Source organism: Solea solea, chromosome 7, assembly GCF_958295425.1.
Source record: "Solea solea chromosome 7, fSolSol10.1, whole genome shotgun sequence".
In the NCBI taxonomy this organism is placed as follows: domain Eukaryota; kingdom Metazoa; phylum Chordata; class Actinopteri; order Pleuronectiformes; family Soleidae; genus Solea; species Solea solea.
The window spans coordinates 959,471-1,088,336 of NC_081140.1; the positions used below are offsets into that span (position 1 = coordinate 959,471).

The 128,866-nt window shown below is 42.6% G+C and overlaps 4 protein-coding genes and 2 long non-coding RNA genes across 8 annotated transcripts; 3 read left to right on the plus strand and 3 right to left on the minus strand.

Moving 5' to 3' along the window:
- Positions 1-27,188: 27,188 nt before the first annotated feature.
- Positions 27,189-31,307, minus strand: LOC131462241 (histone H3.3A). 2 transcript variants are annotated; one of them, XM_058633290.1, is made up of 4 exons: positions 31,193-31,307; positions 29,427-29,570; positions 29,084-29,237; positions 27,189-28,546 (listed from the first exon to the last, which is right to left on the minus strand). In XM_058633290.1, the coding sequence occupies exons 2-4, from the start codon at positions 29,552-29,554 to the stop codon at positions 28,418-28,420; spliced, it is 411 nt and encodes a 136-aa protein (XP_058489273.1). In that variant the 5' UTR covers positions 29,555-29,570; positions 31,193-31,307; the 3' UTR covers positions 27,189-28,417. The 2 variants fall into 2 exon arrangements, with proteins under 2 accessions (XP_058489273.1, XP_058489272.1); XM_058633289.1 differs by lacking the exon at positions 31,193-31,307 and adding an exon at positions 29,930-29,950.
- Positions 31,308-32,056: 749 nt separating this feature from the next.
- On the minus strand, positions 32,057-34,431 carry LOC131462239 (histone H3.3A). Of its 2 annotated transcripts, none has more exons than XM_058633287.1 (4): positions 34,303-34,431; positions 33,302-33,434; positions 33,044-33,197; positions 32,057-32,952 (listed from the first exon to the last, which is right to left on the minus strand). In XM_058633287.1, the coding sequence occupies exons 2-4, from the start codon at positions 33,427-33,429 to the stop codon at positions 32,824-32,826; spliced, it is 411 nt and encodes a 136-aa protein (XP_058489270.1). In that variant the 5' UTR covers positions 33,430-33,434; positions 34,303-34,431; the 3' UTR covers positions 32,057-32,823. The 2 variants fall into 2 exon arrangements, with proteins under 2 accessions (XP_058489270.1, XP_058489271.1); XM_058633288.1 differs by having other exon boundaries at positions 33,302-33,431; positions 34,303-34,410.
- A 1,589-nt stretch (positions 34,432-36,020) lies between these two features.
- nop53 (NOP53 ribosome biogenesis factor) lies at positions 36,021-47,436 on the plus strand. Its single transcript, XM_058634598.1, has 12 exons — positions 36,021-36,268; positions 36,687-36,763; positions 36,968-37,070; positions 38,322-38,521; positions 39,823-39,878; positions 41,276-41,371; positions 42,600-42,701; positions 42,793-42,957; positions 43,322-43,497; positions 44,346-44,412; positions 47,015-47,091; positions 47,191-47,436. The coding sequence occupies exons 1-12, from the start codon at positions 36,063-36,065 to the stop codon at positions 47,249-47,251; spliced, it is 1,386 nt and encodes a 461-aa protein (XP_058490581.1). The 5' UTR covers positions 36,021-36,062; the 3' UTR covers positions 47,252-47,436.
- Positions 47,437-50,799: 3,363 nt separating this feature from the next.
- Positions 50,800-81,165, plus strand: LOC131462099 (gap junction delta-2 protein). Its single transcript, XM_058633025.1, has 2 exons — positions 50,800-51,489; positions 78,548-81,165. Exons 1-2 carry the CDS (start codon positions 51,419-51,421, stop codon positions 79,395-79,397), a joined length of 921 nt encoding a protein of 306 aa, XP_058489008.1. The 5' UTR covers positions 50,800-51,418; the 3' UTR covers positions 79,398-81,165.
- A 26,306-nt stretch (positions 81,166-107,471) lies between these two features.
- Positions 107,472-111,420, minus strand: LOC131462930 (uncharacterized). Its single transcript, XR_009240925.1, has 3 exons — positions 109,932-111,420; positions 108,704-109,437; positions 107,472-108,221 (listed from the first exon to the last, which is right to left on the minus strand). It is a non-coding gene; the product is annotated as an uncharacterized LOC131462930 (long non-coding RNA).
- A 932-nt stretch (positions 111,421-112,352) lies between these two features.
- Positions 112,353-113,022, plus strand: LOC131462984 (uncharacterized). Its single transcript, XR_009240929.1, has 3 exons — positions 112,353-112,509; positions 112,617-112,687; positions 112,815-113,022. It is a non-coding gene; the product is annotated as an uncharacterized LOC131462984 (long non-coding RNA).
- The last annotated feature ends 15,844 nt before the right edge of the window (positions 113,023-128,866 follow it).

Here is a 128,866-nt window from a genome sequence, read left to right on the forward strand (position 1 = left end):
GTCATCACCTGGGTGTGTTGAGCTGCCAAGAAGTGGCTTGGAAAATATAGAGGTCAAGCTAAGGGCAAGTGAGCTGTGCTGACATTGCAGCCCTGAGAAAATGCATTCAGAGACATCTTTCTCACTGCACAGGAGGGTTTTGTTTTTCCCCAAACTGCTTTGAACAGACTTGCAGTAATGAAGGAGGAGAACTGCGGACTCTGTGGAGGCAGGATCCAGGTGTTCATGGAAAGCAAGACTGCAGTGGCAATCATACCATATGAAGCATACCCATGCCCATAAACAACACTGATGGCATGAAAAGCTCACAAAGCTAACCACAAAGCGGTAGCAGGGACCTGAGTGATGAGAGGTCGAGTGCATGCAAAGTAATGGCATCAAATAATGGCTGACCTTCCAGCTGAAAGAACAAACCCAGCCAGACCTTTTGAATTTACAATAATGGACCTGTTGAGACCTTACACGTAAGAGATCAAGTGAGGAAAAGAGTCAAGGTCTGGGGAATTGTGTTTTGCTGACCCAGACACTAACTTTGTGGGAGCCAGACCTGCACTCGAGGAGCTCCACAATAAAATAAATCAGACTGAGATCGAAGAAGAAGCTTCCAGATGTGGAACAGAGTGGTCTTGGAAGATCCATCCAGCAGACTCTCCCCACAGGAATGAAGCAGCAGAAGCAGCAGTCCGTCTAGTGAAGTAAGCATGAAGTAACATCGGTGGTGATGGAGGCTTCACGTGTGGTGAATTCCAGAAACGTCTCTTCATGGTGGTGAACCTGGTGAATGAAAGGCCTATATGTAACGGTGTACATAATTAAGTAGTTTGTTATTGTTAAATTCCTGTTAAACTTGGGACTAAAGCCGCATCATTGTATATTTTATTTTGAAAGCCCACAGCGGAAATCAGTGTTACGCTTAATGAAGTGCATTTTGCTTAGCGCTCAGAAGCAAAATGCTACGCTGTGGTTCGAGTGGGAACAAAGTTGGCAGTTTGTTGACTGCACTGACTGTTCTGTGTTGTCCCATGTTACAGCTACAGAAATAAACCAGTTGTGAGTGCTCCATCCAACCCGTCTCCGCAAAGTTTGTGCAAACAGCAGCTGAGCATCGTAACGAAAGTCACATTGGTGCCGTGACTCGTCGGTCTCCTGCTGGTCGGTGACTTCCTCAGCGCGACCCGGGGATTCTTTTGGCTGCTGCTGCTGCTCCTCTTTGTGTGATCAGGTGGACGTTTTATTTGGACTGTTGAGCTTTCTGAGGACATAGTGATTTATTTTTTTGTTGTTTTTCTACTGCTCATCTGTGCTTGCTTTGTTGCATTTTGAGTATTTGAGCATAATTGTGACATTGTACATTTTATTTATTTATTTTTTTTCACAATGAGTATTATTCGGGAGGGAGATGGCACCCCTCGTGGTGTTGGTAGGGGTAGAGGTGTGTTGAGTTCTCCTGTGTTCTTACAGTTTGAAACACCTGTACATGGTCGTGGAATTGTTTTGGGGAGTAGTGCGGGTACACCAGGGTTCCCTTTGATCAGTAGGGATTTGTCCTCCCCCCCAAGTCACTCTGTGGGTCATTCACATGAGCCTCAATGCGCCAGTTCTGCTGTTCCTTCCCCTGAGGCCCTAGCTCGTGAGATTGTCAATCAGATGGGAGATGTAATTCAGCATGTGACTCAGACGGTTGTACAGAATGTTATAACCCAACTCAGCCCATCTGTGAGTAATCCTATAGCTAATGCTGCCACTTCACCAACCGATACTGACATGTCTGCTTCAAACGTGTTTGATGCCTCTCATGTGCAGCTTGTATCCCACAGGAAGCTTAAAGATCCTCCATGCTTCAGAGGAGATAGCTCTGACTCTGTGTCTGTGAGAGAGTGGGAGGACCTCATGAGATCTTATATTAAGAAAAGTAACCTGAGATCTGAGGAACAAGCTGAGGAGATTCTTGTTCATCTTAGAGGTAAGGCTAAAGACATTGCCCGGGTTGGTACCAGAAACAGTGACGTCGACATCACCCGTGACCCTGAAGCTATCTATGGTCTCCTACGGAAGCACTTTGGCTCTGCTTCATGCTCACCACTCCCACTAGCAGACTTCTATACCACTCTGCCTGAGATAGGCGAGGAGGCATTTGACTATTGGCTCAGGTTACATCGTGCCGTTGACATTGCAGTCGAAAGGCTGCGGGATCATGGCAAGACGCTGGAAAGTCCTAGCACTGAAGTAACACGTATGTTCATAAGAAACTGCCCCACTCCTGAGCTTTCTATGACCTTTCGTTCAAAGACCATGGACAAGTGGACAGCTCATGAGGTTCAAGAAATCTTATGCGAGTATCATTCAGGCATGTCATCCGCTGTGAGTAAGGTAGCCAAGGAGAAGGTAACAATGAACATACAGCACACTGCTTCTCCGCCACCTGTACCGCTTCCTGTGGGGCAGGACCTGCCACAGTCGCAGGCTGCAGACTCTGCTACCCTGGAGCGCCTTATTGCCATGCTGGAGAAGGTACTTTTGCAGAGGCCTGTTCAGTCGGGTCCAACCAGACAGACTGGCCCACGGCGTCCTAGGATTGAAGGGTTATACAACATGCCTTGTTCTGTTTGTCAGGATACTGCTCACTCCACCTTCACTCACTGCCGTGACCATAAGCTCTGTTTTCAGTGTCACTCACCAAACCACTCGAGTCGTGCTTGTCCTGGTCACATTGCCTCAACCATTCATCAGCAGCCGGAAAACTAGTGGGTCTGCACTTTGGGGAGGACAGTGTGGATCCTGATAGTGAGTCTCCCAGCTGTGACAGTGATGATTTGGAATCTTTGTATGGCTCTCTTTGCTCCTTTGCACCAGCTGGTAAGACAGTTGTTTTCCAATCGACCCACAGACTTCAGAAGTCTGACAGCTTGTTCTACACTGATGTTTGTGCTGCCGGTGGAGTTCGGCTGAAAGCCATGATTGATAGTGGTTCCATGTCATGCTCCGTAAGTGAATCTGCTGCTGCATGTCTCTTGAAACACTGCCCCAATTTAAAGAGTAGTCCTGCTGATGATATTGTTGTTGTTGGTGCAGGAGGTCACCATGTCTACCCAAAAGCAGTCTATGACTTGGAGGTGATTATCTATGGCTGCAAGTTGCTTATCCCAACATTGGTCATCCCTGGACAATTAGATGACATGATTGTCGTAGTAATGCCATCAAGCTGCTCATACACTTGATGAAAAAGTCTGAGGACTTTTGGAGACTTCTGTCTGCACCAGTTGACGTTGCAGATGATGACTGTGGCCAGTTCTTATCCCTGCTCTCCAACTCTGAAAAGTGGCGGGGAGGGCCCATGCCTGACAAGATCGGCACGGTGAAGTTGAGCCTTTGCGTGAACACCTGGTCTGGGGCAAGCTACCCGCATCCACACATCTGTCGGTGGGGAGCACAGTCATCGTCGAACCGGCTCAGTCAAGATCAAGGCCCAGAAATGTACTGGTTGGTCGTGTTATCACACCTCTGTGGGGCGACAGGTGGGTCCCCCTTAAACTAATCAATCCTAGCGAGAGGGCAGTGACTTTGAGGAGGAACTGCAAGATTGCAGACATCTTTCCATGTGTCGCAGTTGAGGAGTTGCCTTCCCCTGAAAAGGTTTCTGTCAATATCCAGGATGTCATGCGGGGCCCTGTGTCGACAAATTCTCCAGAGCAGAGAAAAGAGGTTTTAAACAACTTGGGACTGCAAGATTTGGACTTGGATGGTTGTGAGGTGTCTGACCAGTGGAAGGATAGACTTTTGCACCTTGTCGTGAAGTACGAGTCGGTCTTCTCAAGGGACAAGATGGACTGTGGGGAGGCTGCGGACTTTGTTCACAAAATTCACCTTGTGGACGAGAGGCCATTTCGCCTGCCTTACCGCCGAGTGCCGCCAACACAGTATGAGAAGCTGAGAACTGCACTGACTGAAATGGAGGAAAGAGGCATAATCCGGAAGTCACAGAGTGAGTATGCTTCACCTCTGGTCTTGGTGTGGAAAAAGGATGGGAGTCTGCGCATTTGTACTGACTTCAGATGGCTCAATGCGAAGACTGTGAAAGATGCTCACCCATTGCCTCACCAGGCTGACACCCTTGCTGCACTTGGAGGAAATGTCTTCTTTTCCACCATGGACTTAACATCTGGATTTTACAATGTACCACTTCATGAGGCTCACAAGAGATACACAGCCTTCTCCTCTCCCTTTGGCCTTTATGAGTACAATAGGATGCCTCAAGGTCTATGTAACAGTCCTGCAACCTTCATGCGGATGATGTTATCGATCTTTGGTGATGAAAACTTCTGCAGCTTGCTCTGTTACTTGGACGACCTGATGGTCTTCGCTCCCAGTGAGCAGCTGGCCCTTGAACGTCTGGAGATGGTGTTCTCCCGTCTGAGAACTCACAAGCTTAAGCTGGCTCCCAAGAAATGTCATCTCCTGAAGAGCTCAGTTAGGTTTCTGGGGCATATCATATGTGCAGATGGGGTGAGAACTGACCCAGACAAGGTCAAAGCCATTGCTGATGTAGGAGAAGCGGAGTTGATGGAAAATGATGGTGTCACTCCTTCCTGGAAAAAGATTAGGTCTTTCCTTGGCATGGTTTTCTATTACCAACATTTCATTGCTGACTGCTCCGCAAAAGCCAAGCCTCTTTTTAGGCTCATTTCTGGACGGCAAGTTCAACCTCAGGCCAAGAGAAGGGGTAAGTTCAAGAAAAAGTTCTCTGCTCCACCAGCTATGGTACCTAGTGATTGGACTGTTGCATGTCAAGAATCATTCCAAACCCTGAAAAGTGAACTTACCCATGGTGACACCTTGGCTCATCCTGACTTCGATCAGCCTTTCATCCTTGCTGTTGATGCTTCTTTTGATGGTATTGGAGCTGTCTTGTCACAAGTGGCACCTGGTGAGACAATTGCAAGGCCTGTTGCCTTTGCCAGTAAGACGTTGACTCGTTCTCAAATGAACTACCACACAGGCTGGAATTTCTGGCGTTGAAATGGGCTGTATGTGACAAATTTGGTCATTGGCTGAAGGCAAAACATTTCACTGCCTGGACTGATAACAATCCCCTGTCCTATATTCTGACAAAACCACGCTTGGATGCATGTGAGCAAAGGTGGGTAGCCAAGCTGACAGCCTTTGACTTCGATCTTAAGTACGTTCCAGGAGTTAAGAACACTGTTGCGGATGCTTTGAGCCGTGAGCCATTCGTTCAGTCATGTGTTGGTCACCGCTTGTTGAAAGAGCCTTACATCGCATTGTTGGATGAAGTCAATGGTGTTGTCAGAGGTACAGTGCAGGATGCTTTTCGGCTGACAAACAACTGTCAGGTTGTTAAAGGTGAAAGTTCACAGTCATCAGGCCTTAGATGTGTGCATGATCCTGATCCAGAGGGAAGTTCCATCAGCTCGGATGAGGTGTCAGCTGCACTAAGCGCTCATCGTGGTTGTGGTAATCTCAGTGCTAACTTACCATTGCCACAGTTGCCTGACGAGGACCCTTCCACCGTTATCCCTCAGAGCCAGCTTTTGAGCCTCCAGGAGCAAGACCAAACAATAAGCAGGGTTCTGTTCTATGTGCAGCGGAAAAGGAAAGCTACTAGACGTGAGGCTGAAGCTGAACCTGCCTGCGTCAGTAAGCTCCTCAGACACTGGAAAAAGCTGAGAGTACAAAATGGGATTTTGTACAGGGTGAGAAAAGACAACCGACTGAACAAAAAGCTATCCCAGTTCATTGTGCCAGATGGCCTTAAACATCAGATTCTTCTTGGCCTCCATGACAATGCTGGTCACCAGGGCCGTGCACGAACTCTCTCTCTCGCCAGAGAACGTTTTTTCTGGGTTGGCATGGAAACGGACATAACAGACCATGTACGGCGATGCGAGAGATGTATTGTTGGCAAAACCCTTGAACCTGCAGGCCGTGCGCCCCTTGAATCCATTCACACATCTGAACCCATGGAACTGGTGTGCATTGACTTTTGGACAGCTGAACTGAATGACAAAAAAGTAGTTGATGTTTTGGTTATAACTGACCACTTCTCTAAGATGGCGCATGCCTTCCCCTGTCGGAATCAAACTGCAAAACATGTTGCCCGTCGATTGTGGGATGATTTCTTCTGTGTGTATGGCTTTCCTAAGAGAATTCATTCAGATCAGGGTGCCAACTTTGAGAGCAGGCTCCTAAGGGAACTCTTGGAGGTAGCAGGGGTGAAGAAGTCACACACCATGCCTTACCACCCAATGGGTAATGGTGTAACGGAGCGCTTTAACAGGACGCTGGGGAATATGTTGAGAACCCTTCCTCCAACTGCAAAAGCCAGGTGGCCTCAGGTGCTGCGGACCCTGACCTTTTGTTACAACTGTACGATACATGAGACGACCGGCTTTGCCCCATTTTACCTCATGTATGGACGGGTCCCACGTCTTCCTGTCGATGTCATGTTCCAGCATGTGATTCAAGATGACAAAGTGATCAGTCATTATGAGTTTGTCTTGAATTTGAAGCGGGACTTGAGTGAAGCCGCACAACTTGCTCAGAAACACAGCCTTGATGAGCAAGCACGTCATGCCAGGCTGTACAACCGGAAAGTCAAGGGTTCTCCACTGGCTATGGGCGATCGAGTGTTGTTGGCCAACCGCGGTGAAAGAGGAAAAAAGAAGCTCGCTGATAAATGGGACTCTACGCCTTATGATGTTGTGTCGGTGAGGTCTGGGATCAACGTATACAGAATAAGAGACGTCATGACTGGCAGAGAGAGAGTTGTGCACCGGAATCTTCTTCTCCCAGTTGACTTTCTTGCTGTGGATGGAACTCCTACCTCCCTTGTGGCCTCGGGTGACCAGGATTTTTTTTTGTTTGTTTGTTTAACTCCCCCCCACAAGTTTTGTATGGGCTACATCCAGGTATTGCGTGTTTTGTTTTTGTGGATTTGGGTATGCAGTGTGTATTGCCTTGAACGAGATGTTTAAAAGGTTGTATATGGCATCTTTTACTGGTCTGTGAAAAGTATTGGGCTTGGTACCTCCTGATGCTTTAGCACTCCTTAGGGGAGGATTTTGTATTGACTGTGGTTTACATCAGTGATATGGTTTCACTTTGAGTGATCCCAAATGATTTTTTTCCTCTCTATTTCTTTTTCTTCTATGGTGCTTTGGATTTGTCTGGTGTTTAACAGAATTTAAAGGGGGTGTATGTAACGGTGTACATAATTAAGTAGTTTGTTATTGTTAAATTCCTGTTAAACTTGGGACTAAAGCCGCATCATTGTATATTTTATTTTGAAAGCCCACAGCGGAAGTCAGTGTTACGCTTAATGACGTGCATTTTGCTTAGCGCTCAGAAGCAAAATGCTACGCTGTGGTTCGAGTGGGAACAAAGTTGGCAGTTTGTTGACTGCACTGACTGTTCTGTGTTGTCCCATGTTACAGCTACAGAAATAAACCAGTTGTGAGTGCTCCATCCAACCCGTCTCCGCAAAGTTTGTGCAAACAGCAGCTGAGCATCGTAACGAAAGTCACATATAGATGCAAGAGTTCAGAGCCGAGAGGACTGTGTAGAATACATCAGCCCAACTTCTCTTCTGTCCGGACGAGCCGGTCCTCGAGGAGACCCAGGATATTTACTGTTTGAAGGCTGCCCATACAAGAGACTCCAAACTATCCAGGGAGATGTAAACAAATTCTGGAAAAAGTGGTGCGGCAGTCAGTGCTATGCCTTGTAAGACACAAAGGGTTTAAATTCCATATGTTTTACCTCTGTGCTGTATAACAGTCAAGTCAGTCCTAGAAGCAAGTTTGTCAGACCCACAATTAAAATCATTAAAATACAAATACCTCAGGGTGCAAGCAACCCTACCATACCCTAACAATTAATAATGCTGAACATGATTATAAAACAATGTAAAATTCATCCTACCAGAGCCACAGAGAATCAAACAGTCACAGCCACGGTGTGAACACAAAAGGATTTGAAGAGTTACTGCTGCAGTCACACCTGCTGCCAATCAGTCCCTCTTCCAGTTCCTGTTGCTTCTGATTGGTCTCTAGCCTCTGCTCTCTGCTGGGTCCTACTGACCTACTGCTACAGTAATATTCTAAAAGGTGACATAGACCGGAAGCTCCAAGTAACGCTGCTTTTGTGTGTGTATCTGCGTCATTACCTTGTTTATGAAACCCTAAAGTTTCAGAACAAACAGTTCAGCCACTGCTGAGAAAATAGGAGAAAATATTGTTTTCCTGGGCTCTGCGAAGCGGCAAAGGCACTTCCGCTTGCTGATGTTGTCATCCGCCTCCTGGTGCGGGCACTAGTCTGGGCACATCCAGTTGCGTACATTTAACCGCAGAAGAAGAACTACTCTCGTTGTAGCTGCTGAGATGCAGAGCATCCACCGTGCCAGAGGGGGAGCTGTGTATCTGAGAGCTGAAGTGCTAATTACATCACTTCCAGGTACCTGGACATTCACAGGACAGTGGGAAAGCTCTCGTTGGCTGGGCAATTACAACACATTCCACGTTCTGGGGGTGTGGTTTTGGTCTGAAATCGTGCGGCTGACGAGAGCGTCAGTGAGGAGATATTTTGATCGGCTCGTTTGCAGCGACTAGGATTGGCTTAAACTTTTTTTGTTTATCCAATTCAGGAGGATAACTTTCTTGACGATGCTAAAGCTAGTGATTAGTATGCGTGATTTTTTCATGTCTATATGTATTTGATTTAAATCATCCATGCATAGTGCGGGGGAAGGTGGTTTGGTGCATCCGAAACATGCTGAGAGGGCCTACAGGTGTGCATAGCCATATAGCATGCATGTAGCTAACTGCTGTGTTTTTGTTGCAGTTTGATTGTGAGAACCCCATACTGAACATCGTTTGTCCTGTGTAGTGTATTCTGTGTAAGATGTTGTATTGAATTAGTTGTAGATCTGGATTTTTTTTTTTTATCATTTTGAATGTATAGATGATATTTGGAACCAGAAATTTTCATCTGGGTTGATAGATAGCTCTGTCTCCCATTTTGTGGTTGGCGTTTTCTGTTAATAGTGATGAATGTATTTTAGACACCATTTTGGGAGAATCAAGTTTTAGAAATTGTTTGATGATTGGAGGTAGTTCAAATATGCTATTTACCTATTTATAAATTGGACCACCTGATGCCCCCTGATGTCTTACCTTTGTTGTTTATCAAAATAAGTTATTTCCACCGGAACAAACCCGCTTCAAATGAAGGGATAATAAAAATATTCTGATTCTGATTCTTATAACAACATCAGTAACATATCTCAGAATGACTGAGAATTGATCATGAGAGCAAATGTCCTGTGGACTGAGAACATGCCAGCTTCCTGAATATCACTACAAATGGACTCTTGAATGAGAGTTTAATTGTTTGTAAGACTGAATTGATTGATGCTCTTCAGGATGACATCATATTTTCCTAGGAAAAGAATGATCTCTAAAAAGTTGCCATGATCTAGAGAAGTGTCTTCAAGAGTGTATGCCGCCTCATTCTCTCTGTGTCTGTAGCTAAGTCCCCTCTTGCCCACTACATCCACTATACGCTCCAGAACCTGCTGTCTCTTTCAGACTTAGTTTCTGTGAGCAGACATCTGGCTGCCAGCAAGCTAACTCTTTATATCAGCTTTGCAAGTCTGTAGCATATAGACTAATGCACAATCCTTGTGTGCCTCACTGCCATTATGCTCATCTATGCGCTGGCTCCAATGCTTCCAATCTTCCATCACAGTAATAAACTGACTGTGGATTTTGGACTTTGCAAATGCCATGCAAACAAAGCAAAACAGTGTGTGGCGTTCTTCACTGTGTGACAGTCACTTTCTAATGGTGCCATTCTCGCAGTGGAAAACGTTCTGCCATTTGGGGTCTGTGTTGTTTGTTGAGGGTGAATATTTATAAATTGCCGAAGGGTGTCTGGGTTGGGACAGGCTCACTGGGCTGCTGGGGTCTCTGGGGAGATCATCTCCACAGGCTGCCTGTGGACAAATCTGGAAATGAATAACAGAGCAAAAAGTGTGGAATAGGTTAAGTTTGCAAAAAAATTAGTCTGCATGCAATCAGGAGTTTGGCTAGTTGAATAAAGTATTAACCACGTGTTTTATGTCTGGTGTTCTTCACTGTATGACAGTCACTTTCTAATGGTGCCGTCCTCGCAGTGGATAATGTTCTGCCATTTGGGGTCTGGGTTGTTTGTTTAGGGTGATTATTTAGAGATTATTATTTATAGAGGGAGTTCTCCAGAAGATGTTGGAGGACCCCCTGAACATGGTGGATGTGGTCCTCCTTGATTCTGGAGAAGATAAGGATGGCATCCAGGTAAACGAAGACATGCTTGTTTTTTCATGTCATGGAACACATCATTGACGAGGGCTAGGAAAACGGCAGAAGCGTTGCCAAGAAAATGCATGACCAGGTATTTATAGTGTCCAGTGGGAGTGTTGTAGGCCGTCTTCCACTCGTCCCCCTTACAGATGCGGACCAGGTGGTAGACGTTGCGGGGGTCTAGCTTGGTGAAGAAAGTGGACCCCTCCAGGAGCTTGAAGGCTGATGAGATGAGTGGTAGTGGGTATCAGTTCTTCACTGTAATGTCATTTAGGTCCCGGTAGTCAATGCAGGGCCTCAAAGTCTTGTCCTTCTTATCAACAAAGAAAAATCCTGCACCAGCAGGGGAGGAGGATGGGTGGATGATGCAGGCTGCCAGGGACTCATTGATGTATAGCTCCATGGCCTCGCTCTTGGGTGCAGACAGGGAGTACAGACAACCTCGAGGAAGGCTGTTGCCAGGTAGTAGATGGCGCAGTCATAGGGGCAGTGAGGAGGCCTTGGCTTTGTTGAAGACCCCTCAGAAGTCATGGTACTCAGAATGCCGAACCCCAGAGATGGGAAGGTGCTGGGCATGGAAAGAGGAGCAGAGGCCTGCTCCAGACAGACTTGGTGGCAAGCAGGACTCCACCCCAGGATGGACCTGGTCAACCAGTTGATGTGGGGGTTGTGACGATGGAGCCAGGGGTACCCCAGGATCAGAGGAACGCAAGGTGACTTTGGGATGTTGAAGCTGATACTCTTATCGAGAGGCATCTGAACTGGTCTTATCTGGTGGGTGATCGTCCCCAGAAGATGGCCATCCAGGGCTCTAGTAGGAACCGGCTGAGCAGTAGAACCATGTCAATGTCAAGCTGCCATGCTAGTTTATCGTTGACGAGGGAGATATCAGCCCCAGAGTCACTGAATATGGCCAGGGTGTGTGAACTCCCAGCCACCAAGAAGCGAGCTTGGCGTCTCTTGTGGGACGTCTGTGGTGGGACTCACCAGTAACGGGGAACTTACTGGCGAGTCCCACCACAGAACTGTTCCCTTTGCCAAGCTCGCATATTGCTGGACAGCAGGAGATGTGGCCAGCCTATCTACAGTACAGGCAGAGGTTCCCCTGGCAGTGGTGCTGGCGTTCCTCTGGTGTCAGACTGGTGCATGGGCTCAAACTCCCTTCTCTGTGGTGCGGCCCTGGAGGTTGTGTCCTCAGTATAAGAGTGAGGCTGGACTGGAAAACCCTGGCCAAATCGCCTTTGATGCCTCACCTTGGTTCTGGCCTGGATGCGTTGATCCACCCAGCTCGATGAGCTAAGAACAATCTGGCAAAGGAGTGGGTGAGGTAAAGAGGGGCTGATTGCAGGAGGTGAGGAGCAGCAGTGATCACAGGTGAGTAGTGTTGGCTTGATGAGGAGGTGTGTCTTGGCAGGTAGAATGGGGTAGAGTCAGGTGAGTGGAAACTTATGACGGATGGTATGGTAAGTATAGGAGTTAAACCATTACAAACTTAAAGATCCCATAGTCCGGAAGTGCCAATTAAAGCTGCATTTTTGTGTGTATCTGTGTCATTACCTTGTTTATAAAGCCCTAAAAGTCCATAACAATCAGTTCAGCCACTGCTGAGAGCTCAGGTTTGATTGTTTTCCTGAGCTCTACGAAGCAGGACGGCACTTCCGTTGATTAGTTACGTAACTGGCGAATTTCACCACTCCTCTAAACAGCAGCGCCTCCTAGTCCTGGCACTAGAGTCCAGGCATATCCGGTGACGTACATTCAACCATAGAAGAAGAAGAAGAACTAAACACAAACTTTGGGCAATACAAAGCAGGACACAGCACCAAACTTCACCTGAAGGAATATTTACAAACCGTAAAACTGTCTTTGTGTGCTTGTTCTGTTGTTTAGCATTAGCAATAGTAGGCTACAGGCTAAGCTACACGCGTTCACTCGTGTTTCATTTGCATTTGTGTTTATCATCTCGGTAACGTTATCCAAGCTACCGGCGTCCTGCAGCAGTCTTTGCGATGGAGGTGGTTCACTTGTCACAGTGTCTTCTGACTCTGGGTCAGACTCCGGATCAAATGCGTAAGGGATTACGTCGAAGGGTTGTGACGAGGGCATTACTCAATGTTTTGATAATTGCTAGCGGTGCATCCGCCTTTCCAGAGAGAGCGTCTGAGAGCTGACGTGCCAATTACGTCACTTCCAGGTAACTGGCCAATCACAAGACAGTCCATGTTCTGCGGGTGTGGGTTTGGTCTGAAACAGCGCGGCTGACGAGAGCGTCAGTGATGAGACGTTTACATCGGCCGGTTTGTAGCAACTACGTGTTTTACCATAGAAACGACTTCATGTTTACAAGTACAAGTTACACCTCCATATCTCACATATAAGTGAGATAGGACCATGCTATGGCCGCTTTAAACATCTGTTTGATGAATGGTATAAATTTACAATTATACCATTTTATTGGTTTCTAACACAGAAAGTTAAGATCTTGTTCTTACAATATAGGTTTATACTATTATGTTATAATGTGAAATGTAAATTGCTTTAACAAAGTACTTATCACATTATTTTGTGATACTGAAATTTTTAGTTTCCTGGGACAAACTACAAAGATTTATAAATCTGAAGGATCTGGTTTAACCTGACACTATTTCACAGTGTTTCAAAATGACTTAGCGGCAAAAACATCTGCATACTACACTTCAATTGATTGAAAAAATGCAATTGTGTGATTTTATACTGTATTTTGAATATTTTAAGTAGATATATATTGTATATTTTATTATTGTTTCATTGTATTGTGTAGGTTTTATGCTTGAATGGTTATAGTCGTACTAAATTATATTTATATGTCTTGGCAGGACATTCTTGCAAGAGGTTTTTAATTACATTGAGTTTTATTCCTGGTTGAATAAAAAACAAGAGTCAATCTTCCTGTCTTTGTCTCACTCTCTCACTATCTCCCATCTTTATTTCTCCTCAGTCTGTTTCATCCACTTCTCATTTGCAGACCATCTGAAATGCACACACACACACACACTTCTCCCTCACTTTCAGTAATTCCTTCGTTGCCTCTCTTTTGCTCGCCCTAATCCAGCTCTGACCTCAATCCGGTGATGTAACGGCCCATGTGATGCAGAAAGAAAGAAAGAAAAAAAAGAAAGAAAGAAAGAAAGGTGTGGCAGGGGTGCAGGGGACATAATATATAGTGTGGAAACATGGTCTAATCCCTGATGGTGGAGCTGATGGGGCCAGGGGTACCTCCGCACACACATGGTCAGCATGTTTGTTTTATCTGTGATTCCATCTGCCAACAACAAACACATCCAACATTCTGTTTGTGACACCCAGTCACATATTTACAGTGAGGCATGTGCTTTTCTTTAATCTACACACCTTAGCCTGAATTTACATATGCTGCAACATAGTGATGCAGTGGTTGATCATCGTTGCCTCACAGTATATTAAGGTCACAACATTGAATCTTAGTTTGAATGTGGGGCGACTCTTTCTCCATGTTCTCCTCATCTGTTTTACTCCAGATATCTCACTAGTATGGAAGCCCAAGAAAATGGTCTGTCTCTATAGAGTGTTTTTCTAGTGTTGATGACCACTCACAGCTGCTTTCCCCTTCCTGTTTTAATATCTTTGTGAATACAGAGAGCACTTGTATGTTGTTTATGTTTTAAAGTTTTTTGCCAAAGTCATAATTACTGTATAAGATACTAAGTCACAATATTTTTATTTTTTTTAATTAATAACATCATTAATTGTGACACATTTTGTGTCACAATTATTGTGTATCTTATAAGACTTAGGGGTGCCTTTGTTTCCCCTTCCCGTCTTTGTCCACCATGTGAAGCACAGTGTGTGAGCAGCACCTTGTTAGACAGCTTTCACAACCAGACCACACCCCCTCACTGCCCACCACTCTTCCTCCCACAGTTTTGGGTATCAGGTTGAACAAACACTGGATGAGTTTGAACAGAAAAACAACTTTTACTGGTCTTGAACAAAACAGGTTTCACAAAAAAAAAAAGCACAAGGCAACAAAAGATACACAAAATACAAGCAGTCAAATGTACTAGTAAGTGATCTTAAATACGGACAAGGATGCTTACTGTTCTGGCAACAGACACAGAAAACATGCAGGCTAAATACACAGGTGGAGGGATAATGATCCAAACAGGGGTTAACTCCATTATTGTTTGTGGAGAAGTCACTTTGGTTGTTGCCAGGACTGGGCAGAGTTTAGCGCACATTTGTTTAGGGGCGCTGTTCCCGTGTGTATTTTGGTTTTTATTGGATAGTATTAGTATTAGTTAGTGAGGCTTTCCTTTCCTTTTTGTTCTATTTATTTATTGATTTGAACAGCATCCACTTGCCCTTTGTTTCCCGTTAAAACCTCACCTCCTTTTGTTTGTTGAAACAATTTGAAATTCTATTTAATAAATAGCTCTGTTTAACTGATAAACATCTAGTTTTATGTTACTTCCCTCAAACCTCCCAGTTGGACGCGGGGACTCCAAACGAACTCTCCAGCACTCCTTCCCCCTTCACATTGACTTTTACTGCATTACTGACTTCTGGGTCCGGTCCCTGTTGTTACCGTAACAAATACAATACAAAATTTTACACCGAAAACACTTCACAGGACAAAGGATGTTCAGAATGGGGCTCTCACAATCAAATACCTGTTCAAACTGCAACAGACACACAGCAGATAGATGCATGGGGTTGTAGGGTATGTGAGGACCTCTCACATTCTTCATTTAGTGGAAAATATCTCAACTCTTATAGACTAATATGACCCCATTGAACCACGTAGGATGTGTGCCAAAATCTCTACTCGGGACCAAAGTCCTGAAAATGACCACAACAGGTGACACTATTATCACCCTACACTAGGTGAATGGGACTTTTTCTTCCCTTTATACATATCCTCATACATTTCTACCAGATGAATCTTCATATTAAGAGAAATACTTTTTGTATTACACTTTGTCTAAAAAATAAAATGAAATATGCAAATGAGGCAATATCTCATAAAATAATGTAAACCCTTGAAGCTACAGCTTCTCTGAGGTGATCACAATGTTCACAGTGATAATGATTATAAGGTCATAGAAGAGTGTAAACATTCTGATTTCATATAAAGAAAATGGCAAAAAAAAACAGTCAACCTATTACTGTCATGAACTATGGCTGAGCAGAACAAGGGACTCAAAGGCAGGACTCAGAACACGAATCAGTCAATAACAGAGTTTAATGCCAGGCAGAGGTTCGGTACACGGGAGGTCAAAGAGATCAGGCAGAGGTACAAAAACGTCAGGCAAAAAGGCAAGGTCAAAAAAGGCAGGCAAGGTTCAAAAACACGAGAAGACAAGACTATGGCTGTGAAAAAGAGTGCTGGGACGTGAGCTATAAACTACAACGAACTGGCGACGAGACAAGACACAGAGGGGAATATAAGCAGTGCTGATTAGGATGCAGGTGTGGTAGACACAATCAGGGATCAGGTGCACGCCAACAAGGAAGGGGGCGGGGTAGACAGGAACCTGAAACAGAGACATGGGTGAGTGATCTCCAAAATAAAACAGGAAGACAAGACATGGAACATGAAGGGAGAAACAAAACAAGATACTTAACGGAGGTGACAGAGCATGACAATTACATAAAACTAGGAACATACAGGAATTGCCATTTATCCATTAACCTAAACATTTCCTACCTGTTCTAAATAATCGTCTCCTCCAACTCGGTTTTTTTTTCCAACAAAAGTTTACTTGGCAGCCATAGTGACCTGAGGTCATGGTTGTCAAGCAAGATGACTCGTGAGATCAAGAAAAGTAAGGAAATCTACTCTTTATTCTTTTTGTTGGTGTACAATTATCACGTGTCATTATGAGTTGTAATTTTGTGTATTTAAATGATGATGTTGAATTTGTATATGTTGGTGTTTATTGTAGCTAGCTAACTACAGTTTGTTAGCTATCTAGCTGCTAGTGTTTTGTTTTGATGTCACATCTTGTGATCACATAGTCTCAGACAAGTTGATGCAGTTACAGAGCTTCATGTCTCACAAAAAACAGGTAAGCTGGTACATTACTACTATTTGAAACCTTATGTTACAAAATTCCACAAGATCTGGAGAACTTCTCCATCCAGTGTCACATCGATAATACTTCATTGGAGTGAGCTACAGCGGGAAACATGGTAAAATAAGCTTTAATTCATTCATTTCAATTTATCTGTGGATTATGGGGGTAAAAAAATAGAGAAGTGACATGCCATTTTGTTTTAGGTGGGAAATATTTTATGGCAGGAAAAATGAAATCTAGCTTTTTTGAGCAACCTAATAGTTGTATAAGTGTTTATCTTCTGGATGAGGTACCTCTCACTGCTCCTTGTGCTACACCTGCACTGATCAATAACGACAAGTGCATCCTACACCAGAAGCAGAAGCAATCTGAGTACCTCTGTAGTGGTGAAATTGACAGGGGTGTTATTGTTTCACTTGCCAAACAAACAAAGATCAGTGACACTGGAAAGGTTCTTCAACTGACAGTGCAAGAGCAAGATATCATAAAATACTACAGCAAATCCTGCTACAGAACATTTCAAAGGGATATGGCTAAAGCTGATGGCACAATCCAACCATTAGAACAATCTGAGCCATCTCAGCAGAGACCTTTTAATGATCCAACTGAGCGACAAAGCGGGAGACTTAAGACCAGTGCAACTAAACATGTATCTTTTATGGTTCACATTGCAAAACAGTTAAACAGAAGAAAATACACAAATTGTTCAGAATCTGTGAAACACAGACGGCCCAGAAACTACTAAATACGGCCATGTTGTCCAAGGACCATGTGTATACCCAAACAGTGGTAATGTGCGAGGTAGATGGATGTATTTGTGGCTGATTTCCAATATCATGACCCTTGTCGTAAAGCCTATTTCAATAAGTATAATGCCAAAAGCTGAAAAACCTTGAAAAGGAGGATTCAATAACAGCTGAAGACAACTCCTTGAAGAATAGATTTTTAGCTCTTGGACTTGATTTGAGAAAAACAGCATACAGTCTGACGTCCATCAGAGACTCAAGTATTGTCAAACTGAGCTGCAAAGCATCAAGCTGTATAATGTCTGCTTTACATATCCAAGTAACAAACGAACATCTCAGATGGTTCTTTCCACCAACAGTTCGAGTCCCTGAGCGTTTACCTGTCAGGCAAGTGGCAACTGAGCTGGCGCAGGTGTTGAAGGAATGCAGCTTTGGACTACAGAAGAGCTTCTGTGAACCACAAGACCTCCAACTGTCAAATGACAATGACAAGATTTTTTCTTTATGTTTAAGGGGAAAACCACCTCTCAGCTGAAGACTGAGGTAACATCCTTACCTATGGCAAGGAACCAACACTTTCCATGTAATGGTGGCTCAAGGAGTGCACAGTCTGACACGATCAACAGAGGTGCTGACTGCTCTTAACCATCACAGAGTGTGTGAGCTACAACACGGTCAAGAGGATTGATGTGGAATGTATTATCACTACAGCAGGTAACAACACAGCGCCTCTCTTTGATAACTTTGACCGAAATGAAACACACATGATACCATCTTTGTAATCTTCCAAAATGTTCCAATCAATGTAGAGAAACCATCAGCGGAGAGTGAGATCTCTGTCCGCTGACACTCAGAGCTGGACCACAGTAAAGCTTAGGTCTAAAGTCCTTTGCCAACAGATTATCAGGATGGGGCCAGTAAAAGAGCACAGGGAGATAACCACTATCAGAGACTAGCTCCAATTCTACTGCATTGGACAACAATGAGAACCCTCTACCTCAACAACAGAGTCATGTCCCTGCTCATGTGGCAAGAATGGGTGTCCGTGTCGGGTAGCTGGTATCCGTTGTTGCAAGTACTGCAAATGCAAGGGAGGCTATAGTACCTATCACTGAATGAGGTCTAGTCATCATTGTATTTTTCACTTAAGTTAATGTTCCAATGACAATAGCAAGGTTGGATATAAAATGTCTGTATATTAATCAAATGCTTGTTTTCTTTCTTGTTTGTATAGACAAAAATCCGGCGAGCCTTTTGTGTGTTTCACCATCTGGTGCGCCGCCATTACTGTGGTGGCACGTGGTCTCTGTGCTGCCAGCTAACCCAGCTCACAGGTCTGGATATTCATTCAAATTGTCACCCACTCAGTTGATCATCTATACAATTGTATTTATACAATTGTATAGATGTATACAATTGTACATCTATCCCCCCCTCCCCCCCACACACCCACACTGAACATCTACAGAAACACAATTAAAAATATCAAACCAGAATTCTTACACTACATGGTCGTTGTGAACATTGTGATCACCTAAGAAAATCTGTAGCTTCAAGAGTTTATATGTATGCATAATGAGAGATTGCCTCATTTGCATATTTTATTGTATTATTAAGACAAAGTGTAATAGGAAAAAGTATTTCTCTTAAGATGAAGATTAAACTGGTAGAAATGTATCTATAAAGGGGAAGTACCTGTAGCAGAGAGAACAAGACACACATACAAGTATTCACAATGTTTTGTACTTAAGTATTGCAAGTCGTTTATTTTAAAATCTACTACTTAAGTACTGAAAGTAAAAGTAGAAGTATTGTGTTTTGTAGTTATTAAGTTACCATGACATGTTTCTTCAGATTATTTCACAATCTTTCAGGAAGCAGAGGAGACATTTCATTCCACATGAACGCTCTTTTACGCCCACAAATGAAAACATAGACTCAAAGTAGAGCCAGGGCTGCTCTCCTTCCTCAACACCATCATTCCAAGAAGTTGAAAGTGTTGAAGGTGGCGTTTGTGGTTCTTCTTGTTCTGAAGTGTTCTCCATGCAGTGGAAGCACACACTGTCTGATCAATGATGAGCCAGCTTCATCAAACCTGGAGACAGAGATCATGGAAAATGGATCGGAGTAAAAGTATCAAACTCATCGAAAACATGTAGTGAAGTAGGAGAAGAAAATACTCCAGTAAAGTACAGATACAGCATTTTAGTACTTCAGTACAGTAGTGAAGTAGTTCTACTTTGTAGTTCTACACACTACATGACATGTAGTGTGATAACAGTGTCACCTATTGTGGTCATTTATTAGTAGACATGCCACGTTGTTCAGTGAGGTCATATTAGTCTATAACAGTAAATGAAGTGTATACATATCTGACTCAGGACGTAGACGGACAGGTGTCTTGCTCTTGCATTCTCTGTGGTTATCTTCATGGTAGTCTTCCTCTTCTTGTTTTGGGAGTTTGTTTGGTATTTTTGTTTTATGACCACATTTATTTTCTTTCCTTAGTCACCCTGGCGTTCCTCATTGTATACATTATAATGCATACTTGTTTGAATAAAGCTTAAATTAATAAAAAAATGCTCATGCTGGTTTAACATTTTCTTCTCTGTTTCTGCTGAAGCAGTGTTACAGTGCCACCTTCAGGCCTGGTGCATGTACTACAGCATTTAGAGTGGTTTTGGGGCTTCTGTATGGATGAATACATTTTTTCCACAATGTCAATTTAAAGGTTCCCTCCCACTACTGTGAGAACGTCTGAACCCATTAACCCTCATCCAACTTCTCTGGTTCTCCCCTGACTTGCTTACTTGCTTGGTTCAGTGTTCAGTTGTATGAAGTCCTGACATATACACATAGAGACACATTGCAACTGACTGATGGAGGCAGCAGTGATGTGTGTCATGATATATAATCAGTGATTTTCTGCATCGAGGACAGTGAGCCATTTACAAAAGGATGGTGAGATGGTGAGATTGTATAATTAAAAGATATAATATGAACAATGTCAGGGTTCAAATACTTTGATAATGATGAGACGTCATAGACTTAGTCGTATTTACATCAGCCAAAACAATTCATACTCTCTTCAAATCTAGGTTATGGACCGTTTCATGTTGTCACATGATTCACTTTACTGTCTCTGCTATAACAGCTTGATATGATCAGACTGAGGAAGGAAATATTCATCAGCCACTGAGCTGTCTTTTGTTTTTTTGTTTTCATTTTCATATCATTTCCAGAGGTTGGTTAACCATAACTACTACTGGCCTAACCAAACCTCATCCTAACCATACCACATGTCTTCATCCTAAAATGTAATAACTTACAGACAATTCCCCATAATGTGACTGTGTGAACAGATGTAGGTCTCTCCTGGAACACACACACTAATCTGTAGTCGACCTTTCAACCTGCCCCCGACCCCACTCTTCTACATCAGCATGTCCACCTCCCTCCCTCCCTCCCTCCCCCCTGTCTCTCATCACTCACACTCCACCCGCCTCCCCCCTCCAATCCCAACACTGTGTTAATCTGGAGCTGGTCTGACGGTCAGCACTTTAAGCGGCAGACAGACAGATTGGCTGTAATCCCCTGAGTGCCACAGATGGAGCAGCACTGTGCAGACCTTGTGGAAGGTGAATGCACACTCATGTGCACACACATGTACTGAGACACACACCAGAGTACTGATTCACATCATCACATGATCTGCAGCACCTTCACTTCACGACTCTGTGTTTCAGATGAACACATTGAAGGTTCAGCTGACTCCTTCTCCCTCATGCATCCCAACTCTGCCACTGACACCTTCCTCTCTACTCTGTCCTCCTCTCTTGACTCTCTCTGTCCTCTTACTTCACGGTGGGTTCGTAAGTCCTCCCCAGCCCCGTGGTTGTCTAACTCAGTTCTGAGAGAGCCACGATACGGGCAGCAGAAAGGAAATGGAGGAAATCAAAACACCCTGACGACCTGCTTTCCTATCATTCTCTTCTCTCCACCTTCACTGCCTCTATCTCTGCAGCCAAACAATCTTTCTATCAGACTCAAATTCAATCCTCTTTCTCTAACCCCAAAAAACTTTTCTCGATCTTCTCTAACCTCCTTGACCCCCCCACTCCCCCTCCTCCCTCCTCCCTCCTCCCTTCTACCAATTCACTTCGTCAACTACTTCACAAAAAACTCTGGCGCGTGCTATCTTTAATCAACTCTCCTCCTACCTTCACCGGAACAACCTTCTTGATCCTCTTCAGTCTGGTTTTAAAGCAGGTCACTCGACCGAAACTGCACTTCTTGCTGTCACTGAGCAACTCCACACTGCCAGGGCTGCCTCTCTCTCCTCTTTGCTCATCCTCTTGGACCTTTCGCCGGCGTTTGACACAGTTAACCACCAGATCCTTATTTCCTCCCTTCAAGTAATAGGTGTCTCACCCTGGATTTCCACTGGACGCGGAACGGCCGCGGAACGGCCGCGGCGCGGTTCTGCTTCGTCCTCTCCCAAACGTCAATCCCCACCGGGCGCGTTACGGCAGCGGCGCGGAGCCTTGGGAGCCAGCGGTATTCACGGAAGATCGCGCGATAATATCGAACGGACACGAGATCCCGCGATAGACTGTGTGTATAAAGGAAACAACAACACAGCTTCTTTCATTTCTCCACTTCCATAATCAGTCTCTCGTCGTCCATTGTCTCAGAGACCCTCGGATCAAATGACTGTTGACCTGGGAGCACCATAACGTTGAGGTGAAGTTGTGACCTGCGTATTGTGTTTTATTTTGAAAGGGGGGCGGAAGTGTTTTACTTTGATACTGTGTCGGACTTCCTGTCTTGTGCGATCTGCTTCGTTGAAATTTACGAGGTTCAGCAGCGGCAACGGAAAAAATAGAACTGATTCCTATCGATAGCGCTGCGGCGCGGCGAGCCGCTTCTGGGCCGCTGCTGATCCGCGCCGCAGCGCGGCCGGTGGGAATGCTCACATTGATTAGAATGGAAGCGATTTGCAACGGCTACCGTTCCGCGGCCGTTCCGCGGCCGTTCCGCGGCCGTTCCGCGTCCAGTGGAAATCCAGGGTTAGGCTCTGCACTTACCCTACTCTCGTCCTATCTTCAAAACCGAACAGACAGAGTAACCTGGAGAGGATCTGTGTCGGAACCCTGTCCTCTAGCTACCGGGGTCCCTCAGGGTTCTGTCTTGGGCCCTCTCCTCTTCTCTCTATACACCAACTCTCTCGGTTCTGTTTTTCTCTCTCGTGGTTTTTCCTATCACAGCTACGCCGATGACACCCAACTCATTCTCTCTTTTCCCAGCTCCGACACACATGTAGCAGAACGGATCTCCGCTTGTCTGACCGACATCTCTCAGTGGATGTCTGACCATCACCTGAAACTTAATCTCGACAAGACTGAGTTTCTTTTTCTCCCAGGAAAGGGCTCTCCCACCACAGACCTAACCATCACCCTCGACAACTCTGTGGTAACTCCTTCTCATACCGCAAGGAACCTGGGTGTGACACTTGATGACCATCTCTCCCTCACTGCCAACATTGCTGCAACAGCTCGATCTTGCAGATACATGTTACACAACATCAGAAGGACACAACCTCTTCTAACCCAGAAGGCGGCACAGGTTCTGGTCCAGGCTCTTGTCATCTCAGGCTTGGACTACTGCAACTCCCTCCTGGCTGGTCTCCCTGCGTGTGCCATACGACCTCTGCAACTCATCCAGAATGCAGCACCTCGACTGGTCTTCAACTTACCAAAATTCTCCCACACTACACCGCTCCTCCGCTCCCTTCACTGGCTTCCTGTAGCTGCTCGCATCTGCTTCAAGACTCTAGTGCTTGCGTTCCATGCTACAAACGGATCCGGTCCAGCCTACATCCAGGACATGATCAAAACCTAAACCCCAGCCCGCCCACTCCGCTCTGCATCGGCAAACCGGCTTGCTGCCCCCTCACTGAGAGGATCGCAGAGGCATTCACAGAACTCGAGACTGTTCACTGTCCTCGCTCCCAAATGGTGGAACGAGCTCCCCATCGACATCCGAACAACAGAAAGCCTCCACATCTTCCGCCGCCGACTAAAAACACATTTCTTCTGACTCTACCTCGACTAAGATGACGGGGACAAAAAAAAAAAAATCACTTGCTTATACATCACACTTATGACGAGCACTTCATAGTTTGGCTTACCTGAAGCTCTTACTTACTTCTAGCTCTTGTTTGTACCCAAATGTTTAAATGCACTTACTGTAAGTCGCTTTGGATAAAAGCGTCTGCTAAATGACATGTAATGTCAGTCAGTCAGTCAGTCAGTCAGTCATCATCTACCGCTTTATCCTCTGCCAGAGGGTCGCGGGGGGTGCTGTGCCAATCTCAGCTACATCGGGCGATAGGCGGGGTACACCCTGGACAGTTCGCCAGTCCATCGCAGGGCCACACACACACACAGATAGAGACAAACAACCATTTACTCTCACACTCACTCCTATGGTCAATTTGGAGTGTCCAATTTACCTATCCCCACATTGCATGTTTTTGGACTGTGGGAGGAAGCCGGAGTACCCGGAGAGAACCCACGCACACACGGGGAGAACATGCAAACTCCATGCAGAAAGGCCCTTGTTCCAACCGGGGCTCGAACCCGGGTCTCGAACCCGGGTCTTCTCGCTGCAAGGCGAGAGTGCTAACCACTACACCACCGTGTGGCCCACATGTAATGTCATGTAATGTAAAATGTTCTTGCTGAATCTTTGGATGATGATAACTAGCCTTTATTTTCTTGCACTTCTACTCTTGATGGCCACTCACTACACTTTTGCAATTCACCCATTCATGCTCATTCACTCACACATTCATATGACACATACGTGCAGCACATTTTTCACACGTAGAGTTGAGGGTGACAGGAATCCAAGGATCCAGGACTCGCCCACTGATCCACCTTTAACTGGCCTGTGTAGAGTAATTATATTTAGAATTAGCTTGTACTTTTCAGAAATAAAGACATGAAAATAAACTCAGTTCAGCCAAAGTATGTAAAATAATCCACTGCTATAAGGCTCATTCAGACCTAAAACAAGGCCTGGCTCCAATATCCCTCCTTTGATATGCAGAAATGTAATCCTGCCGTTAGAGTTTTTTTAATCCAAAAAAAAAAAAAAAAATTACATGTATAATTGTCTGGATTATTGTGTGAAGCCCTCGTGTGCAGCATCTTTTCACAGTACTAAATTAAAGCTAAATTAAAACCTGTATCTGTTCTGTTGTTGACTGACTTTACAAAACAAAAATGTACAAACTGAAGTTGAATGGATGAAGCGCAGGTGATCAATGTTTGTGAGTAAACAACAGCTTAGATGTGTGTGTGTGTGTGTGTGTGTTTCATTGATGTGAACATGGTTTTAATCCCATTTAATGAAGGAAGTAGAAGGATGAAAGTGAATTTTGAGGAACAGGAGACAAACTGATGTAAAAACCAACATTTATTTCTTCCATTAACATAAATGTTGGTTTTTAAAACCAAAGCCGTGCACAGGAGAGGAAGGTGTGGCCACTGTTAGAGTTTAACATATACTGAATAAACATTAGTTCAATTGTTATATGTCAGAAAATGCCTATTTTGCACATCACACATGTACAGAAATATTTGACATGTTTTATCAACTCATGTTTAAGGCGTGTCACTTTCACAGTGTTATACTGCCATCCTGTGGTACATGAAGTGTGTGTGTGAGATCAGGGTCTCATTATACTGTAGGTTCACTCTGTGAAAACATTTTTTTTTTAAACAATCTCTTTATTGAATTTTCATTTTATGAAAAAGGAAAAAAATAACATACAAGAACACACAGCCACAGAGAAATGTGTAAAAAATTACAGAAGTGTATAAAAAAACACTGTCAGGGCAAATTTGCCTTACTCCGAACACCCATCCCAACAAAACGAAAAGAAAAAAAAATCACGTGGCACCTAATCATGAATCCACAGAAGTGACATTATCATATAGTCCAGAAAACAGGAGCAGAAGAAACTAGGTTGTGCAGAGGGTGCACCTATATTGTTCCAGGCCCGTCCATCAGGCGTGAAAAGTCATTATCCTTCATATAATTGATGAAATGACCCCATACTGTTTGAAATACCTCCCGTCTGTCCTTAAGAGTGTATGAGATTTTTTCCAGCGGTAAACAAGAAGTTAGTTCCCTAAACCACACAGCAATAAAGGGTTTTTCCATGATGAGGCTATTGTCCTTTTTGCTTGTAGAGAACATATATTTATAAAGATTTTTCATGAATCTTTATTCTATGACCCTCCGACCAGCAGAAAGAGTCTAGGTTCCAGTTCTAAGAAATGTGCTTTTTAACCAAAATGATAGGTTGTTAATTTGCAGTAAAACTACAAATAGTAATTTACTCCAGTTGGAACAAGAGCCTTTCTGCGTGTGTGTGTGTGTGCGTGTGTGTGTGCGTGTGCGTGTGCGTGGGTGTGTGCGTGTGCGTGTGCGTGTGCGTGTGTGTGTGTGCGTGTGCGTGTGCGTGTGCGTGTTTGTGTGTGTGGGTGGGTGTGTGCGTGTGTGTGGGTGTGTGTGTGTGTGTGTGGGTGTGCATGTGCGTGTGCGTGTGTGTGTGTGCGTGTTCTCCCACAGTCCAAAAACATGCAATTAGGAAAATTAGGATTAGGTAAATTGGACACTCTAAATTGACCTTTAGTGTGAGAGTGAATGGTTGAATGTGTCCCTGTGATGGACGGGTGGACTGTCCTGGGTGTGACCCCACCTATCGCCCTATATGAGCTGAGATTAGCACAGCGAACCTCCTGTGGAGGATAACGCGGTAGATGATGGATGGATGGGCATAAACAGTAATGAAATGCCAACAGTTTTCTTTTTGTAGTTCTTCAATTGCATAAATACAACAGACTATCATTATATCTGTATAATAAACTTTATATGTAAAATGATCTTCATTTTATGGGCCACATGAGTTTTGTGGCTGCAGATTAATTTTATTTGGGTTGAGAGGGGACATACTAAAGGTTGCAGCACCCTGATCTAAGTGAATCAAACGTGCAGTTTATTTTGCTCATGTTTTTCCTCAGATTGACGTCCCTGAGACTTCTGGCTCACAAGCATGTGTGTGTCTCATGAGGGTTATCTATTATTATTTATGTTGTGTTGTTCATGTGTGTCTTTGATCTGTCGGCAAATTGATTTTGACCTGGCACATTAAGTGCATCTGACCTCACCTGTCTGCTTTATTGTAGTTATATGTGATCCAGGGATCCAGGGAAGACATTTTTAAAGTGTCATCTTTTGCTGGGCTTTTATGACACAATACTTATTAAGACCTTTTTAAATCTTGCACCTGGCAAAGACTCCATATTACAAAAAAACACTAACAGTAATATAAACTTAACATTTACAAAAAACAAAACTGAATAAATAAAAACTAATACTGATTTAACATCTATTTATATCTATATATAACTATTATAACCTTGCCTAGAACAACAGAAAATGTGTTGTAAACGACCAGTATTTAAGCTGCACTGGTTTGTTATTGCTACAATATCCAAATCAATTTCAAACATGCAATGTTATGTGTCATTTATTTTAATCATAGACGGTTTGTACAAACACATTACAAATCTACTGAACTTCTTGCTAGGCTCCTTTGATGCAACTTAACACAGCTCTGACCTGTAAATGCTTACATGGGGAGTGTGTATCACAGCTGAGACCTGGGATTGTGACTCAGTTCTGCAGTGATTCTGGAGGTTCTCATGTGTGTGTATTCTCTCTGATTTCCTCCCACAGTCCAAAAACATGCAGATGTTGGGATTAGGCAAATTGGACAGTCTAAACTGTAATGGCCAGGGTGTGACCCCACCTTCTGCCCTACGATTGGCACCAGCGCCCCTCGCAACCCTCGTGTGGAGGAGAAAGCAGTAAACGATGAATCATTGGTGTATACACCACTGTAACAGGAGACTGTGTGTGTGTGTGTAACATCCATTTATTTACCATCTTTTATTCTTTTATGACAAATCTGGAAATTACAAACATTGCTCAATTGAAACATCATCCACAGTTTGAAAAAAAACTAAAATGCAAAGTTAAAAGGGTGACAGGTCAACCTGAGGAACAGTATACAGATGATCACCTGATCTGGAGGAGAAGACCTGAAGCACAGGGGGAAGTACTATTACTTGTCTGTTTGTCATGTAAGTTAATTTAGCTCTATTTAAATATTGGTTTTTATATTTTGACTCACTCTTTTTATTGAAGAGAACATTGAAAACCTTGATGAACCTTTGTTTTCATAAAAAGGTCCTTTAAAAAACTATTAGTAAAAGTATGTGCACCATCACTGAGCTCTTAACTGGCTTCAAATTATTAGATGAAACCAATTTAAATATCACAAAAACAGGTTCAATACTTATTGTTAGGAAAAGAGCATTTATACAGGATCAAACTTTGGTGCCAGTCAGTAGCATCACATTTGAGTAGAAAAATAATCATTATTTCTGTTCTCTGTGGTAGTTTTAGCCTGTTTCATCCCCCCATCTTCATGTCATCCACAGTTTGAAGTGAGAAAAAAAATCTTGTGCATGAAACGTGATTTGAAGGAAGAGAAAGCCCTGAAACAATAAATCATCTTCTCAAAGGATGCTGATGGACTGATATGATTTGATGTGGTGATCAGAGGCTACACTCGAGCAGACACACACAGACAGACGGCCATCCTCAACCTTCATGAGTACACAATGCTTTGGAGGCAGGAGAAGCTCAGGTAAGTTCTTCTAGCACCTTGCTGCAGAAAAAGACACGAGTCCCTGAGCAGACAATACCCATTCTCCTGCCTGTACTCATCTCTGTCTGCACCGCTCTCTCTCATGTCCTCACATCATGCTCTTACCCAGAGTCACAATAGGACTAGTGCAAACAAGATGTTTGCTTGAGAGGATCTTGTCACCATAGAGTTGTACATGTACAAAAAGAGAGTACCCTAGAAGACTGCTGCTGGGAGCACTAAGAGAAACACAACTATACACTTTATTTACTCATAATATTATCACTTTTCCTCTACACACTACTAATACAGGGATAGAGGGATGTAGAGGGACAGAGAGACAGACTGGTGTAGGAGAGACACAGAGACAGACTGGTGAAGGAGAGACAGTGGGAGGTGAAAACAGAGGAGACCCAGAGGAGAAGAGAGCATTTAGGCACGCTCTCCACGGATACGACGTGCCAGCTGGATGTCTTTGGGCATGATGGTGACACGCTTGGCGTGGATGGCGCACAGGTTGGTGTCCTCAAACAGACCCACCAGGTAGGCCTCGCTGGCCTCCTGCAGAGACAACAAACAGCAGAGTTCTGTTCAAAAACACAACATAGATGTGCTCTTTGATTCCCCTACAGTAGGTAAGTGGGAACTGTTTGTTACAACTGTCATAATATATCAAATTGGCCAGTGGATAAGTCGAGTGAAAATGGACCAAACCATTGTTTGGCATTCCGGGGCTATCCTGGTGTGAATGCACCCAACATTCAAAATGTAGTGTTTTGTTTGCCATTTGTACAAATTCTGACAATATTTCTGTCACTCAGTGGGGTGACAGAAATTGTCCATTGTCATTCACAACATTAGGGTATAAAAGGGAAACACTTAAGGTAAAGGTAGTCTATTATCACTTTTAATAAAACTAACAACTTTATGCAGCAAGACCCATGTTAAGTTCTTTGATATCACACAAATAAATGGTGTGATTTGGGTTTATTACTTTCTACTTGTACTTTAAAAGAAGTTTCTGCTGTCATCTTCAGAGTTGAATATACTGAGATTGACAATTAACATTATCAAAGTGAACAAGACTGAAACACAGACCTGCAGAGCTCCGATGGCTGCACTTTGGAAACGCAGATCAGTCTTGAAGTCCTGGGCGATTTCTCTCACCAGGCGCTGGAAGGGCAGCTTGCGGATCAGCAGCTCAGTGGATTTCTGATAACGACGGATCTCACGCAGAGCCACAGTACCAGGCCTGTGTCAGCAATGAATGAATGAATGACTAAAACCAACCCTTAACAGTGCTAAACCTACAGCTGCTTGTAGAGTCTAAAATGTAGATTTGAATAGTTTTTTTAAAAGACTTGGAATGTACTATTTATATCTGTAATTTCCTCATTGTTTAATCTACACCCGGCCTAGAGGCTGTTGGTGCTTGACTCACCTGTAACGATGAGGCTTCTTCACACCACCAGTGGAGGGGGCACTCTTACGAGCAGCCTTTGTGGCCAGCTGCTTACGGGGGGCTTTGCCTCCAGTGGATTTACGGGCAGTCTGCTTGGTACGAGCCATGACTAGTAGAGATCACCTGTGTACAATGACAGATAAATAAGACACTTTGAATAACAAACTAGAGGGCAGCATTACACTTCTCAGTGTACAGGCTGCCGAACATTATCATTAGAAGAAGGCTGTGCAATGCTGCCCCCTCTACAGTTTGCAGTTTCCAAGCACATTTGACTTATTCTTCTGGATCACTACTCTTAGTGGTTGTTCATCACAGAGGTTCGATCTTCCCATCACAGATCAAAGTCCTTCTTCTTCTAGAAGAGTTTCTGTTGTTCCATATTCTTACATATTGACCAGGCCTCAAACCTTGTAGGTGACCAAAGCATAGTTTTAAATTCCTTGAAAACCTAGACTTTATAAGTGTCCTCTGTAAGTCACCTTCTAGGTTTGAAGTCTGTCAAGTGAACTGTTGGACGGTAAACAGACAGACGGAAGGACAGACAGAGATCAGATGCTGACTTTTTCTCTTTTCTCTACTTCTCTTGGGATTTATTCTCACCGATCGCTGGTATATCGTCATGGGAATCGGTAATGTTTACTTTTCTTTGCTTTAAGTCATCAAAGGACTCTTTCCTTTAATAGGCAAGTGTTGTGGACAGACAGAAACAGACGGAAACAGACTTTCATTGAATTAATGGAGAAATTCACAGCCAACCATACGTGAACTTATTGAACCAGGGCACAGTTCAAAGTCCTTCTTCTCCATAAATAACATTTTTAGTCAGTTTATATTCTTTCATATTGCGTGAAGAAATGTCAAACACATTATTTTTAATATGTATAATGAAACGCAATTCAAAGCTTCCCATTGCAGAACAAAGTATTATTGCCCCATCAAAATAAATGTCATTATGGACATGACAGAGGGAGACAAGACTTTAGCATCAAGTTACGAATCCCATAGCGGCATCTTAGATCAAGATCATTAACATAAAATTGATATGTTGATATTAAGTTATATACAAACATACAAATATATATTATTTTTTTCAAAGGATCGGAAAAGTTGAGCAGGAGATTGTCAAAGTAAGAAAACTTTAACACACAACACATCCCCAAGCACTGTGAGACCAACAAGTGTCAATCAAAGAGAAAGTGGCGATACTACTGGCTGTTAGACCAATGCGGACTTTAACAGTTAGCGAGTGCACCAATCAGCATGTAGTGGGCGGGCTCTGCAGCTGCCTTCCACTGTTGCTATGCCCGCCCACTCTGCTCTCGTGATGGCAGCGGTTTGATGCGCGAACGAGATAAAGAGCCAGAGCAGAAGAGCAATGGAGTGCCACACAAACAGCTTGACTTTTACTTACAACTGTACTTTCGGATTTTCACAACACAGGAAAACAAGCAAGAGGAATGTTCCTAGAAGTCACAGATGGACATTCGAAAGCCAAACGACCCACAATGGTTGCGTAGAACCGAACTGAACCGGCGCACAATTTGAAACGGAATTTGCCCTCATTTGAACGGCTCCAGGAAAGACTGCATTTCACCGTCGTTTCAACAGCTGCGTGTGTCTTTTCAACACACGACGAAAACAAAGGTTATCCTTTGTTAAATGCGACTACAAGTACAATATGTCACAACACAAAAAAAATCAAGATTATACACAGGCACCGTGACACAGTTTGAGTCGCTTACCGAGCGTCTGAGGCGATTTGAAGTCGTGACAAATGTGTTTCGCTCTTCTCTATTTTCTTCGTATTCACAATAGGAAGCAGAGTCCAGCGGGAAAATGGCCGCCGCGTCAATCATCGCTCCCATAATGCAGCAGTGATTGTCACTGTCGTCAGGGAGTCAACGACAGACTCAGTGTTTCGAGATAAACGATATCATTTGTCAGATATATGTAAGTAATGTCGACAGTTTCTCATTTTTCATATACATGTAACTGTAACTCTAAGCAAAAGTAACACTGAAAGCAAAGTTGTACTTTGTGACAGTCAGTATGGAGCGTTTCAAAAGAATTCATGCAACTTTTAATAAGCTTTGTCTATCTGAGAAGTAATCAACTTGATAATATGATGTTATTTGTCTGCTCATGCAATAAAAGGAGTGCTCAAACCACTGGTACTAATGGAAGGAGGATTATAAGCAAACATGGCATAAATACTGTCATTACAGGTCCATGCACTCCAGATGATTTGGAAGAAATTAAGGGCCTACACACATTAAAATGTCAGTCCTCTCCCCTTTTTCATTAAAATGTATTTAATCTATATAAAGGTTTGCATGGTTATCTTCACTTAATCAACATGCCTGACATTTGAACTTGGAAAAAGCAACAAAGATTTAAATGAATTAAAAGATCAGGTGTCTGCAGGTTGTGTGTAATTTCTGTTATTAGGATACACATATTTTCAAACCTTTCAAATCACATCAGCTGAAAGTTTCTTGACTAATTTAAGTCTAAACAAATGAAAACTTGAATTATTCTAAAATGCTCATGTTTTCTACAAGTACAATGTGGCAAGTTGTGGGGAGTGTCTCATACCATACAGCCCATTTAACCACACAAATCTGTTTATTATGCTTTTATGTGAATTCTGGGGTACAAATATGTTTTTAAAAAATGCCTGAAAACAAATCAAAACACAGTAGAAAAAATAGGTTTACCATATTAACCTGAGAGAGGAACCAAAAGTCAAAAACATTTAAATGGACATTATAACATGGCTGAAAATCAAGACATGATCAACAAAGTTCTGCTACATTTATGCCGCTCGTAGTCTGTCAAATCATGCAGTGTCATTTTAGCACAATGTTCTGACAACAGAATCAAACTTTAGTTTTTTACACTTAAAAGTAACAGTAGAAATACACCATTATTGCAAAAAAGGAGAAATGACTACTTTTACAAATTAAAATGGAAAATTAAAACAAAGACCCACTGTATCAACCTATGTGTCTGAAGGTAAAAATGTCTCACTTTTGCTTCCTATACTTATTTCATATCATACTATTCTTGGCTTACAAAAAACACCCTATTCATAAAGATAACATGGCATTCCTGTGAGCAAGCTAGTAACAAGTGAGGACCATAACTGTGATTCATAAGTTTCAAACATACATGACAATATCTCTATGGAAACACTGCTACTAGTAGCACCAAAGAAGACATAATCACACACAATCATGATACATATACATATATGTGTGTGTGTATATGTATATATATATATATACATATAAACACACATATATATATAGAGCCTCAAACCAAACTACAATTAACAGGGGAAGGAAAGTGATGGAGGATGAAGGAAAACATTTTAAGCACGCTCTCCACGGATACGACGTGCCAGCTGGATGTCCTTGGGCATGATAGTGACACGCTTGGCGTGGATGGCGCACAGGTTGGTGTCCTCAAACAGACCCACCAGGTAGGCCTCGCTGGCCTCCTGCAAATGGCAAAATCAAAACAATTTCAGGTGAAATAGTAATAAGATGATATGAATTAATTAGTGGGTTTTAACAATGACCATGACAGACCTGCAGAGCTCCGATGGCTGCACTTTGGAAACGCAGATCAGTCTTGAAGTCCTGTGCGATTTCCCTCACCAGGCGCTGGAAGGGCAGCTTGCGGATCAGCAGCTCAGTGGATTTCTGATAACGACGGATCTCACGCAGAGCCACAGTACCAGGCCTTTACAATAATAACAATGAATTATAATGGAGAACATGTTGACATGTTGTGTAACACTTTTCTTCCTAGTAACACTTAAATGTTTTGGATTAAGTAAGACCAACCTGTAGCGATGGGGCTTCTTCACACCACCAGTGGAGGGGGCACTCTTACGAGCAGCCTTAGTGGCCAGCTGCTTTCGAGGGGCTTTGCCTCCAGTAGACTTACGGGCAGTCTGCTTGGTACGAGCCATGACTTCTAAAGATCACATGAAGATACATATCAATATTTGCTTCAAATGTAACAATCCGTGTGTAATTGATCAAATCCAATTCTTCTTTTGAATTCAATCTAACTTGTTGGTTTCTAAGTTTGAACATGTAAACAAGTTCAGGAGCATCTTTTCTCCGTATTACTCAGTGCGGCTTTAGTAACGACTGTAGGTCGAAGGACAGCGAACCTGTCGAATCATGGGACACATGTCTGTCACGTCAGCCAATCATTCACATGATACGAGCCCGTGAGGCGGAATAGTGTCGACATCTCAACCAACCAACGTGCGTAGACCAGCTAATAAATCCCGCCCCTTGCGTATGGGACGCGGGTGTGTTCGATTCTTCACACTGTGCTTCCCGGTCGCGCACTAGCCTTCATCTTTTATTCAAAATAAGCTATTATCAAGGAAAACTAGGCGTCCCCGCCCGCGCCGACTGCCCAGTGTACACACACAAACACACCCAAAGACGATGGCTGTCTGCTGGTTTGGAGAGAATGTAAACGGAAAGGAAAAAAATCGTTGTAGGAAACGAGGAGGTTGATGATAAAAACGACGAGAGAATACAAAAACCGCGACATCAAAGTGGAATTGACTTTTTGAAAACGACACTAGACAAGTCAAGGGATGAACTGATGAAGAAAATGTGGTCAGATGACCCCTCACTTTAGGCGCATTTCCGAGTTGAATTGGAGCCGAGCTTTTAGGTCCCTGACTCCTCGATCGGGCACATAAGAGCTCGACTGCTCTGCTTTTTCTTTTTCACCGAAAATAAACTCAAATCGCGTCAATCCGAGAAGTAATGTCACATTAAACGACAGATGGTCGTTTTATCAATATAGTGATACCTACCTTTGGAAACTTAATGAAAGACTGCAGCTTGAAAACACGAATGTATTCTTGAGTCTCTTAAGCGTTGTTCTCGCAGTAAAATGAAGGGAGGGGAAAAAAGGAAAAAGTACATAGAGCAGTCAAAGACACGCTTCCCATGATGCACCTGGAGCAAACATATTACACACATGCAGCAACACAGTAAACATCAACATGACCTCGCTCTTCTGAAATGTCGCGCTTTAACTGCCCCTTAGTCGTAATTACTGACAGTTTGGTCACTTTAATAGTTTAATAGTTTTATTCTAGTTTTTATCGGTAAAAAAAACGGTACATCAAGGACTAAAGTGCTAGTCAGACAATATATATATATATATGTATATATATATATATATATGTATGGATGCTGTTTGTATTGAGCCTTTCAATATTATATTCATATTTGAAATAACATGTATTTTATTATAAATATTTAAAATACAATTTTACACGGTCTTCAAGGTCATTTACAAGCATACATTATTCAAACAATTTCATAATCAGAATAAATCTTTTTTAGCCTTATAAACGAGGGAAAATGATCATTTATAATGCTGAATTTTTTTAACAGTTACACTGTCAGTCCTGTAGGTGTCGCCACCACATCTCTTCCAGCGTTTGAGCACTGATGAAGAAGAAGAAGAAGAAGAAGCAGCAGAAACGATTAAGTGATAATGTATCAGTGTACACAGGAGAACTCACTGCTATTCTATTAGCAGTCCAGTGGGTGGAAGAAATACAACCACTGAAAACAATCATCTGTTCACACTCAAGTTCATCACTCATAAGTTTACAATCCAGCCATTCTGAAAGCAGACAAGACCTCATTATAGAAATACAACAAACATTATATAGAATTCAGATGATGGGACTTTATGGATACCAGCACACATTACAGGGGTTAAAGGGAACCACATAGCAGACAAGGTGGCAAAAGCAGCAACAGGACATAATAATATAGATCTAGCAATAAAATTAAGAAAACCAGAAATAAACAGCATCATTAAACAAAAACTAAAGGAGAGATGGCAAAAACAATGGGAGGAGGAGAGGAAAGGAAGATGGTTTTACAGTATCCAAAGAAAAGTGGGAGTGGCTAGGCACACAGAAAGATGCAGGAAAGAGGAAAATATATATATAATATCGAGGATCAGATTTGGCCATACGGGATTAAACAACATATTATTATATAATACAGACAGATGTGATCACTGTCCATTCATCATGTTATTACACAATGTCAGAAATATCAAAGGGAGAGAGAAGTGATGATTAGAAAGCTGAGAGACATTGATGAGGAATGGGAGTTGGTGGAGGTGTGGAGCAAGAACCAGAGTGAGTGCTACACAATATTACTGCAGTTTCTTAAGACTACAAGGTTGATTGGGAGGATATAGGATGTGTGAGTGTGTGTATGAATAGGTGTATTTATATGTATATAGGTTGTTGTTTTTTGTGTTTTGTAGTGTGCATATCTGTTTATATATATATACATATGTATAATATATAAATATTTATACATATATAGATGTAGATATAAATATTAGCATTATATTTTCTTTTTTTTTTGTTTGTTTATTTATTTTTCACATTTCGACCCACACTCCATACCAGATGGTGGCAGTAATGCACCAAATCGTTGTTGGCCAACCGCCATTAAACCTCAGAAAAGAAGAAGCAGCATCATCGTCATCATCATCATCATCAGCAGCAGCGTGTTTCTCTTTAGCTCGTCCTCCGGCATGGCGTCCACCAGGAGGTCGAAACGCGTGGCGTCTTCACAGCCAGGTTTTCTACGTTTAAAGTCATTTTCAGACTCCACAGAGTCGGTCAGCAGTCGAAGAAAACGTGTGAACAAGAATAAGAAGAAGAACTGGAATAAGCACATCGACGTAAATGACGTGGATGCGTTTTTAGAGGACATCCGGCACCAGGAGAGGACCACAGGGTACGTTAGCACCAGCTAACCAGTTACCTGTTAATGTTCACATGCGTTTAAACACACTTTCTTTGACTGTACGCGACACAATATTCCACAAAACAGTGACACGAGCTACACATTTTCGGACTGTATCAAATACTTTGAAGTACGCGTTATTATTACTTTGTACAGTTTACTCGTCTTGTTGGAAAGCTTCGGGCCTGTTGCCATTGTTTTTCTCCCCCGTTTTTGTTGTTGTTGTCTTAATCTGCGTGTGATTTTGTAGTTTCTTGAAGCTTAATTATATCTTCAGGCGTTTGAGTAGTTGTACTTCAGTTAGGCAGTACTTCTTCAGTAAATCAGTATCACAACAAATGTGTTAAGGCCCAGAAATATGATTCAAGGACTGAGTGTGTCCATGTAAAATGTTTTCGTCTTATTTCAGGGGTTTGCTGTCTGAGAAATCAGATGACACTTTGTTCTTTGTGGATGTTGGACAACCAGAGAAAGCTGAGCCAAAGGGTAAATATGTCATGTTATATTTGGAATTATTGTGCGTTATTGACTAGAATTTCTTTTAGGACAGACCAACTACATTATCAATATGTAGTAAAGAGAAGTAAAGTATGATATAGTATCATATTTTCTAAAATTGTACAGGTTCAAATTAAATACCTGACTAACTGAGATATGTGCATGAAGTTATTTCCTTTTTTCTCTGTAAAGCTGCAGAATCTGAAGAGGGGAAGAAGAGAAAAGGGAAAACATCTCAGCCTCTGAGGATAGACCTGATACTGCAGCATGACTCCCTCATTCCACCTCCTAAAGAGTAAGTACCTCCCACAGCCTTGTTCACATTTACTCAGAAGTAACCCAAAGTAAGGTTGACAACTTTCAACTCGAAGGTTGTGGGTTCAATTTCTGGCTCAGCTAATCTACTGATGGGTCCTTGGGCAAGACACTTAACCCTAAGTTGCTCCTGACAGCTATGCCGTGTGAGTGATAGAGAAATGCGCTGTATCAAAGTGTGGATGAATGGCAAAACTCAGCAGCGTACCGTGGGGTTTCAGTCAAAAAACAAACAAACGCCATAGCGCACACGCACACCACTGCGCATCTATAGGCTACTGCATCATTACCACCACATCTTGCGTTATGTCACTCAGTAAACGCAATTTCACAAGCCACCATCAGTCAAAGTTATAACCAAATAGGAAATGGCAGCTTCAACGAAAGGCCAGCGATGCTACTACAGCAGGTCCACGGAGCTATGATGCGTTTAATGACATCCAGGAAAATCCAGCTCAGCTTCACAAAAAATAACCATATTCTTTCTGGAAATATAATCCTAACATACTGAAAAAGTAATTGAATTCAGACACGATCAGACACACATTAATTTGATTATTAAAAAAAATAAAATAATAATAATAAAAACATTTTTTTGATATTGTTTGACTGCCCAGCACTGGCAAAACTGCAGTGTAAAGCAGCTTTGAGTGGTCATCAAGACTAGAAAAGTACAGAGCATTTAACTGTATGAGCAGCAGGCTGTGAGACCAGTGCACAGGGACAATTTACAAATGACTGCACTGACAAGTGCGAGCCGAGATGCCCTCTCATTTACTTTTTCTGTCTGAGCCCAACCGACGACCTAGTATTTGTTGTTGGAGCCAGACAAGCTGAAGGGTAGTCTCTGACTGTCACGCAGGTGGTTGTAACCTTTATTTATGGTGATGGGAAAGTAGGCAGAGAGTAGTGCTGGGCAGTATACTGGTTCATATTGAAAACCTGTATTATTTATTTGTTATGATGTGAATTTTTCATTGAGAAAGAATGTGGTGTAGCAAAACACTGTTCAACATGTACACTTTTCACTGCTGCCCCACACAGTGAAGAGGAGAAAGGCATAAGAAGTAGGCCTGTTGGAACGAATATTGGGAGTCGAATATAATTAGAGTGTGTGTTACCCCAGTATTTCCTTTATGGGGATGTGAAGATGACACGCCTGAGCTTTTTCATTGACCTTCTTCTGCCCTACATAAATAAGTTTTTCCATCTCATCTGCCTTTCCCACCAGTGTGCTGGCCTACCAACAACCAAATGCCAAGAAACTCCGTCGCATTGCCCAGAAGGCCGAGCAGCTGGCCATTAAAGGCGTGGTTCCCCGGAGGAAGCGGCTGCTGAACATGAGGCCAGTTGACAGAGTGACAAAGAAAGCAGTGACGGAGGCCAACAACTACCCAGACAGAGAGTTCTATGACATATGGGGACAAAAAAGTGAGTGGAGTGTCTGTGAGTGCGTTCTCTCTGCTCTGCTCTCCTTCCAGTGATGATCCCATCCTTGCGCTCCCAGTATTTCCTTTATGGAAATGTGAAGACCAACATGGAGCTCAGATGATTGTTTTGTTAACGGTCGTCTGTGATCTGAGGAAACTAAAGAAAACTTAAGTTTAAAGATGTGTGAAGATCCAAATGGAGGAATGGTTGTTGTCAGTAGATTACAAATCAACTTTAATAATGTTATTGGTAATATTGTGTACAGTATATCTATGATGTGCATCGCCTTTGCTTTTAATCCATCATTTAGGAAGTAAACAAGTTGCTTGGCCAAAATAGCTTTTTCCATGAGGTTATATTCTGTACAGTGCTTTATTGTATGTAGATCCATATTTTGGCATGTCTTGAGTTAAACTAGACTCATGACATAAAACAGTAGGCAGAATAGATGAGATTCAACTTTATTGTCATTACTCAAATACAAGTTTTGTGTAACGAAATGAGGTTTGCATCTCACCAGAAGAGAGAGCGTGCGCATGTGTGTGTGGTCCAGGTTTCCCTGAACCAGCTCTAACTATAAGCTTTATCAAAAAGTAAAGTTTTAAGTCTAACTTTAAATACAGAGAGAGGCTCCGCCTCCCGAGCTGTCATTGGAAGCAAGCAGGTTCCACAGGAGAGGAGGAGCCTGGTAACTGAAGGCTCCGCCTCCCATTCTGCTCTTACAGACTCTGGGAACCACAAGTAAACCTGTATTTTGTGACCTAAGTGGTCTGTTAGGGTGATAAGGTAAGACTAGGTCTTTCAGGTATGAAGGGGCGTGACCATTAAGTGCTTTGTACGTGAGGAGGAGGATTTTAAATGTAATTCTAAATTGTGGGTGGAGCCAGTGTAGAGAAGCTAACACTGGAGTTATATGGTCTCTCTTTCTAGTTCCTGTCAGAACTGGTGCTGCAGCATTTTGAATGAACTGAAGGGTTCTAACAGACTTGTTGGAACATCCTGATAATAAGGAGTTACAGTAATCTAATCTAGATGTAACAAAAGCATGAACTAGTTTTTCAGTCTAATTTTCATAATGTTCCGCAGGTGGAAGAAGGCTGTTCTGGAAATGAGTTTTATGTGTGAATCAAATGACATTTCCTGGTCAAAAGTAACTCCAAGGTTCCTCACAGTGGACGTGTAGTCCTGTCCATGTCTTATATTAAACAAGAAGCATTTAGGTGAAGAGATATTAGCTTAGACAAATAGCAAACTGGTTAATGATGAAGCTCCTTATCCTTTTATTGTGGTTTGTAACACAGGCAAAGATTCAGCCGACCCATGGTACCTTCAACAGACTGGCAAGAAGCGTGTCAAGGTGAGTTAATATTAGGGATGCACCGATATGAATATTTCCGCCGATACCGATATCCGATATTAATATTGCTGCTATGGCCGATAACCGATATCTACCGATATCGATATATGTTTCTATAAAAAAAAAAGTTTTCTGAGATGATAAAAGTTTGTACAGACTGAAAATCATGCAAGCTGAATTTTTGATTGTCTTCCTTTATTTTAAAAACATGTTTTACCTCCAAATAACAAGGTTACAGGGCGACCATAAGACACAAGTAAAGGTTTTTAGAATCCTTTAGCACTTGTAGAGCAAGTGTGTAACTAAATTAAAGTACAGTTTAACGCCCTCAACTCACTAAAGTCCTGTGAGAAAGTTTGGATCATAAATTACAAACATGAACATAAATAAAAATAATACCCTGCCAAAGTTACTGTAACCGAGATAAGGGCGTCAATACTGGGTACGTAAATAAAGTCAACAACCCTTCCTCCCGGCAACAACAACCGCGCCACTTCCCTTCACAATAAAACTACACAACAGATATGAGAAACAATACCTGACAAGCTCTACTAAGAGCTGCCATAATAAAAAAAATACATGTAACATTACTTTATCAAACTTGCCAGTATTCATGGCAACCAGATATTTGTTAAATTGCAAAACATTGGAAAAGTAGCGCCGACTTGGCAGGTTGTTGCGGGGTTCAATATGCTCTATCAGCCGTCGGAACCCTCGGTCCTTCACTATGGAAAAGGGCTGGTCGTCAAGAGCAATCATTTCCATGACCTTGATCGTTATTGCCCTGGCCAATGTCTTCCTTTGTTCGATTACTTGCTGTATTGGGCTCCCAGCTGCGCTGCTTTCTTTTTTGTCTGCCGCCTAACGTTACTAGCGTTAGCTTCCTGCCGTTGTTTGTATACTTCTGGGTGGCGGTTTTTCAAATGACATCATCAAATTTGTGGGATTGAATGACTTGACACGGAACCCTCCTCGCATTATCTCAACTTTGCAAGTGTTGCATAATGGTTTTTCGCGTATCTTCTATCGACACCCTGAAAAAACGCCCACACCGCTGACATTATCTCTCCTCAACACACACACACACACACACACACACACACACACCTTGTGCTGCACTTGCGTCACTGTAACATGCTCAAACAGATGCAGCATGGCCTCCCCTTCCCGACACACATACACAAACAGCAAATAGACGGGTATTAACATCGGTTGTTAAAATCGGCGCAGTTTTACTCATTGGACCGATGCCGATATGTTAAAAAATGACGAACATCGGCCGATACCAATATTAATGCCGATATATCGTGCATCCCTAGTTAATATGTTTTCTGGTGCACACGTTTTTTTTTTGTTTGGTGTTTTTTGACTTTTATGGATTCTGTGGTTTTGTGCAGCGTCCAGAGAAGATGAACCAAAAGCCGTCTGTTATCCCTGCTGTGGAGGTGATCGCCCCTGGAGGATCCTACAACCCAGACTTCTTCTCCCACCAGGTAACATCAGTGTCTACTGTATGTGTACAAATCCAAGCTTCCCACAGAACTATTTTGACCATGGTGGCATTATGTAGTTGGTTGTGGTTAATGCCAGTGACCCACTTACCCTCAACATCCTCTGATTCTTAACTAGAGCTGCATATAATGATTATTTTCATTATCTATTCATTCGTCTTATTTTTGTGATTAATCGCTCACAAAGTGTTTTTCTCCTTAACATATGTCATTCACATATTGTTGATTCTTTATCTAACTGCAGGCGCACCCACCTGCAACAACAACAACAACAACAGCAGTCTGTTTGTGTCTCAGCCTCAAAGCTGAGCTCCTGTGTTCAGTCTGGCTCTGTGCAAGGACATGCACAGAACCAAATCATCGAAATATTCCTCAACCGCTCTTGTGCTGATGTCACGAGTTGACATTTTCGGACATCGTGGGCTACAATATTTCGCCGATGCAAAAAAACTAGTTGATTTGTAGTCGGAGTTTCACGGCTTCAGTCGAAAACGCCAGACCTTGTCTGGGCTGCAACGACTAGTCGACAAAATGGTTCGACTGCTAATTTAGTAGTCGATGTTCTTCATCATCTTGATGCAGTGACGGCACTGTGCCCTAGTGACCGGGAACAGCATGGAGACGGCTGAAGCGAGGCTAACGAGAAACGAATAGTCCACTGTTTGGGATCATTTCTTATGTGACACAACCAAGAAAATGTCCAAATGTTGGAGATTAACTCAGGATTTTAGTCTTTATAACTGTCTTTATCTACAGTTTGGCATTGTTTGATTTTGATTAATCCACTCATGACTCACTCATGACGTGATTACACTCTCTGTCAACTTCACCTATAGTATCAGCTAAGCATTCTTGGTACCTCGCCAGAGCAGGTACTGGAAAAGTTCGAGGTACATTGCTAATGTAGACTAGTGCCGTGCAAAAACTGTATAGTGGAAATGCGTCGTATGTAAGAGCAGGATGCATGCAGGGAGATGAAGTGGTATAAGAAGCCTCCTTTCAACTGGAGGGTTGTGGGTTCGATTCCCAGCTCTGCTAGTCTACATGCAAATGTTTCTTTGGCAAGGCACAGCGTTGAGTGGTCATCAGGATGAGAAAAGTGCTGTATAAATACAGACCAGTGACATCTCTGCACACACAGAATGGGGAAAGACCTTGTGGCTTCTATGTTGTCGTCATGTGTTTCTCTGCTCCCTCACTGTGAACACAGGCTCTGCTGCAGGAGGCACATGAGGTGGAGGTCAAGAAACAAAAGGCGGAAGACAAAGTCGAGAGACAGTTGGCGGTCAATAAAGACGACACAGCTACAAAGGTACACATGGTGGTCCCCTCGCTTCATTCATGCAGTGTAAATGCAGTGGAACCTTTTTTTGCAATCTAATGTAGGCATTTGTGTTCTGCAGGAGACCATCCTGAGAGAAGAGGTGCAGGGTCTGGTAGAAGAGGATAATGAAGATGACGAAACAGCTCCTAACGAGGAAGAGGAGGATGTGGCATTGGGGGGCATTGCACTGTCACAGAAAAAAACTGAGAGACAGCGGAAGAAAGAGAAGACAGAGAAAATTAAGGTACACACAATTCGTACTTTTATGAAAGGCTTTAAATTAACAGTTAACATTTCATTTGAATGAATTACACATTCATAGATTGTTTGGATATTTGTTCCAGTTGTTGATGAACCACCGTGTTTGAATCTGTAGAAACTGAGACTGTAGTATTTCAGTTTTCAGAAATAATGAATCAAGAAAATAATCATTGTTACTGGGTTAGATTAGTTTTCCTTTTTTAATTTTTGTGTTTCCAGTTAAGAGCAAAAGTCTCAATATCTTCAAAAGTCTACATAGTGTTGCAGCACACAGTGACTTTGAGAAGATGGCACATCGTCTGTCGCTCCATTTACTCAACTGTTCCTCTTCCTCCTCCTCACACCAGGAGCAGCAGCGGGCGTCTGACAAACGGCTGACGGAACTACAGCAGCAGCTCTTCCAGCTCCGCTCCATCAAGGTGTCTCTCAAACAACAGGACCAGAAAACACAGAGCAGACAAACACAGCGCAAGGCCAACCAGGAGGCCCAGAAAAGCCAGCCCAGACGTCTCGGCAGACTCAAGTAAACCTGACGCTCACCTGTTCATGTCAGTCATTTAGTGTATTTGTATGGTTAATCAAAATAATTATGTTTGTTTTTTAGTGTTTATACTTTTCTTGTAGTTTTTTTTAGTATGGGGGTAAGGTTCTGCACTATTCCTGTATATTGACATGGTCTTAGGCGTGTAACCAGAGGGTTGCCAGTTCATGACACATCAAGGGCTGGGTGCCCCCGAACAAAGGTACCCAAACCCCCCCCATTGCTCCCTGGGCACAGATGAGACACTGTTCTTGCTCCCAGCTAGTGTGTTCACTACTGGTGTATTTAAGAAAAAAGATGGATTAATGGCAGACATCAAATTTACTATCACTAAATGGTGTGTGCAAATAAAACTAATTCTAAATAATTTATCTTGGTAACCTTTTTTTAAAGATCCAGCCTACCTTTAATGTAAGTTTATTAGATCAGACTACCTTAGTTCAGCTTACCTGACATAAAAACGTTTGATTGCCACAACCTTCAGTTTCCAGCTGACCAAAGGCCGTCTAATGTTGAGATAAAGTGGTGAACACACTTCTTAGATATTGTAGACTTGAGCTGAAATCACTGGCCACCATGCTCTCTCAGAGCGGCCTGTTGGCTTCTCTGCAAAGCGGGCACCACTGACACATAGTCGGTACCTAACGGCACTTTTCCACTGTTCAGTTGTTTGACGGTTCGGAGTGTTTTCCGTTACCATAGTATTGCCTCAGCGTGGCAGAGTCCACATGCCATATGGCTGCATGAAAATGCCCTGTTGGTTATTTCAGCAGGGGGCAGTGTGGTCCTTGATTACACGGTGAACGCTTGTCCTCTATCTTCCTTTGCAGGTTCCAGCCTCAGGACCTTGAGATTCAGTTGAGTGACGAGCTGGCTGGCTCTCTGCGACAGCTCAAGGTACTCGACCATCAGTCATTTATGCTCATCCACATTAGAGCCGTAACTTTTTAGTTAAAATGCCGTAATACTTTGAACGTAGGATGTAAAGTTCACATTCAAACTGTAATTACCTGCTTGAAATCTTAATGCTGCAATCTCAAACGCATGTTAAACACTCAAACTAACTACTAGAAATACAGTAGTGGTCATTTTGACCGTTCATAATTAACTTGCATTAGTATCAATACTCAACGTACAAACTGAAAATAAATACATATGTCATTTGAATAAAGGTGATAGTAAATGAGGAAGCAAAATTCTAACACGTGAGGAAATGTATTCATTGACAAACAGAAATTGAAGCCACTGTTGAAATTACAGATAAAAATACTCAATCTAAATGAATTCAATGAAATTTTATTTGTATAGTGCCAAATCATTATTATCTCAAGGCACTGTACATAGACAACATCAATGAGAGCAGAGAAACACAACAGTTTACACAATGAGCAAACACTAGGCATCAGTGGAGAGAAAACACTCCCTCTTAACAGAAGAAGAAATCTCTGACAAAATTGTTTCTTTAAGTGTAAAATGTGTAGTTCATTAATACATGAACATGTATATCACAGCATTTCATAAACATGTATGGAGGTTGTTCATACTCAAACAACTAAAGCGGTCTGCCGGGAACTCTTTATGACGCTGGCGCTTGTGCAACACCGACTCACAGTCAACACATGTGACTTCTACCTTCCATGTGCAAAAGGTCACACACGACGCTGTGACCGTTGTTTTCTTTTGTCTGCAGTGTCTGTGGACTTGGCACTGCTTTCTCTTGCCGCTCCTGTCAGGGCTTGTGCACCATTGTCGGGCTTTTGCGCTTGTGTGGTTAGAACACAGTTCAGTTGCGAGACGCATGATGAAGTTTCTCCGTGTCGTCGACACATTTTTGTACAGTACTGAGGCATTTATTGCAGCCAGGTCGAGGATATTATAAAGCCTTGCCATTGGTGCTTGGGTGCTTTGACCATTAGATCCAGCACATCCACACCAAACTTGTTGCTGTTGTAGTAGGTCACTGTGTCTGCTTTAGCCTTTTCCCCACTCGTGATGGTCACAGCCGTGTGGACAGCTTTGTTTTTGCCCCGGTAGACGGTTTCAGCACCTGTGTGGTGAACAGCGGCATTTGCTTTTTTTACACATTTCTGGAATAGTTTTGAAAACAGCCATGCAGTTTTCCAGGCCTAGAAATGGTTTGGACTTAAGTGAACATTTTGGAAAAGTTGTTAATGGGGGTTGACTCCACCCTCATTACTGTCACCTTTTGTTAAACTACTTAAATTGAGTCATGGAAGTTAGATAAAAATATTATGAAAATGAGTTGGTAGAAATGTGTAGAAACCCTGGAGTACTCTAATGACCACAATTATTAAACTAGTTAAGTAATGATAACTGCAATGTGTCATGTTTGAGGGTCAAATTGATCTATTTGATCTATTATCAAAATCCCAGTGTTTGCTTAAAGCTTGAGGTTCTCCATGTGACTAACTGCTACTTTATGCCTGTGTTTGCCTCTGAAGTCCAGAATCTGGACACTAGCTGCTGACTTCATCGCTGAGCCTTTTTTTGCATTTTGAATATCTCACTCGTAGTAAAATCCCCAAAGTTTGTTATTCAGCGTTTGTTCTCTCTCTCTCTCTTAAAAGCGGTGAACCATCAGAAGTTATCAATTAAAATCATTCATATATCATCTCCACTGTCAGTTTTAGAAAACCAAACATGGTCACAGATTTTCAGACTCTCACTCTATTGATCTGTTAAAAGCTTCTGACACAGTGGACCGTCAGATGTTGTAAATGTAGAGATTTCGATCTCGATGGGTTTTTATGAGGGAGGCACAGAAATTAAAATTGTTGACCGAAACCGAAAATCAGGAATTGCGGCCGTAAACATGAACTGAAAGAAATGATGATGGTATAGATTAATATTCATGCTTCAAAGAATCTATAGGAATTTTTCAGAGGATCTCATGGAACATATCGGACAGCGAGGGTGCATGCCCCGCAGCACGGACGAGCCACGGGGCATGCACCTGTGCACCCGGATTCTCAGTGGGAACAGACGGGAGCGTGCGGTCCTGCGTCGTCTTTCGCCCAAAAATGGAAAATGCCTTTTTTGGCCAAAAAGTTTTGGTGCATCTTTAGTTTTTATCTCGTTAAATAAAAGTGAAACTATACGACTATATCCATTTGACCATTGCCAAAGAGGACATGGTCTTTATCTGATCACAGTTTTGATTAGTTTAGTCCACATATTGTGTTAAGCTGTTTTATTTTGGCTGCAGCAACTCATCGATGTATTGATTCATCAGCTTATGAGTGTTGGTTTCTTTGCTCCATATAACAATGGAGTGTTATAAGGAGCAAACACTCCATTTTGTGGAGTGTTTGTGGTCAAAACAAGACATTTAAAAGCCATCATTTCTGGGTTTGGGATCAACACTGATCAACATACTGGACTTTTGTGTCTCCTACCACTTAATCAGACTATGCTAATATGATTCTGTCACTTGGTTGAGGATGGCTTCAGTCTAACTTGTAATACTGTGTCTCTGCAGCCAGAGGGCAGCGTCCTCAAGGACCGCTTCAAGAGTATGCAGAAGAGGAACCTGATAGAACCTCGAGAAAGAGCCAAGTAAGGACTTGTTGTTGTGTAACATGTCATCAAAGACGTCTGATGTTGAGCTTCATGAGGTGTGCACTGATTAAAACACGTGTCTCCCCCCACACACAGGTTCAAGAGGAGACACAAGCTGAAGTATGTGGAGAAGAGGGCTTTCAGAGAGATCACTTAGGACCAGAATGCGACCCACAGACCACAGGAGCGGAGGATTGTGGCAACATTCAAAGCCACAAGTGCAACATAATGGAACGGTGTATATACATGAATGACTGCTGATGACCTTTCTGTCCTTTTCTGACCATCACGTCTTATTACCAAATAAATGTCAACAACAAATATAATTCTACAATTTGTAAACCTGTGTTTATTCACCATGTTCCAAATGAAGATGCAAATGATATTTTCTGATTTTTTTTTTTTAATAGTTGATGCGAGTGATAGTCGGCGTCATTTTCATGTCAACTGTTATTCAAAAAAGGAAAATTTATTTATATGTTGATTTCGTTCATGACAGTTAGATCACACATCGTAGTGTAGTTCACACAATACACATAACCGAAAGGGAAAGCGGGAGAAGCAAAAGCTTATTTAGTCCCGCCCCCATTATCCACAGAATACATATTTTCATCATACAATACATAATTATTCTTTGCTTATGACATTTTGACAAAAACATGTTTCAGCATCAGGGAGCACTCAGAGGTGTAGTCTAGCTCTCGACAGTCATTCAGACTCCATGTGTGTCTGTACATGTGTCCATAATATTCCTCGACTTGTTGCCTGGCATGTTCAACTTTCCAAAAGTCACAAAATGATCCAATCAATAGAGGTCAATTCATCAGGTTAACTATAACTTGGATGGTGTGAGAACCCGTTTCGTTATATATATATATATATATATATATATATATATATATATATATATATATATATATATATATGCTAGAGGTGAAACGATTCCATCTATTACTTTCTTGATTAGCTTCATGTCGAGGTCATCAACATCCGTGGATGTTTTTGCTACGCATTTGTTGACCAGGTGTCTAATGTCTCTGTCCTTCACTGGGGTGAGAGACATTGTGCTGGGGTCTCTGTCTCTGTCCTTATCAAAGTGGTCCCAGTGAAGGAGTGAGTCGGGAATGTTCGATTTCCTTCGTGTTATTGTCCTTGAAGTATAGAGGACAGCTGGGTTTGGTGTTTTTGTTTTTGATCACCATTTAGAATGTCCCATAGTTTTTTAGTGTAGCTCATGTCCTCCAGAGGTTTGCAGTTCTGCATAAACCTTAAACTCGGCCACTCCTAACCAATGCTCACAAGCAGAAATGGCTGCAGAGGGTCCAGAAATACATGGAGTCTTGTTCACTGATGAGTGCATGTAGTCGTGGATGGTTGGTCGACGGCCGCCATGTCCCCACAAGGCTGCGACGTCAGCAAGGAGGGGGCGGAGTCATGCTTTGGGCTGGAATCATGGGGAGAGAGCTGGCCGACCGCCTTAGGGTTCCTAAAGGTGTGAAAGTGACCTCTGAAAAGTATGTAGAGTTTTTTGCTGCTCGGGGCATAAGAGGAGAGAAATGGTGTGGGTCCATCCTCCCCCGAGAACCTCCGGAGCAACCTCAAACTAAAGATCTATGAGGGAGGGAGGGAGCCTACTCTGACACCCTGCAAAGACACTCTCCTAAACCTCACACGTTCAATGGATGCAAGAATTGTGAAGCTGCTATCACAGGGGTCCTATGTTAAAATGTAACGTGACCAGTTTTGATGTTTTGAATGAAATAACTTTTGTTTTCAGTCAATGTGATGACCTAATGCTGCATTTCAACTAACGTCGGCAATGCTGGGAATCAAACCCACAACCTTTGAGTTGAAAGACGCCTCGCTCTGCCAATGAACTGAGATCAGCCAGAAATAGTTGGACTCACACTCAGAATTTTGTGGACTGACTCGGATTCTAGATTATAAATATCTAAAGTCATATAATCCTGGAACTAATGGATTAAGTGTAGATGAGCACATGAATGATGTGTTCCTACATTTTGATGATTAAACAAACTAAAGTGTGAATGTGTTAATTGATTCCAACCTGCCACTGAAACCATCATGGCTCGCAGTGATGTGCTGGTGTTAGTGACACAGACACGGTGTCTCGTGGTGCTGGGACGTCTGTGGAACCCCCACTGACTGAGCCACCGTCCACCTGGCTGCTCAAAGACACAGTGGCACCACCTGCAGCCTCAGCAGCACACTCCTCTCTGATGAGAGAACCCATAGACCATGTCCCCAAAGAACCTCTGTCATTACAGGCTTTACAGGCTTTACAGGCTTTACAGGCTTTAGTGCAGACAGTATCAGAGTAAATGTGGATTATGGCCACCATTCGTTTGTCAATCAGTGTAATCAATAATTCTATTTTAATGATGTGGATTGAATCTAATGTATGTAACATCTGTTAATACATTTAAAAAAACATGAGATTGAGGTTCATTGACGACAGTTACAGAATAAACACAGAAAGCTTTTGTGTGCGTTCATGGCAGCAGACTGTCATTTGTCCTCATGTCCTCCACCACTCCCTCTTCACATGTGAGACAGGATGTTGCCAGGTTGTCTTGGCCTTGGATGGGATGGATTATGTGTGTGCGTGTGCCATTGCAGTCACTCATTACATCCAACAAAATAGATTACTCCTTAGATTTTTCCATTAATTCCAATGTTTCCTAATGTGTTGCTGAACGTGCTGCATGGACTGTAGATGATCCTGGTGTTTAGAAACGTGAAGCATCGAGTGGAACAAAAGAACATGGAAGCATTTTGCATTTTGTGAGGGTGGAAGCGGTTTGTGTGGTGATGATGGAGCAGTGAGACATGAAAGTAGAAGGGAGAGGGGATAAACACTGATGGTGAGTGAGTTAGAGGGAGAGATAGAGGGGGAGGAGCAGAGAAATGATTCCTCTCTCTAATCCCCGAGACACACGCTTGGTCTTGCTGCTCAGAGAGAGACGGAGGTCGGTGGAGGAAACAGAAAGAAAGAGAAACCGAGAGGGATGGAAACAACAAGATGAAGGGAAGAGAAACAATGAAAGACATGCTGAGAGACAACACGTGTGAGAGAGAGACGGGCTGTAAGGACGAGGAGGAAACCTGCCACTGGTGAACAGAGGGAAGGAGATGGTAGAGGAGGAGGAAGTGTGATGCTGCCTGAACCCCAACCAAGGGAGAAAGAGAGGAAGAGGAACAAGAGGAAGGAATGATGAGGATGGATGAGTGGAGGATAAAAAGAAATCCCCAGTTGCTCAGGCTCACATGAGTGCATGGACCCTGCACCCAGCCAGTGTTACCACAAGATGCTGTCAAAGAAGCAGAGTGTGAGGGCAGAGAGGTCCACTCTGTCTCCCACAGTCAGGTTCACACTGTGAGCAGGAGGACGGACACACAGACACACAGACACACACTTCTGTGAGCAGGTGGACGGACACACAGACACACAGACACACAGACACACACTTCTGTGAGCAGGTGGACGGACACACAGACACACAGACACACACTTCTGTGAGCAGGTGGACAGACACACAGACACACAGACACACAGACACACACTTCTGTGAGCAGGTGGACGGACACACAGACACACAGACACACAGACACACAAACACACAGACACACACTTCTGTGAGCAGGTGGACGGACACACAGACACACAGACACACAGACACACAAACACACAGACACACACTTCTGTGAGCAGGTGGACGGACACACAGACACACAGACACACAGACACACACTTCTGTGAGCAGGTGGACGGACACACAGACACACAGACACACACTTCTGTGAGCAGGTGGACAGACACACAGACACACAGACACACACTTCTGTGAGCAGGTGGACAGACACACAGACACACAGACACACACTTCTGTGAGCAGGTGGACGGACACACAGACACACAGACACACACTTCTGTGAGCAGGAGGACGGACACACAGACACACAGACACACACTTCTGTGAGCAGGAGGACGGACACACAGACACACAGACACACACTTCTGTGAGCAGGTGGACGGACACACAGACACGCAGACGCTGCTCATTTTCGGAGAGCTATAAATAAAAGAAGAAGAACGGGATGTCGGGAGCTCACAATGACACACCAAACAGATTTTTACTTTTATGCTAAGTGAGCCACCTGAAACAAATCCCTACCTCAACCCAACAAGTGGACTTGAACACTGTGAGAAAAGGGGAGCATTGGAAATCTTCCTGTGGACGCCTGTTTAAACTGCATTCAGCAAAGGTTTGCTGTGCTCAGTTGATGCTTTCTATCTCCAACCATGGGAGAATGGACCATCCTAGAGCGCCTCCTGGAGGCTGCTGTGCAGCAGCACTCTACTATGATTGGGAGGTGAGTTATTGTAAGAGTGTAAGACTGTGGCTGAGGTTCGATGGCAAATCTGTGTTGGTGCTATCACGTCTTTACTCATTTCATCCATACAGTATTCAAATGAAGACATTTAGCATCCACATGTAACATCAGCATAAGTGAAAGTGAAGGTCTACAGGATGGTAATGACACCATGCTGCTTAGATACTTAAAGACAGGAGGTAGCATGTTCCAGGGACAGCTCAGGTTGAACAGTTTAAAAATAAAATGAGAGAATGAAGGTTGAGATGGTTTGGTCATGTGCAGAGGAGGATGATGAAGATGTGGCTGTCGGGCAGGAGGAACAGAGGAAGACCACACATAAAGTTCATGGATGTTTTGAAGGAAGACATTGAGGACAAACAAAGCTTTCTCTGCCCTCACTGGTGATTCTGATGGCAGGGTGAGGAAGACGAGGGCTTAAGCTTAGCTTCTTTAATCCACTGAGTGGCATGATGGAGGGTTAGGGAACCAGGAGGGACATGTTAGCCAACACAGAAGCTTAAGACATTTCAGGATCCAGAGCAATATGAGGACATCTCACCTTAGAAGTCTGCCATGCTTCTGTTCTTCTCCATGTTCCCTCCTGTGTTAGTATCAGATCTCTGTAAGAGGCCATCCTCTCATGAGCTTCCCCAACAGTTCCCTCCTATCCACGGGAATCTGTTTGATGTTGTAATCACATTTGAATAATGCATTCCTGACAGATAGAGAATGTTTAACTTGGGGTGGCACAACGGCACTTTTTCATGTTTAATGCTGATATCGCAGACTTGAGTATCTGCTGATACGGACATCAGTCCCAACATGACTCAGTTAAAATGATGTTACTGATTGTTTACACCAGGGGTCTCAAACTCAAATGACCTGTGGGCCACTGAGTGTCTCGTCTGGTCAGTCGGGGGAACAGTCAAGTAAAAAAACGGCCAACTTTTTTTGGGAAAAGCAACAGCCTGTGGACGATATGAGCTCAAAATGATATATCAATATGCCGTATTGATTCCTTTTTTATACGTACTCCATTGCCTCGTGTGAGCTTTTCTGTCTTTATACTTATTTATTATTCTGTACATCACTTTGGTCCACTGTGTTTGTTTTGAAGTGCTTTACAAATAAAGTTGGATTGGATTGGATCATTTCAAAATAAAAGTGCTTGTATTAATATGCAACAATATTCACAATAAAAAAAACATATTTATGATGCAAAATTAACTCGTTACCACTTGATATTGTTTGGAGGGCCACATATGGCCCCTGGGCCGCAACTTTGAGACCACTGGTTTACACGTTTGCAGTCTGTTCATAGCACATCAGATTTTACAGTTTAATTTGTCCCATATCCGATCCAGTGATGTTTACCTGTATTGTACAGGTATCATATCAATCATAAACATAAACATGTTTTTACATCTAGTAAAAGTGACAGACACACACACACACACACACACCCTGGACCATTCGCCAGTCCATCACAGGACAAATATATAGTGTCTAATTAACCTCTGCTTTTGGACTGAGGAAGGAAAGCAGAATACATTGCTGTAAGGCAACAATGCTCCACATTACCCCTCTGTAACCCTACATTTGAGTGATTGAGTGAAATGATGCCAGTTTATGTAAATGATGTGAAGATGATTCTTTCTTTGCTTTTGTTAAGTTAAAGCACTGTGAGCGTGACTTTTGTTAAGTTAAAGCTCTGTGAGCGTGACTTTTGTTAAGTTAAAGCTCTGTGAGCGTGACTTTTGTTAAGTTAAAGCTGTGAGCGTGACTTTTGTTAAATTAAAGCTCTGTGAGTGTGACTTTTGTTAAGTTAAAGCTCTGTGAGCGTGACTTTTGTTAAGTTAAAGCTCTGTGAGCGTGACTTTTGTTAACTTAAAGCTCTGTGAGCGTGACTTTTGTTAAGTTAAAGCTCTGTGAGCGTGACTTTTGTTAAGTTAAAGCTGTGAGCGTGACTTTTGTTAAATTAAAGCTCTGTGAGTGTGACTTTTGTTAAGTTAAAGCTCTGTGAGCGTGACTTTTGTTAAGTTAAAGCTGTGAGCGTGACTTTTGTTTAATTAAAGCTCTGTGAGTGTGACTTTTGTTAAGTTAAAGCTCTGTGAGCGTGACTTTTGTTAAGTTAAAGCTCTGTGAGCGTGACTTTTGTTAAGTTAAAGCTCTGTGAGCGTGACTTTTGTTAAGTTAAAGCTGTGAGCGTGACTTTTGTTAAATTAAAGCTCTGTGAGTGTGACTTTTGTTAAGTTAAAGCTCTGTGAGCGTGACTTTTGTTAAGTTAAAGCTCTGTGAGCGTGACTTTTGTTAACTTAAAGCTCTGTGAGCGTGACTTTTGTTAAGTTAAAGCACTGTGAGCGTGACTTTTGTTAAGTTAAAGCTCTGTGAGCGTGACTTTTGTTAAGTTAAAGCTCTGTGAGCGTGACTTTTGTTAAGTTAAAGCTGTGAGCGTGACTTTTGTTAAATTAAAGCTCTGTGAGTGTGACTTTTGTTAAGTTAAAGCTCTGTGAGCGTGACTTTTGTTAAGTTAAAGCTCTGTGAGCGTGACTTTTGTTAACTTAAAGCTCTGTGAGCGTGACTTTTGTTAAGTTAAAGCTCTGTGAGCGTGACTTTTGTTAAGTTAAAGCTGTGAGCGTGACTTTTGTTAAATTAAAGCTCTGTGAGTGTGACTTTTGTTAAGTTAAAGCTCTGTGAGCGTGACTTTTGTTAAGTTAAAGCTGTGAGCGTGACTTTTGTTAAATTAAAGCTCTGTGAGTGTGACTTTTGTTAAGTTAAAGCTCTGTGAGCGTGACTTTTGTTAAGTTAAAGCTCTGTGAGCGTGACTTTTGTTAAGTTAAAGCTCTGTGAGCGTGACTTTTGTTAAGTTAAAGCTGTGAGCGTGACTTTTGTTAAGTTAAAGCTGTGAGCTTGACTTTTGTTAAGTTAAAGCTGTGTGAGCATGACTTTTGTTAAGTTAAAGCTCTGTGAGTGTGACTTTTGTTAAGTTAAAGCTCTGTGAGCGTGACTTTTGTGAAGTTAAAGCTCTGTGAGCGTGACTTTTGTTAAGTCAAAGCTCTGTGAGCGTGACTTTTGTTAAGTTAAAGCTGTGTCAGCGTGACTTTTGTTAAGTTAAAGCTCTGTGAGCGTGACTTTTGTTAAGTTAAAGCTCTGTGAGCGTGACTTTTGTTAAGTTAAAGCTCTGCGAACGTGACTTTTGTTAACTTAAAGCTCTGTGAGTGTGACTTTTGTTAAGTTAAAGCTCTGTGAGCGTGACTTTTGTTAAGTTAAAGCTCTGTGAGCGTGACTTTTGTTAACTTAAAGCTCTGTGAGCGTGACTTTTGTTAAGTTAAAGCTCTGTGAGCGTGACTTTTGTTAAGTTAAAGCTGTGAGCGTGACTTTTGTTAAATTAAAGCTCTGTGAGTGTGACTTTTGTTAAGTTAAAGCTCTGTGAGCGTGACTTTTGTTAAGTTAAAGCTGTGAGCGTGACTTTTGTTAAATTAAAGCTCTGTGAGTGTGACTTTTGTTAAGTTAAAGCTCTGTGAGCGTGACTTTTGTTAAGTTAAAGCTCTGTGAGCGTGACTTTTGTTAAGTTAAAGCTCTGTGAGCGTGACTTTTGTTAAGTTAAAGCTGTGAGCGTGACTTTTGTTAAATTAAAGCTCTGTGAGTGTGACTTTTGTTAAGTTAAAGCTCTGTGAGCGTGACTTTTGTTAAGTTAAAGCTCTGTGAGCGTGACTTTTGTTAACTTAAAGCTCTGTGAGCGTGACTTTTGTTAAGTTAAAGCACTGTGAGCGTGACTTTTGTAAAGTTAAAGCTCTGTGAGCGTGACTTTTGTTAAGTTAAAGCTCTGTGAGCGTGACTTTTGTTAAGTTAAAGCTGTGAGCGTGACTTTTGTTAAATTAAAGCTCTGTGAGTGTGACTTTTGTTAAGTTAAAGCTCTGTGAGCGTGACTTTTGTTAAGTTAAAGCTGTGAGCGTGACTTTTGTTTAATTAAAGCTCTGTGAGTGTGACTTTTGTTAAGTTAAAGCTCTGTGAGCGTGACTTTTGTTAAGTTAAAGCTCTGTGAGCGTGACTTTTGTTAAGTTAAAGCTCTGTGAGCGTGACTTTTGTTAAGTTAAAGCTGTGAGCGTGACTTTTGTTAAATTAAAGCTCTGTGAGTGTGACTTTTGTTAAGTTAAAGCTCTGTGAGCGTGACTTTTGTTAAGTTAAAGCTCTGTGAGCGTGACTTTTGTTAACTTAAAGCTCTGTGAGCGTGACTTTTGTTAAGTTAAAGCACTGTGAGCGTGACTTTTGTTAAGTTAAAGCTCTGTGAGCGTGACTTTTGTTAAGTTAAAGCTCTGTGAGCGTGACTTTTGTTAAGTTAAAGCTGTGAGCGTGACTTTTGTTAAATTAAAGCTCTGTGAGTGTGACTTTTGTTAAGTTAAAGCTCTGTGAGCGTGACTTTTGTTAAGTTAAAGCTCTGTGAGCGTGACTTTTGTTAACTTAAAGCTCTGTGAGCGTGACTTTTGTTAAGTTAAAGCTCTGTGAGCGTGACTTTTGTTAAGTTAAAGCTGTGAGCGTGACTTTTGTTAAATTAAAGCTCTGTGAGTGTGACTTTTGTTAAGTTAAAGCTCTGTGAGCGTGACTTTTGTTAAGTTAAAGCTGTGAGCGTGACTTTTGTTAAATTAAAGCTCTGTGAGTGTGACTTTTGTTAAGTTAAAGCTCTGTGAGCGTGACTTTTGTTAAGTTAAAGCTCTGTGAGCGTGACTTTTGTTAAGTTAAAGCTCTGTGAGCGTGACTTTTGTTAAGTTAAAGCTGTGAGCGTGACTTTTGTTAAGTTAAAGCTGTGAGCTTGACTTTTGTTAAGTTAAAGCTGTGTGAGCATGACTTTTGTTAAGTTAAAGCTCTGTGAGTGTGACTTTTGTTAAGTTAAAGCTCTGTGAGCGTGACTTTTGTGAAGTTAAAGCTCTGTGAGCGTGACTTTTGTTAAGTCAAAGCTCTGTGAGCGTGACTTTTGTTAAGTTAAAGCTGTGTCAGCGTGACTTTTGTTAAGTTAAAGCTCTGTGAGCGTGACTTTTGTTAAGTTAAAGCTCTGTGAGCGTGACTTTTGTTAAGTTAAAGCTCTGCGAACGTGACTTTTGTTAACTTAAAGCTCTGTGAGTGTGACTTTTGTTAAGTTAAAGCTCTGTGAGCGTGACTTTTGTTAAGTTAAAGCTCTGTGAGCGTGACTTTTGTTAACTTAAAGCTCTGTGAGCGTGACTTTTGTTAAGTTAAAGCTCTGTGAGCGTGACTTTTGTTAAGTTAAAGCTGTGAGCGTGACTTTTGTTAAATTAAAGCTCTGTGAGTGTGACTTTTGTTAAGTTAAAGCTCTGTGAGCGTGACTTTTGTTAAGTTAAAGCTGTGAGCGTGACTTTTGTTAAATTAAAGCTCTGTGAGTGTGACTTTTGTTAAGTTAAAGCTCTGTGAGCGTGACTTTTGTTAAGTTAAAGCTCTGTGAGCGTGACTTTTGTTAAGTTAAAGCTCTGTGAGCGTGACTTTTGTTAAGTTAAAGCTGTGAGCGTGACTTTTGTTAAATTAAAGCTCTGTGAGTGTGACTTTTGTTAAGTTAAAGCTCTGTGAGCGTGACTTTTGTTAAGTTAAAGCTCTGTGAGCGTGACTTTTGTTAACTTAAAGCTCTGTGAGCGTGACTTTTGTTAAGTTAAAGCACTGTGAGCGTGACTTTTGTTAAGTTAAAGCTCTGTGAGCGTGACTTTTGTTAAGTTAAAGCTCTGTGAGCGTGACTTTTGTTAAGTTAAAGCTGTGAGCGTGACTTTTGTTAAATTAAAGCTCTGTGAGTGTGACTTTTGTTAAGTTAAAGCTCTGTGAGCGTGACTTTTGTTAAGTTAAAGCTGTGAGCGTGACTTTTGTTAAATTAAAGCTCTGTGAGTGTGACTTTTGTTAAGTTAAAGCTCTGTGAGCGTGACTTTTGTTAAGTTAAAGCTCTGTGAGCGTGACTTTTGTTAAGTTAAAGCTCTGTGAGCGTGACTTTTGTTAAGTTAAAGCTGTGAGCGTGACTTTTGTTAAGTTAAAGCTGTGAGCTTGACTTTTGTTAAGTTAAAGCTGTGTGAGCATGACTTTTGTTAAGTTAAAGCTCTGTGAGTGTGACTTTTGTTAAGTTAAAGCTCTGTGAGCGTGACTTTTGTGAAGTTAAAGCTCTGTGAGCGTGACTTTTGTTAAGTCAAAGCTCTGTGAGCGTGACTTTTGTTAAGTTAAAGCTGTGTCAGCGTGACTTTTGTTAAGTTAAAGCTCTGTGAGCGTGACTTTTGTTAAGTTAAAGCTCTGTGAGCGTGACTTTTGTTAAGTAAAAGCTCTGCGAACGTGACTTTTGTTAACTTAAAGCTCTGTGAGTGTGACTTTTGTTAAGTTAAAGCTGTGTCAGCGTGACTTTTGTTAAGTTAAAGCTCTGCGAGCGTGACATTTGTTAAGTTAAAGCTGTGAGCGCGACTTTTGTTAAGTTAAAGCTCTGCGAACGTGACTTTTGTTAACTTAAAGCTCTGTGAGTGTGACTTTTGTTAAGTTAAAGCTCTGTGAGCGTGACTTTTGTGAAGTTAAAGCTCTGTGAGCGTGACTTTTGTTAAGTTAAAGCTCTGTGAGCGTGACTTTTGTTAAGTTAAAGCTGTGAGCCTGACTTTTGTTAAGTTAAAGCTCTGTGAGTGTGACTTTTGTTAAGTTAAAGCTCTGTGAGCGTGACTTTTGTGAAGTTAAAGCTCTGTGAGCGTGACTTTTGTTAAGTTAAAGCTCTGTGAGCGTGACTTTTGTTAAGTTAAAGCTGTGAGCCTGACTTTTGTTAAGTTAAAGCTGTGAGCCTGACTTTTGTTAAGTTAAAGCTCTGTGAGCGTGACTTTTGTTAAGTTAAAGCTGTGAACTAGACTTTTGTTAAGTTAAAGCTCTGTGAGCGCGACTTTTGTTAAGTTAAAGCTCTGTGAGCGTGACTTTTGTTAAGTTAAAGCTCTGTGAGCGTGACTTTTGTTAACTTAAAGCTCTGTGAGCGTGACTTTTGTTAACTTAAAGCTCTGTGAGTGTGACTTTTGTTAAGTTAAAGCTCTGTGAGCGTGACTTTTTTTTAAGTTAAAGCTCTGTGAGCGTGACTTTTGTTAACTTAAAGCTCTGTGAGCGTGACTTTTGTTAACTTAAAGCTCTGTGAGCGTGACTTTTGTTAACTTAAAGCTCTGTGAGTGTGACCTTTGTTAAGTTAAAGCTCTGTGAGCGTGACTTTTGTTAACTTAAAGCTCTGTGAGTGTGACTTTTGTTAAGTTAAAGCTCTGTGAGCGTGACTTTTGTTAATTTAAAGCTGTGAGCGTGACTTTTGTTAAGTTAAAGCTCTGTGAGCGTGACTTTAGTTAAGTTAAATCTCTGTGAGCGTGACTTTTGTTAAGTTAAAGCTGTGAGCGTGACTTTTGTTAAGTTAAAGCTCTGTGAGCGTTACTTTTGTTAAGTTAAAGCTCTGTGAGCGTGACTTTTGTTAAGTTAAAGCTCTGTGAGCGTGACTTTTGTTAAGTTAAAGCACTGTGAGCGTGACTTTTGTTAAGTTAAAGCTGTGAGCGTGACTTTTGTTAAGTTAAAGCTCTGTGAGCGTGACTTTTGTTAAGTTCAAGCTCTGTGAGCGTGACTTTTGTTTAGTTAAAGCTCTGTGAGCGTGACTTTTGTGAAGTTAAAGCTCTGTGAGCGTGACTTTTGTTAACTTAAAGCTCTGTGAGCGTGACTTTTGTTAACTTTAAGCTCTGTGAGCGTGACTTTTGTTAACTTAAAGCTCTGTGAGCGTGACTTTTGTTAAGTTAAAGCTCTGTGAGCGTGACTTTTGTTAAGTTAAAGCTCTGTGAGCGTGACTTTTGTTAACTTAAAGCTCTGTGAGCGTGACTTTTGTTAAGTTAAAGCACTGTGAGCGTGACTTTTGTTAAGTTAAAGCTCTGTGAGCGTGACTTTTGTTAAGTTAAAGCTGTGAGCGTGACTTTTGTTAAGTTAAAGCTCTGTGAGCGTGACTTTTGTTAAGTTAAAGCACTGTGAGCGTGACTTTTGTTAAGTTAAAGCTGTGAACGTGACTTTTGTTAAGTTAAAGCTGTGAGCGTGACTTTTGTTAAGTTAAAGCTCTGTGAGCGTGACTTTTGTTAAGTTAAAGCTGTGAGCGTGACTTTTGTTAAGTTAAAGCTCTGTGAGCGTGACTTTTGTTAAGTTCAAGCTCTGTGAGCGTGACTTTTGTTTAGTTAAAGCTCTGTGAGCGTGAATTTTGTTAACTTTAAGCTCTGTGAGCGTGACTTTTGTTAACTTAAAGCTCTGTGAGCGTGACTTTTGTTAAGTTAAAGCTCTGTGAGCGTGACTTTTGTTAAGTTAAAGCTCTGTGAGCGTGACTTTTGTTAACTTAAAGCTCTGTGAGCTTGACTTTTGTTAAGTTAAAGCTCTGTGAGCGTGACTTTTGTTAAGTTAAAGCTCTGTGAGCGTGACTTTTGTTAAGTTAAAGCTGTGAGCGTGACTTTTGTTAAGTTAAAGCTCTGTGAGCGTGACTTTTGTTAAGTTAAAGCTCTGTGAGCGTGACTTTTGTTAAGTTAAAGCTCTGTGAGCGTGACTTTTGTTAAGTTAAAGCTCTGTGAGCGTGACTTTTGTTAAGTTAAAGCTGTGAGCGTGACTTTTGTTAAGTTAAAGCTCTGTGAACGTGACTTTTGTTAAGTTAAAGCTCTGTGAGCGTGACTTTTGTTAAGTTAAAGCTCTGTGAGCGTGACTTTTGTTAAGTTAAAGCTGTGAGCGTGACTTTTGTTAAGTTAAAGCTCTGTGAGCGTGACTTTTGTGAAGTTAAAGCTCTGTGAGCGTGACTTTTGTTAAGTTAAAGCTCTGTGAGCGTGACTTTTGTTAAGTTAAAGCACTGTGAGCGTGACTTTTGTTAAGTTAAAGCTGTGAGCGTGACTTTTGTTAAGTTAAAGCTCTGTGAGCGTGACTTTTGTTAAGTTAAAGCTCTGTGAGCGTGACTTTTGTTTAGTTAAAGCTCTGTGAGCGTGACTTTTGTGAAGTTAAAGCTCTGTGAGCGTGACTTTTGTTAACTTAAAGCTCTGTGAGCGTGACTTTTGTTAACTTAAAGCTCTGTGAGCGTGACTTTTGTTAACTTAAAGCTCTGTGATCGTGACTTTTGTGAAGTTAAAGCTCTGTGAGCGTGACTTTTGTTAAGTTAAAGCTCTGCGAGCGTGACTTTTGTTAAGTGAAAGCTCTGTGAGCGTGACTTTTGTGAAGTTAAAGCTCTGTGAGCGTGACTTTTGTTAACTTAAAGCTCTGTGAGCGGGACCTTTGTTAAGTTAAAGCTGTGTAAGCATGACTTAGTCTTATAAGTCCTGTTTCTCGGGCTAATGTGTGTGGCACATTGGGTCGGTCGATCGGGCTCTGGATGTAACTGCTGAGAAGAAGTTCAGTAAAGAGCTTCAACTGTCCTCAACGTCTGCTTATTGACCTCAAGTTAAACCCCTCTGGTTCTCATGCTGGCAACAAGGATTAAAGAGTTTCGAGGACGCAAAATTGCCGTGTGAAGTCGAAGAAGAAATAAGAAGTTACAAAGGCTACGTCAGTTTGCTCAGTGAGGTCATTGAGAAGGACGGTGACTGGGTGGAGTACATCGAGGGGCTGGAGCACGACATCATCGATACTCCTCAGTGTGTGCAGGGCCAAGACGTATGAATTGATACACAATCTGGCTACACCGCGTAGACCAGGAGGCATTGTTTTCAAAGAACTGGTTACGTTGGTGCAGAACCATCTGTGGTTGTTCCACTTCCACACTCATTCACGCAGGCCGGGAGTGACGGTGGAGCTGCAGCAATGATAGGAGCAGTACTGGAGGACATGCGTCAGGTTAGTCTGTGGGATAAATGACGACCAGTGGAGACCTGGTGATCCTCTCTGCAGGCGTTAGTGCTGCCGTACCACGCGGTGATGCAGTCTGTCAGGCTGCTCTCCACAACACAGCTGTAGAAGTTACTGAGGATTTCTGCAGACAGGCCAAACTTCCTCAGCCTCCTCAGGAAACACAGCCGTTGTTGAGCTTTCTTGACCAGCTGTGTTGTGTTGGTGGACCACCGGGTAAGGGGCTACAGAATGCATTATGAGGATACAAGTTTGTGTGTGTGAGAGAGCATGTGTGAGGTGTACACAGGTGTGCATAAGTACACAGTGATTACTCTGCAGAAGGTGTGTAGAACGTGGGTTTCAACATCACGTCACATGCTTGGGTTGCTTCTCTTCTCTCTCTCTGTCTCTCTCTCTCTGCCGTTGGACAGAGCAGGACTGCTTAAACATGCAGGTCTATCCTTCCTCCACCCTGTTATTGATCTCCAATAATGTAATAGGAAGTGGCTCTTGATAGAAGACAGGGCACTTAATGAAACAGTCTTTAAAACCTGTCTATTTGAAGTAGAAATAGTCTCATTGCTTTGGCAAGTGACTGATTAAATCACTAAGCACCTTAGTGACGTTTTGGCCATTAACATAAACCTGGATAGAATTTAGGAGAGCAAATATTTGTACTTGCAAAACCTTTCTCAGCAGGAACAACAGTAGCTAAACCCCCAAAGTGATGATCAGATTGTTGTCAAAAGTAACACAGAGTTAAAACACAAAGGAAATTTGAATCCTGACCCTAAAGCAGCTTGTGACCAAGGAGAAGGTAGGGCGGCATGTCATGGGAGGTTTGCTGGTTCAAGTCCCGGGACAGGCTGCTATTTTTAATCATTTCTATTTCTCAATCTATCCGATTTTGTTTCCCCCTTTTTATTAACTTGTGTCACTTTTAGACTTTGAAAATGTGAAGTTCATATTATTCATGTCACGATACCTGACTCCCATTAAGTCCAGATGTCTGTTCAATGATTGGTTAAATGCAGAATTAAAAATCTCTATAACACATTGGTGTGTGCAAATATAAGAAATTCTAATTCAATCACTATCAAAAGACAACTTGAAAATGACTGCCTGTTATTTCTATCATTAGCTCATTATACGTCATTGAAGCGTTGAACTGACAGTCAACACTTTCTCAACACTTCACATAATTCAATCAGTGCAACACTGTCTCCTTTTGAAATTCTGAAGATATTCCAAAATGCTGAGGTTTTTGCCAGGACATGTGGGGGCGTTATAAGGTGGTTTTATGCCAGTCCTAGAATGTAAGGGGCTTTTCCAAAAGTTCTCATTTTAGTGGACTAAACTTTTTCTTTGTTGATTTGAAAAGTTTTTTTTAAAAACACGGCATTGTTTCTGAAAGTATCTTCTAAATGCTGTAGTACATGTGACGCCAATAGACAACAGACATGACGCTCTACAGCAAGTGTTGCCTCTTGCTGTGACAGTATGATGTTTCAAACTCGTTTGACATTCACAAAAGTTTATGAAGACATGGACTCAGAGACGTGTCTCACCTGCTGTGGAGAAGCAGACTGACGCTGTCCCAGACCTCCTGTAGTTACTGCAGTGAGACGTTTATATCCGGTTATCTGGGCCAGAGTTTTCTTATCTTCTGCATTGGAAAGGTGAGCCTGTGTGCTATAATGAGAGTCTGTAGTAACATGAACAGGAAATACACTTGAATGCAGATTACACACGGTCGTCATGGACTGTATAATGTGTAACTCGTTTATTTAAATGTTCCTTGTTTTTATAAATTATTTTAGATGATTCCCATCTTCTATCTTCTTCTTCTTCTTCATGTGAGACTGATGGGGCGGCGCCCTCTCTGGACGGGCCTCCACTGTTTTTCACCCACGTGTGATTTGACTCACTGCACACACAACGAGTCAGAGGAAGGACAAGAACCACTCCTCTTCTGCATCTTTGTCTTCAGTCACTGTTTAAAACAGTCTTGGATGAGATCTGATACAGACACTGACCGTCGGTGTGAGTGTGAGAACGAGTGGTTGTTTGTGTGTCTGTATGTGATGGGCTGGCATGTCCAGGTGTTACCTGCTGTTCAGCGGCTTCAGTCACGTTCTCCTTGTGTTCACGCTGGCAGCGATGTTTTCAGTGAGTGTGTGTGTGTGTCAGTGCTGCAGCGACACGTGACTAAAGTCATTGTCATAATAATCATTGTAAAAATGTGAGAGGCTGTGGGCCGACAGAGTTCTTCTTCTCTGAATTGTCTGATGATGATGATGATGATGATGATGATGATAATGATGATGATAATGATGATGATATCTGATGATGATCCTCCACCATGAAAACAAAATTGAACACACACACAGATCCTGCCAACATGGTCATAGTCCTCATCTTCACTGCTGATCCTGTGAGCAGACATGACAGCACATGACAATTCATTCAGACAATATGCACACACGCACACACACACACACACACACACACACACACACACACTCTCCCATTCACACATTCTACAATGAAGCAGTGAAGGTGAAGGAGTGATTTAACTGTGGCTCTCAGGCCGGTTATAAAAAGCTCTGTGTGAGACAGAGCTGTTGTGTGAGTTGTAAATTTAGCTCCACCACCTGAAGAAGGAGCAGCATGACTCAGACAGCTGCTATTTATGGAGGAAGCTTTTCTTTTTTTTTTATCCTGATAGAAAACAGTGTGATATGTGTTGGAAGCGCGATGCTAACATTCACATCATAGCAGACGACTGTTAGCGTTCATACTGTAAACATTACAGTGTGATGTAGCTACAGTCTGAACTCCAACAGGGTAGTTAACTGGAATACAAGTATTTTTTTATTTTAAAGAGAGTTAAAGACAGATATCAGTGTAATAAGAATAAATTACAAATTATTTGTTTTCCCAATTTAATGTTGAACTCACATGGATCAGACACTGCAATAAAATATATTAAATTCAATTGGAATCAGGGCTACACGGTGGTGTAGTGGTTAGCACTCTCGCCTTGCAGCGAGAAGACCCCGGTTGGAACAAGGGCCTTTCTGCATGGAGTTTGCATGTTCTCCCCGTGTGTGCGTCCAAAAACATGCAATGTGGGGATTAGGTAAATTGGACACTCTAAATTGACCGTGAGTGTGAGAGTGAATGGTTGTTTGTCTCTATCTGTGTGTGGCCCTGCGATGGACTGGTGAACTGTCCAGGGTGTGACCCCGCCTATCGCCCGATGTAGCTGAGATTGGCACAGCACCCCCCGCGACCCTCTGGCAGAGGATAAAGCGGTAGATGATGATGATGATGATGATGAATTAGAATCACAATTAAATACCCACAGAAGCAAATTACTATTACATTAACTAATGGTATTTTATTTGTCTACAGACTTCCCTTAAAAAGTCCACACAGGACTGAGGCAGAAAAGTTGTCCGTGTTTCTAATCAAAAATCAGAGAGTTCCTCCAATCATCATGCAGAAGCTCAGAGTCCACGCCCACTCACTGCACCAAGGACCCAGATAGAAGCTAAGCTTCTGTGGAAGTGACAACATTTTTCTGTGCCATCCCAGAGAGAACAGCTGAAGCTGAGCTGCTACACGAACATCACCATGACAAACAGCTGATTGTGAACAAACTAGTGACACATTCTTATTGCATTCTAGCCTAAGTTTATGTTGTAATGTAACTGACTGCTCATATCTGCTCATATCTGATGATATTTTAGGGTTATTTTGCTTTCAGCAATAGTTTCTGCTTCCTGATATGTTTTTTTTTTAGTACCTGCTCCGGCGACGTTCCAAGTGAACTGAGCCGATACTATACATGATGTCATCAGTCTTCCATGCACTGATTGGAGTGCAGTCACAGGAAGAGGCACAAGAATCAAACTGAACACTCCTGAAAATGTTGGTTCATCTCTCATTTAGTGCGGAAATGTCTAAAATCTCGTCTGGTGTATTTAGCCACATCACTGCTGAAAGCCTGTATATTCAACTTCAGCCAATAAACCCCTACATGTTACACACTGGACCTTCATACAGGTGCAGATGTAGACTGTAGACTATAAGTAAGGTTGAGGTAAGAGGAAGCATTAAAGAAATCAATCATCTACAACAATCACCATTGCTCGACTTGTTACATGTTCAAATCCCTAATCCTCAGTGACTTTGACAAAATGATTCTCTGAAGTATAAACGTGTTTGGGATGTTTCCTGTTCATTGTGTGTCATGATGGAGGCTACACAAGTCCCAGTGGGTGGGAAGTTGGCATGGATGCAGCTCCTGGATTAGGATTGCGAAAAACCCACTGATTTAATCTGGATTACACTCATGGTCTCTCTCCCTCCCTGAATCCCATGCATTCAGTCTCTTTCCCTCCATCACAACCTGACAACCTCCTCCTTTCCTCATTCACCTGGTTTCTGCCGTCGCTCAGTTGTGAACGAGCGCTCACAGATGTTTTTAGAAAGTCTATTTTTAATGTCTGAGCGCCTATTTAACACTTACTTGATGACCTTATCTGTTGCCATGGTAACTGCCACAGTTACCCTGGTTACCCAATAGTATCGACATGAAGACCCTTGGGTAGGGTGCACTGGTGCATGAATCAGATAGGCTTACTCTTACCCGCTGCAAAGGGTTAAATCATTTTTATTTCTGTTTTTTTTTTAAATGCTAATAAAATGTTGGCCTTTGACAGTCGTCAGGCAGACTCATGGAAATACTCAGTCTAATGGATTTGATGATAGAAAATGAAATGACACAGTCTGTGAACATGTGATTTTCATTTCATTCACTTCATGTTCATTTGTCAACAAAAGACAAATGTTAAATTCCTTTGACTGTATTTGTGTGTGTGTGTGTGTGTGTGTGTGTGTTAGAGAGACAGAGATGATAGATCAGTGAACAGTATTCTATTTTTAGATTACAGACACAGGATGACACATTGAGACTGCAGTGTATTATAATAAGTGAGGATCTTCAGAATGTAACGCAGAGCACGAAGAACATGAAAGTATTTGAACACTTATTATTTTCCTCACAAAGCACATTATCAGCTTTGTGAGGAAAAAAGACAAAAATAACCGTAAGAGGGAATGTGTCCTTTTACCTACCGACCATAAATAATGATTTCCTTATCCAAGTCTCATCATAGAAACGTAGGGTTTGTGAGAAAATGAAAAGGATGTTGATTTATTTGAATTTTGCAGTTTTGTTGAAACACTTCATCACTTCAAACCACTTATTTCACAGGATAGAAGTCCAACTGTAAACACAACCAAACCCTGCCTCCTTTGAAAGGGTTCACAAGTCAAATGGTTAGTTTAATCTATAATCATTTAAGTGACGACACACATGATACTTGAGTGCAGTGCTGGAGAGATATTGATAAATAGATTGAAAAATACTGCAAAAATACTTTATGTTTCTAACATGTTCACATTAGGTTATTTTAATACTATTCCTCATGGAAATGCAAAGGAAAAACATACCGTACCGTACTGAACCATTCCACTCGGTGGAAACACGCCATGATAGTCTGTCGATCGTCCACTGTAGCAGTGGTTCCCAACCTTTTTTCCTTGAAGCCCACACACACAAATAAGAATAAAGTAAAAAGTTTATGATGCAAAAATAAACATACAAATTCATTCATTCACGATTAATAGTGTGGCAGCAAAGTTGTCGGAGGTGAACAGCTCCACTTGTGTCCTAACAGTGTCCAGCACAGAGCAGCGTAGGGCGGGTCGTGCTGGTCAATGTGAGGCCCAAATTTCTCCAAACATGTTTTTTTTGTTGTTGTTATTTTAGGCAGTTATTATCACGCTAAGGTGTGTTCAAGTGTTCATTTTCTCTGATTTTAATTTGTTATCTGATTCTATAAACACAGTCTGACCATCTCAAGCTTTTATTTTGGTACTTCCACTTACTGACCGTGTGAATTTGCACATTAGTTTAATATTTAGTTTCACCCAGAACATTTATATTTAACATTTTGATTTAAATGTACTATTTATATTTAATATTTAACATTTAGGTGTAACATGTAATATTTAGATTGAAATATTTAATGTATAAGTTAACAAATATTGGTGTAAATGTGAAAAAAGTTAACTTAAAAATTTCATAACACTTTTTGAAACATTGCTTGAATCTAAATTATGTTAATTAATAAGTGTTATGAACAAAATCCTCCAGCCACCCAATTCTCTACCCCTCCACCTGTATTCCACAGAAACCTGAAACTCCATAATGGACTATTTCAACCAGAAAATCCATAACATTCATCAGCACCTATATCACAATTCGCCACCTCTCTCCCCATCTGAACCTTCTCCTCCTTGTCATCTCTTCTCCAGTTTGCTTCTTCCCACTATCTCCGAAATCTCCAACCTCATACATTACATTACATTACATGTCATTTAGCAGACGCTTTTATCCAAAGCGACTTACAATAAGTGCATTTAAACATTTGGGTACAAATAAGAGCTAGAAGTAAGAAAGAGCTTCAAGTAAGCCAAACTATGAAGTGCTAGTCATAAGTGCGATGTATAAGTTTTTTTTTTTTGTTTGTTTTTTTTCCCCGTCGTCGTCGTCTTAGTCAAGGTAGAGTCGGAAGAAATGTGTTCCGACGGCGGTGGAAGATGTGGAGGCTTTCCGCTGTCCGGATGTCGATGGGGAGCTCGTTCCACCATTTGGGAGCTAGGACAGTTTCGAGTTCTGCGAATGCCTCTGCGATCCTCTCAGTGAGGGGGCAGCGAGCCGGTTTGCTGATGCAGAGCGGAGTGGGCAGGCTGGGGTGTAGGTTTTGATCATGTCCTGGATGTAGGCTGGACCGGATCCGTTTGTAGCATGGAGCGCAAGCACTAGAGTCTTGAAGCGGATGCGAGCAGCTACAGGAAGCCAGTGAAGGGAGCGGAGGAGCGGTGTAGTGTGGGAGAATTTTGGGAAGTTGAAGACGAGTCGAGCTGCTGCATTCTGGATGAGTTGCAGAGGTCGTATGGCACACGCAGGGAGACCAGCCAGGAGGGAGTTGCAGTAATCCAAGTGTGAGATGACAAGAGCCTGGACCAGAACCTGTGCCGCCTTCTGGGTTAGAAGAGGCCATATCCTTCTGATGTTGTGCAACATGTATCTGCAAGATCGAGCTGTTGCAGCAATGTTGGCAGTGAGGGAGAGATGGTCATCAAGTGTCATACCCAGGTTCCTTGCGGTATGAGAAGGAGTTACCACAGAGTTGTCGAGGGTGATGGTCAGGTCTGTGGTGGGAGAGCCCTTTCCTGGGAGAAAAAGAAACTCAGTCTTGTCGAGATTGAGTTTCAGGTGATGGTCAGACATCCACTGAGAGATGTCGGTCAGACAAGCGGAGATCCGTTCTGCTACATGTGTGTCGGAGCTGGGAAAAGAGAGAATGAGTTGGGTGTCATCGGCGTAGCTGTGATAGGAAAAACCATGAGAGAGAATAACAGAACCAAGAGAGTTGGTGTATAGAGAGGAGAGGGCCCAAGACAGAACCCTGAGGGACCCCAGTAGCTAGAGGACAGGGTTCAGACACGGATCCTCTCCAGGTTACTCTGTATGTTCGGCTTTGAAGATAGGACGAGAGTAGGGTAAGTGCAGAACAAATCACATACACAAATCAAAGCCCACCACATGTCAGCTCGATTCCCTCCCCACAACCCTAGTCAAGTCCTGCTCCTCCTCCCTGCTCCCCCTCATATCCGCTATTATCCACTCCTCACTTTCATCCGGAATAGTCCCTTCACTTTTCAAAACTGCCACTGTCACCCCCATATTAAAGAAACCCGGTTCAGACCCCAACAATTACGATAACCTCCGCCCCATTTCTAACTTACCTTTCATTTCCAAAATCCTTGAAAAAACTGTTACCACCCAACTTCACTCTCACCTATCCCTCCATTCACTATACTAGCCTTTCCAGTCTGGTTTCCGCCCCCGTCACAGCACAGAGACCGCCTTAATCAAAATCACCAGCTGATTCTGGTTCTGTCTCCATCCTCATCCTCCTTGATCTGAGTGCTGCCTTCGACACCATCTCACACCCCATCCTCCTCAGTAGACTCTCCTCCATTGGCCTCTCCCACACTCCCCTCAGCTGGTTCCACTCTTACCTCACAGGCCTCACTCAGTTTGTACAGTTCAAATCTTTCACTTCAAAACCCTCCCCAGTCACTACAGGTGTGCCCCAGGGATCTGTCCTGGGGCCCCTTCTCTTCATCATCTATCTCCTCCCACCTGGCCACATCCTCCGTAAATTCAATATCCAGTTCCACTGCTTCGCGGATGACACCCAGCTCTACCTTTCTTGCAAACCAAATTCCACACTAAATACCCCCCTCCCTCACCTCTTGTCTCTCCGAGTTAAAACCTAGTTCAGAGGTCTTGATGGACTTCATCATGCCTCCATCTGTACCTCCATCTGTACCGACCATCTTCAAGTGCCCTAGTGCAGCAGCTGAGGATGTGCTCTAAGGTTCCTCGCTTGGAACACAGGGAGCATGACGGTGTTTCTGCTATGCCCCATGTGTGCAGTTTGGACCGGCTAGGAAGCACGTCGTACACTGCCTGGGTGAGGAACTTAATGCGGTGAGGCTCGGCTTTCCAGAGCTCGGTCTAAGTTACTCTCCTCTCAATCACGTTCTCCCATCTAGTCCTGGCTCCCTGTTGTTTCATCCCCACTGCCTTGCAGGATCTTGACTCCTCCACTGCTGCTCTCACCTCCTCTTGAACAAGGTGCTGCCTCTCCTTCCCCTTGGTGTTCAATTAGGGAATTGGAAAGGATCCAAGCCCAGCTCGGCCTCGTGTGACCACACCAACCAGGCTACTGTGACGCAGCCTTGCCTTTGCCTCTTGGACAGTGTCCTCTGCCCTCCACTTCCTGCCAGTCCTTACCTCGATTCCAGCATTGGCCACCTTTGGGTCGTTTGAGTCCCTGTACTGCATCACCTCTCTTGCCCTTGATACCTTGAATTCCTCTTCCAAGGATTTGAAGGGCAGTTGCAGCTTGTTGTTGTGTGGTACAGTGCGATGCTGCTTAGGTTCTTGGGTAGCCCAAGCCATCTCTGCAGGTGGTAACTGACCTTCTTCTCTAAGGACTCGACTGTAGAAATTGGACAGCATAGATGAGGAGGGGCCACAGGATCCTGGGAAGCATGCCATGTTGGTAGACCCATGCTTTGAAATTTCCAGGTAGGCCGGACTTGTCCACAGACTTTAGCCAGCAGTCCAACTCGGAGCTGGTTTACTGAATGAATGCTGTGTCTGTGAGTGCTGTCAAAAACCTTGCCCAATCTCTTGACTGGTGCCTCTGTGATGGTTGGAATGGCCAAGGCTGCGATGTTAAACCTGAACTTGTCCTCCACCCGTCCTTTCCTCAGCACCATGGATCTTGATTTAGCAGGTTTGAAACGCATCCGGACCCACTCAACCAGCTTTTCAAGTCCATTCAAAATCCACCGGCAGCCTGGGACTGATTCAGTTGTGACTGTGAGGTCATCCGTGAATTCATGGATGACCTCACAGCCAATGTCCAGACTTCATTTGAGGCCCTCTGCACTCTGGCTCAGCAGACTTGGTGAGCATGTTCATGGCTAGGGAGAACAGAGTCACAGAGATGGTGCACCCTGTGATTATGCCGATCTCCACCTTATGCCAGCTTGAAGTAGTTGCTCCTGAACAGACCCTCATGCTGAAATTGTTGTAGTAATCAGCGATGAGGTCTCTACACCTGCTAGGAACATGGTGTTTTAACAGAGTTAGCTGGATTAGCTTGTATGGGATTGAGCCAAATGCATTTGCCAGGTCCAGCCATAACACCGACATGTTGCCTTTGTTCTCTCTGGCCTCCATGATTAGCTGTTTCACCACACTGGTGTGCTCCACACAGCCTGGCATTCCTGAGATGCCACCCTTCTGTACTGATGTGTCGATGTAGGTGTTCTTGATCAGGTACGTGCACAGCCGTTTGGAAATGGCACTGAAGAAGACCTTTGCCTCAACACACAGCAGGGAGATGATGCGAAACTGATCTAACTGGCTGAGATTTCCTCCTTCGGGATCCAGACTCCTTCAGCCACTTGCCAATGATCTAGGATCTTCCCCTTTCTCCAGAACACGAGCAGGATTTTCCACAGATGCAGTAGGAGTTTAGGACAGGTCTACGAGGATGTTACACTCTCCCAACTCTTGCTCTCTTCTGGGGTCACTGTACGTCTACTTAAGATATTGGTCAATGTCTTCCTGTGAGCAGGCGAGTTTCCCACTGCACTTCTGACCCAGCAGGTCCTTGGTGAACCTGAAGGGGTTGGCAATAAAGGCAGTCGTCTCACGCCGACTCCTCCGGTGCCACTCTGCCCGAACGGAGAACTATGATCTTCTTCCGTAGGATGCACATTAACTGGGCCAGGCCAATGTGTTCCTCTTCTCCTGCCACCTTGTACTGGGACTTCAGTGCCTTCATCTCCTTCCTTATGTTATGGATCTTCACAGCTCTCTGGTTTTTTGCATATGGTGTTCTGGCACTTTTCTTCTCCTCCTCACTAAACCGTTCGGCTGTGATGCTGACAATGAGTGATGTCATGGCTTGTAGTTTTCGGGCGGCCTCTCCCTTTGCCATTGCCTCCAGAATTTGGTCGACAACATCATCGAACTGCTTCCACAGTGAAGACATGTTTGCCGCCAGCCATTTAATTTGCCTCCTGTCGTACTTGATGCTCACGGGGTCAGTCTGCAACACTGACAGGTTCCGGGCACTATGGGGTGACTCCGGGCCTGGCCCCTCCTGCGTCTCACCAGGTGTAGCACCTGTGCAATGTGTTGCAACTGCCTCCAACGAGCACTTCATCTTCGTTCGGTGAATCTTCAAGCCGCGGGTGTTCTTGCAGACTTTACCAAAAGTGCATGTACACTGCTTGCTCATAGTCGTTTGTCCATTGCCTTGGTTGTTTACCTTTATGTCCGTCCAACTGGGGTGCTCATCGTCCCCCCTCTCAGGCACCCCTGGGGGTGTCTTTCCATGAGATTCAGGAAGCATAGGCAGTGACAAAAGTAAGATCCAAATTCATCCTCATCTCTTCCCCAGAGGATGGAACTATAACACCCGTCAATGTCAGACATAAACGGCTTTAGTAACAGCTGGGTGCGCGTGTGTGTGCGTGTGTGCATATCTGATTAAAAGTGTGTGTGTGGGTCCATTTGTATATTATATGCATGTGTGTTAGTATGTGGGCAGCCAGGCCAGCAGGAGAGAACCCTGTCCCATCACTCCTTCTGTCATTGGCCTGATGGACCACAATATCCCACTGCTGTGTGTGTGTGTGTGTGTGTGTGTGATGGCAGCCAGGTGACCCACTGTGAACTACTCACTGTTGATAAATTGATAACCTGGCAAATCAACCTACAGAGAAAGAGAAAGGGAGACAGAGGATAAGAAAATAAAACATGTCATATAAATATAAAGGTTACCTTTTATTTTTTTATTCATACATATATATATATATATATATACCCAGAGACGTACAAAAACGTATATACATATATATATATATATATATATATATACATATATATATATATATATACACACACACTGGAGAGATGTTTGTATAGAGACAGGTTTGAGATGAAAGGGTGCGGCAGGTGAAGGAGTAGAATGGGGGAGCAGGTATTGATGGAGGCTAAAGTTAATGTGCTGAAGAGGATTAGTAGGTCACAGTCAAGAAGACATGACAGACTCCTGAGCTCAGCAGAAGCAGAGCAGACTTATCATGGAAGATTCAAAGAAAGTCATAATTTCACCAAAATATTAACAGTACAGTCTGTTGTCTTTTTCTAAACTAAACCAAAATCAAGCTCATTCAGTCAACACAACTCACACTCAGCAAGAAAACGCTACACTTGACTTATATTCTAGTTGGTATATTTTTCTTTCCCTTGGTTTTCTTCCCCTTGCCTGTTGCCGTGGTAACTAGCATGAGGGGAGCATGAGGAGGAGAGATGAGAGGAAAGGGAGGTGGTGGGGGTAGGTGGTGTTGGGTCTCTGGGTAAGGGAACCATGGATATTCTTTTTAAATGATAAAAAAGAATCCTTTTTTTCTGGGTTCATTTTGTCTTCTGCTTCTGTTTGTCCACACGTCTGAAGCAGAAACCTTCCAGGTCCATCTCTCTTCTATGACTACATTTACTCTACACCTGTTTTCATTTGCTTTGACTCACTAACCCATGAAAGTCAACTGTAGCTCTTGGTACTCACTGTGCAGGGCATTTCATTTCTCTGAGGTTGAATAATGCAGATCACTGGGGCAGCATTATCCTTGTCTCTGAGTGGCTGTGTACATGTGCAGTATAGGCTGTGTACATGTGCAGTACAGGCTGTGTACATGTGCAGTACAGGTACAGTACAAACTCTAATGGTTTCCACGTCTCTGTGTACATTTTCACACATAATGAGACCCTTGAATATGACCGATGAGATTCACACTGACACCTGCCGAGGACGTGCTGACATAATGTAATGGCATCATCACCAGCGCCTGTGTGGCAACACATTAGTCAAAGAGAACAGCAAACACTGTCCGCTGGGAACAGGAGGTGTGAATACACTGAGACATGTGTTCATATGTCTGCCATGTGTGTGTGTGTGAAGCACAAGTCAACAACAGCTGATGATTATTCATGTTTGGGGGCATTACTACAAATATGAATGATTGCACATGATTTGGTGACTATAGCCGTACATGCATATGAATGAGTCTCTGCAGCAACAAAGCAACAGACTAAAACCACAAACGCCTCATGTGATGGTTCAGATGGCTCAGAAACAGACACACACAATCTGGAGATTATTCCTGATGTGGGTGGACGACCTGTGTTTTTGGGCATATTGTAGAGAGAGAGAGAGAGAGAGGGAGGGAGAGAGGGAGGGAGAAGGACCAAAGAACTGTGAAAGTAAAGAAGAGAGCCAATGAATAAGGATACTCTACAGAGGAAACAAAAGAAAACAGGTGGGGATGATGTGAGGGGTATGATAATCTACAGCTTTTGATGGCATTAACAACAAAAACCCACCCATGGCTCAGCTACAGATTACAGCAGTGGGTTTGCGTGTGGAAGCTTTTATATTTCATTCTCTATGATGAGATTTTCTGTTATTGCTGATCCCCCCCCCCCCCACCACTCTGTCCCAGCACTGAGGAGCTGCTTCCTTTAAGGAGAAGTGGTGACCTCGTCATCTGTTTTTATCCCTTTCTGCAACCAGTTCATCTTAAACAGTGATTTACTGTCTTATTTCAGCGTGCGTGTGCGTGTGCGTGCACAGGTGTGGATATTTAACACAGTGCTCTCTTACTGTGGTATTGTGAATTCTCTGCCCACTAAGCTCCTTAATGGAGTCACTACAACACCATTTCATTTTTAATTTAATTTTTTCTCTCTCTCCTCCCCTCCTCCCCTCCTCCTCCACCACGGCTGATCACAGTTTTTTGGAGGTCATCACCAGTGACCTGCTGTTCCAATGAAAGGTTCATATGAACTGCACATTGTGGGTCTGGAGAGGATTAATGTTGTATGAAACCCTAAAATAAAACCATTCCTTCTCCACCTAGATTTTGAAAAAGTAATCCATGCGTAGATATTCTCAGATCAGATGAGTGTAACACACTCGTCTCTGATATCAGTCACGAGTGGTCCAGGATGGTTTTACTGTCACATCACACCAGTCACTGGCTTCATGTTTATTTTACGATTGTACTGATCACTTATAAAGGTCATGTGAGTCTGGCCCCTCACTACATATAACAAATGTTTTCTATTTATATATAAGGTCATATTATGATACTAATGTTGATATTATTTGACACCTCTAAACCTTTGTTTTTAATATTTGATTTATGCCGTTATTATTATACTATTAATATACTTTTTATTTCTTTTTGTTACTTGTGTTGTTTCCTGTCTTGTTTGGTTTTCATGAATTTGGTCAGTGAAAGCACCTTGTAAGTGTTTTTAAATAGTGCAATGTTATTATTATTATTGTTGTTTTCTAATATCATTATTTATCTGTGGTGGTTTGACAAACACATCGTGTTGCTGGGCTTGATTTCATAAATCTATACTGGTTTTACACAAATATGACTTTGTGTTAAATATGATAAACAGGCCTGAGGTCCAGCAGATTCCAGGGACAGGTGATATTATCCAGCCTCATCCGGAATGTGTGCTTTATAAAGCACTGCAGCTGCTGCAGCATCACAGCCAAAATAAGACAAAGACACTCACTCAGTGAAAGCAAGGTAAAACAGATTTGAGCCATTTAACAAAAGGCTCACGTAATAAAATTTACACCTGCTTAATATACATGTATATTAAGCAGGTGTAAATATATACATATATGTATATATATGTATATATTTACACACACACACACACACACACAAGTACACACATACTGTATATGTGTGTACTTTTCTAGACTCAGTGTCAACTTTCACAGGGTCAACAGCAACATTATCAGTGACATTTTTGTATGAACTAAATAAACCTATAGCTTGTTTATAGCTTGTTAGACTCGTGTGAATTAGTGAGAGTGATTTTGACCTCTGCATTTCACCCGTCCTTTTCACACCAGCAGGGAACAAACACTGCACCTTACTCCAGAGCACCCCAGCCCTTCACCTGGTGACCCTTCAGTCACAAGCCCAGTTCCCTTCCACTTGGGCGTGGGCTGCCCTGCCTGCCAATCATGTCTCCCCTCTGTAATAAATAATAAAAAATAATGTACAAAGCTGAGATATAATACTACACATGCATACTCTCTCATGCTTACACAGAGAACAGAGAGTGCATTGACCTGCATGTTTTTGTGTTCTGTCCAATAATGCACGAACAGCGACTAAATGAGCGGTCGTGACTCTGCTACATTACGACCATATGCTGCAGGGAGGAAACTGAGAACCCAGAGAAAACACATACAGACTCACCATTGGAAGGCCTTTGGTCGGACAGTATGCTCATGGTTTACTTTTTAAAGCAGGCAGATGTGTCTTCATATTTAAATGGTCTGTGTCTGAACACAGTGACCTCTCCTCATACTGTGCACAGTAGCCTCTGAAGTCATCGTGTATTGACCTGTAAACCCATCAATCCATGACAAATGGAATGAGGTCAGGTTTGGACAGGCTACTGTAACGACAGTGATTCACTGTAGATTATTTATGGGATTATCATAAATATAAATGCTGGTGATGAGTGAGTGTTGATGCTACGCACGAGTCACAGAGATCCTTTGTATTTGTGTGGGATTGATGCACAAGGATGCAATCAATCAGCAGATTAGCAGCAAATGTCAGGCCTGTCTGTAGTCTGCAGTCACAGATTACAGGGAGACAATCACTGTGACACTCACACAGCAAAGAGCCCACTGTCTGTTCTCAGATTTGAAAAATAAACGAGGGATGAATAAATTGAGAAAAGAACTGTACTAGGAGGAGGTAATATGTGTGTGTGTGTGTGTGTGAATGAGGTTTATTTCAGTTGTACCTGTTGCTAGAGCGGTCACTAACTGAGACATCGTCTGTATGAGTGTGTTTGGGTGTTTGAATTTTTGCACAAATAAATCACACTTCCAACTTCAATCTGCTGTAAATTGAACAGACCGACTGATGACGGAGATAAGTGACACATGAACGAGGTGAATTCATGACATCATCGTTTTTCCCAAAGTAGCATGATGACTGTCTACATGTATGACGTGTGACGTGTATGAAAAGTCTGCTCCCAAAAATCCTTTTGTGCATAGATAGAATGTGAAATCATGTCATGTGACCAGAGGCCATCTCTCCATCTCTAACACTCTGTGCTGATATTAACACTTTTTTATTGTCTGACTCTTCTTCAGACTTTGTAAAGTAGTATAGCAATCAATCTAATAAAGGGAACTGCATGCAGAGGAGTTAGAAAACAACCACAACCACAACACTTACATGTATGATAAACACAGTCTTTTTCAGTTTTCAGCTTGAGCCACTTTACAAATGGCTCCTCATCACTTGATTTGCATTATTCTGAAAGGTTATTATGGATTTGTTGATGAGTGAGGTAAATGTACCTTGAGTCTAGACTGCAGGTTGCCATGGTACTTGGACTTAATGATGCAGAAGACACTAAATTTAGAGATCAGGAGGTGTGTCACACACACAAAGACACAGAAGCAATCACAGTGGATCATCTGTCCACATATTTGATTGTATGCTGGATGCTCTTCCTGACACAACCATGACCTTTATCCAGACTGGACTGTGGCTCACTTGTGACTGGAGTCAATTTAGAGTGTCCAACTAACACAATCAAGGGGGGGATTGGGTACGTTGCTCAGAGGTAGCCCAGACCTTGACCTGTCAGGGATTTGAACCAGCAAGCCAAGTTCCCTTTTCACTAACCATGTGCTGTCCCTGTTGTGATTTAAGAGCACTGATGACACATTTAGGCTACACTCTGAAGTGTCCTTTTCAAGTGCTTACTCTGGCTGATGAATTGAATCTGAAGTACTTCTCTTCTCTCGTTCTTACCAAGGGAACAGGGACTTAGTGCCGGTCCATCATTAGTGCAGTTTTCTTCTCTACTTTCTGGATGGATGGATGGATGGATGGATGGATGGATGGGTGGGTGGGTGGATGGATGGATGGATGGATAGATGGGTGGGTGTGTGGTTGGGTGGATGGATGGATGGATGGGTGGGTGTGTGGTTGGGTGGATGATGGATGGATGGAACAGTTCTCCATTGTGGGGCTAATAAAGAATGATCTCATCTTAACTAATATAAGACAGGCATGTTGAGTAGCTGTGTGTCAATCTTACGTCCTCTCGTCTTGTCCTCTTCTGTTCCACCAGCTGTCCTCATGTTCATTAACCTTCTCTGTGGCCTTCTTCTTTTCCTCCTGCTGAGCAGCTCCATCTTCAACATCTTTTGTCTAAAATAATCACTCCTCTGTTGAAGACACCTGACATCTGTGCTGGCAGCTTGTGGATTGTGAGTGACTGGGTCTGACAAAGACTGGAGTGTAAAGCACTTTTAAGTGGTCATTACTCCTTGGATGGGAAGGACATTATGTTAACACCTCCTCTCTGATAGACTAAATGATTGTACTCTGGACTGCAGTGATCCCATTTATCTCTGTCTTTCCCCCTCAGGATCTTGCTGACAGTGGTGGTCATTTTCCGCATCCTGATTGTGGCCATTGTGGGGGAGACGGTGTATGAGGACGAGCAGGCCATGTTCGTCTGTAACACTCTGCAGCCCGGCTGCAACCAGGCCTGCTACGACAAGGCCTTCCCCATTTCCCACATCCGCTACTGGGTCTTCCAGATCATACTGGTGTGTACGCCCAGCCTCTGCTTCATCACCTACTCTGTCCATCAGTCAGCAAAGCAGAAAGACCGACGCTACTCCTTCCTCTATCCCATTCTGGAGAGGGATTACGGGGGTAGGGACGGTGCACGGAAACTCCGCAACATTAATGGAATTCTAGTTCAGCATGGTGGTGATGGTGGAGGAGTGAAGGAAGAACCTGACTGCCTGGAGGTGAAGGAAATCCCCAACGCCCCCCGAGGCCTGACTCATGGTAAAAACTCTAAGGTCCGTCGGCAAGAAGGGATCTCCCGCTTTTACATCATTCAGGTGGTGTTTAGAAACGCACTGGAGATCGGCTTCTTGGCGGGCCAGTACTTCCTGTACGGCTTCAGCGTGCCTGGGATTTTTGAGTGCGACCGCTATCCATGTCTCAAGGAGGTGGAGTGCTACGTGTCGCGGCCCACGGAGAAAACGGTGTTCCTGGTGTTCATGTTTGCAGTGAGTGGCATCTGTGTGGTGCTCAACCTGGCTGAGCTCAACCATCTGGGCTGGCGCAAGATCAAGGCCGCCATCAGGGGCGTCCAGGCCCGCAGGAAATCCATCTGTGAGATCAGGAAGAAGGACATGGCCCATTTGTCCCAGCCGCCCAACCTGGGACGCACTCAGTCCAGTGAATCAGCGTACGTGTGAACATGAAGAGACGGAAAGGAGGACGTGTGGGAAGAATGCGCAAGTAAAAAGAAATGTGTAATTTTAATTTTGATGATGTGGAGATCAAAGAAGATGACCTCTGTTCTGTGATGATGGAATGAATCGAATGTAAGAAAACCAAATATCCAACTCTATGATTTTGTAAGTCAAGAGGCAAAACAAGAGGAACATTCTAAAAACCTGGGCACTCTTCTACAAATGAACATGATTTTGACCTTTTTTTAATCTAATTACCTTTCCCTGTGCCCCGTTTTTCTTTCCATGGGAGGAATTAGAGGACAGGAATAGAGATGAGAAGAAGAAAGAAGAGAGAGGAGAGCTGATGGGAGTTTAAATTGGTGTTCGATTCATCCAATGGTGCTTTTCTTCTGTTAGCCTCAATGAAGAGGGATGAAGGATACGGGGTGGGACACGGACATCAAGCCGATGAAAGCATCCTTAAAAAAGCCATGAGAGACTTCAGAGAATTACAGCAAGTTAGAGAGTGAGGAAGTGAAGGAGCAAGGGAGGAGCGAGGGAAAAGGGGGCACTTCTTCACTCCGCCAAGAGCTGCCTCTGATTATTGTCAGCCTCACCTCTGCTGGAACACTGTCATGAGTCCAAACCTCGAGAAAAAGATGGACTATGTTTGTGTTTTGTCTCCTGGCAAAGGATGACATGAACACAAACACGAGGAAGTACCATAAACACGTCCCTCTCCCCTATCTCTGGCTCTCTCTGGCTCTCTCTGGCTCTCTCTGGCTCTCTCTGCTCTACAGCTGGCAGCGATGTGGACCCCCGGGGTTCTGGATGACAGTGAAGACCTTCGCCACACTCCTGCTACGTAAACTATGGAGACGAACTAACGAACAACGGCACAAACATGTGAACGTCCGTCTCTTCTGAAGCACAAACCAAACGTCCCTCCAGCATTCCAGTGTGTGGAGAAACAAAGGACAGATGGACAGATTTCCACACATTTTATAAAGTACAGTATCTCACCACGACTCAAGACAGATTTTGTTTTTGAGAAAGTGATGGTGCCATCCCTGCGTTACATAGATTATGATCATATTATTTATCCATTGATCCAAATAGAGTATATCCAAATAGATTTATTTGTCTTGCGGGTGGAAAGGTTGGGACTTGTTGTTTTTTCACATGTAAATGTCTGTGTGTTAGTTTAATGGGTACTTTGTCAATTTATCAACACTGACTTCATACCATCATTTTCTTGGACTCTGGCACTTGCTAGTACACTTTATTTCACCATGTGCAGCCTTTTCTGGACAGAAAGTAAAGCACGTAAACTCCTTAGAGGAAAACCACGACTTTCTGCTGCCTCCATCAGTAAGTAAAAATGTGCTGTGACTTTTGGGTTTGAAACCATTTGCCCAGATTTACCTCAGTGACACAACTTTACTAAACACTGCAGCTGTAGACCAGCGTTTTCTCTATGGAATTTTGTGAGCTCTTACAAACTTCACTTTCCAGTCAGAAAAGACTGTCAAATAGTGTGATAGATGAACAGTTGAACATAATCTTAAGCATATGTACATTGTCTGTCCCTGCCTGCAGCCATGCTGGCACACACACAGTCAATGTTGATAATGTAGTGAGGCAGACACATCAGTTGCATGGCTTCTGGCAAATAAGGCCTGTGAGCCTTTAAAAAAAGGCATGTTTACATGAAGCATTGTTTCTTGATGAAGCTGTGTAAATAATGAGTAATAACCTTCGAGGGTGTGTATATTTTTTATTGTGGGGGGGGGGGGGGGGGGGTTCAGAATGCATGCTCTATAAGAGAAAGGTAAAAGAACAACATGCAAGAAGGAGAAAAAGATCTTTAGGATCCAGAGTGCTGCACTTTGAATACTGCAGACAAGTGAGAGGGTAGCAGACTGAAGGACCCGACTTTGGGTTGTGTTCATGGACACGCTAAAATCATTTACAACTAAAAGAAACACACACAGAGCCTGTGAAACCACATACAGGCTCAGATTTCCTCGTTTTAAATCCACAAATCTGATGCAAGGACTCAGATATGAGGATGTTTATGTTCAGTGATATAATCAATCATCCGCTAGGTGAGGAACAATCCGAGACACACTTTCTCACAGAGTAGTGGTCTGTGTTTAATCGTAACAATAGCTGAGTCTCATCTGTCACTGCAAACTGAACAGCCGTATGCACGTAGCTCAACGCGACTAGAGCTAAACACTGCCACGTTTGGGGTCTGATTCTTCCCCATGCACTCATGGAATTATGACATCATTGTTTCTTCTAAAGTGGGACTCCCAAAACGTTTCTGTGTTTCTGTGTGCTTAAAATGCTAATATGATATATATCCATATATATATGTATATATATATATATACATATATATATATATATATACATATATATAAACATATATATGGATATACATATACATGCATGTGTTTATACAAAAATGTGTGTATATATGAATGTATATAGACATATAGATATATATGTGTTTATGTGTATACAGTATATATATATATATATATATGTATATGTATATATATACATATATATACTGTATATGTATATGTATATATACATAAATAAACCTAAAGGTTGTAACAGATATTTATTTATATGGAATCATGGAATGAATGTAGAAACAAACCCAAAAAGTCTATTTAAATTCAAAGAGTGTTTTAATGGCTTTCTTTAAACTTTAAACACAGTGTTTCTCCTGTGACACATTTGGCACAAAAAAGGTATCTTGGTGTTAGTTCATCTTTACACAGAGAAATACAACACACACAGAAAACACTGGTGGACACTGACAGAGAGCGCACAAACGCACACAAGTCAGGGAGAAGAGAGAAAACACAAACTCACATACAGAGACAGAGGGAGAGAGAGAAGCATTGCGTGCACACACACACACTCTTGAGTTTGTGTGTGTGCATCAGGTACATTTTTAAAATGAAACTTTGGCCTAAAAGTCCGTCCTTATCCGTCTTTGCACCGTAGACTGTCCTGTAACCAGGACGGCTCGGGTAACCAGGATGGCTCGGGTCGCCTGCACACATGACCACGTCGCTGATGGAAGTAAACAAACAACGTTAACTGCGTTCATTTTTTATCCATTTCAGATAGAGCTACAGTAGGTGCTACAGTGGATTTAGAAATCCCCCAACTGTAGTCCCCACTGAGGATCTCCATGGGGCTCAGTGCAGTTCATTGAATGCACCAGGAGGGACCATGGCACAACAGGAAGCCTAATAATAGTGTCAGAGTCTTGGCTTCCAACTGTTAGCTTGTGCTTCTAGTGACGGTTTAAACACTGACCTTGAGCTTAAAGGCGAAGCCGATGTACTGAGCAGCTCTACACAGCTCCTCACTGCAGTCACTCACTGAGTCACTGCACAGTGCAGCTCTAATCCAATCTGTAGCACTATTTTTAGTGAATGAACATACACACATTCATCTGAGGGAAAAACAAGCCAGCATGAATGTAAGAACAGTACAGTGTGAGTTCACATGTCTGGTTTCATTTAGGTTAGGAACAGTATGAGAACCTTGAGGGCCCTGAACGTGTCCTGGTTTTCTGTGGTTTACATTAGTGACAGTGACAACAGTCCAAAGGAGAAGCAGACCTGAGATGTTCCTACAGTCCACTACTCTCCACTGTCTGCGTTTGTATTTGTCAATGTGAAAATGAATTATGCAACTTGCTTTTTTTCCTCATTTGCTTCTATCTTTTTGACTTAGTGATTCATTTTGTCTGTTGCTCTTTTTGTGCAGTCACATATCAAAAAAATGTATGTTTTTTTTTCTATGTAAAGGAACAAAAGCTTTTTGCGACGTGTAAAATCAAGGTCAGAGTATTCAAATGTAAATGTTACATTTCCTCTCTTGCCAAAGTGAACATTTTGTTCATTCTCAAAAATGTTAACTGCATGAGTATTTGCTAGAATCAGCATGTTTCTATCTTTTCTTCCACACTTTTCTTGTCCAAACTACAGAGCAACGTTATTATGTCTTGATGCAAAGTGTGTATATTATACTTACCCAGTTCTACATACAGTACAGAACCAGGTGCACAATACCAACTCAGTGATATTAATACTGCCTATTACAGTTCATCAGTCTCAGCTACAACTGCCAAGATATTTTTAAGAAAACCCAACATAAAGTACATTGACTGTGTTAAGACATTTGCACATAAAACCTTTATCCTTTATTCTATGTAGAGGGGCATTTTATTCCTTCAGAATATCAGTCAAAGGATCTATTGTAAAACACAGGGTACACGAGATGATAAAGGCTCGCAGACACCAGAACAAAATGAAAATCAACCATTTACAACCTTCCATAATGGGTTCATCCTCTGTAAAGCTCAGTGTGGGCAATTTATTTGGTAACAGTTCACAGACAGCAGCCTCAGGAAAGCCAAACATGCTGATTTTTCACATCAGTCTTTTCTAGTAAAAAATCCAGTTTTTAATCAAACATATGAGGTCAATTTTATAGAAATGAAATCAGCATACTCGTCATTACCGTTCACCCTCGTGCTACTGGACAAAACAACAACAGAAACATTCCTTTATCTTTGATGCACTACAACACTACAGAGCACAGGGTGGGTTTCTAATGCTGCACTTACACCAGATGTGACATGAAGTTTTCACATACAAAGTCAATGCACAGATGCAAGTACACTGCTGCACTCGCTTGAGTTGGAAAACATCAACTTTAGTGAAAACTGCCTCATACAAATAAATGTGAAAAACTGATCAGGGTTTAGATTGATTTGGATTCTCTGACTGACGTCCATGTGCGGCAGCCAGATTCAGTTGGTTCACACCCGGAGCTACAACACCACAAACACTGAGGGGAAAAGTCACAGAAGAACTGTGTCTTTACATGTGGTGTGACCGCAGCATTACCCTCCACTGTTACTAACATGTCCACAAAAGCCTTTAGCAGGCGATGACGTCATTCTCATCCAACCCTTTAACAGTGAGATCCTGTTTGATTCCTCAGGAAACAGAAATGTTTATCTCATGAACACAAAGCTCAATGACGACTGCTGGCCTTCTGCCTGAGACCTGAGAATAACTTAGTAATCACATCCAATGCTTGGTGGAGGGTTTGGAAGCGCCCATGTATGCAGCCAATTCAAGGGCTTCTTCTTCATGACAACCTAAAAAGCCATAGTTTAAAAATGCCTTTAAACATGACTCTGCACATTACCGTGAAAGAGTACAAGATGCACTTAAGGGCCGCGATGAATCTCGCTGAAATGTGATGAATTAGGGAATCATTTTTGCATTCAAAGCAAAAATGACATGTCTTGTTCCAAATGAAAAGCTTCATACTGTGTTTAATGAAATGCAACATTGTGAGAAGTAGAGCTCCTTTTATCCAGATGTTCAGCCTCAATTGTCTAAAACTGGTCCCTCCTCCTGACACAGGCCGCCCAGACTTCCTGTGACCTCTCCACCTCTCTGTGATATGTCATGATATCAGTCATTTTGACGTAGTTTATCATGCTGAGTGGCAGATCCAGACATGCACAATGGAATTTAAACTCTACCATCAATTGACACCTCCCTCTGTCACCAGTACAGTCACTATTGCTTCAGGTTGTTATTCTGAAATTCTGAACGTCCACTTTTCAGGTCTTCAACAGCAGCGACTCACCAGCTTAGACCGGTTTACACCTGTACGTCTGTAAACCAGCTGGCTGCTGAGGAGACAGTGTTCTGTCAGAGGAGAGGGGGGGGGGGGTCATGTCAAGTTTAGCCAACATTTGGCATCTCGTCGTGGTGATCAATATTGACAGAATCAGAAAAGGAAGTACTTTGATCTGCACATGTGAAAAAACACTGATGGAGGAACTGACACACTCACACGTGCTCATGCTTTGTAACCTTCATCTTGGACCACAGATTTGATGGTGGACCTGATGGACCTTCACTGAAGGTTCACTGTATAGTTCTGACTGGTGTTCTGTATGTAAAGACTGAATAAAACCTTGAATGTTACATCAAGCCTCAACTGGCCCTGTGTCTGCAGATTTATGATTCTCTGTGTGCTCTGTGTGTGTGTGTGTGTGTATGTGTGTGTATGTGTGTGTGTGTGTGTGTGTGTGTGTGTGTGCTCTGTGTGTGTGTGTGTGCGTGTGTGTGCTATGTGTGTGCTCTGTGTGTGTGTGTGCTATGTGTGTGCTCTGTGTGTATGTGTGTGTGTGTGTCTGTGTGTGTGCTATGTGTGTGTGTGTGTGTGTGTGTGTGTGTGTGTGTGTGTGTTACCTTTTCTGGTATAAATACTTACCTTGTCGGGAGCAGTAATCTCATTCAGCAACATAATCAAGACAAAACCTGACCTTGATTATGTTATGGTTAAGGTTAGGAATGAACCGGTTATGGTTAAGGTTAAGGACAACACTGTCCAAATGATTGGAAGTCAATGAAAGTCCTTAAAAGGATAGCTGCATGGACCTGTGTGAGTGTGTGTTTGTGTGGTACATGGATGAGTGGGTGGGGGGGACACGTGTGTGTGTGTGTGTGTGTGTGTGTGTGTGTTTCACAAAGTGACGTTGAGCAGCCAACCATCTGTCGACAGATTAATCCTGGCTGTGCTTAGAGATATTACCGGCTGGCTTATCACTGGCCTTCAATCCCAGTCCAGCACAGGCAACATGTGACCTTGCTAAGAAGAGTGGGTGGGGGTTGGACACACACATGCAATGTTTTTACTTGTACATGTGTACAAGACCATATCACATACATACATACACATGTATTGCATATATAGTTGCTGCGTGTGCATGCTTTGTATGGAGTACCGTAGGACCAAAATTAAATTAATAAATCATTCATTAAATGTGTCATTAATGATATATTTAATTAATTAATGACACATTTAATTATTTCATGGTCCGTGTTGCAGTGGATCATTAAAGTCAGAGGGCGGGGCCAACACTGATCGAGTCTGATTCATTGCTTTGGTCTGAAATGGCATGGCTGCCATGTATCACAGCATAGCAGCAGAGAAAAGAAATATAAACCTGAAATAAATATTTTTCTGAGTCCCCGAGCGCAGTTTTAAGATCATTTGAGGCGAGAAATTAGTCATTTAGAATTCAAAAATGTGGTTTGTGTATTAAGATGTGATGTATTATATATTGTTTGGCACCGATTTATATTTTTGCCCGTGGGTGCCCAAATTATATAAATACCATCATATAAAGATCAGTTAATTCTGACTATATAGGGGTGGTGTGCTCACTGCTTCTGAACATCTGATTTTACAGAGAATTTCTTTGTTTTCTAATTCATGCTATATAGCCTATTTTGATGGACTCGGGACACCGAGAGGGTGCTGTTCTATTCTGGTGGGTCAGAGGGAGAGAGAAGGTCCTGGGTCGGGAAGGAGCCGCCGCCCGTCTCTCTCTCTCCCCACTTTGCGTCGTTTACGTCAATAGAGGGAAAATTGAATTTGGGCTGAAAGTTTTATTTACAAGATTAAACTGAGTGACACGGTCTCTGTCTATCGATCGCGCTGCACCTGCACACACACAAACACAAACACACACACAAACACAAACACAAACACAAACAGCGCTGTCCACGGTGCTGTGACACTGAACCGGCTATACAAGCACTGACGCGCATATCATGCCCACACAACGATGGGACTTTTTATTCACCATACACACTTATTAATTCACAGCACAAACTCACATAGTCATCGTCACTAAACAACGTGACCATGCTCACGCACAGAGCTGTAATACTTTTCATTAGATAATGTGATTCAGATAGGTGCAGTTCATTTTAAAGATGCAGTTTTATTTATTTATTTAGTTTGTATCCTCCGGTGGGTGGGGAGCACCCACGGGATCGGCGCCTATGAGGTGATCAACTTCGCCTCAGCGGACGCTCGCTGCTTATTGATCTGCTGGCTCAGACGTTTCATCAGGACAGGCCGAGGTAACGCTGCTCTCCGTCTGGCACTAAGCACCGAGCGTCCGCTGAGGCAAAGTTGATCACCTCCGATACCGTCGCTGCCAAACTATATATAATACATCATATCTTAATACACAAACCACATTTTTGAATTCTAAATGACTAATTTCTCGCCTCAAATTTCCTTAAAACTGAGCTCAGGGACTCGAGGTTTATATTTCTTTTCTCTGCTGCTAAGCTGTGATACATGGCAGCCATGCCATTTCAGACCAAAGCAATGAATCAGACTTGATCAGCGTTAGCCCTGCCCTCTGACTTTGATGGGCGAGTTTGACAGATAAAATTAATTAATGATCCACTGCAACACGGACCATGAAATAATTAAATGTGTCATTAATTAATTAATTAATTAATTAAATACATGTAATTATTTAATGACACATTTAATTAATTAATGACACATTTAATTATTTCATGACATATTAAATGTGTCATTATTTAATGGTGTATTTATTTATTAAATTTTGGCCCTTTTGGTCCTCTATAGATTTGTGCATTCATTGTTATTAAAACACACACACACACACACAACCAATATACATATACAGTATATATACTGTATATATGTGTGTATAAATATATATATACATACACACATATATACAGTATATATGTGTGTATGTACATATATATATATATACATATAGATATACATATCTATATGTATACGCACCACAGAATGTGTTTTAATTTTCTTAAATCAAATCCTTTCCACATGATTGACACACACATACCGGCCTATCCCTAACCCTTTTCCTCACCCTAAACTAAGCCCTACAACATGTCCTTACCCTCACACGAGCTTTGGAGTTAAATTGTGATTACCATGTTTACTGAGAAGCCCGGTATAAAATGTGAAAAACAAAATGAGAAATCATTTACTCAAGATCTTTTCCCCATAACAACTAATATTTGCTTGAATGAATTTGATGAATGGTAGAAGTTTGAAAGCCCAGTTTGAAGTTCCACCAGTGGGCTGTGGCTAACACTTTGGAGAGCACTGAGCTGGTATGTGATCATCATCACCGCTGCAGCCTTTATGATCCCCATTATTTCTTCTCATCATCATCATCTGATGCACCCAGGACAGCCACCACTCTTCTCTCTCTCTCTCTCTCTCTCTCACACCATCATATTATCCATTATCACCGTTAACATCTGAAACACCACTGTCATTACCCAAAATGACCCCTGTCCTCATAAGGATCAATACACCCTTAGAACTATTGAATTCCCTCTATGTGCATCATCATTCATCAACATCTTCATGATAATATAAGCAGGACCTTCCTTCATGGTCCAGTGGGTTTGTGCTTTCACCTCATCCATACAAAGATTCCTTTTCTTTATGAGAATTTCCATTAACATGGAGGTGAGAAACCTGCAATGCATGGATTGAGAAAAGAAGGAAGGGAACCAGAGCACCTGGAAAATACCCATGCACACACAGAAAGGCTTTTGGCCCAACCGGGATTCAAACCAGTGACTGTGTGAGCAGCTCGTCAGCATCGTGAGTATATCCACCCTGTAACGACAGGTTGGAAGTAGGACAAGACAATTTCAAGAAAACATGATCTTTGCCTCACTTGTGATGTGAGAATCATCGTGCCTAAATTCAGCTGCAGGAAAGTGCTTTCATCAGCCTTCATCAGTACAGTTTAAAATTCAATTTAAAATCCTCCTCCTCACGTACAAAGCACTTAATGGTCAGGCCCCTTCATACCTGAAAGACCTAGTCTTACCTTATCACCCTAACAGACCACTTAGGTCACAAAATACAGGTTTACTTGTGGTTCCCAGAGTCTGTAAGAGCAGAATGGGAGGCGGAGCATTCAGTTACCAGGCTCCTCCTCTCCTGTGGAACCAGCTTCCAATGACAGTTTGGGATTATGATTTGGCGCCATACAAATAAAATTGAATTGAATTGAAATTAATCAGGGTCACATGGTGGTGTAGTGACCCCGGTTGGAACAAGGGCCTTTCTACATGGAGTTTGTTCTCCCCGTGTGTGTGTGGGTTTTCTCCGGGTTCTCCGGCTTCCTCCCACAGTCCAAAAACATGCAACGTGGGGATTAGGTCAATTGGACACCCTAAATTCAATTCAATGTTATTTGTAAAGCACCAAATCATAACATACATGATCTCAAGCCTGTACATAGACAACATCAAGGAGAGCAGAGAAACACAACAGTTCACACAATGAGCAAACACTAGGCATCAGTGGAGAGAAAAAAACTCCCTCTTAACAGAAGAAGAAATCACTGACAGAACCAGACTCACACATGTGCAGCATCTGCCTCGACCGGTCGGGGTGAAAGGAAAATGGGGGACAGCGGAGAGGAGAGGGAGAGAAAGGGGGGAGAGAAAGGACAAGAGGGAGATGATGTAGAGACAGAAGAGAGAGAGAGACCAGGAGCAGATACACAACAACTGTATCAAGTTACAAGTTTATACAGTCAATGATATCAACTTTTAATTATAGCACAATGATAATGGTGATGATATGTATGATATGGATAGCCTCGAAAACTGGATCTGGATCCTGCAACCTGCAAGATGAGAATACAGAGAGAGAGAGAGAAGGAAGGAAAGACACAAACTAGGGAGAGAAAGAGACAAGGTTAATGACATATAAAAAGTCATATTCATACCCTGAGTGTGAGAGAGTGAATGTGCGTGCACCACAGGAAAATCCCCCAGCAGTCTAGGTCTATAGCAGCAGAACTAAGAGCTGGTCCAGGTTTCCCTGAACCAGCTCTAACTATAAGCTTTATCAAAAAGGAAAGTTTTAAAGGGGACTTATTATGCAAAATCAACTTTTTAACAATTTCAATACTTATATTTGGGACTCTGAAGGCCCTACCAGTCGCCAAAGTGTGGAAAAAGAATACTCAGTCCTTTCTTAGTGGTCCCCCTTAGTGTAAGTATAGGCGATAAAACATGCGATGTTGAATTCCCTGCGCATTATGACGGCAGCATGCGCATTTCACCGAGAGCTCCACCTTAGCTCCTCCTTGTCCCTATAAAATGCAAGAGGTGAGGGAGGAAGAGCGGTATTATGTCAACGCGGAGGGACAAGTGTGCTGTTGGTGGCTGCACAGTGGAGCACAGTGTTGTACACAAACTTCCAGCCTCAGAGGATTTTATATATGAAGCTAATGTGCCGGATAAAGTCAGCCCACGTGTGTTCGCACCACTTCACATCAGACTGCGGCCAGTCAGCGACCGTATTTCACCGACATACAAACACACACATTTTTAAGAAAAGGTAAAATAGAGCTCATAACTGACCATTCTGACACGTCCTAATTAAAAATATTTGTTCAGTACGGCCTCGAAAACTGGATCTGGATCCTGCAACCTGCAAGATGAGGATACAGAGAGAGAGAGAGAGAGGGGGAAGGAAGGAAGGAAAGACACAATTGACACAATTGACCATAGGTGTGATTGTGAGAGTGAATGGTTGTTTGTCACTATGTGTGTGGCCCTGCGATGGACTGGTGAACTGTCCAGGGTGTACCCCGCCTATTGCCCGATGTAGCTGAGATTGGCACAGCACCCCCGTGACCCTTCGGTGGAGGATAAAGCTGTAGATGATGACTGACTGACTGAATTGAATCAGCCTTCATCAGCCTTCATCAGCTCCACAAGCTGTCAAAACACTATCATGGTGACATGCACATGTGTAGATGTGCGAAGAAGTATAACCCACACAATGATAACCTGTAATGTATAAATGAATGAATGAATGAATGACATGGTTGAGAATCTACTGTTAGCATCAAATCCCTTATCATCCAGTTGGAAGAAAATCCACACGATCACTAAACGTTATTTGAAAGATGTCCTGAAATGTTGTGTGGGATTTAGCAAGAGACTATCTGGGTCAAACGAATTCACATAAGCGGGACAATTTTAGGAGCATTCAAAGTGCAAAGAGGGTGAGAAAGCAGGAGGCAGAATAAGGATACATTCACTCAACGTCCACGACTAAACATTTTCAGGAGATTTTCTGCTGAATGCTCACCTGGGGTGACAGTGGTAGAATGAGTCGTCTTTCAACTCGAACCTTGTTGGTTTGATTCCCAGCTCCACTGTGTCCTTGGGCAAGGCACTTAACCCCACACGTGTGTGAATGGGTTCTTCCTGCCCAGCAGCTCCTGACCATGACCATCTGCACGTATGTCAACTGTGGCACGTTATTTGATCATTCAGCAGTTGATTGTGTGACAGCTGTATGGATGTATAAGTGTGTGTCTGGCTGTCGTGTACGAGTGAGTTTGGATTCATAAATGTATGTGAGGTGACTGATTAATGCCCATTTTGACCCTCATCAAAGTATTTATAATATGATGTTATTTATTCATGATATACATTGTGCTTATTATGGTCACAGTAGTGAACAGTATTCTCCGATCATTGTTATAATGATGATTATGATCATTGGCAAGAAAAGGTGTTTTCATTCTAAATATCAGTTATTCTTCTCCATCAGTGTGCTGCTACATTCTTGCTAATGTGCACATGTGAGTGTATAAACCGCACATGGAAGGTTTTGTTACACAGGTATAAACATCTGTGACTCTAAAGCTGTTTGATTGGGCTGTGGGCAAAGAAAGATCACCACAAACATGAACCTTATATGTGACATTGATGAAAACAGTACGAGAGAGGGGTGAGGAAAGCTGATGATGACGAGGATTTGGTTTGACGCTGAGCAGAGAGGAAGCAAGGAGACAGAGACACATGGAGGAAGCACAGGAACCATACTATTAATGGTAGAAACAAAGGGCGGACATTTGAGAAGGGACAAAGGATGGACGAGAGACACGATTGGCCTGCAGTCAAGTTTTACAGGATGGGAGAAGACAGAAGAGAAATGCAAAGACAAAGTAATAAAGGAAGGGAGGGAGAGAAGAAGTGTGGAAAGAACAGATAAGAAGAAGGAAAAGAAAAATCAGACTGTTGACAAATAAAAAAAAAAACAGCATCACATTTTTTGCTTGTGAAAGTGTAAACGATGGAGATAGAGGTTTAGGAAAGTGACTGCAGCCACAGAGAACATGGGAACAGGCTGGCTGTTCTGCCTGGCTGCCTCTGCTCTGCCTCAGGGACAGCAGCTGAGGAGGAGGAGGACGAAGAAGAAGAGGAAGAGGGGGGGGATGGGAATACAAAGAATACAAAGCAGAGAAGAGCAGTTACAGAGAGAGAGAGAGAGAGATGTGGACAAACTGGAGGGGTGATGGGGAGAGGTGAGGAGACGCTTTACTGAGGATGATGAACTGGCTGTCAAGTTGTTAAAACAAAAGTGGTCCCCTGAGGGAGAGCAGAGCGAGACACACTGACCAAGACAAGGGGGAGGGCACAACAGTGGGAGGATAGAGAAAAGACTGAAGTAGAAAAAGAAAGAGACAGTGAAAAGTCTAAATAAAAAGTGAGGACAACAAAAAAGACAACACAAGGACAGGAAGTCAGTAGACAAGAGAGAGAGTCGAGAAGAGGAGGAAAAAATAAGGAAGAGATGGTGAGGCAGTAGCTCAGGGCAGGGTGAGAGGAAGTGACGCGTACTCTAACAGGAAGGAGCAGATCTTGGCGGCACGCCTCAATCAAACACCAGTTCTCCCAGGCGCCCTCTTTGACCGCCAGCATGAATATATGACCAGCCTGCACACACACACAGCTCAGCTGTCACACTCTCAGTGGCATGAAAGTGAGTCTAGGCATGTCTGGTTAACTGCTCCACACACTCACACACACACTCACACACACACACCCACACACTGGAGCTAGTGCATCACATAATACGCTACTTTAACAAGAGTATGTTGCACAACAAGGTTAAAGTAGTGCATCACATATCCACAGTGTATTACAAATTGATAAAATGACTTAATAATGTCTTTGACCAGTGGGGGGAGGGGGGGGTGCAACCTGTCCTCCAACTGAAACGTAACTATTGGTCGTTTTTTCCAACCCCTGAATACGACCTAAAGGTATGTTTTTACTACACTGGTGCAGTATTTTTCCACTCGAATACGCACAGGTGTTACTGAGGTTAGGGTTAGGGCAAAAGAGACAGGGTTAGGCAGTAAAAATGAAAGGAAATATTAAAAAGGTGGTATAGTTAGAGAGTCGTACCCTTGTTGACCACACTCGGGCGCAGTGCTCTCGCCACTGAGCCAACTGCCAGTGGTGACCACAGCGAAGCTACTAGATACCACTTCCAAAGTACCAGGTTGCTGTCATGTTGCAACCTCTAGGGGCGCTGGTTTTGAAAACGTAGACATAGGTCGTAATTCCTGCATACGACCTATATGTACGTTTTATTGGAGGACAGGTTTGGGGTTTGTGTGCACATGAAGCCTCGAGAAATGAACATGTTTGTGAACCATTTGGATAGAATGGCTTCAGAGCATCAAGAAGCACTCGTGCATACTGCTACGTACAGTATGGAAGTACAGTATATGTCACATGTCCATCAAAGGGTGCAATTTGCATGCAAGGTGTGTTGTTATGCACTTAAATCTGACTCCATACTTCATAACCTGTCATAGCTTCAATGAGTTTGTACAACTGTGCGGCTTCATGCCTAAAATTGCCGATATTCAGAACAACAGCACTCGTGTGATATTTCTTAAAGCGGCCATAGCATGGTCCTCACTTCTATGTAAGATATGGAGGTGTACTTACAAACAGGAAGTCAAAAACCTCCTCATCGCTGCAAACGTGCCGATGTAAATGTCTCATCACTGACGCTCTCGTCAGCCGCGCTGTTTCAGACCAAAACCACACCCACAGAACACGGACTGTCTTGTGATTAGCCAGTTACCTGGAAGTGACGTCATTGGCACGTCAGCTCTCAGACCCGCAGCTCCCCCTCTGGAAAGGTAGATGCACTGCAAGCAATGATCAAAACATTGAGTAATATCGTCGTCACGACCCCTCGCCTTAACGATCCAGAGTCTGAGCCAGAGTCAGAAGACACTGTGACAGTGAAAGACTGCTGCAGGACGCCTGGAGCTTGGATAACGTTGTGGTTACTGAGATGATAAACACACATGCAAATGAAACACCAGCGTAGCGTGTAGCTTAGCCTGTAGCCGACTATGGCTAAATGGCTATGCTAAACGACAAAACAAGCACACAAAGACAGTTTTTGGCTTTGTAAATATTGTGATATACGTATTGTTTTAGGTGAAGTTTGGTGCTGTGTCCTGACTTATATTGCCCCAAGTTTGTGGAACAATCCTCAATGAAGTGGTTACTGCATACATGGAGGTATTTGGGAAATGTAGCAGGAATATTCCCATCAAATATGAAAGATATCCACTGAGCTTGTGGAGCGTCTGCTATTGTTTATCACAAACACTCACTGAACCTTTTTTCCACATGTTCTCAACGATACGCTCAGAAGCTACAACGAATTCAATTCTTTCAATTCAATTGTATTTGTATAGCGCTAAATCATAACACACATTATCTCAAGGCACTGTACATAGACAACATCAAGGAGAGCAGAGAAACACAACAGTTCACACAATGAGCAAACACTAGGCATCAGTGGAGAGGAAAAAACTCCCTCTTAACAGAAGAAGAAATCTCTGACAGAACCAGACTCACACATGTGCAGCATCTGCCTCGACCGGTTGGGGTGAAAGGAAAATGGGGGACAGAGGAGAGGAGGGGGACAGAAAGGGGGGAGAGAAAGGACAAGAGGGAGATGAGGTAGAGACAGAAGAGAGAGAGAGAGACCAGGAGCAGATACACAACAACTGTATCAAGTTACAAGTTTATACAGTCAATGATATCGACTTTAAATTATAGCACAATAATAATGGTGATGATATGTATGATATGGATAGCCTCGAAAACTGGATCTGGATCCTGCAACCTGCAAGATGAGAATACAGAGAGAGAGAGAGGGAAGGAAGGAAGGAAGGACACAAGGGAGAGAAAGAGACAAGGTTAATGACATATAAAAAGTCATATTCATACCCTGAGTGTGAGAGGGTGAATGTGCGTGCACCACAGGAAAATCCCCCAGCAGTCTAGGTCTATAGCAGCATAACTAAGAGCTGGTCCAGGTTTCCCTGAACCAGCTCTAACTATAAGCTCTATCAAAAAGGAAAGTTTAAAAGGGGACATATTATGCAAAATCAACTTTTTAACCATTTAAATACTTATATTTGGGACTCTGGAGGCCCTACCAGTCGCCAAAGTGTGGAAAAAGAATACTCAGTCCTTTCTTAGTGGTCCCCCTTAATGTAAGTATAAGCGATAAAACACGCAAGGTTGAATTCCCTGCGCATTATGACGGCAGCATGCGCATTTCACCTTAGCTCCACCTTAGCTCCACCTTGTCCCTATAAAATGCGAGAGGTGAGGGAGGAAGAGCGGTGTTATGTCAACGCGGAGGGACAAGTGTGCTGTTGGTGGCTGCACAGTGGAGCACAGTGTTTTACACAAACTTCCAGCCTCAGAGGATTTTATATATGAAGCTAATGTGCCGGATAAAGTCAGCAAACGTGTGTTTCGTCACCACTGATGGCGCTGAGCTATCAGCGCCATCACCGCTGAGCTGCCGCTGTATTTGACTCTATCAGACAAAGTCTGTGACTGAGTCTGTGAGTCGGAGACCTCCGACACAAGAATCATGCTGAACACAGCTCGCAGCTCGCCGCTGGCGATCAGCGGTGGCGATCAGCGGTGCTGTCTCTAAGTGTTTTTAACTGATTTACAGTTGGGCAGTGTTTGGCTTGATCCTTGTGTCGGACGTCTCTTCCTGTGACGGCACTCTCGCTGTCTCCGCACACGCTGCCATGTTGATATTGTCAGAGAACTAGTGGAGGGAGGGGGAGAGGAATGGAGCGGAGGGAACAGGAGCTGAGTGAGAAAAGGACAAATCAGAAACCCCCTGGAAGAAGTGGGTGTGTGTTTGCCTGTGTCTCATTTGCATATAAAGGGACCAGGCACAAAACCGAGCGTTCTGAGAGGGGCGGGTTTAGCAGGGTTATTGAACTGCTATGGTGCTTCATCCTTATGGTATTTTGATCAAAGCATGTCACTGAATATGTTCATTAGGACACCAGGGAACTATTTTAACTTGGAGAAATAGGGTATAATATGTCTCCTTTAAGTCTAACTTTAAATACAGAGAGAGGCTCCGCCTCCCGAACTGTCATTGGAAGCTGGTTCCACAGGAGAGGAGGAGCCTGGTAACTGAAGGCTCTGCCTCCCATTCTGCTCTTACAGACTCTGGGAACCACAAGTAAACCTGTATTTTGTGACCTAAGTGGTCTGTTAGGGTGATAAGGTAAGACTAGGTCTTTCAGGTATGAAGGGGCCTGACCATTAAGTGCTTTGCACGTGAGGAGGAGGATTTTAAATTGAATTCTAAACTGTGGGTGGAGCCAGTGTAGAGAAGCTAACACTGGAGTTATATGGTCTCTCTTTCTAGTTCCTGTCAGAACTCGTGCTGCAGCATTTTTAATGAACTGAAGGGTTCTAACAGACTTGTTGGAACATCCTGATAATAAGGAGTTACAGTAATCTAATCTAGATGTAACAAAAGCATGAACTAGTTTTTCTGTAAAGACAGAATGTTTCTAATTTTCATAATGTTCCACAGGTGGAAGAAGGCTGTTCTGGAAATGAGTTTTATGTGTGACTCAAATGACATTTCCTGGTCAAAAATAACTCCAAGGTTCCTCAGTGGACCTCTCATTCAAAGAACAATGCCTGAGGTGAGACCCATACGGGTTTGGTCTGGAAATACCATCCCACAGCTCCAGGACTGCTTCAACACCACCAACTGGGACATTTTTGCCCAGGACAACCTCACAGACTTCTCATCCACGGTTCTGTTTTACATTAAAACGTGCATGGATAATGTCACAGAGGAGAAGCTCATCAGACATTATCCAAATAAAAAACAGTGGATGAACTGTGAGGTGAAACAGCTGCTGAGGGACAGGGACTCTGCGTTCAGGTCTGGTAACAAGGAGCTGTACAGTTCACATAAAGCCAACCTGAAAAGCGGCATTAAGCGGGCAAAAGCAGCTTACACCAGGAAAATTGAGGGGCACTTTGCAGAGGGGAACCCCCGACGTGTTTGGCAGGGCATCCAGGACCTTGTAAACTTGAACAGTTTTTCGCAAGGTTTGAGGTCAGAGAGGAGAAGGATGCCCCCACACTGCTGCCCGCTGACAGCCTGGCCCTCACAGTGACAATTGAGGAGGTAAGGAAGGTGCTCAGGAGTGTGAACCCTTCTAAGGCTGCTGGTCCTGATGGCGTCCAGGGGAGGGTACTGAGGGGCTGTGCAGACCAGCTAGCGGGGGTTTTTACCTCCATTTTTAACATCTTGCTGGCTGCCTGCACAGTCCCCAGCTGCCTGAAAACCGCCACCATTGTACCCATCCCCAAGGGGCCGTCGCTCAGTGGCCTGAATGACTACAGACCTGTGGCTCTCACTTCAACTGTGATGAAGTGCTTTGAGAGACTGGTTCTGAGGTACATAAAATCCCTGTTCCAGCCTCGATCAGCACCAATTCGGGTACAGAGCCAACAGGTCCACAGGGGACGCCATCAACACAGCCCTCCACACAGTGTGTAAACACCTTGAACACTCTGGCAGTTACGCGAGGATGTTGTTTTTGGACTTCCGTTCTGCTTTCAACACACTTGTTCCAAGCAGTGCTGAAAAGAAATCTATGATTATTCTTATCTTCTTCAATTAAAGAAGAATAATAGGCAGCTCTAGCTTTGTGTAGGGCTTTTTTGTAAGCTACAAAACCATCTTTCCAGGCTATATGAAATTCCTCTAGGTTACTGGAACGCCATGTTCTTTCTAATCTACGTAACGTCTGTTTAAGAGCACGAGTATTGGAGTTAAACCATGGTGCTCGTCTCATCTGATTCACCACCTTCTTATTCAGAGGGGCAACACAATCTAATGTAGTACGCAGTGAGGCTGCTGTACTATCAACAAGGTTATCTATGAGGGCGGGAGTAAAATCACAAAAGGTACCTTCAGATGTACTGACATATGGCACCGAGTTAAATAAAGGTTGCACTGTCTCTTTGAATGTATTCATATTATTATCAGACAGTATTTCTTATTTATGTTATTGTAGTTCATTATTGTACAATTAAATGTGAGTAAATAATGATCAGTAAGGAGAGGGTTTTGAGGAACTATGTTTAAGTTATCAATATCAATACCATAAGTTAAAACAAGGTCGAGGGTGTGATTAAGGCAATGAGTTGGTTTATTAACGTGTTGAATAAAACCTATTGATTCCAACAGCGAGTTAAATGCGCAGCTAAGACTATCACGGTCAACATCTACATGGATGTTGAAATCCCCTACAATTATGATTTGATCTGTCTTAAGCACTAACTCAGATAAGAACTCAGAGAACTCTGATAGGAACTCTGAATAAGGTGCAGGTGGACGATAAACTGTGACTATCATCATTGGTTTCTGTGATTTCCAACTAGGATGAGATAGATTAAGAATAAGGCTTTCAAACTATGAATATCCTGGTTTGGGTTTGGGATTGATTAATAATCTAGTATTAAAAATGGCTGCTACACCTCCTCCTCGGCCTGAGCTTCTAGGAATATGGGTATTAGCATGAGTGGGTGGAGTTGACTCATTTAGACTAACGTAATCTTCTTCATGTAACCAAGTTTCAGTTACACTGAATAAATCAATACAATTGTCAGAAATGAGATCATTTATTAAAACAGATTTTGAGGAGAGAGACCTAATATTTAATAGTCCACATTTAAAAGTGGTATTATTTGACTCTATTTTATTGTAAGTATTAATCTTTATTAAGAGTTAGAATGGCTAACTCCTCTTCTGTTAGTTATTGATTTATTTACTTTATTTACTTTAGTTTTTACTTTAGTAGGTCGAGGGGCAGACACAGTCTCTATGGGGTTTTTAATTGGTCACTGCTCGAAAAGAAGCACAGAGAAGCATGAAAGACTGCAACTCTGTGTCCTGGTCTCACCTCTTTATTGTCGCTGCTGTTTACAGGAGTGGTGAGATTCACCAGTTACGTTATTAGTTACCCTGGCTTTCTTTATTCTGCCTCAGATAGGACCTAATATTACATTACATGTCATTTAGCGGACGCTTTTATCCAAAGCGACTTAGAATGGAATTGAGTACAATCAGCAAGGGATGGAATCGAACTTGCGACCATGATGTCTTTCGCACACAGGGTAGGGTCTTAACCACTGAGCCACTCCACCCCTGATGCCTGATCCTTTGTCTTTGACATACTGACATATTGTCATGCACATGAAAACACATTTTATAAGTTACAGAGGATGTGAATGACTACTGCATAACTTGAGGGCAGTTTGTGTGCACAGCAGCACAATTTAATCACTGTGTGTGTAAAAGAGAAATTCTAATCTGACATACAGTTGTAAAGTCCAGACAGCAACACACACACACACACACACACACACGCACGCACACACACACACACCGTGTTTATCAGGGAGAAGGAACCTACATATAAACAGAACATTATGCCACAGCCCATGTGACAGTCTTTAACCCTTAGAGCTCCAGGTGCATCCATGGTAAACTTCCGTGGGAATAACACACAACTCCAAAAAATGTGTTTTTTTGTCTTCTTATGTGTTGTTGAGTCAAAGTTATCATTCATTTTATATCGTATTTTTTTAGTGATGATATAAAGTAGCAATAATTGTGCAGAAAAATAGAGCGCTTTTTTTTTTTTTATTTTGTGAACTTTGAACTGTGACGCATTTCCAAATTCCACATATTCAATCCTATTTTTTTAGTATTTTTTACTCATGTGTGTTTATATATATATGATTTTTTTTCATCAGATTGCCTTAAAAAAGGATATAAGACACTCTCTGTATTTACTGTATGTTTATGTAGTAATGGAAAGGGTTAGCCTTCACAATCTGTTGTCACATTGTCAGATTGTGACTGTAATATTCAACACTTTCACTCATGTTCACAATGATGTCGAAGTATATTCTGCCATTTCTATTGATTGCTTATGAAAGTAAAGCATTGTGATTTTGCTTATTTTATTAAGTCTTCTTATGTGACCTTCATGGTGTCATTCAAATGTCAGTTTGTGATGCATTACACAAATACAGCATACATGCAATAATAACATAACCTTTAAAGAGGCCTCATTCTAAATGTCTCCAGCTGTCATTACCACTACATGACTATGAAGCCCTTTGAATTATGATTGTATCACATTACACTGTTTTTAAACTATATACAAATGATAACATTCATATGTTTGGAGCTGATAAGTAGAGATTACAAGTATAACTGACACATGAATACGTGAACTGGGATGACACTTGCACACTGAATTGCAGGATGAAGTCCAAAAACATGTTTTATAAACGCAGTTCCAGTGTTTTCTTACATAATACCCAGAAACAGGGACAGAGACATTTCACAGGACTGTGTCTGCTCTGTGCTCTCAGAGACTTACACTGACAAGCACACATATACAAGTGTACTGTATTTGTACATGTGCATGCACGCACCCATTCCTACCCTCCTCTGCCATCATCTCACACACATACAGTATACAAACCAGTGACATCTACGTCTCCTATCATCTGGATGCTGGTGCTAAGTCACACATAAACCTGTAGGGAAAGTCCTTTTACTTACAATCTGCCCATAGACACATTTCTTGGTTCGCTGGACACCCTGCAGTTTGCATATCGGACAAACAGGTCAATGGATGATGCAATCAATATGGGTCTGCATTACATCCTGCATCACCTCGACTCCCCAGGGACATATGCTAGGATCCTGTTTGTGGACTTCAGCTCGGCGTTCAACACCATCATCCCGGACATCCTGCACTCCAAACTCACCCAGCTCTCCGTCTCAGCCCCCACCTGTCAGTGGATTACAAACTTCCTCACAGACAGGAGCCAGCAGGTGAGACTGGGGAAAATCACTTCCAGCACCCGGACAATCAGCACTGGCACCCCCCAGGGATGTATGCTCTCCCCACTGCTCTTCTCCCTCTACACTAATGACTGCACCTCGAGTGACCAATCTGTCAAACTACTGAAGTTTGCAGACGACACAACAGTCATCGGCCTCATCCGAGACGGCGACGAGTCTGCATACAGACGGGAGGTGGAACAACTGGTCCTCTGGTGTGGTCAGAACAACCTGGAGCTGAACACGCTCAAAACTGTGGAGATGACAGTGGACTTCAGGAGTAACTCCCCTGCCCCCCCCCCCCCCACCATCCTCAATAACACTGTGTCTGCTGTGGAAACCTTCAGGTTTCTAGGATCCACCATCTGCCATGACCTAAAGTGGTCACCAAACATTGACTCCATAGTCAAAAAGGCCCAGTAGAGGCTGTACTTCCTGCGACAGCTCAGGAAGTACAACCTGCCCCAGGAGCTGCTGATCCAGTTCTACACAGCAATGGTCCAGTCTGTTCTCTGCACCTCCATCATCGTTTGGTTTGGATCAGCCACCAAACAGGACAGAAACAGACTGAATCGCACCATCAGGACTGCAGAGAGAATCATTGGTGTTAAACTGCCCACCATCCAGGACTTGAACACATCCAGAGTCAAGAAACGGGCAGGTAGTATCTCTGCAGATCCATCACATCCCGGAAACAACCTGTGTGATCTTCTTCCCTCTGGCAGGCGTTACAGAACACTGTACACCAAAACTGTTTTTTCCCCCAGGCCGTCACACTAATGAATACTTGATCAGTTTATTTATTCACTATTTTGCACCTTATCTTTTATACACATAAAAATATATATATTTAAAAATAGACCGGACCTCTGTACACCTTATTTATTCACTTTGTACTACACTCTTTTTAAATTATTGTTCTTGTTGTCCTTTGTTCTTTCAAGTTGAATGTATGTTAAGTTATGTTGATATTTATGTATGTTCGTGTTTACGTTTAATGTACAGCGTGTGCTGGATAAAACCGGAGTCAAATTCCTTGTATGTGTTCACATACTTGACCAATAAAGCTGATTCTGATTTTTAGGTTAGCAGCTGACAGGATGGTTCAGAGAGGACTCAGACGCAGAGGACTTTTAATAGTCTTTATTGGCACTCGTTAGCAAAACACAAGACAGATCCTCTTACTGAGGGAAAACAAAAGCTAGGCTATGAAAAACTATAACAAATGAGGAACGCAGCGCTCTTCAAAAGAAACGCTGCGGAACTATGAACGGGAAACAAAAAATCACTCCGAAGAAGAAACTTACTCAAACTATGGTTAACACCTAAAACTCAAAACTGAAAACTCTCCAAACGGAGGAAAACAAAGCTCTAAACACTTCAAAACGGAAACTAACTCAAAAGCACAATCCTATTGATTGGCGATCTTTAACTAACCAAGAACGTGGTCGAAAACAAAACGCAATCTAAATGATTGGATCTAATCAATCTATCAAATAAAAAATAAATCACAATCCTAGTGATTGGAGCTCCTAAAATGGCTGTGAAAATGTATAAACAGAAATCTCTCCCAAGGAGGAAAACAAAAGGGCTATAAATCTTAACTAAGGCTATGATAAGAAAACTTACAAATAAAAGCGTCGCTCACTAAGAGCTTGCACTAAGAACTATTGTTTGCTATAGAAACAATAGTTGGTACAATGTTTTCCAGCTGCAAAGATTTGGATCCTTTTTTAAGAGGAGACTTATGGAGGCTTGCCTTAAAGTAGGATGGAGAGTGTCATGTTGCAATGATTCACTATATACAGCAGGCAATAATGGGAACAGTTTCTCCTGAAATCTTTAAAAAAATTCAACTGGATATCCATCCGGACCAGGAACTTCATTATTTTGCATGCTTCTCATGGCGAGAATGATTTATTTTACCATTAATGGTGAGTCAAGTTCTTTAACAGCATTTATAACAGAGTTTATAACAAATCCATTTCAGTGATGTCAGATGGAGATTCAGACTCATATAAAGAGTGAAAAACAGAATTAATGGTGGTGAGATCCTTAAGCAATGTGCCCAATGAATCTTTTATCTGAGGGATCATACGTGAGGCTGCATGGCAACATAGTTGATGAGCCAGGAGTCGGCTTGCCTTATCACCATGTTCATAATATGTGGAGTGTGATCGTAAAAGAAGTCGCTCTGCATCACTAGTAGTGATGTAAATTAACACGTTGTTTAAGTAAACTGGGAGAGGTCCAGTTTAGTGATATTAATACAGAGTTCAGAATTTGGCTTTACGGGAGTTGTTTAAATGAGCAGAGTAGATACACTGGTGTCCTGTAAAAACCATTGCTACAAAAACAGTTGAAAGACAAGCAGCTATGAAGCAGCCAGGACGAAAGTCGTCTCTCACGAGAGACAGAAGGACGGACACCAGTGAAAGCCTAGGTGAGGAAGCTGATGCCCGAGGACCAGAGTCCTGTCTGCAAAAACCGTCACCCGTATTGGGTACTGGAATATTAGAACATTAAACCAGCCATCCAAGCTAGCTCAAGTTATAAAAGAAATGGAGACTTATGGAATCAGCATACTAGGTCTTAGTGAAGTCCAGACAGACTCAGGCAAGACTACCTCGGACGAAAAAACAATTCTATTTTCAGGTCGACAGGATGGAACTCACCGAGATGGAGTAGCCCTTCTTATAGACAAGTCTGCAGCCAATGCCCTTGAAGAATGGGCGCCAATCAATGAACGCATTATAACAGCAAGATTTATCACAAATCATGCAAAGGTCAGCGTAGTCCAGTGCTATGCCCCAACAAATGAATATGATGATGTTGATAAGGATACATTTTACCAGCAACTACAAGATGTAGTTGAAAAGATCCCCCGACATGACATCCTCATTGTCATGGGGGACATGAATGCTCAGATTGGAGGCAACAGATCAGGATTCGAGCATGTTCTTGGGACCCATGCTTTTGGCACCCACACAGACAATGGAGACAGATTCATCCAGTTTTGTGCCATGAACAACATGAAGATTGGCTCAACTCTATTTGAACACATGGCTCCCTCCAGAGGAGAGGACAAACAACAGATGGGCGGAACAGACCAAACCCCACCTCACTAGCAGTAACAGAAGACCCACAACACTTGCTAGACATTAACACCGGAGACTTCACTGACGATGAAACAACAAATGCCATAAAGGTACTGAAGAACAACAAGTCACCGGACATGGATGGCATCACCACTGAAATGCTCAAGGCTGGAGGAGAGTACACTGTCAAGTGTGTCATGTGTCAGCTGTGCAATCAAGTCTGGAACTCTGGGGAAGTACCACATGACTGGTAAACCGGAGCAGTGGTATGCATTCCGAAGAAAGGAAACCTTGCTGAGTGTGACAACTGGAGAGGGGTCACCCTCCTGTCCATACCAGGAAAAGTGCACTGCCATTAAATCCTGAACCGCATGAGAGATGCAGTGGATAGACAACTCCGGCAGCAGCAAGCAGGTTTCCGACCCAAGCGATCCTGCGCGGAACAGATCTTCACTCTGAGACGCATTATAGAAAAGTGCAACAAACTACAAACCCCACTTGCCATCAGTTTTATCGATTTCAACAAAGCATTTGACTCCATTCATAGATTCATTGTGGGACATCATGCAGACGTACAGACTGCCTCCTAAGATAATAGCTGCAATCAAGGGGATCTTTGCCAGCTCGAGACCACAGATGGGTATAGTGATTGGTTCGAGGTAGCAACAGGGGTACGTCAAGGATGTGTGCTATCATCGATCCTCTTTGCCCTCGCCATCGACTGGGTTCTATCTAAAGCAACAAATGGCAGGGGCATACAGTGGCTGCAGGAACAGAACCTGTTGATCTGTATTTTGCAGACGACATTGCTGCCTTAGCAGAATCCACACAAGAGCTACAACTACTAGTGAGTGAAATAGGTTCTTCAGCAGCTAGTATTGGCCTTAAGTTCAGGATGAAGTAGAAGTGGTAGAAAACTTCACTTACCTTGGAAGCTCCATCATCAACAATGGGGAGATGGATAAAGAGCTAGATTGTAGAATCGGAAAAGCCTCGGCCGCATTCAATCAACTCGGAAAGATCTGGAGATGTAAGAAACTCTCTCTGAAAACTAAGCTACGTTTCTACAACAGTAATGTCCTGTCCACCCTTCTATACGGCTGCGAAACTTGGAACATGAAAATGTCAGCCGAAATTGGGGGCATATATGTTAACTAATAAAATGGGAACATGGAATAATGTACCAGTAACCAGTATCTGCCATTTTTGTCTGATATAACCTTAGTAGCTGAGAACGGAATTGAGGGGGGTTGCTATTTTAAAAAATAGCAACCCCCCTCGCTTTAGAATTGAAATTTGAGTGAAACACCTCAGAAACCCAGGGACATTTAAGTCTGACCTGATGGGCGGAGTCAAAAGGAAATGTGTTTTTGTGTGGAGACTTTCTGCTTTTCTGCTGTCCGGATGTCGATGGGGAGCTCATTCCACCATTTGGGAGCCAGGACAGCAAACAGTCGTGAGTTCGGTGAATGCCTCTGCGATCCTCTCAGTGAGGGGGCAGCAAGCTTGCCCATGCAGAGCGGAGTGGGCGGGCTGGGGTGTAGGTTTATGTCCTGGATGTAGGCTGGACCGGATCAGTTTGTAGCATGGAACGCAAGCACTAGAGTCTTGAAGCCGATGCGAGCAGCTACAGGAAGCCAGTGAAGGGAGCGGAAAAGCGGTGTAGTGTGAGAGAACTTTGGTAAGTTGAAGACCAGTCGAGCTGCTGCATTCTGGATGAGCTGCAGAGGTCGTATGGCACACACAGGGAGACCAGCCAGGAGGGCGTTGCAGTAGTCCAAGTGTGAGATGACAAGAGCCTGGACCACAACCTGTGCTGCCTTCTGGGTTAGAAGAGGCCGTATCCTTCTGATGTTGTGCAACATGTATCTGCAAGATCGAGCTGTTGCAGCAATGTTAGCAGTGAGGGAGAGATGGTCATCAAGTGTCACACCCAGGTTCCTTGTGGTATGAGAAGGAGTTACCACAGAGTTGTCGAGGGTGATGATCAGATCTGTGGTGGGAGAGCCCTTTCCTCGGAGAAAAATAAACTCTGTCTTTTTGAGATTGAGTTTCAAGTGATGGTCAGACATCCACTGAGAGATGTCGGTCAGGTTAAGCGGAGATCCGTTCTGTTATGTGTGTTTCAGAGCTGGGAAAATGAGAGCAGAGCAGAGAATGAGTTGGGTGTCATCAGCGTAGCTGTGATAGGAAAAACCATGAAAGTGAATGACAGAACCAAGAGAATTGGTGTACAGAGAGAAGAGGAGAGGGTCCAAGACAGAACCCTGAGGGACCCCAATAGTCAGAGGACAGGGTTCCGACACAGATCCTCTCCAGGTTACTCTGTATGTTTGGATTTGAAGATAGGATGAGAGCAGGGCAAGTGCAGAGCCTGAGACACCTAGTTCCTGAAGGGAGGAAGTAAGGATCTGGTGGTTAACTGTGTCAAACGCTGCAGAAAGGTCCAAGAGGATGCGCACAGAGGAGAGAGAGGCAGCCCTGACTCAGTGACAGCAAGAAGTGCAGTTTCGGTCGAGTGACCTGCTTTAAATCAGACTGAAGAGGATCAAGAAGGTTGTTCCGGTGAAGGTAGGAGGAGAGTTGATTAAAGATAGCACGCTCCAGAGTTTTGGAGAGAAAAGGAAGAAGAGAGACAGGTCTGTAGTTATTTACTTCAGACGGGTCAAGGGTGGGTTTTTTAAGGAGGGGGGTCACTCTGGCCTCTTTAAGAGAGTCCGGAAAGCAACCAGATGATAGAGATGTGTTAATGAGATGAATTTGTGGTTGGTAGAGTGGTGAGATCAGGAGGTGGGGTTGAGAAAGAAGAGTGAATGTCATCTACTTTTTTTGTGAAGTAGTTGACAAAGTGAATTGGTAGAAGGGAGGAGGGGGAGTGTGGGGGGGGGGGGGGGTTGAAGGAGGTTAGAGAAGATTGAGAAAAGTTTTTTGGGGTTAGAGAAGGAGGATTGAATTTTAGTCTGATAGAAAGATTGTTTGGCTGCGCATGTGGGCTTCCTGCAGAAACGCTGTCAGCCTTAAGACGTTTCAAATGAGCATACATCCTCCATGTCTTAATTGGACTCCCCATGCATTTAATATTCCAGTTCAAAAATGTCACAGAAGACCCAATATGTGGTACATGAGCATTGCTAGCATTAGTGGCCATATGTTTTTTAGAAAGAAATGAGAAATAGACTGAATGTAGAAAAAAAAGAAAGAAAGAAGAGACAAAAACACTGGACATATTGTGCCGGGCCCTGGCTCGGCACAATATGTCCACACAGTCCGTATGATAGTGTCGATGAGCGACTATGGGGCGAGGGCGCTCTCCACGAGAGGCTCCTTCTCCTTAAAAGCCCCCTTGAGCAAAGAGGAAACAGCTGTAGCAGTAGAAGAGGTGGAAAAATCCTCGGGAATCCCCACTAATCGTATGTTATTGCGCCGAGATCTCACCTCCAAATCATTGCATTTATTGTCCAATCTTATCAAATCTGCTGACAGATATTGTAACATAGTAGGTGGAGAGTGATGTTTCCATTTCACCTATGGTGTCCTTCAGAGCACGCACATCAGACTGGATGTTTGTAATACTGCCACTTAGCTCCGACTTCACTGCCTGCAACTCAGTCTTGATGTTTGACAAGTTCTCGGTCAGGGACGCTTTGAAAATAGCTGGTCATGATGTGGAGTGATGAGAGAAGCTTGCCCTTGAAGTCGGAGGGGAGAGTCCGTCCAGGCAGGAAGGGGGTCACTATGAGGCAAAAAGTCAGTGCTAAGATCAGGTTATGGTGGTGGGGAAAACACACACCGACAAAAGATACAAAATGTGTACTTAAAATAAAGTTTTTTAAAGGTTGTTGCAGGAACTCAGAGAGGCACGTCCTACTCTGTCGGCATTAGATTATTAATACGGAAGTATCTAATGGCCTTCATGTAAAGTTGAGTAGTTGTGGCTGTAAGTAAAAGCATGTGTTGAATTAATTCAGTGGTGAATCCTTTACTCGTGTAAGGATTGTGGACCAGCAAAGGCAGACATCAGACTGCTGGTGGACACAGGTTTGATCTGGGAGATATGAAAAGTCGGGTAGAATCAGCATATTTTTTGGGAGCCTGAGTCGGACAGCTGTGGGGTTAATGATCTTGGTCATGGGAAATGGACCAATATACTGAGGTGAAAGTTTTCTGGATTCAGTTAATAGAGGGATGTTGTGAGTTGATAAGAAAACAACTGACCTTCAGAGTACAGGTTGCTGTGATGATTTGCTGACTGTTGGGCAAGCTCAGACGAGCGTTGTAGTGCAGCCCAAGTGTCCTACCAGATTTCGCAGCATCACCCCAGGTGCTCCTGGACTGACAGGACCACAATTCTTCTCCTGTTGGTGGAAAAGCTTGATGGCAGAGGAGACCAAGGAGTTGTGCGTGTACTCCACCCAGGGAAGGTAAGTACTACAGGAGGAAGGATTGTTCTCTACAACACAGGTCTGAGGATGAAGCCAGAGGAGAGACTGACTGCTACACCAAGGGTCAAACAGAATGTTCTCCACACCTAAGAAACAAACTGTGCCCTTGATCAGATACAATGTCCAGGGGAGTGCCATGGATGCTGAATACATGATTAGTGACAAGGTCAGCTCTTTCAGAGGCCGTGGGTAATATGGGTAGTGGAATGAAATCAGCTGCTTTAGAGAGGTGTTTAACAATAGGAGGATTATTGTGTTACCTTGAGAGGGAGGTAGACCAGTAACAAAGTTGTAGGCTATGTGGGACCAGGGCTGGTCAGGGACAGGAAGCAGGCACAATAAACCAGATGGGACTTTATGAGATGCTTTACTGCAGGTACATGTAGAACAAGCAGCGACAAATTCAGCTTCCATAGTGGGCCACCAGAAATGATGACGGATAAGTGACAGAGTTCTGTTGGCACCAGGGTGACATGAGACGTGAGAAGAATGTCCCCACTGCACCACCTGAGTTCGGACAGAGGAGGGAACGAAAAGGCATTTAGGGGGACCACTACCTGGGTCAGGCTGTTGAAGTTGGGCATCGATGACTTCCACAGAGAGAGCATCTGGCTTGAGGTTGCTGGTCTGAAGGTCACAGTGAAATTGAAATGACTGTTTTTCCCTATATTTACTGACCCTTCTCTACTTGTATGTTTTATGTGTTCTTTTACCAATTGCTTTTATTATGATGTATGTATATTTTAAGATTTTGTTTCTTTTAGTATGCATCTGACCTGTTAACATCGGTCCATGGACAACAGATGTAAAATAGCCATTTTGACTATATCTGGCACGTTTACATTGTATGTTTATTAATGTGCACTGTCCATGTCAAATTAACCATAAATAAATAAAATAAGTATAACAGGGAACTGAAGCAAGGTAATGATAAATAAAGTGATGGAGTCAGGTTGATTGCCGGAAATGAGGAGTTTTATGAGTTTAGTAGGGTGTGTTACCTTGGTGAGAGATGACTGCTCAGAAGTTGTTTAGCCAGTTCCTGTTCCATTTAGTTCTCCTCAGCACCTGAATCAATGAGAACTGACAGGGGGAAAACTGATCCATCCAGACAGAGACTGGCATTCAACAGAAAACAGAGGAGGTCCCACTCTGGCCCATCAGTATCCCCACTTTACTGATGGGCCCAGACCTTTGCCCACACTGGACAACCTGCAAGGAAATGACACAGATTTCTGCAGTACAGACACTCACCAGTTCATCCCCTGGGTTCTACCTACGCAAGGAGAGTGACAACTGGAGTTGTCCAACTGGGTAACTGGTAGACGAGAGAGCTCCTGTGGGCTAAACATTGACCTTGTCAGGGCAAGTAGTTGATCATAGTCCCAAACCTGGTCCACACAGAGCCTCATTTCTGAGGAACAGGTTAATTTTAGGGCTAAAATTTAAATTGTGGTTATGGCTCAGGTCAGGGATCAGGCAATCAGTCAATGCAAGTCTAAAAATAGATAGAAATACTAAATACATGTGTGTGTCATTATCCCCACATCATAGTCTTGTTAGGTTTTGCATTCATAATCCTGTTTGCTCATGAATATTTTACACTTTCATATTACATTCCAACTTCAAATTGCCCCTCATCATACATTATTAACACAAGTGAAGCTTGTAGGCTTTAGCTGGGTTCAGTTTGAAGTCACTGCTCTCTGTCTGTCGTCATGTTTAACACCAGAAGATACAACCACATGACAGATGAGAGAGGGTAAAGCGAATCCTCTTGGGTTCAGTTCTCAAATTGTGTTGACTGCAAAGAAGTTGTGAGGGTCAGAATGAGGGGAAAAGGAGACTCACAATATTAAATGTGCATTAGGATCTGCAGTTGAGCAGTGGAGCAAGGGTGATAAGGTCAGTAATAATAGTAGTTATGTCCCAATAGTCAAGGAAAAATAGTTCTTTATTGTTGTACAAATTTTATCTGTTCCAAATCAGAAGTAATATGTGCAGAGATAGGTTTGATTTGTAAATCATATTCCAGGAGCCTAACTTTACATTTATCTAGCAACTGCAGTGCTGGTGCTCTAAATGACCTCCCAGATGTAATCAACCACAGTTTGGCAGGAGCTTTGTTAAAATTAGAACAATTCTCCCTGTAATAAGCATTAAACCAATGATTTTTTTTGGTAGAACATCACAACTTAACTGATTGTCTCTCAAAATCTCATGCTCAAGGTTCTAGTGGACATTTTTCAGAACCTCCTGCAAAACCCACAAACTTTGTGCTGTGTATTGGTAGGCTTTGTGGAGACCTTAACAGGCCCTTACTTTTGTTGTTTCTGTACAGCACCAGCTTTGGACATTCAATCACATGAGGTGAGGTTGGGAACTTTCAACCTCAGAACAAAAGAAACACATGAAACCCATGTCAGAGCAGCCCTAGAGAGCGGCAGTAGCTTTCTTGGAGTGTAAGAGCCTGTCCTTTTACTGGAGGACTGTCTCATTTCTATGTTGTCAGTGACTACCCCCCCCCCCCCCCCCGACATTGCTCATGACCTTTTTGAAGGCATTGCGCCTGTTGAAATAGCACATTGCCTCACATTACTTATATCAAAGAAGTATATAAGCTTGGATGATATAAACAGTTCCATTCCAAAAATTGGAGCTTGATAAGATTGCTCCCATTCCTTATTGGCCCCAAGATTCCTGAACATGAGCAAGTATGGCAGATTTTGTTGGATCTAAAACAGATTGTTGAGCTAGTGGTTGCACCAGTTCACAGTGACGAGTCTATTGCTTACCTTGACAGCAAAATTTCAGATCATTGACAAAGGTTTCAAGAACTTTTTCCTAACTAAAATTGCTGCCCAAACACCACTACATAGAACATTACCCACAACTAATACAGCTTTGGGCCTCTTGTGGGACTTTGGACCATCAGGTTTGAGGCAAAGCACAGTTTCTTTAAAAAATTATGAAACAGAAACCCAAAACCCAAAAATGTGCCTCTGTCTCTGGCTGTGAAACATCAGTTAATGATTGGTTACCACTTGTCATCTCCAAATATTGATAAACCAGTGCTGGGTGTGTCAGATGTATCCAGTGTCCCATTATATGTTTTGAAGGAAGAGCTTGCTCAAGCTTTTAAACAGAAAGCCCCTGATGTTTCTGAAATAAACCTTAGTGTATAAACTCAGATCAGAGGGGTATTCCAGAAAGCAGGTTCAACACACTCTGAGTCTATCCCTGAACTCTGAGTTGACTTACTCTGAGTCGGGAAACTCTGAGTATCCGGTTCCAGAACAGCTGATCTGAGTTAGTTCAACTCTGAGTATGTTAACCTCGAGGTACGCGCGTGCACAACCACTATAAAAAGCCATCATCAATGGAGCCCCGATACCACGAGTCACCATGACAACCGAGAAAAAAAAAAGATCAACTTATTTCACAACTTATTAAGGAGTTGGAGATCCTTTTGCTGGCCTACGGAGAATATGAGCACATATTTCGCCGCGAATGCAACACAGCTGCAGCAGCGAAGGAGAGAGAGACCGCATGGGAGAAAATTGCTGCCCGAGTCAACGCGTAAGTTTGAATGTACTATTCCATTGACGTAACATTTAACCGTAAGATCGTACCATAGCCTATAGTTATGAATATAAGTAGGAATGAAATCAGAGTTTTTCATTTAGGTGCAATCCAACAGGAGAAAGGAGGACTTGGAAGCAGCTCAAAATGAAACATAAAAACATAATTCAAAAAGGTAAGGCATATTTTGCTAGGCTATGATTGCACCTCACTTTGATTTATTTTTTTTATTTTTAATTGACTAAGGCTATTAAACGTAACGTAAATATTAATTCAGATTGCAAACATTGAGTTCTGCTCAGCCAACAGAAAGAAGGCAGAGGCCCGAAAAACGGGTGGAGGGCCACCTCCACCACCTCTGACAGAGGCTGAGGAGCTGGCTCTCAGCCAATACAGGGGTCGCCCTGTGGCTGAAGGCATCCCCGGGGGAAGCTCATCTGAGCCTGTCACCCCCCAGGACACAAGTGCCTACATCAGATGCAAGTATACACTTATGTCTTTTTTTTTAAATAAAACTTTTATATATATATATATAATCTGAATTTTTTTTTTTTTTTTTTTTTTTTTTTAATATATAGAGGAGGAGGAGGAGACACTGTCTGCTGCCACAGGGAGAGATCCGGAGGGGCCTACTGAAGTGTGTCTTAATATTATGTATAGCTACTGGCACTGCTCTACCCATTCATATTCATTTACATTCTTGAGTGGAATTTGGAGTGTGACATGTACACTGAAGTGATGAGCATAGATAATGGACAAACTAGCACATTCTTGTCCTTCAACAGAACATGGTTGGGCATCACCAAGAGGAGGGTCCATCAACTTCTAGAGCACAGCTTGACACAGTGAGATTTTCGGTCAATACCATGTTAAATCTGTTTGTAGAACTGCAGGAATTAAATGTCGTCCATATGTTTCCGAGTTGCCGGTAAAAGAGTTGTACAGGGTGCACCTAATGAAAACCATTCAAAAAACCGAGAAAGAAAGGGTGTACCTGGACCGGCAAATCAGAAAAACAGACTTGTAAATTCTATTACTTGAACGCCAGTTGAGGTGGGTGCATTGTCATGGTGAAACAGGTGAATATGTGAAATATGTTAATAGTTCGAACTATATTACAAATCCTGACTGTTGCTTTTGTACTTTTAGAGAATAAAGAAGAACCAAATCACATGTGAATTTGTCTTTTATTTTTAATCAAAACGTCTAATCTGGGTCAGAAGATTCTCTCACGACGTAATGCATTTCTAATAAATACGGCTTCGATGTCGATTGGATTTCTAATGAATGGGCAATCCATGTCTAACTGCTTTCTTCGTGTGGGAGAAGACAGGTAGAAACTCTGGGTTTCTTATAGTAAACCTGCCAGCGAGCAGGTTATGTTCACAGAGTAAGTTACCGCAGTAACAGACCCAGAGTTTAAGTTACCTCTCTTTCTGGAACGGATAACTCAGAGTTTCCCTCATCTCAGGGTTAACAAACTCAGAGTTCTCACATAACCCGCTTTCTGGAATACCCCTCTGGTATGATACTGCCGTATGGTTCTGAGGGTGGCTTGCCTGAATTTGGGGAACTCCATCAAATGTGCATTTTGCAGCAGATACTATTTTTGTGTTGAAACTGCTGTGTGGGTGGTATTGTGAGCATTATGGAGCCTGTCAGCTGACTCCATCTCCGACATGAGAATTTGCTCTTGTGGAAATCTCTAAACTGGTTGATGAGTATCCACTGGCCGTCTATGTTGTTGGGGGTGTGCGGATGGTGACCTTAAAGAGATCAATCTGTGTGTTCAGGTAAGATAAGGTAAAAAATGATTGTACCTACAGGTGCATACAGTCCAAAAAAAATTAGAAGGAAGCCCAGGGTTCTTATGGACACACAATTCCATTGTTAAAAAATGGTTTGAAATTATTATTTCTGCTCCTCCCCTCTCATCTCTTATATCTTTCCCACCTTCTTTCTGCTTATCCCATCTCTCCCGCCCTCCATCTCTTTCCTCCTCAGCCTCTTGTTGTCTTCGTCCCATCCACTCTTGCCTTTCTTCCCCTCTTCATCTCTTTAATCCTAATTTTTCTTTTGTCTTCTCTGCCCATCTCCCTTCTTATAATCTCTTTCCACTTCCTCTCCTGCTCAAGAACCTCAATTGTGTTCCCTGTGATCACAGATCTATTTAAAATATTTAAAGAAAAGCAAACAAACAAAGAAATTGAATAGATATTATGATAATATTATGGAAAAGTTTAAAAAAATATATGTTTGTTGTACCTCTGTGCTTAACCTTGTTTGTGTGGGAAATGTTGATGGATTGGCAACATCATGCAATCATGACTGTGATGAAAGGAATGGAAGGACTGTGTTAGGCAACACAAGAAAGTGAAAACAAAAACATTGTGCATGGAGACACACTAACAGTTTTTGTTTGTTTTTAACTCAATTTCTTAAACACGTTTGACATGTAGATGTTGGCATGTCTGTTAATTGTCCTGTGAAGTTGTCCGATTCTTGAAAGTATTAGTGTTTTAACAGTAAAAGATAAGATTAGATGAATAACAATACCTCTTGTTATAAAACTGATTATAGCAGTCTAACAGACAGTGATGTGAGACCATGACAACTCAAGCTATTCTCTGAGTTATCCTTGGACCAGACAGTAGTCAGAGGGTCACGTTTTCTGCTGGTCTGCCTTCAACGTGGCTTTCAAAGAAAATGGGATGCTGCTAAATCCTGATCCAAAGTTGAAGTCCGACATATTAGAGGGGTTGATCCAGAAGGTAGTCAAGCACACAGTCTATATCACAGAAAGTAAGTTTGACCAAGTTGCAGAGGCACTCATCCGGAAGCATCCATGTTCACCCACTGGCTATGGAGGAAGATGAGCTTTCATTTCTTGAAAAGCTTCATGAAATGTTTTATCTTTTACCAGGACGTGACTGAGGCTGCTGCACTGAGTGCCAAAGAGAAAACAACAGTTGGAATCTACGTCACCAGAGAGACACCAGGCAATGGCTTTCCTGATGTTGGCATCATCATCGAGGGTGTGGTGGTTCTACAAGATCTGGAGGCCCTTGCAACCGCCATGCTGTTTGGACTTTTTTACTCCTTGAACATGAAGTATCCATCATAGCTCCGCTACACTTTTGAGGTGATTCAAAAGGTGGTACTGGAGTTGGATGTGACTCAACTCTCAAGAAAAGCCACAAGCTTCAAGACAAAACTACTCCAGGAAGGAGAGCTCACTGTTGTTGTGCACGTGTGAGGCAGTGCAGGGTGAAGGCAGTGTTTAAACAGTTTGGAAAGTTTCTATTGTTAATGACTGTAGATTATACATATTTCATATTTTAAAGGCAGTTGCCTCAAAATGCATACATATATATGTTGCCGTACACTTGTGGTATATTTCATAGTTGGAGAGATTTTATTCATAAAACCTAAAAGATGGAGAACTGATGTTTAGTTTAATTCTGTAAAGAATTCTGAATACTGTTTTCAACCAAAATGCCACAATAAGGTCACAGATTATCCTGCGGCTCTTGAATAAAAGTTTTGATATGAAATTTGTTAATTGGGGTAAGAGTGGGTCATGTTAATGATTAAGAGAGTTAATTAGACGAAAAGGTATTAGACATTAAAATAAGTGATTGCTAGAATGGCTAAGGTTACTAATGTTTTTGCATTTCAAATTAAATTGTTTACTATTACAATTGTTATTTAATTCAATCCTGACAATAGAGGACTTGAACAGAATGTTTGTATTGTTCTCTTCCAAGATAGTTGCCTGTAACCATTTTCAAAAGAAAAGGTCTAATTAGGGTTTGAGCACAAGGTGCGTAAAACCCTATTGAAACTCAAGGAATTCTTCTTCTTCTTCCTCGAGATGAATCACATTTTTGAGGCCTTTCCCATGCCCCAAAAATCACGGATTTTTGCGACCACCTCAGACCTGGTGAAAATGTACGTCTGAAAAAGGTTTGGGGAATGTACTGTATGTCGAAAATTGGATGTGGGAGGGGCAAATAACTGCTGCGCCCCCAAAAACTGGTTGGCCTGAGTAGCAGACCAAAGCTCTAAAACCATCAGGAAAGCCGCCATCTTGGATTGAACGTTCGCTAATTGGCAATTTTGGCGATTTTGCACCAATGGTATTTGAACAAACTTGTCCTAGAGTTTTCATGTGATCATCTTCAAACTTGGTAAAGTCACTGTGGACCCGTTGAGGAGCTTAAGTTGCTGAAAGTTTTTTAAAATGTTGCATGGCGTACAAGATAGGAGACGGTTGATTTTTCGCAACAGACAACAAAACTCTTATAACTTTGTGATGGAACCTCTTAATAAAGGTCTTTTAATAAAGTAACACTTAAGTAGTCCCCGAGCAACGCAACGGCTGGTTGTATAGCTTCACGAAAACAAGAGCTCCCACAGACCCGAGCACCTGTTTTTGAGTGCGCTTCCGTTGACGTTTCTGTCGGGCCGAGAGGGGCAAATGCAAATGTTTTGAGACTTGCTGGTGTTTTGAGACTTGCTGGCGTTTTGGGACTTGCTGGCGTTTTGGGACTTGCTGGCGTTTTGGGACTTGCTGGCACTTAGGACTTGCTGGCGTTTTGGGACTTGCTGGCGTTTTGGGACTTGCTGGCGTTTTGGGACTTGCTGGCGTTTTGGGACTTGCTGGCGTTTAAGGACTTGCTGGCACTTAGGACTTGCTGGCGTTTTGGGACTTGCTGATGGGAATCCGCAGTGTTTGTGAATATGCTGCTCATTTGTTAAAAAAAAAAAAGGACAGAGCATCTTACTTTAACTGAAAATACATCCTTCAAATGGTTTCAGTTGTAATGTTAATATAAATGAATGTCTATACCTCAAAATAACCGTTTCAAATATCTTTATAAAGCAGATTTACAGCAGTGGTACAGACTGTTGAGTTATGGATACCCTTCCTCATTTCCAATATTGTATAAAAAGAATATAAAGGGAACACAAACTGCAAAACAAACATTGACATAAATTTTAAAAAAAAAACACAAGACAAAGCAACACCCTCCTGCCCTTTCCCATCCCTGAGAAGTGCTATTTAGTGGTAATAAAGGTTATTGCTTGCGTAATGAGTTTCAACCGTCCATTCTAATCATATATGATGTTATCACTCTCCAAATCCTGTCAGCCAGTCTGTCATTAAGGATGTAACAAATTCTCTTCAGATGGAATGGATGTATCAGTCAGTGTCATTCTAATTTTTGCACGAGATTAAAATATTGCAACCCAAAATTCATGTATATGCCTCAAAAGCACTGATCCACTTTTGATTCAATTCAAACGATGTTTCTACAAATTTATGGAAAAAAACTGCGAGATAGGAGGAAAGAATCTGAAAGGGAAAGATGGCTGGATGTGATTCAGTATCATGGTGCAGGAGATACAGATGAGAGAGATAAGTATAAAAGCTGGTGGCTCTAATCTGTGCTCAGCTTCTCTGCTCCACTGTCCTGCTCGTGCCTTCACACGGAAATCATTTCTGAGCTTGTTCTTAGCATGAGCCTCGTTAATTAGCGTTCAACCTCTGAGCTTCAACATGACAAAGTAGACAATGATGGTCTGATGGCACGCATGGATGGAGCGTCCAGAGGGTGGGATGATGAGAGAGAAAGAGAGAGAGCGGGGGAGAGACATACACATGTGAACATCAGTGCAGAAGGGAGAATGAAGAATGAATGAATGAAGAGGAGGGTAAACCAGATGAGTAAGGTTGAGCCACCTAGATGGGTGGGTGCAGGATTGGGTGAAGGGTGGAAGAGGAAATTGAAGAGACATTATGAGGATGTAAAAGGGAATGAATGTGAAGCAGGAAGAGAAGGAGAAGACAATGATAAAAGAGTGAGGCAGAGGTGTGAAGGACAAAGAGAGATGGACAGATAACAGAGGAGGATTTGTTTATACTGCTATCTGTTCATATCCTGTAACCATTTTAATACCCGCAATGCAGAGTTATAATCTCTTGTTGGTGAATGAGATACACTGTGCAATCTGAAAATAAACATTTGATGTATTATGTTTTGTATCACGTGACATATTACACTAGAATTAAACATTTGTCTCTTCTAGGCAAATCATTTCCTCTCCCTTCTTCCTCTTTCATGCATGTGTGAATGTAGGCTTCGGTTCCAGTGATTCATTTATTTAACTTTGTTGGTGTAAAAAAATGAAGACCTTGGTCAGTGCACTGACACAGACTGACTTCTGTCTAGTTCTAGAGTCAGCAATTTGATTCAGCAGTTAATGTCGGATACCCTTAGTTTGTGTCCTCTAGTTACTAACAGCTCCATCATTTCAGCATGTGGGTGAGCCTCCTGCATGTCCTCAGCTGCTTCTCCTCACAGAACTCCATGGTACTATCCTTCATGTTCCCTTTAAAAATGGAAAAAGTGCCGTGATGACTTGACTTTGTGCTTTTCGATGGACAGTTGCAGTACATACATTCACTGATTAAATAAACCTGACACATTTTTTAGGCGACATGTTACCTCAGGTACCACTTACCTCCTCCCCCTTGGCATTATTTTCCATAAATACAATATTCACTTCCACTGTGACGCAGATGACACCCAGCTCTACCTTGTGTCCTGAAAGGTCTTCATTATAATTTGACCATAGATTAGGCTGATATTTTTTCTATTTTTCAATATCAAGCTATTTTAACAAGCTACTATTAGTAAATGAAACACGTTGACAATACAGAGAGGACAGTTAATAAATGATTAACCTGTGTGTGTGTGTGTGTGTACGGGATACACATTTGTAGCGCCCACAAAGTCAGAATCACATTGCTACACACCTTTCTATTAAAACACCCCTCCATTCATGGCTTTGTGTATATCACTGTGTATATTGTGAAAATCGCATTGTTGTGGTTTATTGCTGTGTTTGATGTGCATGGTTATTATTTTGTGTGTATTTTTTTGTTCTGTTTTATTTTACTTTGTCAGACTTGACTCTGACTGGCACCCCAAAAATGAAATCTAGTCAAACCTGCTACACATTAATACATATAATGAATATATCAACAGAAATACATGTTGGTGTACACGTAGCTGGTTTATACATATATATGTATGCCAGCTGCCTTGTTTATGAGTAATAACCATGGTACATAATTAAAATGTTCAGTTGCTAGCTTCAGGTCAAAAACTATCTTTCATGCTGAAACACTGTCCAATGCCTCGCAGGCAGCAATAGTGATATTAATAATAGTTTGTCATCTACAAAAAGTGCATCTCCCTAAGGAAAGTTTAGGAAACACTGGTTTATATATGGTAACAGTTTAAAGTTAAAGACAAACAACATCCTTTCCTGATTGTTCTTCATTTTAATTTGTATTCTTTTCTAATAATTCATGTATTCTTTCATTTGAAAGTAATGCATTATCATTAAACAGAATTCTGTTGCTGTGGGATAATTTGATGCTACATGAAAAGAATGTTTTAAAAAATATATTAATGTATGAAAGTTCCAAGTTTTGATATTTGAATTGGTCGTCGCCCTGCAGTGGTACAGGCTCATGAACCCATTCATCAGGTTAAAGACAGAGGACAAAGACAGAGGACAAAGACAGAGGAGAGATTAGTGCAATATATGTTAGCAGAAATGCTAAAGAGTGTGCTGATTATATCACATTATACAAGACTAACTTCACCTGCATGTGCTGTGACAGTGGGAGAGAGTCGTGGAGTCGTGCAGGTGGAGGGAAACAAAATGGAGGACAAAAAATTCACTTTTCTTAACAAATGTTAAGAAAATGTGTTTAAAGTCAATTCGAACCTAAGCAAATATTTGAAGGTGTTTTGCCTGGTAAGGCAAAAAAAAACTAAGACATGAACCCAACAAATTAAAGCCAGTGCACTAAAATCCACAATAGAACAAAAAGTGACAAGATACTGTATACAATTATTGAAATATATAGACATAATGTAAAACACAATATATCATACATATTACTGCCTTAATATAATGGTTCATAAATGTTCATACTAGAGTTGTTCCGATTCCGATACCGGTATCGGAAATGCCTCCGATACTGCCGAAAATGTGGGTATCGGTATCGGCGAGTACTGGAGTCCATGCACCGATCCGATACCACGTTATTTAATAGAGCTCCGTTAGCGCTGACGCGGTTCTTCTTCGCCGCTCTTGAAACAGTTGCGCTGTGCTGTTTTAGAGGCGTGAAGAAGAACTGATCACCCGACACCTGTAGACAAGGAGCTAACGTTAGCTCATCATGTCGGCGGTTTGGCAGTATTTACCAGTTAGCTCCGTTAGCGTTGTTAGCTGCCCTAGCTCCGTTAGCGCGTCTACAGTCAAACTGGAGCGGCCCGTTTATTAAACGAAAAGAGCAGCGCTACAACTAACCAGCGTACCTGTGTCCTGCGTATGTATGCCTCTGTTTTTAAAGTTTAACGTTACTTCAGAGACTCATTTTAACAATCTGGAGTCGAGTAAAAATGATGTCACGCGCGTCCTTTTCCGGTCAGTCGTCATGGAAACATGAAGTTCTGCCAGTGCCGCGGTGTTTGGACCAGAGTCAAAACAAACGTACAAGCTGAAAAACGAAATAACTTATCACTGGTAAAAATAAATGATGTCCATTTGCTGTATTCGTTCATGTTTTACAGAGGGTTTAACCTGAGCCAAGCCTTACCACCAATGATTTATTTATTTATTTATATATATATATATATATATATATATATGTATATGTATATGTATATGTATATGTATGTATGTTTATTTCGGTCATGTCAGTTAGATCACTCATCATCACACATCATCTTAGTGTAGTTTACACAATACACATAACCAAAAGGGAAAGCCGGAGAAGCAAAAGCTTATCTAGTCCCGTCCCCATTACCCACAGAATACATATTTTCATCATACAATACATCATTTTTCTTTTTCTTATGACATTTTGACAAAAACATGTTTCAGCATCAGGTAGCACTCAGAGATGCAGTCTAGCTCTAGACAGTCAATCAGACTCCATGTATGTCAGCTGTTGTTTGGTTACATTTGCTTCCACTGCCGTATCCACACGGTGTCTACAGATTTCTGTCTCTGACCTTTGTCATACTTTCCTCCTGGGTCATTCTGTATCGATTAATGGTCATCTCTACATACATAAATACACTCCGTTTTGCTGATTTTTTCATCTCCTCATCCAGATTATTCCACTGTCTGACACCCGTGACTGATACGGTAAAGGATTTGGTGATGATAATCATATCACAGTCATGCAGGCGTAGTATGATATATATTTTTTTATAACACACTGGTATCGGTATCGGTACTCGGTATCGGCCGATACCCACAGCACAAGTATCGGAATCGGTATCGGGAGGGAAAAAATGGTATCGGAACATCTCTAGTTCATACTATTGTTTTAATGTCTCTTCTCTGTTTGTTTATGTTTCCACACCTGCCAATATGACCAACAGAGGCTGCCAGAGGCTTGTTGTGTGAATGGAGTGAAGTCTGACATCTCTGATCGCCTTGTTTGTTTCCATTAAAGGGAAATTATTTATCTCCACACAACAAAGATTCCCTCTTGGAATCAATTGGTTTTATCCAACACGTTAATAAACCACCTCATTGCCTTAATCACACCCTCGACCTTGTTTTAACTTATGGTATTGATATTGATAACTTAAACATAGTTCCTCAAAACCCTCTCCTTACTGATCATTATTTACTCACATTTAATTGTACAATAATGAACTACAATAACATAAATAAGAAATACTGTCTGATAATAATATGAATACATTTAAAGAGACAGTGCAACCTTTATTTAACTCAGTGCCATATGTCAGTACATCTGAAGGTACCTTTTGTGATTTTACTCCCGCCCTCATAGATAACCTTGTTGATAGTACAGCAGCCTCACTGCGTACTACATTAGATTGTGTTGCCCCTCTGAAAAAGAAGGTGGTGAATCAGATGAGACGAGCACCATGGTTTAACTCCAATACTCGTGCTCTTAAACAGACATTACGTAGATTAGAAAGAAATAACCTAGAGGAATTTTTTGTGAATAAAATAACATCAATTAGAGAAAAAATGGATCATCTCCTCCCTCATATTGGGACTGACTCATCTTTTAGCACAAGAGCTTTAGAAGCACCAGGTGCACAGTGAGACAGTTTCTCCTCTATAGATCTCCCTGAGTTAACATCATTAGTTTCATCATCTAAGCCATCAACCTGTCAGTTAGATCCTATCCCCACCAAACTGTTTAAAGATGTCTTTCCTTTAATTAACAGCTCTATATTGACTCAAATTAATCTATCCTTATTAACTGGATATGTGCCCCAAACGTTTAAAATAGCAGTTATTAAACCCCTTCTCAAAAAAGCGAATGCCCAAAAGACACAGGAAACACTGGTTGGAGTTTTTGTATGGCCACAAAGAATATACAACATTTTGTTTTATGCAAAACATTCAATGAAAAATTATAATAATAAAAACAATAATAATAAAGCCGGCAAAAACAAAACCCTCTGTCCCAAAGTTAGTGTTGGGGCCCTTTCTTTGTCTGATCAGTGTTAATGTATCAGTGTGTTTGTTCTGTCCTACCACACAGTCGGGGAAGGGGAATCAAGAAATCTTTCACCACTTTCAGAGTTCAATATCAGTAGTTTCAATGTGGCTTGCCATCCAGCTCACACTGGGAAACAATCTCTGGAACCTTCACACGAACAGAGAAGGAAGCTATCAAATGGGCTGTAGGACGTGGTTTGGACCTCCTTTAATGTTGTAACCTGACCCTGACCTGACCCTGATACTACCTTTACCCGTTTTGACCTACCTACCACTTTGGACCTTCCTGTTTGCCTGCCCCTATTGGATTTGTTTGCTTCGCCGATTAACTATCCTGGTTTGACCTCTGCCCAACAACACTGAGAAGCTAAAGTGTGAAGTGGCAGCACAAGCTGTTGCTCTATCTGCCACTCTTTTTTGACTCTGTGCTCATTTGAACTACAGCCTCTCACATATCCCACTGAGAGGTCAAGAGTGGCATTCATGATTACCCAGCTCACTGGACGGGCTCGGGACTGGGGCACCGCTGAGTGTGAGAAGCCGTCAGCTCTCTGTTCCTCTGTAACTGCTTTCTCTTAGGGTCTTCTGAAGGTGTTCGATCATGCTACCCTTGGCCGAGAGGCTGCTCCTGGACTGCTTAACCTGGCTCAGGGGACCCCAGAGAGTGACTGACTATTCTATTGAGTTCCAGACACTCGCAGCAGAGAGTGATTGGAACAGTTCCTCCTTGACTGACAACAGGCTTTCTGATGAGACCCCCCAAAAGTTTTAGGCGCTCTCATCGCCACGGCCATCTGCATCGATGAACATCTCCAGGAAAGGAGACGAGAGAGCACTGAACAGTAAGATATGTGGATATGTGGATAAGAAGGACAAATCAATCCGGTCATGCATCGATTACCGCGGGCTGAATGATGTCACAGCTAAAAACAGGTACCCCCTCCCACTCATCTCCTCTGCGTTTGAGCTGTTGGGGATGAGTGGAAAATGGCATTCAACACCCCCAGGGGTCACTACGAATACCTAGTTATGCCTTTTGGACTAACTAATGCTCCCTCAATATTCCAAGCCTTGGTGAATGATGTGCTCCGGGATTTTATGTGTTTGTGTTTGTATATCTCGACGACATCCTAATCTTCTGAAGTCAAAACAGGAACACATGCAGCTCGTCCGTAATGTCCTCCAGGGATTACTGAAGAATCAGCTGCTCGTGAAGGCAGAAAAATCTGAGTTCCATACCACTGAGGTGTCATTCCTAGGATACATCATTTCGGTCAACTGTACTCGCATGGATCCTGCCAAAGTTAAAGCAGCGGTGGATTGGCCAGTTACTACCACTCGGAAGAAGCTACAACAGTTCCTAGGATTGGCAAATGTTTATAGGTTTCTCCGCAACTATAGTTCTGTGGCAGCTCCCCTGACGACCCTTACCCCCCCCCCCCCCCCAAAGGGTAACCTTCCAATGGTCTCCTGCTGCAGAAAAGGTATTCAATGAATTCAAATAATGATTCTCTTCTGCTCCCATTCTTATCCTTCCAGATTCGGAATGCCAGTTTGTGGTGGAAGTGGATGTGTCAGACTCTGGGGTGGGGGCAGTCCTGTCTCAGCGATCAGCAGAGGACCAAACGTTACATCCTTGTGCTCTCCGCAAATTGTCTCCAGCAGAGAGAAATTATGATGTTGGAAACCTAGAGTTGTTGGCTGTCAAGATGGCCCTTGAGGACTGGAGGCTGTGAATCTCTGCTCTCAGGTTCTCCAGTGGGGACATGCTTCACGCTTTCTGTGGGTTGAATATGCTCACAATACACTCCCTAGCTCCGCTAGGGAAGCATGTGGCTTTCTCCTTTTCAGTGCTCGTGGGGGTACCAACCTTCACTGTTCCCTGAGCAGGAGCAAGAAGCACATGTCCCATCTGTCAAGGCGCTCATCCGGCACAGTCGTTGCACCTGGCTGCCACCCCTTTCTGCTCTCCTGCATTCGTCCAGCCGGTACCAGAGAGTGCCTACAAGCACCGGACCCTAGCATCCTGCTACACACGTGGACAGAGGGTTTCGTTGTCCACACATGACCTTCCCCTCCAGGTGGAGTCTAGAAAGTTGGCCCCAACAAGATTTGTGGGGCCGTTCTCCATAAGTAATGTCATCAACCCCGCTGCAGTTCGTCTTCACCTTCCTCACTATAAGAGGAGTCATCCCAAGGTCAAACCCATTAAGGAAAGCCAACTCCACTGTTTTTGAACTGGAACTGCTCTGCATCTTCTTCGTGTTGTGCTATTGGGTTCCTGCCTGCCATTTTGTGTAACTCTGACAATTTGTAACTTAGCTACTTCAGCCTAAGTTACACAGCGTTAGCTAGCTAGCTAAAGTTATTTTGGCTAGCTAAAGTTAACACAGACGAGCTGAATGCCCAGCAAGCCTCCCTTGGACAAGACCAGGAGTCACTCATGCAAGACATACCAACACACTGGAATTCCACCCTTGAGATGATCAAGCCTGTGAGACGCAACAGAGACCCACTGCACACAATGCTGACCCAGCAGAAGCACAATGTGACCCTCTCAACAAATGCTGAATATGAGAAGCTGGCAAAGCTGGAGAAACTCCTGGAACCATGCAGGTATGGTTTACAAAGATAGCTTGTTCGTGAATAGGGCTACAAGTTCTTGTAAAAGTCACTTTGTATTTAAGAAATGCATGCCCCTAAATGTAATATGATTCAGAACTTGGCCCCCTCAGGCCTCCTTATACCTCACAGATATGCTCCACCACCACACTAACTCCCACAACCTTGGATCATCTGACAAAAACCTCCTCTCACCTCTGCCCAGGACCAAGTACGGAACCTGGGGCAAAGGAGCCTTCTCCATAGCTGCCCCTGCCCTCTGGAACACCCTCCCAAAACACATCCATGACTGTCCAAACCCAACCACCTTCAAATCATTCCTCAAAACCCACCTTTTTTAAATCCGCCTTTAATCTATAAAATTATTTTTCCACTAACCTCATGCACTATTATTATTATTATTATATAAGGCAAGGCAGTCAAAAATTAGGCAAACAAATCAGGAAAAGGTAAGGCAAAATCCAAACAAGCAAACACTAGTAAAAAAAAATATGAGAGAGCAATGCACATTATAGGGTAACAAAGACAATCTGACAAGGACATGGTGCATGCTGGACTATACTGTGGCCGTTTCTCAATATCCATACTTGTGCGTACTTGTGCGTACTTGTGCGTACTTGCGTACTTGTGCGTACTTGCGTACTCCCGTACTTGTGAAAACGTCATCAGCCTCAGTCCAAGTGCTGTTCCAATTGTCAAGTAAGCGAACAGCGAGGACGGTTCTCAAACCCGGAAGTGTTCTCGCTCCGCCCATTTTTACCAAGTATGCATCGAAGGTGACTTAAGCGTACTTGCGATGCCCATGTATCCCAGAATACATTTCGGCGGAGCATAGCAGCAGATAACAGAAATATAAATCTGAAATAAATATTTTTCTTCGTCCCGGAACAAAGTTTTAAGTATTGAGAAACAATACAGTACTCCCGTACTTGGCAAGTATATACTCCCAGTGTACTTCTCAAGTATATACTTCCCAAGTAAGCAAGTACATACTTGCTTACTTGCTTACATAGGTTGACTAGATAAAAACAGGAACAGGAAGTGGGCTTGGTCAGGTAAATGGCAGGAAGAACTAATCAAAGACCAGGAACCGGTGAGTACCAAAATAAAGCAGGAGCTAAAAAACAGTCCTGACATCATGTGTAACAAAGTGGCCAGTGAGTATATGTACCACATACTTATATAAGTATCCTTTATAGTCCCATGGATACATTTGTGTTACAGCAGCAGATACAGTAAAGTCAAGGTAATAAATAGTAAGCATTATTAACACCATGAAATAATAGGAAGTATAGAAATATTAACTATGAACATGAAATAGAATAGACATGCATATGCATACACACATGCATGCAAACAAACAAGCATGCACACATACACATACATGCATGTATATGCATGGCTGTGAACCATTACAAAATAATAATATATAGGAGGTTGCATTTTTGCTCTGAGACTTACAACACAGTATTAGTATGTAAAACCTAGATAGAAGATAAATTCAATACACAGGCAACAAGATATTTCAAGAGTCTGGAATTGTGTCCAACCTTCTGTCTGTATTATTATTTTTAATGGTTCACATCATTACAGCTGCATATACGAGGTCACGCGGCAGCATTTAATAAACTGGCTTACAATTGCATGTGGATGTGCACTGTATGGCTTCAGTGTCACATAATTATGTGAGAACTAGCAGTGATTGTATCAGGGGAATCAACAGTTCCATCCTGTGATACCTCCCTTCAAGATAATGGTGCAGGATGATTGCACAGTATGCACGATGATGGGCTGAGCTGGGACTAATTCTGACATTAGGAATTAGAACAAATGTGTGGAAAGGGGAAATAAATAGACAATGAGTATGTTCTCCTACATACACATACACACGCTATACAAAGGCATTTGAATAATGAGCAAATGTACAAAAGATAAGCTGATGAACACCTAATTATGGAGGGTGTGTGTGTGTGTGTGTGTGTGTGTGTGCGTGCGTGTGTGTGTACTAATTTATGTCTTTGTTTTTTCAGGGTTAAGATTAAGGATTAAGTAAAGACTTCTGTTTAGATTAGGGTTAGGGTTAGGCACTTATTTGTGATGGTGAAGGGTCTAGGGAATGCATTATTTTTATAATGTGTCTTCACTAAGATTAAAAATTAGATTGTGTGTGTGGGTGTGATTTGCTGTGTTTCGGAACAAGAAATGACGTCACCCCTGAATTCACCAGGTTCCAGTTGAGAGTTAAATTTACGTCTCCAACTTCTCTGCTGGAGAAGTGCTGGAGTTTGCTTGCTACTGTTCTCACTCCTGTGTGTCAAGTTGGTGCCTTTCAGTGGAGACGGCTCAGGAGGTCCAAAAATGTGCAGAGTTTGCGTGTTCTTCCCATGTCTGCATGGCTTCCTCCAGGCTCTCGGGCATGTGTTAATATGTCAGACACATTCAGTCAGGTTGGTCTCAGGTTGGTCTCAGGTTGGTCTCAAGTTGGTCTCTTGTGGCTTTACATTAAAAGACAAGAATGGGGGCTGAGATGGAGAAGGCTCTGTCTCCCCAGGTTTTGTGCTTGGTCCTTGGTGGTGGCTGTAGCAGATTTTGTTGTGGTACGTCACTTAAATGAGTCCAGGTCACAGCGAGACCAAAAGTTCTGCCTGCTAAACTTTAGTTAGGACTAAAAAAAAACAGAACAAGACATGGTGTCAGAGTAAAGGAAAGAAAAGCTTCGAAACAAGATGGACGTCGCCGGAGTTCCGTCACCTCATATGGATTGGGATGCGAGCAACCTGCCCGAAGCATGGCGGAAATTTAAGCTCCACGTAGACTTGGTGTTTTCTGGTCCGTTTAAGAAGAAAGAAGAGGACGAAAGTGCAGCTACCTTCTCATTTGGATCGGCGAAAGAGGCCGGGACATATATAACACATGGACACTGACAGACGACGAACAAAAGGTACTGAATACGTAGCCTACTATGAGCGCTATGAAGCATACATCATGCCAAAATAAAACATCATATTTGCTCGTTATAAATTCCACGAAAAAGTCCAAGGAACTAACGAGCCATTTGAACAGTTTTTGACGGACTGCTTGTGAAGGACTGTAATTATGCAAACAACGAGGAAATGGTGAGAGACCGTGTCATGTTAGGGATCCAGTCACCTAA

Coding starts and splice junctions, on each gene's coding strand:
- LOC131462239 (XM_058633287.1), bottom strand. CDS start 33,429: ATGGCTCGTACCAAGCAGACTGCCCGTAAGTCTACTGGAGGCAAAGCC. Junction 33,198..33,301: donor AAGAAGCCCCATCGCTACAG/GTTGGTCTTACT, acceptor ATTATTGTAAAG/GCCTGGTACTGTGGCTCTGC. Junction 32,953..33,043: donor CAGCCATCGGAGCTCTGCAG/GTCTGTCATGGT, acceptor TGCCATTTGCAG/GAGGCCAGCGAGGCCTACCT.
- nop53 (XM_058634598.1), top strand. CDS start 36,063: ATGGCGTCCACCAGGAGGTCGAAACGCGTGGCGTCTTCACAGCCAGGT. Junction 38,522..39,822: donor TGACATATGGGGACAAAAAA/GTGAGTGGAGTG, acceptor TTTGTAACACAG/GCAAAGATTCAGCCGACCCA. Junction 42,958..43,321: donor AGAAGACAGAGAAAATTAAG/GTACACACAATT, acceptor TCCTCACACCAG/GAGCAGCAGCGGGCGTCTGA.
- LOC131462099 (XM_058633025.1), top strand. CDS start 51,419: ATGGGAGAATGGACCATCCTAGAGCGCCTCCTGGAGGCTGCTGTGCAG. Junction 51,490..78,547: donor CACTCTACTATGATTGGGAG/GTGAGTTATTGT, acceptor TTTCCCCCTCAG/GATCTTGCTGACAGTGGTGG.
- LOC131462241 (XM_058633290.1), bottom strand. CDS start 29,554: ATGGCTCGTACCAAGCAGACTGCCCGTAAATCCACTGGAGGCAAAGCC. Junction 29,238..29,426: donor AAGAAGCCTCATCGTTACAG/GTGAGTCAAGCA, acceptor TTGCTGACACAG/GCCTGGTACTGTGGCTCTGC. Junction 28,547..29,083: donor CAGCCATCGGAGCTCTGCAG/GTCTGTGTTTCA, acceptor TTGTCTCTGCAG/GAGGCCAGCGAGGCCTACCT.